General features: G+C 39.5%; 10 protein-coding genes across 12 annotated transcripts in view; 4 read left to right on the top strand and 6 right to left on the bottom strand.

Moving 5' to 3' along the window:
- Nucleotides 1-2,526: 2,526 nt before the first annotated feature.
- pfkfb1 (6-phosphofructo-2-kinase/fructose-2,6-biphosphatase 1) lies at nucleotides 2,527-16,328 on the top strand. 2 transcript variants are annotated; one of them, XM_005918790.3, is made up of 17 exons: nucleotides 2,527-3,717; nucleotides 8,681-8,806; nucleotides 8,895-8,991; nucleotides 9,226-9,292; nucleotides 9,467-9,541; nucleotides 10,047-10,103; nucleotides 10,214-10,335; nucleotides 10,437-10,644; nucleotides 10,830-10,976; nucleotides 11,546-11,650; nucleotides 12,599-12,728; nucleotides 12,847-12,909; nucleotides 13,001-13,065; nucleotides 13,372-14,756; nucleotides 15,465-15,500; nucleotides 15,683-15,984; nucleotides 16,222-16,328. In XM_005918790.3, exons 1-14 carry the CDS (start codon nucleotides 3,666-3,668, stop codon nucleotides 13,429-13,431), a joined length of 1,374 nt encoding a protein of 457 aa, XP_005918852.1. In that variant the 5' UTR covers nucleotides 2,527-3,665; the 3' UTR covers nucleotides 13,432-14,756; nucleotides 15,465-15,500; nucleotides 15,683-15,984; nucleotides 16,222-16,328. The 2 variants fall into 2 exon arrangements, with proteins under 2 accessions (XP_005918852.1, XP_005918851.1); XM_005918789.3 differs by lacking the exon at nucleotides 2,527-3,717 and adding an exon at nucleotides 3,725-7,559.
- Nucleotides 16,329-16,384: 56 nt separating this feature from the next.
- itih6 (inter-alpha-trypsin inhibitor heavy chain family member 6) lies at nucleotides 16,385-25,609 on the top strand. The gene is made up of 14 exons (XM_005918794.3): nucleotides 16,385-18,127; nucleotides 18,269-18,519; nucleotides 18,739-18,908; nucleotides 19,008-19,124; nucleotides 19,251-19,422; nucleotides 19,545-21,119; nucleotides 21,266-21,298; nucleotides 22,590-22,607; nucleotides 22,719-22,766; nucleotides 22,857-22,877; nucleotides 22,964-23,059; nucleotides 23,150-23,263; nucleotides 23,345-23,728; nucleotides 24,873-25,609. The coding sequence occupies exons 1-14, from the start codon at nucleotides 18,075-18,077 to the stop codon at nucleotides 25,133-25,135; spliced, it is 3,315 nt and encodes a 1,104-aa protein (XP_005918856.2). The 5' UTR covers nucleotides 16,385-18,074; the 3' UTR covers nucleotides 25,136-25,609.
- A 104-nt stretch (nucleotides 25,610-25,713) lies between these two features.
- gdi1 (GDP dissociation inhibitor 1) lies at nucleotides 25,714-34,127 on the bottom strand. The gene is made up of 11 exons (XM_005918792.3): nucleotides 33,826-34,127; nucleotides 32,743-32,850; nucleotides 32,465-32,564; nucleotides 31,568-31,702; nucleotides 31,284-31,482; nucleotides 30,973-31,104; nucleotides 30,771-30,870; nucleotides 30,454-30,625; nucleotides 29,662-29,806; nucleotides 29,495-29,549; nucleotides 25,714-28,508 (listed from the first exon to the last, which is right to left on the bottom strand). The coding sequence occupies exons 1-11, from the start codon at nucleotides 33,868-33,870 to the stop codon at nucleotides 28,356-28,358; spliced, it is 1,344 nt and encodes a 447-aa protein (XP_005918854.1). The 5' UTR covers nucleotides 33,871-34,127; the 3' UTR covers nucleotides 25,714-28,355.
- A 1,548-nt stretch (nucleotides 34,128-35,675) lies between these two features.
- On the top strand, nucleotides 35,676-41,340 carry LOC102294416 (V-type proton ATPase subunit S1). The gene is made up of 10 exons (XM_005918796.3): nucleotides 35,676-35,842; nucleotides 36,830-36,950; nucleotides 37,778-37,852; nucleotides 37,946-38,139; nucleotides 38,233-38,270; nucleotides 38,400-38,485; nucleotides 38,583-38,809; nucleotides 38,933-38,968; nucleotides 40,052-40,289; nucleotides 40,397-41,340. The coding sequence occupies exons 1-10, from the start codon at nucleotides 35,724-35,726 to the stop codon at nucleotides 40,607-40,609; spliced, it is 1,347 nt and encodes a 448-aa protein (XP_005918858.1). The 5' UTR covers nucleotides 35,676-35,723; the 3' UTR covers nucleotides 40,610-41,340.
- A 109-nt stretch (nucleotides 41,341-41,449) lies between these two features.
- Nucleotides 41,450-45,873, top strand: LOC102294721 (protein pitchfork). The gene is made up of 5 exons (XM_005918797.2): nucleotides 41,450-41,987; nucleotides 43,213-43,311; nucleotides 44,880-45,013; nucleotides 45,093-45,210; nucleotides 45,505-45,873. Exons 1-5 carry the CDS (start codon nucleotides 41,838-41,840, stop codon nucleotides 45,568-45,570), a joined length of 567 nt encoding a protein of 188 aa, XP_005918859.1. The 5' UTR covers nucleotides 41,450-41,837; the 3' UTR covers nucleotides 45,571-45,873.
- taf8 (TAF8 RNA polymerase II, TATA box binding protein (TBP)-associated factor) lies at nucleotides 45,469-51,170 on the bottom strand. Its single transcript, XM_005918799.3, has 8 exons — nucleotides 51,004-51,170; nucleotides 49,104-49,263; nucleotides 48,717-48,815; nucleotides 48,569-48,631; nucleotides 48,335-48,459; nucleotides 48,074-48,221; nucleotides 47,820-47,962; nucleotides 45,469-46,175 (listed from the first exon to the last, which is right to left on the bottom strand). Exons 1-8 carry the CDS (start codon nucleotides 51,049-51,051, stop codon nucleotides 46,035-46,037), a joined length of 927 nt encoding a protein of 308 aa, XP_005918861.1. The 5' UTR covers nucleotides 51,052-51,170; the 3' UTR covers nucleotides 45,469-46,034.
- A 345-nt stretch (nucleotides 51,171-51,515) lies between these two features.
- Nucleotides 51,516-52,461, bottom strand: g0s2 (G0/G1 switch 2). The gene is made up of 2 exons (XM_005918800.2): nucleotides 52,329-52,461; nucleotides 51,516-52,198 (listed from the first exon to the last, which is right to left on the bottom strand). The coding sequence occupies exon 2, from the start codon at nucleotides 52,178-52,180 to the stop codon at nucleotides 51,827-51,829; it is 354 nt and encodes a 117-aa protein (XP_005918862.1). The 5' UTR covers nucleotides 52,181-52,198; nucleotides 52,329-52,461; the 3' UTR covers nucleotides 51,516-51,826.
- Nucleotides 52,462-55,133: 2,672 nt separating this feature from the next.
- Nucleotides 55,134-66,574, bottom strand: camk1gb (calcium/calmodulin-dependent protein kinase IGb). 2 transcript variants are annotated; one of them, XM_042219296.1, is made up of 13 exons: nucleotides 66,378-66,574; nucleotides 64,295-64,406; nucleotides 60,901-61,026; nucleotides 60,644-60,718; nucleotides 60,409-60,547; nucleotides 58,848-58,971; nucleotides 58,633-58,708; nucleotides 58,320-58,432; nucleotides 58,154-58,232; nucleotides 57,084-57,171; nucleotides 56,371-56,720; nucleotides 56,185-56,283; nucleotides 55,134-56,049 (listed from the first exon to the last, which is right to left on the bottom strand). In XM_042219296.1, the coding sequence occupies exons 1-12, from the start codon at nucleotides 66,403-66,405 to the stop codon at nucleotides 56,226-56,228; spliced, it is 1,368 nt and encodes a 455-aa protein (XP_042075230.1). In that variant the 5' UTR covers nucleotides 66,406-66,574; the 3' UTR covers nucleotides 55,134-56,049; nucleotides 56,185-56,225. The 2 variants fall into 2 exon arrangements, with proteins under 2 accessions (XP_042075230.1, XP_005918863.1); XM_005918801.3 differs by having other exon boundaries at nucleotides 66,282-66,573.
- Nucleotides 66,575-71,299: 4,725 nt separating this feature from the next.
- On the bottom strand, nucleotides 71,300-95,553 carry mical1 (microtubule associated monooxygenase, calponin and LIM domain containing 1). The gene is made up of 25 exons (XM_005918802.2): nucleotides 95,401-95,553; nucleotides 94,812-94,901; nucleotides 91,423-91,730; nucleotides 90,356-90,563; nucleotides 89,803-89,910; nucleotides 89,529-89,624; nucleotides 89,179-89,334; nucleotides 88,371-88,471; nucleotides 87,844-88,101; nucleotides 86,751-86,866; nucleotides 85,960-86,086; nucleotides 85,585-85,663; nucleotides 85,272-85,419; nucleotides 84,964-85,154; nucleotides 83,758-83,864; nucleotides 83,378-83,440; nucleotides 83,028-83,259; nucleotides 82,296-82,357; nucleotides 77,760-78,573; nucleotides 77,567-77,682; nucleotides 77,369-77,482; nucleotides 76,486-76,579; nucleotides 75,363-75,456; nucleotides 75,022-75,095; nucleotides 71,300-73,774 (listed from the first exon to the last, which is right to left on the bottom strand). The coding sequence occupies exons 3-25, from the start codon at nucleotides 91,678-91,680 to the stop codon at nucleotides 73,581-73,583; spliced, it is 3,810 nt and encodes a 1,269-aa protein (XP_005918864.1). The 5' UTR covers nucleotides 91,681-91,730; nucleotides 94,812-94,901; nucleotides 95,401-95,553; the 3' UTR covers nucleotides 71,300-73,580.
- Nucleotides 95,554-97,652: 2,099 nt separating this feature from the next.
- Nucleotides 97,653-104,435, bottom strand: part of src (v-src avian sarcoma (Schmidt-Ruppin A-2) viral oncogene homolog) — a 34,661-nt gene continuing 27,878 nt past the window's right edge. Inside the window, exons 8-12 of the mRNA XM_042219297.1 lie at nucleotides 102,539-102,718; nucleotides 102,096-102,172; nucleotides 101,860-102,013; nucleotides 101,448-101,579; nucleotides 97,653-100,192 (exon numbers count right to left, since the gene is read on the bottom strand). Of these exons, the coding sequence (XP_042075231.1) occupies nucleotides 99,984-100,192; nucleotides 101,448-101,579; nucleotides 101,860-102,013; nucleotides 102,096-102,172; nucleotides 102,539-102,718 (752 nt within the window). The 3' untranslated portion in view covers nucleotides 97,653-99,983. The remainder of the gene's footprint in view (nucleotides 100,193-101,447; nucleotides 101,580-101,859; nucleotides 102,014-102,095; nucleotides 102,173-102,538; nucleotides 102,719-104,435) is intronic.

The raw sequence follows: 104,435 nt of genomic DNA on the forward strand, positions 1-104,435 counted from the left end.
TTTTTTTTTTTTAAAGGTAGTTTATAAAAGAGACTGGAAATACCCTTCCGAATATGATCAGGGATGGACTGTAAAGTGCTGAGTGGACAGTAGTAAAAACCTAACGACATGGGACCTGTAAAGAGGTGGAGGGGAGCTCCCCCAGGCCGAGTAGATCTGCGTGGTTCACTGTGCCATTATAATGCAGCTGTCCTATAGACAAATCTTCTTTTGCACCTGCATATCAGTCATCAGGACCTCATGCACAGTGCCCAGTGACTGGCATCAGAAAATATATCCCTTAGATCAAAAATATATTTATTCTTGTCAGCGGCAGTTCTTTAATCTGCATCTCAGAGAGAAACACATGAATAAAATGTGAGCTTACACTGTATTATTTGGTTATTAGGCCTACAACACTCCTTCACCCTAGCTCAGCATTTTGTTGTAAATCTGTCCCACAGCCTACAAAATTAAATACGTTTTAAGTAATATATTGCCCTACTTGATAGCAATACTTTCTAACTTTGGTCCTCGTCCCTGTCTAGGATTTCGATGACCAAAGTAAAATTCCATCCATCACTTGTCCTGGTTGACCCATAGTAAACAATATTATAAACCTTTGGCCTGGAATACAACAGCAGACATTACTGACACAAAGTAAGTTACACAGAAGCTTGACTGAACTATAATCAATTCACATAGATTAATATCTTGATTTGAAATGGTGGGCTAAATATGAAGCTGAAATGAAGACCAGTTCTGATTGTTTCTAAACAAGAAAGTTTATTTGGGCTCATGGATGCTCAGGAGAAGTCAGCACCTGGGAGAATTTCATGGTTTGAGATCGGAGTTCAGCTGTATCAGGATTGCTTTTATACATAATTCAGGATGCCAGTAGGGCAGTGTGAAGACGGAAAGGCCGGGATGGTCCATTTGGTAAAGTGAATCCACTGGGCATCTTTCTTTGCCTTTAGAGAATAATTCTGATGGCAAAAGAACCAAACGGGACAGGCGAGGGAAAATCAAAGCAAAAAAAAAAAAAAACTTATTTAGGAACTAAAACTGTTTGATAAATGCAGTTTATCAGTATATGCTACAGAATATGTGACCACCAATTAATAAGGTCATGTCCAATCAGTCTTAGTCTCTCCTCTTTGCGTCTTCTCCAGTGTCACCTGTGTGTAGTCAGTTTTGTCTGTTTACTAGTGTCAAGTTTGTGTCTCTGTCTTGCTCTCACGCCCTTTCCCTCTCTCTCTCTCTCTGCTCTTTGCTGTCCACTTTATTTTCTCATCGTAGTGGTCACAATCTTAATGACTCCAATACATGGACGTTTTAGAGATTACATCACAGACGCTGGGTTGTTTTTCCATATTTGTTGATCGCTCTGGTTAATTTCAGAATGTTTTTTTATTTACTTTTGTATATACTGATCAAAAAGACCAAATTAAGAAAAAGTGAACAACTTCAGTCTGACATTTAAAATTATACATCGACTCATCTTGCAATCAGGCCATCAGTTCTTTTGCACAAGCAGCTCTGACATATATTTTCCTTGGTTTGAATACGTGCTCACAGTCACTGAAGCTACAGTGGCTAGAGAATCAGTTTCACTATGAATCTTTACATGAGTCTGCAACATGGTCTGCAATGCACTTTATAAACAATACAAAACAGCCCACAGAGACGTTGCTGTGGTTCTACTGTAGAAATATGTACACATGGAACCCACAGTAATACACTACATTACTACATTACCAAAGGTTTATGGGTAGATGATCCTTTTATCAAAATACAAAAGTTTAAAACAGGAGGTGCTGAGTGATTATTCAAGGACTGGCCCTAGGAACGCTTAACAGGTGGACAGAAACATGAATGCATGACCGCTGGGATCCTGCTGAGTAACATGTTGGCAAAAGACCTCCGAATTATATAATCGGCCAACCTAAAAGCAAAGTTTTTTAACATGGTAAATAAGATAAGATAACCTTTATTAGTCCCACACGTGGGAAATTTGTTAAATGGTTTTACATGTACCAAGATATTTATCATGGTGTGCCAGTTCTACTCATAACTCTCATCTTTAGCCAGTATGACAACTTGGTGCGTGGGAAGGCCCATTAGTGTGTGTCTTCTGTAAATTTCTCATTAGATGTCTGATCAGGATGAGGAAATCCAGGCATACATAAATATTGTGACAATACATAAATGTTGGCACCGCAAAGGAAGTTTACACTGAACTGGAATTGACAATAATTAATAATAAATGACACATTATTCTGATTACATTTGTGTTTTTACAATTTGCTGTTTTCTGTAAATGTAAAGTAGATATGAGGTAACTTCAGTTACACTTCCTGTAAACCACACTCTGTGACATAGGGTTACTGAGAGAAGCTTGTGGACAGAGCCGCAAACATCTACGTGCTGTTTCTCATGGGTTCATAAGCTCTCAGGTGTGAAATACAGTTTAAAGTGTTTTTCTTTTTGTGTGTGTGGGGGGGGGCAAAGGGGAGGTCTGTATCAAGAAAATCCTATGGCCTTGTTTAAAAAATTAAAATTTTTATATTTACTGTATACTTAAAGTAAAATCATTTCTAGCTGACGTTCCTAAAATGTAAATGGACCTAAGAGCAGACCACAGCAACCTCCTAGATGAAGAACTACTCAGCAACACAAAGGCAGACAAGCAATGGGTCTCTGTTATGAAGAGCTGGACCAGGACCTGGCATAACTCACACCTACTGGCTGAAGATGCTAGCAGCCCTCCATGAATACCTGACAGCACATATCAGGGTTTTGCTAACAACAGGTACTAATTTAGGAGTGGAGCGGCCATCAGCCACTTCCCTGGGTCTGTGTGGGAGCAGCCGTGGGGAGACCAATCCCCTGTTACCGAGATCACAATTGGGACATGGAAAAAGTCTTTCGGACTGCCTTGAAGGAATTCTGGGCACCTCCTGTGTGGTGTTTCGGGGGAGACCCAGGACAAGCTGGAGAGATTATATCTCTTGGCTGCCGTGTGAATTTCTTGCTTTTCCCCTGGACAAGCAAGAGGAGGTTGTAGGGATGTCTGGGCTCCTATGCTGCTGCCCCCACAACCCTGCCCTGTATAAGTGGAAGAAAATGTATTGATGGATGGCTAGAAAATTAGATAATATAATATTGGGTAGGCTTTAAAGACTTGTCTCATGTTTAAGTCTGGCTTTTATATAAATAACACATTATCCCACTGCTTCCAGTGGCCCAACAAGCCCAGTGAGGCCGAACATATATCACACAGTCGATGACAATGATCTCCCTGATGTACTTTAAATCAGACGTGCATGATAAGAGATAGCAATTTAACATGAATGCTGCCATATCTTCATTTGCAAAACAGCAACTACCATCTCAAAGACCTTTGCACTTATTATGATGCATCCTATGAGTGCTGCTTCCCCTTTCATTATGTTTGTTGTGAACTCTGGCCCTGGCAAACGGCAAAGGACAAGCCCAGTGTGCTGCTATCATATGTCAGCATGTTGAGGACTCTGAAGAGTGGGAGTGGGGGTGAGCTGAAAATACTTTGGCACTCTGTTCGGGTTCTTTAAAAAGAGCAGTAATCCTGTTGCCACTGACCATATAATTCTGTCTGTTGATTGTGCTGATGGTCTGTTGGTTGTTTTGTTGGAGTGTTGCACAGAATGGAGCTTCCCCAGCTTGAACATACGAGGCTCCGAAGACATGATAGCGCAGGTGAGATCACAGATTAACTACCTTTAAAGAGAGCATGTGTCTTAGCAATATCCAGACAAAATACTGCAAGAAAATCTCTATTAATATGTGATTCAACAACATGGACATACTGAATGCAACATAAATATGAGTAAATAATTGAATGTGTTCCTACCAATCAATGAATCAACTTCCACTTTAAAGGAAGATAAGAATACAAATCGCCCACAAACAATGAGAAATTGCGTGTGCAGCTTGCTTTATTTTTGATCTATACCATCACTGGTTGCCTTGTTTATAGGTAATACATTGATCATGAATGAACAACAAAGAAGTGAAGTAAGGTTATGAGATAATAAAAGGCTCATGCACTTGAACAGGTAAACAAGAAACTAAAACAGAAACTAAAACAAGCAAACAAATAAGTGATCAGTGCGCCTTATCACAGAGATCATGGAGAGATTATTATTATATTCAATTTTTTTACTATTTGGTGTAATTTTCTCACGTGTTAAATGACTTCTTTTAAGTTGGACGAAATATAAAGAAACATTATAAAGCACTCCAATCCTGCATGGCCGTTGTTTTTGGAAGTACCTCTCCTACCAAGAAAAACAGCCAATAGAATAGTATGTTCCTTCTGTTGAGCTTATCCCAAGGCTAGCTGCCCTTTAAACATGGTCCAGAACTGGGTCACGATGTTCTCTGAAGTTTGAGTAGTTGACATTAAGGTTTGAGTACTTGGACTTGTGCAAGTGTCGCAAGCAAATGTCATGAGTGGCTAATGATGGCAGGGAGGGTTTTCACAGTACACTGTGTCAAGTAGACTTTTTTTCAGAGGCTCAAAATTGATTAGCAGTTGATTGACAAGTGGTTTCATAGGCAGGTGAGACCAGTTCCTTTGACTTTACATGACAGATGAATTTGACAAAATATCTGAACTTGATTTAAAGCTTCAGATTTGTATTTTGTAGCTTTTTCTTGTAATTTCAAATATGACACCTAACAAGGCTGATAAACAAAAGTAAATCTAAAGTGATAGGAAAATCTTTAGGAGTTTTAAAATCTGGATGGCTGATATATTCTTATAAAGGGTGCACTGACCAGCTCAGCAACACCAACAGGCTTGAAATACCACAAAAGACAACTTGGGGTCACTGATGTTTATTGTCGATGGGAGTGCTGATAGTAGAGGTAGAAGGAATTCTAAGGTGGACAGCCCTATACTCTCTGTTCAGATTCAGCCAAATGTGGCAAAACTAATTGCACAGTCCATCACAGTGCAATAATGGATAATGATCCAAAGCACACTGCAAACCAAACCTAACCGAGTATCTCAAGCGTGTATTAAATTACTCCACTTTGGTGTATCAAGGGAAAACTAAAAAAATTGTGTCTTTATCAAACAAAGACTTAACTGTGGTGCAGATAGTCAAAGTTTTGCTCAAGTGCTCTGCTCAAAACTTGCAGGTTGTCTTTTTCTCGACACTTGAAATGAGATTTGGAGAAACGGCACACATCAGGAGCTACTGTTAGCTGAGAAGAGAAACTGAAAGCCACAGGGAATAATTCAAAGCAATTGTTTCCAACTCTGCAGTGCAACTTGTATTTTTTATTAGCACCACCTGACAGATCATTAAAACAAGTGATAACAATGGATATAAAAAGTTAATTTACCCTGGAGTGGCAGAGAAGCACCATGAATGTACTACACAGTCTTAGCTGAGCGCTGGATGTACAGTACTGTGCAAAAATGGGCCACCCCACATTTCTTTATATATTTGCTCGGAAAATAGGAAATCGGTGCGTTAGTTTATTTTTATTTATTAAATTATGTGCAAACAAACATGAAAGTACAGCATAAAAAGCAAAAACAGACTTTGCATAATTCGAATGATCTTGAAAATATCTGATGTGATCACATTTATTCTTACAAACACAGCCTGAGCTCTCTTAGGCAGCTTTCTTGTTATTCTTTAAGGAGATTTTAGGAATAGTTCTCCAGACTTCTTGAAGACATTCAAAGATCTTTGGTTTTGTTGTCTTTTAAGATGATCTCATAATGCAATCTCAATATTAATAAGGCCCAGGCCCCAAGGAGGCCAGTCCAAGACTGACAGTGTTCGATTGTGTGTTTTTCTATACAGATAACCTTTTAATACATTGGCAGTGTGTTTGGGATTATTGCTATTTCTAAAAAGAAAACAAACCCCTTGCCAATCAGATGCTTTCTAGATGGTTTTACATGTAATGTAATGTAACTTTTCTGGGTTCATAATTCAAAGAGTCTAGCTGAAATGCAGACCCGATCATCACAGAGCCTTCACTGTGTTTTACAGAAGGTTGTAAGCACTCACTGCTGTACTGCTCTCCTGACCTCCTCCATACATACTAACAATAATGTCCCTGTTTACCTTGTTTAGAAATTGCTTCTTGACAGCCGCTCTTCCATTGCGAACGTTTCTGATGAGGCTTTAGGGAACAGTATATCTGATTGATCATATGCACCTCTCAGGTCCTATCTCAGGCCTTTCAGGTCTTTCTTTCCTATTTCTTAAAGACCTGGCTTTGAGATGCTGCTTATGTCTTGTAGATACTTTTTTAGGCCTGCCACTTCTTTTTGTCCTCCACTTTTCAGGTTTCCTCAAATTCTTTGAGAACGTACTGCACACCATGCTGATATAATCCAGGTTTTCAGCTAATAACTCTGTGAGAATCACATTGTTATTTAATGCCTATCAAACTATGTTATATTTGCCATTTTTCAGAGATTCAACTCAACAAATTGGGCTAAATTATGTTTTGTGGCATGCTGCTAGAAAAAATACCTTATGATACATATTTAAAATTGCTTTGTTTTCTGTTATTGGTGGACACAACACTGATTTATCCTTTGAGTTAGCTGCTGTTTAAATGCTTGAATGATTCATAGCTCAAGAAAGTGATTGTTCCAACCACATACAGGAACACTCATTCTGTTCTTACACAACCTTTAATTGGGCTTTGACAGGAAGTGGCTGACTTCTTTTAAAACATTATTTTTGCTTGCTTTTGTTGTTTGTAGTCCTTCCAAGCTCTTCTTTGTATCTTCTCTTCCCCCTCAACTTTGAAAGCGTAAAGGTAGGATGCCCCTCCCACTTCTGTCTGAAGCCCTTTACTATTGAAGAGTCCCGCCTTTCCACCATCACCAAATACTTGCTCATAGGGGTAATCCGATCTGTCTAATGTTGTCTACTATCGTGATTTCTTCAGCCATAATATAAATAACTGTTAGATGACTGTTGATATGAACTATGTGGCCTAAATTAGGCAGAGCAGTGGTGGTTAGTGCTGTCTAATCGTTGTTGTTGGCTTATATGGAATTATTTAATTATTTGAAATTTTGACCGTTTTGATTATGAGCGACTAAACAGATGGTCTAAACTGCCATCTAGTGGTAAGGAAGGAGAATACTGGCACTGCACTTTCTGTACAGCTTGTGCAGCAGCACAAGCAGTGCTCAGCTCATCCGAATTCATGAGGGGTCCTTCTGTTGGCAGCTTCTCTCAAGCCTTTTAAATCATGAAACAGATGGAGAGGCAGAGAAGCAGCATGGCCTCAGTTCCTCCCCCTCCTGCCTACCAAGTAGCTTATTTCTCCTTAGCAACTGTCACCTGACCTGCAGTAGTTAGTGTTCAGTGAGGCACACATATGCACACAGATCACAGGACTGTGCGTCTCAGTCGTTAACTCCTCGACCTGCTTCACAGGCCTCATGGCTTTGGCAATTAATATATCCACAGAGCATAAAAATCTTACACAGACACCTCTGCTCAAGATCTGGGTGCCATGGACTGGAGGCAACTTGAACCGCAGGAGAGGGTGTAAGTTTAGTAAAAGCCTGTCTCACTTTAAGTATGAGATTACAGTACATTATCTTCCCTGATGTTTGTTCTGCCTCTGCTTCAACTTATTTCTTGCTCCAGCAAAAGCTTTCATCAGCATCAAGACGTCCAGCAGTCACAAGTCTGTTTTACACTCTAACCTTTCTCTCCTGTTAATTTTGAACTGAGCTCAGGCCTTTCAGGGGAGACGCGTAGAAAGACAGCAGTGTGAGAGCGACATAGACATAGACACAGCGATGGGATTACAGCCAGCCTAGACCAAACCAGGTCTGAGTTGGCTCTCAGTTGAGTGTCTGGCATGGTCCTTTGAGCATTTTGCTGACGCTGCATACTCCATTCATAATCGAACAGTCTGGAGGCTAACTCTTTCCATGTCCTCATATGGACATATACACAGGCCATCCGGGTACCTGTTGGGGTACAGCTAGCCGGCAAGCAACAAAGCAGTCTACGTTATAAATTACTGAACTTTGAGACACAGTAGTATTGAGACTACTGGACCATTCCTTGGTAAGGTAAGATGCGTTTATAAAGGCACCTAATGAAGTTTTCCTTTGCTTGCTGCTCCTTCATAAATAATAGGTGACAAAGTCTAAACCAATTTAGGTTTTTCCAGGGAGATTAATATTGTTACATTTGGAAATTCTTGCAGTAGCTGAGCTGAGCTTTAACAACATGCAGGGACATTTTAACACACTTGGAGATTAAAGGCATTTTGTCCTGTCAGCCGTATGATGCAGCGTGCTTCTCTGGTTGCTTCTAAGATGTGACTACCTAAAGAGTTTTATTTAATTTCTGTTCTGCTTTTGTGTCCGTTTGATTTTTTTTGGTCAGTTGGGCAGTTGTTTTGTGCACAGACAAAACCCATGCAACTTACTACACCAACCGTAAACTTGACATTTGAGCAGCACTGTGAAGCTCTTATTCTCTCTGTTAATGAAAACAACCTCAGCAGCCAGAGACAAAACATGTTCTAGATTGCATGTGACCCACTGAACACGAAACAGATGCTCTAATGCTGAATAACCCAGTCAGCTCACAAGTCCCAAGTGTACCTGAAAGAATTCATTGTGTTTTTTGTGTGTTTACTTTGTTCTCAGCCTCTGTGCCTCAGTTCTGTAACTCTCCCACAATGATTGTGATGGTTGGATTGCCAGCCAGAGGGAAGACATACATTTCCAAGAAGCTCACTCGTTACCTGAACTGGATCGGTGTTCCGACAAAAAGTCAGTTTTCCAAATGAATTCTTGAGTCCTAATCATATAAGTGTCATAAAGAAACAGTTAATTTTTCTCTGTTTATCAACTCCATCAGTGTTTAACGTGGGCCAGTACCGCAGGGAGGCCGTCAAGATCTATAAAAACTTTGAATTCTTCAAACCTGATAATGAGGAAGCCATGAAGATTCGCAAGTAAGTACGCTAAAGATTAACTACTCAAAGGTGCACCTGTTTACTCATTTAAAACAACAGACTGGCCATTTTTAATATTGGCATTTGTAACAGTATGTAAATAACTGAAGAGAATTTTGTAAAATCATGGTGTGACAGATTTGATTTATCTTCATTTTCACACGACACTCATCAATCATTCATATTTTTGCAGTTTTTATCCCTTTGCATATACAAGTGTCACTTCTCTCCCAGGGCCTGTGCAGCAGCTGCACTCAAAGATGTTGCTTTGTACTTCACAAAGGAACAGGGGCAAGTAGCCGTGAGTAAGAGGACAACTAAAACTGTCCTTCTGATTTTGAAATAACTTTCTCTATCTATTATTTTTTTTCTTATCATTGTAAGAGCAAAAATGTGAAACATATGGCATCTATACTGTACAACCTAATCGTGTCACTGTTACCAAATGATAACACCTGTGTCCTGTCTCATGCAGGTATTTGATGCTACAAACACCACAAGAGAAAGGAGGGCAATCATTCTTAGTTTTGCAATGGAAATGGGCTACAAGGTAAGTGTTAAACAGCTATTTAAAGCAATTATTTGTGGGGGGGGGGTCTTGTTTAGAGTAGAATAAATAAAATTACATCAATTTTCTGTCACTATATATTCAAGAATCAAAGAGGTAAATTGTTTTCAGCTGTGGCAGTGGTTGAGTCTAGCAATGGAGGCAATCCTGCACAACTAAAAACATCCTATATTGCTTTAGTTTAAAAGCTAAGAGTATAATAACCTAAATATTTATTTGGATATATTTTTTGTGTATGCCTCAAAGAAAAGCCAGGCTAGCTGTTACTTTGTGTTTCTGGGAGCTGAGCATCTGGATATTGTAGTGTTGTATTTCCTGTCAAGTCCAAAGAATCATATTGACCTTCTACTTAATAATGTCATTACCTGTGATTTTTGTACAGAGTTATATCAACGCTTACCATGTGGTTCCTTTAAGCTAACCGCTAACTATACTGTATTTACTCATGATGTAAAAATACTTTTTTCAACTGACTTCTTGAATGCAGGTGTTCTTCGTTGAATCCATCTGTGATGACCCAGAAATCATTGCAGAGAATATCAGGGTGAGAAGCACATCTATGCTATAACCTTTTTGTGTGTAGACTTCAGTATGTACAGAAGCTGTTGTGCAATTAAAAAAAATGTTTTAATCTAAACCTTCTTTTGATTTCAGCAAGTAAAATTCGGCAGCCCTGATTATGCAGACCGTGACATAGATGAAGCCATGGAAGATTTCACCCAGCGCATCGACTGTTACAGGGCAAGCTACATGCCTATAGATGATGAGAAAGACAGGTGCGACCTATGACACCTTTCTTCCAGTGATGATAAGAATGCATAAAAAATACTTCCATAACTTTTTTTTTTTTTATCTTCAATGCCATAAATTTGATCAGGAAACTCTCCTACATAAAGATCTTCGATGTGGGCAGTAGATACCTTGTGAACCGGGTCCAGGACCACATTCAGAGCAGAATAGTGTACTACCTCATGAACATACACGTCACACCAAGATCCATCTACCTGAGCCGCCATGGAGAGAGCGAACTCAACCTGTTAGGTCGGATTGGTGGAGACACGGGCTTATCCCCTAGAGGACAAAAGGTAATTTGGCTGACAAATAAAAACATATAAAGAACTGACATTTTCTGAAAAAGCAAAATTAGTTACCTGTAGTTTGCAATCTTAAGCATTTCATGTGGTGAGTAAAATTGCAAAAATGTGGTATAAATGCCAGTCTACTTCCTAAAAGGTCAACTAGCTTCTTAAAATCATACTCTTTCTCTTAGTATGCTAGTGCCCTGGCGACCTTCATCAAAGGACAGAAAATCATAGACCTCAAGGTGTGGACGAGTCACATGAAGAGGACTGTCCAGACGGCAGAGGCCCTGGGAGTCCAGTATGAACAGTGGAAGGCTCTTAATGAGATAGATGCGGTGAGTTATAAAACAATAACACCTCAGCAACACTAATTCAATTATTCCAATAAATGATTCATTTTGTTTTTCTAATGCTTGAAAAGTTGATATGATTACATAGTCAGTTAATATGTTTTTCCCTTTGGTTCAGTCTGTAATAGACCAAAGTATATTAAAACGTTATAAAATTATCCACAAATGTTTTAAGTTTGCAGAAGAGGCAATTTTGAGTGTAACGTATATGAATATTTGATCAAGTGTCTTGACAGATGAGCTGCAACATTATTTATCCTCTAGCACCATCTTCAGTCCAAAACATAAATTGCAATCTTGGTTACTGGCATCACTATGAGCTTCACTGTGTACTTGGTGCTAGTAAGGAAATGTTGCCATTGCACAGTTATACACTTTGCTTTTTGCTCACATCACCACTTTTTCTAAGTCGTTAGCGTGGATGTTATAATTTTAATTTTAATCTGCTATTAAAATCTCCAAGAGACTGAAATTTCAATACCTTAGAGGTTTTGTGCTTTTATGCTACGGTACACTTGCAAAAAAGATTTTCATGTTATATTTTTCTCACTAAGGGTGTATGTGAGGAACTAACTTATGAGGAAATTCAGGAGAATTTCCCAGAAGAATTTGCACTAAGAGACCAGGACAAATATCGCTATCGGTACCCAAAGGGTGAGGTAAGCCCTGCTCTGAATGAGTTTTAGAAATATATTTTATGCAACCAAGAGAGCATAACTGTGATTTTAATAAACACACTGCTGACACCTGAATCTTTCTAGTACAAATAATTTCCTCTGTTGGCCAGTGAGCAGCTTACCAGAAGCAGTTTGCACACTGACTTGATCATTCAGGGAGAGTATTTAGTTTGGAATGTAGAGCTAAAAAAGATTTGATATTTGTCTTTCAAAAATAAAGCTTTAGAGTGGCTTTGACAAAACTGTAGAGAGGAAACAAATTGTTGTGTGCTCAAAGCTTGCAAAATGTTGCAAACACTGTCGGAGGTCACTTAGTCTTTAAAAATTTAAAAATAATAAAGACTAAGTGTCTTTAAGCAGATTTTCTTCCTGCTCTTGCTTTTTTGTTCTAAATCAGATCAGCATTGATGCTAGCCTTTGGCTTAGTCTACCTGCTTCCTGTTTCCTTCATTTGGGTCCCCTCTTTTTTAGCTATACAATTTGTTGTCCCTACCATTTCCAGAAAAATGGGGTGGCTGTAGCTCAGGTGGCAGAGCAGGTCAGCCACTAAAGGTCGGTGGTTCGATCCCAGGCTGCCTCCGGGCTGCATTCCAAATATCCTTGGGCAAGATACTAACCCCATGTTTGCCTACTGGTGATGGTCAGAGGGCCTGGTGGTGCCAGTGTCCGGCAGCCTCGCCTATGTCAGTGCGCCCCAGGGTGGCTGTGGCTACAATGTAGCTTGCCATTGCCAGTGTGTGAATGTGTGGGTGAATGACTGAATGTAGTATAAAGCGCTTTGGGGTCCTTAGGGACTGAGTAAAGCGCTATACAAATACAGACCATTTACCATTTTACCAAAAATGTACCTTAAGAGAATCAGAATAAAATGAGCCTGGGTTAGGGTCTGGGTCTTGTGGGAAAATGTTTGAAATTATGTCTTTTGTCCAGTCCTATGAAGATCTAGTCCATCGTCTAGAGCCAGTCATCATGGAGCTGGAGAGGCAGGAAAATGTTTTGGTCATTTGCCACCAAGCTGTGATGCGCTGCCTGTTAGCTTATTTCCTTGACAAACCTGCAGGTAGAACAAAAAAACGTCTCAAACTGTGCACAAACATGTGATACAATATACAACAGTTTGTGATATTATTTTAATTCCACAAACACTTCTTCTAATATTTACATTTGTGTCTCTGAAGATGAGCTGCCTTATCTAAGATGCCCTCTTCACACTGTGCTCAAACTCACACCGATAGCCTACGGTAGGTGGTAAGAACTTAATTATATATGATATATATGATGGTATCGCACATTCACTCTATGTAAATCTTTTTCTTACATCTTCATTTGTAGGGTGTAAGGTTGAGTCATTTTTCCTCAATATTGAAGCTGTCAACACACACAGAGAGAGGCCACTGGTGAGTTTACATAACTGCACATTTGTTGTAATACTTAGCTTTGCCAATAATTCATCTGTAGGCAGTAAAGTTGTATCATTTGTATGTACTGATTAAATAAATATGTGTGCAGTTGTGAAGAAACGATGCCTTTGCTTAATTATCCCTTTTTCACTTACATTGAATTTATTGACATTGTAAAGTTGGATTCATAAATGGTAATATTACATACTACTCGTACTAAAGTTAGATCTGATTCATCGTTCTGTTTTTCAGTAACTTCCACTTTAGTCTTGAAAGATTCTTTTGTTGCTTTTATTTTTGCAGAATGTCAACATCACCAGAAACCCAGAGGAAGCTCTGCAGACTGTTCCTGACCACATATAAACACTGTTTGCTGGAAAACTGAGTTATGTGAAACTGGATTTGTTACCACTGATAAGCTTCACTAAGTTTTAGAGATGCACTCCAGTCACAGCTGAATGTGGGAAAATAGAAGACAGGAGGTCTTTGAAGCTGAAGAGGTGATTCCAGACACGGGACTACATCAACACCGAAGCACAAGGAGTGAGTGAAAAGGGAATAACCTACAGCTGGCTCTGTTTTCAGGATGTCTGTGGAATATTTCTGTCTCATCAGACTTAATGTGGTTTTCTTTTCTGAAAGCACACAGTGTTTACAAATGATTTATAGACAGTAATAATGCACTTTGTCTTGAGCTGAAGGCAAGAATAAAATTGTAGATGTAGATGGGTTTTCATTATCACTCTTAACCTTGCCTTCATGTACATTTAACTGTGGTACAGATAACAAAATGTGTTGTTGATCATCAAGTTATGTAATTAGGAATCAGCACCATGGACAGCACCCAAACAAAACATTTACTTTATACTTGGATGACTGTAACTACTGTAATGAAATTAAATAGCATGGTGAGTTCGAATAAATAAAAGTTGTACATAGAAAATATATAAGAATAATTATCTCCAATATGTGAGAAAATAAATTCGCATTAAAATTCAGGAGTCTTTGTTTTATTCTTCTAATTGCCACGTGCAACAATTAAAGTCTAAATTCTTCCCACATACCTAATGACCAATGTTACTGTTTCCTTTTTTTCCCTTTTTCTTTTAAATAATGGGTCTTTGAGAAATGTCGCTCGAGTGAAACGAAAACATTTGGCAGTAATTAGAAAAAAAATACGGCTGTGATTATTTTAAGGAGCGCTGTTACGGAGAAGCTGGGGAGGGGAGACTGTTTTGGTGTTTTCCTGAAGTTCTCGTTAAGTCCCCAAAGTTTCCAGTATATATGAATGCATGCTGGAAGCGGCCTCCTCCTTTTCCGTGAAAACTCGTGCAGGTTTCTAAATGAACTTCACTCTCTTTGGCATTTTTTCTTACACAACACCTCACGGATGTTTGGCTCTTTTCTGAATGTATTTTTATGTCAATATCAAAGCCGCAGTTTAGGTGACGCGAGAGAGGGGGTGGACTGCCCACTGCAAAAAGTGTAAAAATTAGGCGTGTGCTCTGCTTGCTTCAGTCAGCGTGAGACCACTGGACGATTTCCTTATTTTTCAGCACCAAGTCTAAATTATTAAGGGCAAAATGTTTTTAAAGGTTCCCTGTGTTCTAGTCTTCTTCACTTTGTACATGCGAGAGGGATTATCAGAGGATTATTACGCAAAAGTTAGCGCGAATATTAATTTACAGGTAAGATTTTGGTTTTTTATTACACAGTTAATGCTGCTTTCTGAAATATCATCCCTATTGCATTAGGACAATATTAATGACGCAGAGCTTTATATTTAATGCATTTTAAACGCAAAAACATGCATTTAAATCCAGCAAATCTCAGTCAACTCTTTGCGAAATATTTAAAATTTATTAAAGCTATATTTCCTAAAGTGAAAGTTTGCACAATGGAGAACTATATAATAAGATTACCAAAAAAGATCTTATTATATAGTCCTATTTTTCTGTAACCCGTATAATTAATGTTGCGTAACTTTCTCTTTAGGGGGTTTCCACACTTACTATTTGTTTATGCTAACTTCGCACCAATACACAGGATATTTGGTAATGTATTGACACAGCAATGACTAGTGTATTGAATTAACATTGGACACCGAACCGTGCAACCCTGGCCCGGGCCTGCATACAGTGAGAGCATTTATTTCCAGTTCCACTTCCCCTCCATTCATGAATGACTTTGATTCAAACTGTTATGACACTTAATCTTGACCCAACCCTCACACAGGAAGATTGTACAGATTGATTCAAAAATGGGACATTTTGGACAAATGATTGAACCAAGAATCTCTTGTTACACTTACAAAATGTGCCATTTCCTAAATGCACTTGAAATACCAGTGTGGTTTGTTTTTTGTTTTTTTATGTGGTGCCTTGTTTCTTTTCCAGAGAGCAAAACGTCAAAGCAAACCAACAAAACCAGTGGTAAGTCTGTGCATTTTTTTGTAATAGTGCTAAGTAATGGCTGTTCTGTGGCTCTAACAGCTGTGCAGATTTCATTCTGTTCTGTTGGTTGCACAACCTGAACTGAACAACAAGCTTCACAGTCAACCACCACTGCCTCTCAGGATATCTTCAGTAACTCCACTGTGGGATTTTTCCTTCAGGTTACTTCAGTCTGTAGCAGTTCCCTGGTAACATACAGTAATTCTTGGGCAAACCACAGCTTTCCTAAATACCGCTGAGGTGGAAGCCTGATGTGGCTGTCTCTGCCCCCTGCCTGTCGCCTTGTCCTGCACTAATGTGGCCAGCATTAACCAGATTGGTCTCAGTAGGCGCCAGCAGTCCCTAAGTAAACAACAGGAGAGCACAGACACCCTGCAGGGAACTGCTTTGTGTTGTTTCACTGGCTTGATGCAGGAGAATCAGTAATATAAAAAAAAAGAAAAACAAGGATACCACATTGACAGTAAGTTCATATGCATGTGGCAACTGGGAAAGATTCATACAGGTGGCAAATCTACAGTAAACTGCAATTTATTTATTTTTATTTCTATTTTTGCAGTCAGTTGACTTGATTGACGTCTTGTATTTTTACAGTAAAACAGGGCTTTGCTCCTATGTGACGAGAATCTCCTGTAAATCCTTCAGTTTGCTGCTTTCTTCTCCAACCTTTAAGTTATTCACTTATTTTTTATGTCTCCAGCTGAAGGTGACAGACTACCTTGTTAAGTGTTCAGTGGTGTCCCGCTATGCTGTTACTACAGTCCAGAGTTCAGTGTGGAACCAGCTCCCAATAACTAAGGAGGCTGCCTTTGAGGTGGACCTGCCCTCCTCTGCTTTCATCTCTAACTTCACCATGTAAGTCGGCTCAGTATTATCAAGTCTGCTACCTATGGTATCATTTCTTTGTTAGTGTGTCTGTGTTCTTTCTGTTTCCTTTTCTTCTTCTCTACTTGTTTGTTGTTACTTTAAAAGCCTGAAACAGCACCCAATCTGTGTCTCACTCTTTTGAATAACTGTCTTCCAGTAGTGTTCACTGTATATTGATTAAAATATAATAATGCATAGCTACTAAGTCCCACATTATAAAGTGGACAAGAAAAAAACACTTTTTATCTGCTATATAGAGAGAAGACAATAAATAATAGAAAAAAAGCAGTATCAATATAAATATGTAGAGTATCTCACAATTGAGAAATAACGCAAATTGAAATGAACAGAAGTAATCGTTTTCATTGGTGGCCTGAATCATAAAGTAAAACTTGAGACAAATTAGTAGAAATTAGTACGTGTAGATCATTTTTGCTGTAGGAAACTAGAATTCTGGTCTGGAGTAGATGCATAATTTTATGACCGAGAGGTTTCAAAACCGCTCTCCTTTAAAAATGCTAAATATAAACAAGACAAATAAGTCAACACTGCAGGCCAAACAGCAAGCCCGGAGTTGAATTTGGGAGCGGAAGCAGGTCAGGAGGAGGAGGAACCTGAGGGTACATGAATGCCAAGCTTTGTAAACCCAAGTCCAAAAGTTAATAGGAGTTTGCCCAGTTCCCCTTTCTCCCCCACACAGTTTACTAAGGCACCTTGCCAGTTCAGATATGCTGCATAGACACACACTTACATCAGCTGTCCGTGTGTGTGTGTGTGTGTGTGTACACAGGAGGATTTAGACTTGAATTTTTTAAGTATGTGTGAGTTTGGAGCTCGTACAGCTTCTTGCACCCATAATTCTTGACATTTCTCTCTCACTCCTTGTCACACACAGACTTGCGTACATTCATAAATGTTTTCACACAGACATTCAGAACTCATAAGACTGCCTGTATGTCACTAAATACCCAGAGGAAAAAAGTTGTGGTATATGTATTGCGTTAGTTCTTTGGCATTTCGGCTTCCAACACTAAGAACTCTATGTGTAGATCACTGACGTACAGCCGTTCCTTCACCCTCTCAGCCAGCCACACATATAAATATAAGCACCTTCATTTTCCACTCTGCTCTCTCATGCCATTCTGCTCTGCTTTTCAAACAAGACCCGCTTCAAGGCTGCGGGTTTATTTTAGTTAGCTCTTGATGTTTTTTTCCCTTTGGATATATTTGTTCTGTGGACCTGACCTTAATTTAGCACCTTGTCACGTGCCAGCAGTGGTCACGATGCCTAGAAAGTGCACTGTGTGAATTTAATCTCATTTTTGAGCGCTGGTTTTGGTTGGGATTTAGCTGGGTGTAGCACACAGTGGCACTCCCCTGGAGGATCATCAGCTTGTGAGCTCTCTCGCTCCATTATTGTTATTTTTACACGAAAATTACTCTTTTCCACTCTTCCTGTTTATAACCTTCACCTCCTTTTCATGTTGTATGAACTCGATATGTATACAAGTTTGTGTGGCAGCTTTGTAATTTCTGTGGAAATACGATGTGTAAAGTAAAACAAATCATGTTTAACATCCCCGTGTGTGTCACACAGAGAGGTATTTCTTCTTTCCTTTTCCCATCAGCACTTCCAGCGGCAAGGTGTATGTGGCCCAGGTGAAGGAAAGGGCTACTGCCAGGAAAATGTACGACACAGCTAAGAAGCAAGGAAAAACAGCAGGACTTGTCGCTACCAAGTCAGTCTTAGGGAAAATTGGAACTTTTTACCACCTTTGATAACTGCAGAATATTATGTTTTGTTTTGGGGGGGGTAGTTTTTTCATGTTTGCAGTTTACAGAAATACAACTTTGCAAATATTACATTTGTGGTTTTGCAGAGAGAGGGAAATTGAGAAGTTTCGTGTTGCAGTGAGTGTGCCATCAGGGGCTAGGGTGTCCTTCTTCCTGACGTACGAGGAGCTGTTACAGCGTCGGCTCGGCCGCTATGAGCTCACTCTGGGTCTGAGGCCCGGTCAGCTTGTCCAGAACCTCACATTACATGTCTGCATAAGAGAGAGGACAGGCATCAGTTTTCTTAAGGTCCTTCCTCTTAGGACAAGCCAAGCGGTCACCAACACCCCAGCTCAAGGTAAAATCTGAACGATTAGCCATCAGAATATTTACATGTGCATTATTTGACTTAACATAATGTCTTGTTTTTGCTGGCTGTAATTTCATACCACACAGGGATGGTATATTCTTAAATGGTTGGTGAGAAAAATGCAAATAAGTCTACTTACTTTGATGGAAATTTTGTAGATTATCTTCTATTGGTTTTGAGTCCAACCTCATGGCATGTTTCCCACAGCTAATACCGATGCCCCTGCCTCTACTCATGTCGAGCAGAGTCCCGAGTGTGCTCGGGTCCGCTACACTCCGACTCTAAATCAACAGAAGAGCATTTCTTCCAATGGTCTTAATGCTGATTTCATCATCCAGTATGATGTGGATCTAAAAGACCTCATAGGTGATGTTCAGGTCAGCACCTTTCATTCCTGACTTTGTCACACTATAAACATGTAATACCGATAGAAGCAAAGGTTGCTTTTAACAATCTCTTTTCTCACTCACTGTCAGGTGTATGATGGCTACTTTGTGCATTACTTTGCACCTAGGGGACTTCCTGTGGTTCCTAAGGATGTTATATTTGTCATTGATGTCAGCAGCTCAATGATAGGCAATAAGATAAAGCAGGTAAAGTGGACAAAGGCTCATTTGGATAGCTAGACCTGTATTAAGTGTCTTAAGATGAAGAAACTTGCTCACATATGACAGCAACGTCGGTTTTCTGTAAATAATTCCAAGAATTTCTGTCAGTAGACAAAGCAAGCTATGAGCACCATCCTTGGGGACCTTAGAGAGGGAGACCACTTCAACATCATCACCTTCTCGGACAAGGTTCACACTTGGAAAAAAGGCAAAACGGTGCGGGCAACTCGGCAGAATGTATGGGAAGCCAAAGAGTTTGTGAAGAGGATTATAGCAGAAGGATGTGAGTCCAGAACTGATACTGACTGAACTGCTGCACTGTACACAATTTGAATCATTGCATCAGCTGATTGTTAAACTTGTGCCTTCAACTAATTATCTCCTTTTTCCACTCCTTTGTGTCAGGGACCAATATTAATGCAGCTCTGCTCTCAGCTGCCCAGCTTGTCAATCCTCCATCCTCTGGCCCTTCCAGACGCACCTCATCTCATCGTGTTCCTCTGGTGATTTTCCTCACTGATGGGGAAGCAACCATTGGAGTCACATCCAGTGAGACTATCCTCAGTAATGCCAAGAAGGCTTTGGGCTCGGCCTCTCTGTTTGGCCTTGCCTTTGGAGATGATGCAGACTTCCTGCTTCTCAAACGCCTGGCTCTGGAAAACCGAGGTGTAGCCCGGATGGTGTATGAAGATGCAGATGCAGCCTTGCAGCTTAAGGACTTCTATGATGAAGTAGCTAGCCCTTTGTTATCAGACATACAGCTGTCTTATCTGGATGATCAAGCATTTGATGTCACCCGCTCCCTTTTTCCAAACTACTTCCAAGGATCTGAGTTGGTTGTGACTGGGAGAGTTAAGACCGGGGTCAAAGATTTAAAGGTGCTAGTCTCAGCTATAGATTCAAAGCAGCAAATGAAGCTGGAGAACGACGTGTTTATTTCCCAAGAAAATGGGACAACAGATTCACTTGAGTGTTCGGGAGATTTAGAAGGGATATCCAGCTTTGTTCATCGCCTCTGGGCATATTTCACTATCAAAGAGCTTCTACTGGCTAAACTGAATTCTACTGATCCTGCAACTCAAAAGTTGCTAACAGATAAAGCAACCAACCTCTCCCTCAAATATAACTTTGTTACACCAGTCACTTCTTTAGTTGTAGTTAAGCCAGATGAAGATGAAGCAACTCAAAGTCCAACCACTCCAGAACCCACCACAGCTGCCACGATAACCACAACAGCAACAACTACAGCTACAACCAAAATGTCAGCTGCTGGTGTAGCAAAGAAGTCCAGCTCACCACCTAACCTTAAGCATAAGAAGTTAAATCCAGGCCTGCCTAAGTCACCTCCAAATACCCTAAAACCCCCCAAAACATCAGTGGTTACATCATCCAAAAAAGCAGCTACAACCTCAAGTCCGAGCTCTATGAAAACAGCCCCTGCACCATTCTCTGCTAAAAAGCTCACTCCTTCCCATAATGGCCTGAAAACGTCTCCTCCTCCTCCAGCTGGAAAGATACCCACTTCTCTGCTAAAGATTTTAAAAACAGCACCACCTCCTGCACCTGGAAAGGTCTCCACTCCCCTGCCCAATGCCAAGAAACCAAATACTCCCACAACCACCCCTATGCTGACATTCACCAGCAGTCTCTCACCACCACTAAGTTCAGTCAGAACTAACCCTGCCCCCCTACCCAGTACAGCACGGGCAGCTCTCCCTCCTGTCAAAGTGACTCTAAGAGCAGAGAACAGCACATCGTCTGCTCCATATGCTCACCTGCCCGAAAGCACTCCTTCCCTCACTCACTTGTCATCTACACTAACCTCTCCCACTCCAGCTCCAGCTCCAGCAGTGGAAAACAACAACACAAAATCAAATGTTGACACAGACCTGAGGATTGCCACCCTAGTGTCAGCTACCTTTGCTCCCATGCCTGGCGTAACAGATGGGGAACAACTGTGGGAGGCAGCACAGCTTCTGGGTAGGTTACACCTCATCTCATCTGTTGTGTGCTGAGCTTAATTCACAGTCAAAGTCTTTTTTTGCAACCTGGGAGTTATAAGGTGGATGATGAGGAGTAGACTGTTTGTTTATCATTTATTGAACTGTTTTTTGTCTCTCCACTAGATGTCTCTTCTTCCATTCAAATTCAAAGACGAGGTAAAACTGGATTTCCTCTCTATAATAACAAATGCTTTGTTAGTCAAAGCGCTATTTGTATATATTTGTATAGATTTGTATAGATTTGTACCTGTTTATACTGGAGCTAGTAGTAATAGTTATATCATATACTAGAATATAATTTACTTAAAGGGGACCTATTGTAGTGCCCTGTACTTTTATTCTTGGATTCTAGAGTAGGTTAGCATAAGTCTAAGTTTAGAATAATTCCTGTTCATCTTATACTGGACCTTGACATAGCTCTTTAATTGATCTGCCATCTGAAATCAGTTAATACACCCTTTGACTGGCAGCACCTCACAAACAGAAGGCTTCACTGCAAGTGGGCAGGACTAAAAAGTTAGGACACACTCGAGATTATGGACAAGTTTAATAAAAAAAAAACAACTATGATGCACAAAATGAAACTCTTGTACATAGTGAACATACTGTAGTGGTCAGATATGCTAAATGCTGACATCCTGATCACTCTTTGGGTATCTTTATTTCATACCAGGACCAATTTCCTGGTTCAGTATGGCAAAGGAAGCTCAGCTTACTGCAGGTCACTGAAGAACTCAGCTGATGTTGTTGTGTTGTTGTACATTTTTCCTGTATTATCGAAGGCAGGAAATTTTGAAAAATAAGAAAATGCCTCACTTTGACCGAGTTCATCCAAAGACAAAGAAGGAGGGATGGACAAATAGGATGAAAAAAAATAGAAAGTGATAATTGAGCATAATAGTTCCCCTTCATAAAATTGTCTCTGGAAATTAAAGCATCTGGCAACATTGGAGGGGAAATTATTCTCTGGTGGAAATGTTCACTTTAAAGAATTAAAGAAATGCTTTATTTTCAGTGTTGAAGCAAAAACAACATATTTTATAATTGTAAGTAAGTAAGTAAAATTTATTTATATAGCGCTTTTCACAGATAAAAAAAAATCACAAAGTGCTTTACAACACAGGAAATGGAAATATAAACAATATAACAGTAAATAAAACAGCAAATAAAACAAAATTAAACTATAAAACTATAAAAACAACATAAGAGGAAATTAATCAAATGCTTTTCAAAATTGTGTTATATATATTTTAAAATGATAAATTTGCATTTTAAAATACTGTACCTATAGCTGTCAGATCAATGCACCTCAGAATCCTTCTTAAACACAGTTCTTAGATTCAGTAACATTATCTAGCTGTTAAAATACACCATGACAACTTGTCATATGCAGCACAGGAGAAGAATATAAATCAGTAATAATTTGCATATCTTTTCTATTAAATAGATATTGACCTGGTGAAAGGTAAGCATCATGATTAAATCATTATATTCTGTTATTTCTAAAATCAGCTCCTTTGGTGAGCAGTGCAGTGTGAAGTGAACCTGCTTTTCATACATTGTTTCCATTTCTCAGACTATGATGCAACCTATGAATATGATTACGATGACGATCAAGATAACTGTAAGTTTTCGATGTATATTGGAAGCAATACTCTACTCTCACTTACGACCTGAAATGTTTCTTTACAATACATGTCTGACTTATTTTCAGGGTATATTACTGACACTTTTGGTGAGTATTTGAGAATGCAAAAGCTGCATATAAAGTCATTAAGTGTAAAGATGCTGCTTGCAATACAGTCCTGTCATTGGTTTCAGTGCTTGGGAGTGAGGAGGATTGTCCTTTAGCTGAATGTCTTGTGTTTTTAGAGCCTCAACCCAAAATGGGAGCCATCAGGGGATTCTCCTCATCAGGTTGAGTCAACATTTTATTTATTTTCTCTTTAGTAGGCCCTTAAACTAATTTCAGTAGTTAATGTATATACTAAATATTATCTTTTGCAGTTGATGGAGATCCTCATTTTGTGGTCCAGCTAGCAAAGCTTCACCAAAACCTGTGTTTCACAGTAGATGGCAGGGCTAATGATGTCCTCAGACTGCTGGAAGACCCAGAGAGAAGTATGCAGAGCAATAAGATCTATAATCTGACACTGTAATTTTGGTGTTTAAACATCTACATATGTCTCCTTTCTCTTCAAGATATCATTGTAGATGGCCACCTAATGGGGGCTCCCTCCAAAGATGGTGTTGAAGACCGTTTGCGAAACTACTTTGACCAGCTCACAATCTCCGCGGTCACGGGCAACTCTGGTGACATCATGATCACACTCACGCTGGACGCTGTAGTTTTGGAAGGTGAAGGGCGGGATACGCTTCCCATCAATCAGCAGGGATCAGTGACGAGGCAAGGCGTGACTGTTACTGTGGACAACCACCAGAGCTGCTGGATCGAGCTGGCAGAGGGCGTGCAGTTCCTGGTCCTGTTCCATCATTATAAACATCCAAGCTACCTGCAGTTGGCTCACCTGGGTTTTTACATCACAGATGGGCGAGGGCTTTCTGGCTCCACCCAAGGCCTTCTGGGTGCGTACACTGAAGCTTCCACTGAAAATGAATATGTTGTTTTGTTTTGGTACATATGGCATAAAACACTTAAAATACTTAATTGCAGATAAAAAGCTCCCACTTACAAAACCATTTTAAATACTACACTGTTGGCTACTGTGCCCAGTGGTTTAAAAGAAAGCTGGCCACGACATTCAATTTTCATTTCTTTAGATGTGATATCAGTTATAGAAAGAGAGTTGTTGTATTCAGTCTTACTAGCTTAAAAAAAGAAGACAACTGGACTTCTTTAGTTTTCTGGAAGATGTTTCATCTCAGCCAATAGTTCCCTTGAATGTAATAAAAAAATAAATAGCAAATAAACAAAAATATTCAGGATCAATATCTCCTTCCTGATCTGATTACTAGAAAAAAACCTGCAAACCTCACTGTCAACAGTTTAATGTACAACCTTTCTAATTTCTACCATTGCCAACCTAAACATCAGCTAAATAATGCTACAAATGTTTAAATCCCATCGCAACTGTAAATGTCAGCGTAGGTTCTCAGTCATCCAGGTTAAGGTAGTCTAAGGAGCTAATGGGATTTGGGGTTAGTATGTCTCTTTGCTTAATCATAGACTCTACATAAAAGATTATGTAGCCACTATCACCATTACTTTGAAGCCTGTTGTTGACCATTTTTACTATTTTATTTGACTATTTTACCATTTAAAGCATTTCATCATCATAGTTTTTTGAAGTATGATGCATCATTAATAATGTAGTGGACCTGACAGTGTAAATGGGGGCTGCTGCATATTCATACTGTACTGACTTGTCAGCCAACTCCAGTACTTGATGTGATGATGACTATTTTGTAATATACCAAACAAGCATTATGTAAACAATCTCTTGTACACATGGATTTTAAAACTTTTAACAAAAGAATGTAGCACACTACAGAAGGCCTTACTTTTTAGACTCGAAGACACTTTCCATCTTTTATGTACAGTCTATGATCTTAGTGTTAAATGTAAATGATAAATAGAGCAATCAAACGTGCTTATTTACTCAATCAAGTGTCAAAAAATAATAATCGGATACCTCAAATTTATAGATGAATACAGGAAGTGAGTTTAAGTTGTTACTTCTCATCATTTCTGTCCTTTATCCATCTGCAGGCCAGTTTCAACGCGCTGACATTAATATAACAGTGGTGAAAGACTACGTGGATGAAGGTCTTCATCAAGTTAAGAAGGAACAAATTCTGGCCAGAGGGATCCTGAGGTGGGGATCAGAGCAAATGCCAGTTACCCTGCAAGACAAGACGCTGAAGGACTCGGTGCAAAAACGCCACCGAAGCAGCTGCTGGGTGGTGCCCAAGACAGAGATAGAGAGACTACTGGGTCATTCGTATGAGAGCTACGTGGTGAATCATGTGTAATTCTAGCCGAGTCATTTCCACCATGTTGTCTGTTTGCTGCACAGCTCAAGTCACAGCAGGTAATGTGGATAGGTTATCACAAAAGGATGAACCAAAGCTGGGATCCAACTGGGTTAGTTGCCTGAATGGTATTCTGGAAGGGTGGGACAGATTACAGACTGCAAAGAAAAGTTTCCTGTAAAGAAGTAAATACAGCAAAGGATTGAATGGTGCCCCTGTTCCATCTCCACCACTGAATTTGAACCAGATTCAAGCTTCGTATCTATGACAGAGACGCAATGTACTCCTGGTCGCATGGCAACTACAAAATATCCAATGGTTGCTGCAGCAGTTTGCGCATGCTCCAAAATGTCTTGCAAAACAACCCTGTTTACAAGTTGTTTATCACATTATTCTTATATTTTATGATTGAATTTTTGATAGTCAAAAGCTATCTTTCAGAATTACTTGTAATCATAGTGTAATTCAATAAGTTGTATTTTTAGTACAAGTGTATATAAAACATTAATGTATGTATTTGTGTATAGATAAACTTCCCGTGTCAGCATTGCATCTTTAATAAGCAACACAAATCAGCCTTTTCCAGGTTTGCCATGTGCTTTTTATTTTTCTGTCATTTCATTCATAGTTTAATTCATTTTATTTGTTACACAAGACATTAGGCATTGTTCACATACTAGTGATCAAACAAGGACAGTAAGTTTTCTACTACTCAGTCTATTTCTTTTGTCAATTTCAAGGGATATTTGTCAATAGTGGTTTTCAAAGGCCATACTAAACAGTACAACCACACATGAGGCTTTTGTTTTCAATAAATAAAAAAGAGGATAGTATCTGATGCTGAGGAAGGGTGGGCGGGGGGCTTCAGATATATCTATGTTCAAGAAGTAAACAGTATTCCAGTTATCACCAGATAATGTGTTTCCAGGATGAAGAGCACACACAATGTTAAATGACGCACAGTGCGAACACACAGCTGTATCGATTTTGACTCCAGATCTATGACTGACTGCTGCTGTTGTCCCTCCATCAAATCCTGTTTCTTAGGAATGCTAAAAATCATTAAATCCTGATGCAACACTGGAATGATCACTAAATTAGGTAAACATAACACATGACACAGCAAATAAACAAACAAAAGAAATCGGTGTGCATAACGTTTCAAATCCATTTTATCATCAGAACGTAAACTATTAGCATAGCATATTCAGCATTTGACGTAAACCCTTCCACGATACGTCAGCGAAATTCAAATAAATAGAGCTCAAAGATAAGACACGTCAACACCCCAGACGCGATAACTTTGTTTAGAGTTGTCAAGGGGTTGGTCGCGGTGGATAAAGTGAAATGGAACCGCTTCAGTTTTCAGTAAAGTAAAATGGATCGTAGCATCTCGTGTTTGTTTTGATCCATAACGAGCCAAGCCACAGATCAATCTGACTGCGAGTGTGCACTGCAGAGATATGAGGAACTGTCTCAGGCGTACAATAACACCTCTGACTCGGTAGGAAACAGCATCCTCTCTATAGTGTTCAGCCAGCTCTGCAGAGCAACATACACCACCAAACTTTTAATGTCAGCGAGCTTTGCCAATAACAGAATCACCAGTTTTGGCACAAGACTGGCCTCCCACTACATGTTAGTAAAAACAAAGCAGTCAATGTTTTGAATGGGTCCAAACATTTGAATTAGACCCAAAATTAAGGCTACAACCAAATAAAAGCATCTTGGTTCACTCTCATGGGGCGGCACTTGGAACTGTGGTTTCATACTTATGCTATGCTACAGTCTTTTGAAAATTTCTTGCTTTTCCCTCTATGTCACACTACAATTTTTTTCTGAGTTTTAATCCCAAGGGTAATGACTTATCTCAATGACAAACACAAGGGTTGAAACAACCAAGACACAATCTGGTGCTTCCACTGAGAGCCGAAATTTCAGTCTTCACTCTCTTCCCCCGCAAGTGAAACTTCGCCAAGACAACAATCTCCTCACATACATTCTTATCCTTCACCATTTCAAAAATCTTCCAGATCTCTTCACAGAAACCCTCACCTAACACAAGACAAATCCTCACCATGCCTTTTTGCCCCAATGTTCCCTTTTTCTTGTAAATGTTCAACTCGAAGACCACGGTTTCATCCTCTGCTCTGTAAACTTCATAACTTCAGCCAGTGAAATGTGCACCAAGCATATAGAAATAAAACTCTTCAATAATTTAAAATGTTAGAAAGTAAACTATTCAAATTCAAAAGTGACATCACACAACAGAGATAAACAAAGAAACTTTTTTTGTGTTTTTCTTTTTCAGGAGGGAAGGGTTGACAGTTAGTAGCCACTGATTAGCTTGCCTGCTAGCACAGGAAACACAACAGCATTGCAAAGTGAGCACTATCAGCTGACAGAACAGCCCATTTATATGTAACTTTTCATCACATTTTTTTGTTTTGTTTTTTTTCTGTTTTTGCCCGACCAACAGATTTTGCCAAAATGAGCGGCATCTATTGAAGAAACACAGGTAAAAGACCAAGTAAGAGAAAAGTGAAAGCAGGGTTGACAGGAGTGATGCGTGGAATGGTCCAGCCTTCATACCGCAGTGTCATTTGAATCTATGTACAATACTATTGTGTGTAAAAGATGCATGCACGTCCACTGGAGGTGACCCTTCCAGAGGATTCTACACTAAGCCGTTACACATCTCTCATGTCAGAGCTATCTGTTGAGACCTCTCGGTGCCATCAACCTTCCATCGACCCAACCTCTGATATGAGGAGAACGATGTTACAGGAGGAATGAAATGCTTTGGAAATTGCCAACAACAAGTAATAAATTCACCTCTAATGATAATAGTTAAGACATGATTATACTGTAAATTCTACAATGGAATGAAAAACCATATCAACCCTGCTTTTCAGTGACAGAGAAAGGGAATGTGAGCATTTGAAAAGCGTGTATGTGTGTGTCTGTGAGCATTTATGTGTCTGAATGCGTGCCAAGAGAGGGCGAGAGAGAGCGACGCGAGGAGGTGGAGGCAAACGGCTGAAGATGGGCTCAGAGGCTCAGACGCACACCCTCTCCACCACTCTCACATTTTACCCATTTTGCTTTTAAAGCACTGTTTAGGCAGCCCCGGCCCTCTACTGAAAACCCCGTTGCCTCCAGTTTTGCATCCACCTCCTTTCCCAGCCTTGCCCTCTCTCAGAAGCCCCCCCTCTCTAGCTCACTGCTCATCCTCCCCAAACACATCGTTCTGTTTGCGTTTCATGTTTTCAAAGTCAAAGTCGCTCCCGGTCGTACGTTTGTAGATGTCCTTGATGTCATTGCAAGTGGTCTCGAAGTGAGTGGTGGCATCGTAGGACCTTGATGCGAAGATCTGAGGAAAGAGTTCAATAACAAGAGTTAGATTTTACAGCATTGCTAGCAGGTATGTGAGGCTGCAGTGCTCATTTCCAGCTTCACATTTTTATTCAAAAATATACAAAAGTAGCTTTGCATGATCCTTATTTATTGTCATACCAGGCCTCTGTGCACCTGCACAGTTTATCTGTTTGAAACAAGCAGATCTATCTCCCATCTCCTAACAAAGCTTTGTAAATGACTGAAAACAGAGGGTTTAAACACAACACAGCTCTGTGTCTAATATGAACATATTAGGGATATCCACTCATAGTGACATTATACAGAGGCAAGAGGGGAAAAAAACTCTGAATCTGATTGTTTAGAGCAGTCTGATGCTTGCAGCTAAAATTTCAAGCTGGCACCTAAACGCCTCACACGCACATACAAGCTGGCTTCAAAAGTGAGTCAATCCCCACAGCCTCCTATGCTAACATTTTAGAGCAGAAACAAATCTGGGCTTTATTTAAGGTCTTTTGGGCTATTTTAAAAACAATTAACTGTCAAATATCTTGCATTTAACTGTATTAAAAGCGCTGTGCATTTGGTGAGTGAATTCTACCATTCTGTATGGAACTTAGCACTAATTAGCAGGTGTCTGCATCTATTTTATGTACTCATACAGTTTATGGGTGCCTCTTGCTAACCAAACTTGTTAACTTGAAAGGAATGCAAACTCTCATCCATTTCTGGGTCCAAAGTAACCAAGCGGGCCAGCTGTTGCCCATAAAATTGAAGCTCCCAAAAAGGAGATCACGATACAAGTGACATCACTAGATCATCACTACAGCCATCTTCTATGCACATAAAATGATAATTACCTATCTAGTACAACATTTCTTTGCAACAAACTGGTCAACTGACCCTTCAACTCAGCCGTATTAGTTGTGGCAGCATATTAATTTGTTATATTGTAAAATACAATATTTTTTCTGGATGTTACCCTTGGAAAAAATGTCTCACCTGGCTCTCAGTACCATCATCTGTGGGCTCATAAAGGTCGCTAATAGCCACAAACCTGTGGGGAAAAAAATGTGATTTATCCCAGTTATATATACGCCCCCCCCCCCCCGATGTAACTATAAACATACAGGAATTTGAATAAGCAAGAAGTAAAATGTGGGACTCACTTTTGGTCGATGGGCTCCAGCAGCTCCAGAGCTGGCTCAATTTCATTCTCAGGTTCACTGGTTTCCACTGTGGTGCTGACAATAGCGATGTACTTCCCCTGGGCCGCCACGTTGTGAGCATAGGAGATCATGCACACATAGATGTCTAAAGAACAGACAAAGGAGTTAACAGGAAGAGATGGTTAAATCAAGAGTTAACTTCAAGCTGGATTAATTGACGTTTTTGTCCACTTGGAGGCAGCAGGAACGAGCTGTATACACACTGACACGTTATCGTCCCAGTTGAGTAAACAGTTGCCTGTTTATATAAGCATTCATCTGGAGTCATGTTTCTAGCCACCTGCTGTGTGTCTCATATCTCATTTCCTTTAGCTTTGCTTTTGTTTCCATAACTTTTTAACAAAAAAAAAATCTCAGGGTTGCTCCAGTTACAAGTTACTTTTTTAAATTGTCTTTCTTCTTCTTGTTGTCAAGCAAGTTGTCTATAGTGCTTATTTTCCTTCCTTCTTTTATTTTTTCCAACTTTACTGTTTAAATCAGGTGAGTAACAGTGATAGTAAATCAAAACAGTACAACTGAAACTATTAGCAGAAAGGTGCTAAAAGGCACCGTGGAGCTAAGGGCAACTGCAGAGCTCATCACTTCTAGTTTGTCACATTTAACATGGAGTCTAATGTTTATTGATTAGGGATGTTAAAAAATAATCTAAATTTAATCTGTAGGGGACTAAATCTGCACCATTTCTTTGAAGAATAAAAAGCAGAAATATTGAATATAGAAAATATTGCTCACCTGAGTTGCGATTAACCTGATTCTGAGGAATGATGATCTGACAGGAGTTGGCATCATTAGTGTTTTTGATGGGATGGCTGAGGATGCAGATCACACGGATCACCTGACCCGCTTTACGGACACGGTCTGGGATGTAACTAGGGTCGCAAATGAGCTGCTTACAACGAGCCACCTGCAGTGGGAACGAGACAGTAATGATGTGAGTCTGCTGGCTAAGTGCATTTGGCTGAATAAACCTTAGGCGTAACCACTTTAAAATTTGTAATGATACTGTTAAACTTGTGTAGCTGTGGACAATAAGGCAGAATCTGCTTTACCTCGCCCTCAGACTTTACTCCAATCACTTTACCACCTTCCATCACGATCTCATCCACAGGTTTGTTCAGCATGTAGGTTCCTCCATAGATTGCACTCAACCTAAGATTACAAACGAGTACGATCCGTTAACTCGAGGAGTGGTTTTGATAGTTATGACAGACTCCATCATAAATATCATAAGTTTAATTTAAGTTAAAATACCTGGCAAAGCCCTGTGGCAGTTCTCCCAGACCATAGAGGGGGTAGAGATAAGGGCTCTTGCCATACCGTGCCAGTGATTCACTGTAGAGTTTGATACGGTTGATCGTCTCCAAACAAGGAACATCAAGATAGCTGAAGTGGAGCAAAAGCAATGTGAGAACCCCATTGGTATCTGTTTAAGCACATAATAACAATAAACCCTTGGTATTCCCCGATAAGAACATCTGTGACTCATATTTGAAAGCATGCAACTGTGACATTAAGCAGAAATAAACAATTAAACGATTGATGATGGGTGATGTTGTTCTTACTCATCTGTCCTGTAGAGGGCCAGGGCGTGGCCAGTGAAGTCAATGACATCCTGACCGAGGTCAAACTTCTTGTAAACGTCCCTCATCGTTGTGGTTTTAGGGTCCACGCCCTCAAAGGTCTTGGGGTCATTCTCATCAAAATTGGCCACAAAGACTAAAAACTTTCGAAACCTCCTCTTTTCAAACATTCCCATCAGATCTGTGAATTCAAACCGAGGTTTCAGCACTCTACTGTCGACGTCATCGCGTGCAAAACGTAATGAGACAACATTCAGGTGACTTACTTGAAGCTAGTGCCTCAGTCTCAGTTGATGGCACCTTGTAGATCTTTCCTCCTTTGTAGACAAAGCTGCCTTCCACTACTTTAAAGTCCAGATACCGTGTCACTTCTGTGTATAGCAGCATCTTTACAAGCTGACCTGCAATCAGGGAGGCAAACACACGCAACATCTTACAGGCTCTGTGTTAAATCCACACTACATATACAACATAACCACAAATCCCTTGAAAGCCTACAACATAACATGCTGTAACATGACGCGCACCTCACAGGAAATATAACTATATGTCGCGTTAACAAATCCCACAGCTATTGTATTTCGCCTGCTTAGTCTGGTCGATTCCTCCTATGCATTTCCAGCTACTTTTTTACCCTAGTTTTTGAATGGATCACTAAGAGGACAACAGCCACCGCCTTAATGTAAGAACTCAGAAATGTCATCAGATTCCTGGTGGGGGATTTTGAAAATTACTAGAATAAATATGAGAAAATGTACAAAAAAGTGGAAAAACTTCATGGACAAATATGATGGCCTCTGAAAAAATACTGATTGGAACAAAGATTAAAGGCCAGGAGAGAAAAAAGTCCCAGCATTTTATTTGTTCCTGTCACGAATGGCACTGCTTATAAAACACCAGGACATGGTAAAACACCACCCACAAGCATTAATGCTGGCAAAGGTGTTGGCCACTTAAATAGGTTACATTGCCAGGTCTCCAGAGTCACCTAAACAAGCAGTTAGTGTGTGACCAACCTTGAAGAATTAAAGCATTTTGCAGTCACAGTATTAAGCTCCAGAATTACCCTGTTGAATAGTCTGAAAAGCCCTTTGGCTCTTGTGTACTTATCACGTGCTAACTTTTATGGCATTTCTTTATATAATTAGCAACAGGATTCTAACCGTTGGCCATGAGAAACTTGGGTATGAGGTCAACGTTCCAGTCACGTCCTCTGCCCATTGACTCAGGTGGGGTATCTGGCAGACTGAAGCGCTTGTACAGCTGTGGAAAAGGAAAGGAAAGCCTGTGAGGCCCATTGAATCTGAGGCTTTACAGATAATAAAGCAGTTAGCAAATGAAGACAGTAAAAGGGTGACAGATGGGACTTGAAGTAAAATGAGATATACTGAGAAACATTAAAAGTTTATTAATTGGTTTTATAGATCCCAGAAGTCCTTACCTCCTCCAGGGGGGTAATGGAAGAGCTCTCCCCACCGTAGTAGGGGTTTCGGTCCATGTGCAGAACCTTCTTGCCATTCACGGACATGATCCCAGACAGAATGCATTCCTGCACGAAAACGGATTTATTTATCCAACACATCAATCACATCAATAACTCTTAGGTATAAAACAGCCCTATAATAAATCCTTCTCCTGTCAAGGCTCCAGTGTTTTAGAGATGTGTTGAATCATTCATTGAGGGGTGTAGTTTAAGTTGTCAAGATGAGAAATGTTTCTAGTATTTTGGTCTAGACCTTAGCATATCATTAGAGATAGGCACGCTGCTTAGTTTAGACACTGAATGTAAATGGAAGTAAGGAGGTTCTGACAGAAGGATGTGGGGGACAGTGGAAAAGATGTACGCATGCGTGATTGCATCGTCTTAACAACGTAGCTACGATAATAATAATACTAATACTAATAATAATAATAACAATAATGTAATTAAAAATGTATTACATAAAAAAGAAAGATTGTGTGGATATGCATCGTTGTATTTGATTCCATTTATAAAACTACCAGAATATCCGCTTCCGTGTCTGCAAAGAGCTGGGAGAATAGCACAGAAAGCGCACTTATGCCGCAGAGGGTGTGATGAGTGAAAGGAAAGTGCGGCGATAGTGGCAGCAGTGAAAAGCTCTGTCATTTAATAAACCGGAGCTCAGGCCTGCGCCAACCTCAGGATGGAGGCCTGCCTATGCAAAGAGGACCATGACACACTGTAGGGTTACGCCTAAAAGATGCTGCTGGGTGTAACACAACACTGAGCCGGCTGTGACTCTGGAAAGCAAACAACTCCCGGTCGAGGAACTATTTTCTTCTCGTCGTGTACAAGCAGATCAGCTGGTACGGTTTATTTCCAAAGCGCATCTCTTGTGATAAATTTCTAATGTGACACGCACGCCGGGAAGCAAGGGGCTTCCACTCTTTGGCTAGGATAGAGGATATCGGGCCACTGATCTGGCTAAAACCATCTTTTGGGAAGCTGACAGAATCAATTCGGTGTGTTTCTGTGCAGACAAAACGAAGCTTGACTACTCACTGTGAGTCCGGTGCCCAAAACGATCACATCATATTCCTCATCCATGTTGTCTCACCGCCTCTCCCGTCTCGCCCTCTTTTTGCCTTGAGAAATGAAGGGTATTGAAAGCAAATAAAATTGGTTAGTCCACAAACCGGGTAACTGTCTCTCACTGTCTCTGCACAGGTCCTTTAAATTGCTCTTCAAAGTAAAATATTATTTATTAATCATTGGGTATAAATGGCCAATGGAATACACAGTCCACACTGTCACCGGCGAGGACGACCAAAGATGGCCCTGATCGTGGAGCAGTCTAGAACAATGTCACTGCGCGTCGGCAAATAGTGCGCATCCTCCTTCCCTATTTCCCATCCTGCCACACAATGGACTCAAGCTGCAAAGCGAGAGACGCCGCTTTGAGCCGGCTTTGGCGATTGTTTATTTTGCACACGGGATGTGCTGTTGTGGAGTTTGGCTTTTGTTTTTGGCCATTTTGAAACCACAATGTTTGTGTTCTCTAATTTCTTATTCTATCTTTCCTTCCCAGTTGTAGGCGCAGCGTTGCGTGGATGAAGGCAGAGATATCCTTCCGCTGCTACAGCTGTGTGGATGGGAGTTGCTTTCACTGACTGAGCGCACGCACTAGGCCTTTACAGCAGGGGTGTTTCCAAGCTTTTCTTCTTTCTTTCTTTTTAACGGGGTGGTACAGGGGTGTGGGGTGGGGGACCAGGAGTATGGCAGGGGGTCGTAATGTTTGATCGGATTTAAATATTATTAAAGAAAAATGTCTTTTCTGCAGCCCTGTCTCCCAATAAAGACGGTGTTACAAGAAAAGCAGTGCTGCAAAAGATTTGGATAACCTTTCTGCAAAGTGGCTAAACAAGCATTTAGGCCTCTTTTTTAAGTAAATGTCACATTCCTATTTAAGTAGTCTGTTTTGGCTGTGAAACGCTACCTACAGTCCCAAGTAGCTAAAGTAAAAGTATTTGTTATACAGAGTTAATTATGCAGTCATGATCACTGAATGATTAATATATTATCCTTTTTATGTTACCGTGATGTTGAGGTTTATACATGCCTTACATTTGATAATATCACATAGGAGTTCAGCAGTAAGATGTTAGCATAATTATGCTTTTTGGGACAGGTAAAATGATAAGTAACTACAGCATTAACTTAACTGTTATTAGGCTACTGTTTATTTAATTATTAGTAATTATTCATCTCTGGCTCTCTTCCACAATGAATCTTTTGTCCTGGCTTTCTCCCATCACACCAACCTATTGCAGCACATGGCTGCCCCTCTCTGAGCCTGGTTCTCTTGGAGATTTCTTCCTGTTTAAAGGGAGTTTTTCCTTCCCAAGTGTTTGCTCATAGAGGGTTGTTGGATTGTTGTTGTTTTTTTTATTTTTTTGAGGAGTGGCTTTTCAATTAAATAAATGTTTAGACTGATTTATTTATCTATTTATTATTTACTCAATTACTTATTTGTAATTGTTAGGACATGAAACAAAGAGGGAATTTAACACTTTAACTCTTAAACGCTTAAGAGTATCTTGGATAATTAGTCTACGCCCTAAATGAAAGTGTGAAAAAAAGAAAATATGAATATAAATAAAGTAATAATGGAAGACTACAGTATTTGTTTAAACGCACACACATGCACACACAAAAACACGCACACCATACTTTAAAGAATCAATTGTTCTGCTAAGCAATGTGGTCAGCTGGTGGTACTGTAGCGGTTTCTCTCCTGGAAATGCTCGACTGAGAGCAAAGCTGTAGTGTGTCTTTGGTGTCAGCAGCTGCTGCGGGCTGTTCGGGCTGAATGAAACAAGCAGGAAGTCATCTCTTCAGCACATGACTGTCAGGTGGTGTGGGTCACGTGAGCATAGAGTTACGGAAAAGTCTAAACGAAAATGGCAGGTTCGAGGAGCTCCACTCGGTTAATGGGTCTTTATATTCTACTTTTCGCCCCTTTTTTCGCCTTGGGGAGCGCCACGTCTCAAGTGCCTTTTCTTATGTGGTCCAGTGAACGGTAATATTTAGTTTTTCTTACTTATTCATTCAGCAAAACTCACTTTAACTACCGGCAAAGTTATCTTGTATGCTAACTCGAATGCTAACTCTTCTAGCTACTTTGCTGCCCAACCTATTCAAATTCAAATTTTATTTGTCACACACACACACACAACCATACACAGTATGACATGGGGGTGAAATGCTTGTAGCTGTGCAATTCCCGACCATTAAATGACAGAAAAAGATTTATAGCATTTACAATTTACAGGTTACTACACAAATTAACTTAAATTTACAGCAAACCTAGCAAACACCAATCGTTTAAAGTCTAGATGCTAAATATATAGAGGAGTATTTACACATAAATTGTAGAGATTTGCTTGTGCGTTTTGTTACAATTTGTTCATAATGGCCGTCCTTTTATTTCTTAATTTTGAAATAACCCATAGAAGTAACGAGTCTCCCTGATTTAACCCCTAACCTGACGCTCTTTAGCACTAGTAGATATGTTTATTCTGTTGTTGTTGATCTTCATCTGCAAAAGGCAAAGTAAGCTGTAACATCAAACACATTTACACTACAGACAGTGACTTTTGCTAGGGTACTGCACTTCCTTATGATGATGCACACAGGAGTTTAAAATGTGGAAGTATACTACTGTATGAGGTGGTGTGTTAAGCAGGAGGACAAAGCAAGGTTGATATACCAAAATAGTTTTCTTTGATGATAGGATGAATATCCGATTCGTTATTTTTATTTTTGTTGTTGTTATTTAGACATTTCTTATATATGTATAATGTTATGCCAGCTTTACAGGAAACACAGGTTTGTTTGGGCCTACTCAAAGGATTCATTTGATTGACTAATGGGTCTCTTTTAAAAATGAAGTACATAAAGCCATAATAAAAGCCGCTGGGATTTTCAGCATTTTCAAAAAATGTGTCAGTGCAACTGAACCACTTAATATCACAATTCATCTTTATTTTTTTTTCTTTATGTTTAGCTTGCCACCACTGGCCTCACCTACAGCTGGTCATATAGCATCTTATGAGCAGCTGAGTGCCTACCTCACCTCTGCCTTCAGCTCTGGCTCCCACACCGTGCTGCTGTTCTTGCAGGACAAGGTCAGTACCTGACACATAAACTAGATTCTGGCCCTGTAATGAATATGTTTATGTCACTAAATTGTTCACCATTTGTTGATTTGAAAGCTAGTCATTTTATATGCAAGTTGTGCAAAATGGGGTAGTTGTACTGCATTCCCATGTGACACTGCAACAGTGTGGTGTGACAGTGAGTTTTGGCATCACTTCCCATTTCTCTGTTCCTCTGTGATACATTGGGTCTTTTTTGTGGTGGTGGTGAACACTCAGTGTTGTGACTGAGCCATATATTTATATTTTCCCATGTGATATTTTTAATCGTGATTGTAATCGTCATGAAATTGTCATTGTAAATCCTCTATGACTTTTAATCAACTACACAAGCACAAACAAGATATTCCTTTAGATGTAGCTTGCGTGAAAAGTATGAACGTGACAATGATTTCATTCCAGTTTGTTGTCAATTGAGGTATCGTGGAGCCGCCAGTTCACTCATATTTTGGCACACTAGCATACTGTCATGCATACATACAACAAGTCACTCAAACAGACATTAAGATTTGAAATGTAGTTTTTCCTAGTATTACTGAAACAAAGAAAATGAAAGAAGTAGCAGATAATAATTGTCCAAATTAATGTAATTTGTACAGGCTGTATTTTTTTTTTAAAGAATGATAAATACAAACTGAGCCATTAAAAAAGAATTCCGTTAAAATAATGTCTGATTATGAATGGCATTCAGTCAATTTAGCTGCTAAATTAATTGCTCGTGAGTTAATGGGACTGGTAAATGTTTTAGTTATTAAAGTCTTCCTGAATTCAAGAATTATTTCCTTTTTTGTATTTAGTTAAGCAAAGATGACTTCACAGTCTTTGGTGGCGTATTTGGGAATAAGGAGGATAGTGCCTTTAAAAACATTGAGGTATGTTTTTATAAACTATATGTTAGTCCAAAATTAATATAGTTTTTTCCTAGACAAACAGACTGATAATTGTGCCCACTTGATCCTTTTCAGGATGCAATGCAGTCTTCTACCTCAAAAGTGACACTGCCTGCCTTGGAGTGGTCTGGTTCCTTTAACATGGCAGCTCTGCTGCAGGAGAAGCTCGGTGTTTCGCCTGTGCTCGTCGATGCAGACACTCTCTCACATTTGACTATCAAAACGTCTGTCAGCAACCTCCTGCTCATCAATCTTCCTTATTGTAGCAGGTGAGATTTTGTTTTGTTCAAAGTTATATTGAATAATCAGTTATCTGTTTTTAATTAATACTTAAAGTCTATTATTTTTAAATTGTTTTGTAGCTTACAGAAGTCATGCAAGGAAGTCCTACATGAGAATGGTATGTTTTTAAGTGCTGAGGATTAAAAACATTTATAACTGTATATGACATTTACAATTACAAACATGTATAGCATTATATGTTATATTTTAATTTGTGTATAATTTGAATGCATTTTGCTGTCAACAGATGAAATTATTGGAAAAGTTCTGAGTTCAATGAAAGCAAAAAGCATCCCATACACTGCAATATACACAGGATTCCAGCCATCACGAGTATGTTTTTAAAATTAGTCAAAACGTGCCACATTATAACACATTCTCAATGTTTGGGTATTTTTTGAGAATGAACAACATTTTGATAACTTTGCAGGTGATTTCAGAAACCCCGATTTCTGATCAGCCAGTGGGTCGGTCCTTGCTACAAGCAGATGGATCTGAAGTTAAGCCTCCCATCATGTTTAATGTATCTGGTGGTCCCTGCATAATGCTGTGGGCTCAAAATCTCACTGTCAGACTGAGTCCGAGCTCACCATGGATCGACCTTGCTCAGGATGTACCTTCCTTTGCTGGATCACTGTGTAATGGCAGTACCTCACGGTAAAGTGGCCTTTCATTATTTCCCAAAGCAATATCCAGCCTGTGATGAGTTTAGTTTTTGGGTTTTTTTGTTATTTAAAGAGAAATAATCAGTTGCATGTTTTATTTTTTTTCTCATTTCAGGCTTGTGCTTAGTTACCAATCAGGCTTTACGTTAAGGTAAGGCAAAAAGTTGCTTATTAAAGATTCAAAATTGTACCTTTTCAATTAGTTAATAACTCTAACATGTCCCCAGGATGTGCTTTTCAATTTTGTGCTCAATGTACCACAGCAATAGTATTTCTATGTATTTGTATTTACTGTTTAAATATCATGCTCTACACACCTGCTTTTCCAAACCGGTTCTTTCAGTGTGTGTGGCTTTAAATCTAGCTGAGCCGCTGCTGCTTCTGCCCACACCCTGTTTAAAAAGAAGTTTGTGAGTGACAGTGTGTACTAATGGGTGCAGCACAGTGCTGGCATGAATGAGGCGTTCTGTTGCTTTGCTTTCTCTAAGAGATCACTTTGTTCTACAATTGAAACACAAAATGACATTTACCTGACATTTAAAATCTTGGAGTCAACAGCTGGTCATTTGGTTCACTTTGTTTGTAGCTGATGCATTTTAGTTATTTTTATTTTGCACACATCTTGGAAGCAGTGAGCAGTGGGGGTTGTCACTATGGACATTTTAGCTCAAGGACTATTTTCTGTCTAGTTTCAACATAGAAACTTACACAACTAGGAGGCCAAGCCTTTGTGCAAGTATTAAGCAATTTGATGTTTTTACAGCTTTCTTATCACACAACAGAGTTCATAAAATGATCATCTTGAGGCATTTTTATAAATAGGGTTGCTAAATTAATGTGGATTTATGTTTAAGTGATAAATGGGATCTTCCTGTTTAATTCTTAGTAAGAACGCATTTCAAAAAATGAAGTATTTTGTTGAAATTCCTGAAATCACGGCTTCCATTTGAAGACAATTCTCTTTTTCAAAAACAAAGTTTTCTTGTTTTCTAAAAAGGCAAAATAACTTTCTCAATCTCTGCAGTAGAGATATTATTTCCATGTAATGTTTAATGTTTCAGACTTTTAAAAAAAATACTATATTTTTAATATCACTGCTAGCATCTGTTTATTTTAAAATCCTTCACGGATATGTAAGAGTTTAGAACAACTAGTTTGGAAAGAATAGTTAAACAGTGATTGTGCTTTTTACACTGATACGCTTTCTGACCATCCTTCTCTTGCTGATCTCCAGTTTTTCAATGAGCAAGCGTTTCTACCCTGTCTCTGCACGAGAATGGTTCTCCCTGGATGCAGTTGAGCTGCAGTACGCTAACCTCAGTGCATCTTACATCGCGAGCCGTGACATCTATGCTCCCGCAGAGTATTCCTTTCATTGCCAGTCTGTCGCCAACTTCGGAGATATCCGGCTCCACACAAACACAACAGACACAAATTCATCTCAATGGAGGCTAAATTTTATCGACTTCCAGGTACAAATATAGTGCCGCATTTGCTAATTTTAAAGTCAAACACCAATGCATGAAGAGGTGTGTTGATGAAGGGTTTCTTAAATAATTGTTTTCTGTTTTTTATACAGATTCAGGGCTTTGGGTTGGCCAACAGCACAAACTTCTCCTACGCCAGTGACTGTGCAAGCTTCTTCACCCCAGCAATTTGGATGGGACTGGTGACTGTGCTCCTTACGCTGCTAATTTTAGTGTACGGTCTGCACATGATCATGCAGATTAACACCATGGATCGGTTCGATGACCCCAAAGGCCCATCAATTTCAGTGCCTCAGTCAGAGTAAATCACTTTTTTACTTAAAAAAAAAAAAAGTAAGAACATCCACTCCTCAGTTTTTGAGTGCCCCTTTGTTGATCAAAGAAAGTATCCCTTTGCCTTCTAGCTTTTGTGTTTTTGGGTCTTTTTCTTTAATGTATGTTTCTTTTGAGTCCTTCCACAGTTATTTTGGCACATTCCACGTCATATTGCCATATTTTACAGGTTCCAGAGTGTATTTTTAATGACTATTATTTTAGAGCGTGTGCCAGATACAGCTAGTATTTTTACTAAAATAATTTGCACACATATCATGGAATGACTTCCTTGCCAATACGAATGTGATCGCTAAATGCTGTAGGACCGTTTCAGACCTCAGTTCTTAATTTTTTATTTTAATTTCCCTGGCCTAACTGTAATTTAAAAACTACTGTTAATGAAAGAAGTGCCTGTGTATATAAATGATCATTTGTGATGTGTTGTGTAGTGCTGCTGTTTTTCCCAATAACTTACCTTGGATTCAGTTCTGTGGCCACTTGTCATGGCTTAACATTGGATATCAGTGTTGCCATTTTTCTTGGCAAGTAATTTATTTGTATAAAAGGACTTCATTTGCCTTTAAGGTTTACCCTTTGGTTCTGGGTTATCAGCTATTTTAATAACAGTGCCTTGTTTTCAAAAAAAAATATTGACGTGCATTTGCAATGAAGTACAATATGATTTGTTTAATTACAAATAAATCTATAAATTCCTAAGTAATTCTGAAGTTGTGGGCCCCTCAGTTGCAGTTGTTTTATTTCATTATTTTGAGGTCATATACAGGCTGAAAGATACCTGCAAACTAAATGCAGGGTAAAGCGGATGTTTCTGTACGACAGGATGGGCATCGCTACTTAAGTGGGGAAGCGTCTTGAAATTTAGATATGCAAATTCATAAAACGAGAGAGGTTCAATGTTTTGCATAAATCGCTGGGATGAAAAAATGATGTGTATTAACTGAGTGCAGTTTTCCCAACTCTTGATCAAGCATAAATACAAGCTATCCACCACGCATAATGTAAATTTAAGCCTATCGAAATGTGGGAGCTTTAATAAAGTTGACCAATCAGCGTTGAACAGGATATGCTGCTCGGTTGCCATAGTTACAGCAAGCAGAAACGCTACGACGGTCAGAGTTGTTGACAGCTAGAAAGTAGCTAGCGGTATTTTTCCTCCTACTTGGGTTTTCGTTACGTTACCAAACGTTTGCTTCAACGATGCTGACCGCTCCTGCTCAGAGAGTATGTTTTGGGAGCTCACTGGAGAGGAGGCTGTTTCCTCTCCATTACGCGCCAGACCGGCTGGGAAACCAAATGTCACAACAGGGACCGCCACATGTCGGCCCGGGAAGCTATGACAACCACGAGGTTTGTGTGAGAGAGAAAGAGTCAAGGGGTACTTTCAGTAGCGGTTTTAGATACGGGCGGTTGCCCGGGGCGGCATCGTGGTGGGGGGCAAAAAAAAAAATGCTCGTACTCATGCTGCCCCAACGTCAGCCAGCGCATATTGGGAATGGCATAGGCACCGATCGGTTTTCTATCGCCCATTTCCTGGGAGTAAGGGCGCCCTCCGTTTGCGAGGTGCGCCTGCTGCTTGCGGCGCAGAGAGGAGAGGGCGGGGGATTCTCTGACCAGCTGGAGCTGGAGCAGCATCTAATAACCAACTCACAAAATAAAACAAAATAAAAACAAACCAACAAACACGAAAACACCAGACATTATGATACAGACTTATAATTTGCACCGATGTTTTTTCGAAATTCTATAGAAAAGTGAGTGCGAGAGCCCTCGGTGCACCTGCTTGCTGCTGAAGTCAAAGTAAACTTTATTGTCATCTCCGCTACAGTCCAGTATATAGAGAGACGAGACGACGAGGCCCCAGTTACAGCAGTGGGGGCAGAGGGAGTGTTCGCCCAGGGCGCCAAACAGGCTAGGGCCGCCACTGGGTACTTTCACAAGTTGTTTTACATATTTTTCCCCTTTCTTTCTATGCATGCAGTTTTTATGCCCACGTGACCGTTAAAGTTAATTTAGGTGATGCTTTAAAATAAGTCAGCTACAGTAAGTGCATTGAGATGCAGGCCAGCTGCGAGGTTTGATTTTTCGGCTGACTTTTGGTGAATGAATGGTATATTCAGAATAATTATTTACATACTTGTTTTGTAAAGTAGTGCTTCTAAATGTTTGTTGATAGTTTGCCTTGCTCATTAACATCTGCTTCCTCTTCCTTTAACGGCTGCACCCTTTAAGTATCCATCTGACCCAATATTAATATCCTCTTCTGTCACACAGACCCTCCTCATATCCTCCTTTACTACATTCATGAAGCTGCTCTGTGGTCTTCCTGTTTTTCTCCTGTCTTGTGCTTCACATTCAACATCCTCTGTCTCACCTCAGCCTTGCCCCTTTTAACTTTGTTTCCACCTTCTCCAAACCACATATTGTAGCAGGTCTCACTACCACGTTGTAAACCTGCCCTTTCAACTTTGCTGCTTTCCTTCTGTTACAAATCAACCTGCTCCACCTTGCCTGCACTCTCCTCTTTACCTCTCTCTTGTATTTTCCATTAATAAACTTGCCCTTTCTATCACAGTTTGGCACCATACTTTATGACATACAGAAGACACCTGGGAGTAAGAAAGGATATAGTCTCTCTGCAAGGACTGCTGTGCGCTTTCCGCCTTGTAACAAGGTGCGTTACACAAAGAAGTTTCCTGTTATACTGAGAGCACATTAAGAAGTGTATTAACAGCCTTACTGTATATCAGCCTAAGGGTCGTTCCACTTGGACTGTCTACTTACAGCCTTTGCCTGTATTAACGATGGTCAATGCCTCCAGGACTTGAAACTAGCTCCACTGCATAAGTGTCTGAAATTTGTGTCATTTCTAAGGCCAGCAGGAGTGGTTACAAACATAAGTTGGTTTGCAAAAAGAGAAGCCTGTGAGAAAGCCACCCTACTGCTCCCTTGATTTCTTCTTTGGAAATCCTTTCATGAGTTCAGTCTTTTTTAAGGTTCAGATTTTGATATATTACGACAGTTTAGCCCAAACCTCTACATTTATTTCCATGTTGCCATGAAGTGACTATCTTAGGACATCTTCATATTGCCCAGCGGTTTCTTAAAGGTTTTTTAGTTGTTATCATGGTATTGTAATTTTTAAATATATTGGGGGTTTTTTTTTTAGGCAAATATGATACTAGGACGATAGAATGTATAAAAGATGGAGGGAGCTTCCAGGTCTGACCTCTGTGGCTGGAAAAGGACTTCCAGTTGGATAGAAATTGGCCTTTGGCCACCTTGCTCTGCATCCTTAGTAAACACTTTCCTGTTAACTTTGGGAACTCGTGCACTAGTTTCTGATTATATTGAACAGAAGATTACCGGTAAGTCAATTTTTCAAAATAAGATCATTCCAAGAGTCAGAAAAGAGCTTAAGTTCAATTTGTGACGAGTTTGTGGTTTTACAGTTAAATCCACTCCTCAGTTATCACATCTGCTATGAAAACACCAAGGTGGCAAAAATGCCCAGCTCAAGGCCTCATAAGAGGACTTCATCCAAATTTTACACCATTGATAATTAGGATGAGTGAGTAGAGTACTAATTTATCAACTGTCATTAGCAAACAGACAGGACAGGTGCTTTGCAAAGACATATACTTTGTAATTAGTGTTAAGTAACAGACTAACAGAAGACTGGAACTTTGCTCACCTAAAATTAAGTTTAAACATGTTGGACAAACCATGTTTTATGGGTTTTTTTTCAAATGCTTCAAAAAGGACTGAGAGGACACAAGAGGTTCAGTGATTCAGATGAGTTCCAGGATGTAAACATGCTTAAAAAATACTGTAAAGCTGGGGATTTTATCATGGAAGTATTTTATGCTTGCAATTTTCATCTTTTTTTACACAGGTAAAGTTAGCTAAAGTTGTGGGGTATGAAAGAATAAAAGTGGCCCTTCACTTAATATAAAGTTGTTGATGTGAAAATGAAATCTTTTCCTGGTTCTTAATGGGCCTTTGCTCTATGACTGTTTACATTAGCATGACTGGTCTGCTTACAGTATTGGCAATAAATCTTCATTACTCTGTCAGCTATCTGGTGAAATTAAAACCAAATTAAGTCACATAGTTAGAAGTCGCTGTATTCTACTTGTTGGGGGGGTTGTCAAAACATTTTCTGTGCAAGTATAAACCTGCTACTGGCTTTTTAATATGTAATGCTTAATACAAGATCTTTATAATCCTTCTGATCACCAGGCAGTGACCCCTTCACCGTGGCAGTACCAGCAGGATCAAAGTGGTTCTAGGGTCTCTCCTCCTGGCAAAATAGCTTTCAGCTCAAAAGCACAGAGGTTCAAAACCACACCATGTACATCTGAGAGGAGTCCAGGGTGAGACAGGGAGAAACTGACACATGGCTGAAATGTTACGGTGCTAAACTGAGCTGACAGATGTTATTTTGTGACACAGCCCTGGGACGTATGCCCACGACAGAGTGACAAACAGGAAAGTGAGCTGGCCCATGTGCTTTGGGAGACCAGACTGGTCCAGCCTGCCTCAAATAGGCAAGAAGTCACTCAGGGTGAAGGTGAGCGAAGCAAGTTGAGAAATTTCATGGCCTTAATTTTGCTGTTACAAAAACTTAAAAGGCACAGCCAGCTTATACATAAAGACCACAGATATCTCTCTAGTATCAGAAATGTTGTCTCTCTGTAGATGTCCTGATTCTATGCACGATTACTCAGATAAACTCACTAACTGTAAGCCTGTTAGCCTTTAATTTGGTGTAATATTAGGTGTGCTCGTCACCTATACCTGTACAAAACTACATGTTGCTGCACCAAAAAAATAGTGATATACATATTTTATTTTCCTCCCACAGCTTGCCAGTGAAAAGGAGTACCTTAAACAGAGGAACAGAGTGGCCTACCTGAGTTTGTACTATTAACCCTGAAGGTCTTACATGGAAACCTATCATGACACTGGCGAAGCAAGAAGATGTTGTTTTTTGTTTTTTGTCTTTCCCCTTAAAATATAAACAAAATATGAACATGTAAGGTTGTTTTTTTTCTTTTTTTAAAAGAAACTTAATTTCCTTTAATTACAAAATGACAGAATTCCTATGTGACCTGTATGTTACATAAAGATGTTGCTTACAAAATAATGTAGGACAGATTTTTAAACAGCTGAAAAAGTGACACTTAACACAACAAAAAAAAAAAAGCCATCTTCTGTGGAAGTCAGTCTGCAGTACTGGTCCCGCTGCTGAGGCAAAGCAGTCGCTGGTCTCAGCTCACGCAGCGGGTTTCAACCCCGGGCCACTTCCCCTGTGCAGGGAATCACTGACTGGACTGTTGTAAGCACCAAAGACTGGAGCAGATATGAGTCCGTTTCTTTAAGCCTCGTCCCTTCTCATTTCTTCCTCCTTACTTTGGGTTTCTTGACCGGCCGGAGGTACGGATTGTCGATTACATTGTCCTCACTAGCCTTGGTGGATGGAACTACGCCGCTGGGAGGAAGCATGGAATTCTCTTTGTCAGCTCCTGGATCATCCTGAATGATGGAAATGTAAAACAATATTAGCAGTGGTATATTTGAAGGGCATTCTGGGAAACTTCTTGCTAACTGTTGGCATAGGTACCAACGTATAACTACATGGTAAATAGAAAACTTGAATCAGAGTTAAGTTAGGGTTGGATGCAACCTGTTATGATGTAGCTCTGGGTGTGGGCTTCATGCAGATGTATAAATGCCACTTTAGATGTGATTAGCTTAGCTGAACATAATGATTGCAATATGGACACACAGGTACCCTATCAACACACTAAAAGTAATTTACACAATTATGAATTCATTGAAATCAAAGTAATGAAAGTTTGATTTCCAGCATTAACCAGGATACTAATGATAAGTAATTAGAGCATGAAACATTACTTGTTTGTTTAATTTTTTAGTATGTATTAAATGAATGAAGCACGTTTCCTAGCTTCAGAAGTGCATTAGCTTTATTTTAATATTTTAGCTGCTAGCTATTTCATCCCATTTATAGTCACTATGTTAAGCTGAGCTGTTCCTTGGCTGTATTTTCACATTTAAAGGGGGGCTGTTATGCACAACATTCAAAATAATCCTTATTAATCTTTTACTGGACTCTTTGTATGCCCCCCCCCCTAAATTCAAGCAAGTCAATCCCCAGAAAAATCCAGCCATCTTAAATTTGGCAGCACCTCCTAAACAAACTGCAGATGGCTGGGGCTTCTGTGCTCACAGCCAGAGCTATGTGCTCTGTTAAAGATATCCACTCTCACATCTCTCTCACCATCATACAGAGCCAAGACCCTGTGAGCCAAAAGCTCAGGCTTTTGGCTCACAGATCACCTGTGCTGAATCTTTGTTTGAAACTTCTTTAATATGAGCATCCACCATTGTAACAGACAGGGTAGAAAATAAACAAGAAGCATTATAGGTCCAATTTAAAGGGTAAATATGAGGATGATATCAACTTTCAAGTATACATTTTCAGCATAAACAAAACTCTCCCATTTTAAAACAATTACTTTAAATTGTGTGACGTCTTGATGGCAACAGAACTTAACCAGAACATGGAAATGCACTATGACTTCAGTTTCATAAAGCCTCTTCTTACTTCGAAATTAGCTCAAATAAATGTTCACAAAAGCTCCATTATTAAAGTTTATGGAAGGCTTGAGTAGCTTTCAGTTCCTAAGAAAATCTACTGGTTTTCTGAGAAACTTCTCCCACGTGTTTGCTAATATACTTGAGCATCTGTACTGAGACCAATATTCTCTCTGAAAATCTGATAACCCTGTGCAACTAATGGAGCTTAATACTGAAAAAAATGACCCTGAAATTCTATTATCACGGTAATGAAATAGATCAGATTCTCACTTAAATTTGTTCAGGCTGATCTGCAACAGATCTTTCCCTGTCACTACAGTAACAGTAAGAGAAGATCCACAAACATTTAGAGATCAGATGATTCTGTACGCCTGCCAGCAGCAGCAATTTTTTTTTCTGTTCCTTAAAATTTCAATGTGTGATACAATTTTAATTTAACAAAGATTCAGGATTTTGTGAAATATCCCAAGAAGATATTAATTTGCTTTACAATTTCTGTTTATACCATATATACTATATATATCTATGGCACACCAGGTCCCGGACATGGAGACTTACAGTAATGGCGTTTCCTGCTGTGTTCTCGCCATCAGTCTGGTCATCCTGCTCAGAGGAGTCCGTCTCCTCCAGAGCCTGCAGTTCCAGCTCTGAGGGCAGGAGGGCACTGAGATATGGGATGGTGCTCGGCTGCGCTGCAATTACTGATGACAATCACAGGAAGCAGAACTCGTGAAAATGCAGCATGCTTCATTCAGTAATCACAAGACATAATCTGGCTTTAAATAAAGATCAGCTTACTGAGAATCACTCACATGGGAAGGTAGTGATGTCATCTTTGAATAGGCTTTGAGTTTCTCCAGTCTTGGCAATGAAGCGTGTAAGTGCTCGTTCCACGTCTCTCCTCTGAGTTGCTGCTTTCTCTCTCACCACTTGGTAGTCTGACACGGGTTCTCTGAAAGTCTACAGGAAGAAAAACTCTTAAGTGGCTTACTTTTTAGTACAGTTGTACTTCTATAATACACAATCCAGCTTTCTAGGGATCTCCATGATGAAGTGGAAAAGTTCTGACTCACAGGTGTTTTGATATACGTGTGAGGGTCGGGGAATTCTGGGAAGTGGCTGGGGATGTGGGCTGGATGTGTGCGCTTCTGTCCAGCTGACAGCGCTTTGGGAGTCACAGGAGCATTTGTCACTGGAGCTGAAATTAAAAAATAAATAAATAAACATTTTTCACACACACCACTGGATCAAAAGGTCTCAAGTCATTCATTTTAATACTAATAATGGAGAGCTGAGTTCCTACTTACGGGCAGTTATGACCATCCTTTGTGATCTTTTAGCATATATGGGCAAAGTATCAACATTGAAACCTTTAATGACACAAGCAGAATAAATCAAATCAGTATTGTGTTCCCTTAGCAACGTTTAATCCATATGTGTTATAGGAGGTCTTACCCATTTCAATAAGCGTGACCACTGTGTCTGACAGTGTCGGGACGCTCCTGGCTGTGTGTTCACAGTATGCTTTGGCACATCGACCTATTTCAGTAATATCTAAAAACAGAGAAAAAAGAATCAGTTCTGTAAACATGAATCAACAACCAACTGCAAATTCAAGAAACGTCTGCTCTGAAAATAGTCTACAGGGGCTCAGTTATGTCAGTTTCTCAGCTTTTTTTCACCAACTTCAACCAAAATTATTCCCATTGGTGTTTATTTAAGAAAGTAGGTTAAATAAAGTGAGGTGTACTTGCACTGGTGTTCAGATATATATTGTAAAAGTGGCACTTAAAGATTTACAGCTTTCCCAGTGGATGGTGTACACTTAAAAATCATACATACAGCTCTGCAACATCTCAGTTAGGGTTTCCACAGCTGCCTTCTCCGCACTCTCGAAGCCACTCTCAGTCAACAGGGCGCTGACAACGACCTGCAGAGTGCGACGGCGTGCCAGGAGGTAGTTTTCTGCAGGGCTAGAAGTTGCTTTACCAGCACTTCCTCGCTGGAAGTAAAATAAATGTGAATAAGGGTATACAACAGAAATACATAGACATGCTGTTGTCTTTATGAGAAAAATATCTCACTATAGTCACAACACACTTGGGACTAAAGGATTCTTTAAAAGGCTAAATAAACAGACACATGGTTCCAGAATCTTTAATTGACTTACAGCTAAAGGGCACATGGACATTAGCTTTTGTAATTTGAAGTAAAACAAACAGAGAGTAATGACCCAAGCCTAGCAAATTTACCACACAGTGTATGTTATTCCCTTTGCTTGGTGGGCACACCAATATGCCAACAATGTGCACATACACTATGGTTATGAGGGCTATTACTATAATGTTAGAAATAAATGTGACTTTTAACAAATATAGTGGCAAGGAGCCATTAAACCTACAAAATCGTCATATTTTCTACATTTCACAAACATTTCTCAAGAGTCCTTACTGAACAGACATATTAAACATTCCCAGTGCTGGTGGTGAAAGTGGGAGAATATTTGGGCTCTGGGTGATTTAAAAAGACGTTTTGTTTATCTGAATCAATTCTATAATGATTAATTTTATGTTAATATTAAAATGTATTGTTCTAATTCATCATCCAGCTCTTAGTGAGCTTAGGATGGTGGACATGTTTCTGTAAGATATATTTGTGTAATTGAGAGGTTTAATTTTTGCCACTGCAGCAAACTGCATTGTCCCTGAGGTACTAAAGCAGCTCCAAACTGCAACGCTCACTCCATTGATTACACTGGAGACCCTGCAACAGTTCTGAGTCAAAGTGATAACACATACTGCAAATGCTCACTGAACCTTCCCCAACCATGTGGACAGAAAACACGTTTAAAATCTGCTGCTGTATTTATTGGTAAAAAAAACAACAAACAAACAAACTGGACTGTCCTCAACATTTTGAATCCAGACTTAGTGGCATGGTTAGCTCATGTAAGCGTCAGGGATATCAACAAAGATCAAACATTTTTTTGAATTTTCGTTTTTTTTTCCGCCAGCATTTTTAGATCCAAATAGGCACGATTTATACTTTAGAGGCCAAACAGCACAGACAAACATTAAAGCTGCCTAGGGGTGGTCTGACTGTTGGATTTCTTTGTATTATTGTAGGGTTTTTTGTCTATAATATAGAGCGCCTTAAGGGGGGTGTTGCTGTGAATTGGCACTATATAAATAAAACTAAACCGTACTAAATGGTTGTGCCACTTTATTATGAATAATAAAGGTGCTACATAAATAAACTGACCTTGTCTAAAATATTATTAATAGCCATCCCTTGTAGTTAGCAAACAGATGGGAACCGCTCGAACGGTTTGTTGGTCGACCCCAAATATCGATGAAAAATACAAGAAGTGTTGCTAAACCCTTCATTCTCCCTAAATTTAGTGTTTGTGATATTGGTATAGACTCTATTTGTTCACACCTGTAATTTAGATGAGGATGTGTCCATATGTTAAGACTAAAGAACATGTGAAACGTACCTCTTCCTGTCACTGTAAGGACACAAACATTTATTCAGACAGGGTAAGCACTGACATAGATAAAGTTAACCCACCTTATAGTCTATAAAAACGTATTTCAAGCTTTCACCGGACTAAATCATATTTATTTAAAGTTGTTAAATCGAATTAGGACTTCAGTGCAGTCTGACTGTTAGCCATGCACCGTGAATCCGGCTCTACATGCTACATCCGCCTCCTCTCTGTGACCCAAAAAACATTTCTTACCGCTCCCGCATTCAGAGGGCCTCCCGACGCCACCGCAGGATCCGCCATCTGCAGTTATTGGAAATCTCCTCGTTGTTTTGAGCAGATTTATATTTGTATCTCTCCGAACACCGTTTAGCCGCCGTTGGTAAACACGGCACGACTGTATGACGTTATTTCCGCCGTATCACGAGCGTATCACACACGTTGTTTGTCTGTCGCCCCCGAGTGTTCATCTGTAAAATTACACCTGCTTCAACTTGCTTCTAATTTGTGAAAATCCTCTGCTGTAAAATTAATATAGCAGGCTTTTAGTTATTTGTAATACAAAATAAGTACTTGGAAAAGGGTATTTGTGATACTTTTTAAAATATATTTTCCAGTCATAGTTCTAAAATTATTACATTAAATGAAGAAAATTGAGATTAAAAGATCAGTTGCATATTTTTAGTTACATTTTCTCTCTTTTTGCTAATTATAACATGAGGTCCGCTCTTTGAAGTAACCTACCCCACAGATTATATTAAAGTCATGGTCTGAGACAATTGTTTGGAGAAAAAAATATATTTTTATTAGGGTGCAAAACAAATTTAATCACACACATTCCACTTTTACATCACATCTATCACATCACATTCACAAATATCTGCTGCCCAGCAGCCAACGTTACTGTAACCCGCAGTCTTCACTGTATCTCATCTCATTTTTTACCCAGTCAACAGGAGCAAACTGCACATTTAACCAATTTTTGAAATAATGAATGGGCCATTTCCGCACAATGACTTGATTTACCAACATTACCATCATCTCTAGTGTCCATTTATGTGAAGAGGAGAAAGTTTCTTTAAGAAGCATGTAAGCGGTTGGCTGAGCTTCTCCGCCTTGAAGTCAAAAGATATTTGGCTTTTTCCTCGGGCATTACTGTATCCACCACATCAGCAACTTCACTATCAGCAGAGGCAGTGTGTGGCTTCAGCACCTGCTTCTTCTCCTTCTTCTTCAGGATGATAAGCTCTGCTGGTTCATCCTCCTCAGTATCTCTCTCCACAAAGGGCAGGAAAGCCATCTCTACCAGTCCCCCGACCATGCCAAGCATTGCCAGAGTAGAGCCGAGCATGTAGATCTTCAGCATGCTCCGGCTGGGCCTCTGTGTCAGCATTTCTTTAGCAAATGGGATGATCTCGCCAAAGTTTTCCATATTGTGTTGTCGATGAGTCTGTTAAAAGAAAAGGAACAATTGTAACCAGATATTCTGTAAACAGAACAAAGATTTACTCCTGACAACTAATCCATTTAGTTAAAATGCAAAAATTCTACTATCCACAAAAAAAGAGAATAATACTTACGTCGAAGCACACGCACAAACTCTCTTATTCTCTTTTTCTGTGCGTTCTGAGTAATCAGGCTTTGCAGGCAGAGGCAAAGGCAGAGCCTGCATATTTAAACCCAAGCAGGGCCAGGTTAACGCCCACACTGGGGACACAATGCATATTCATGAGGCCACTTGTACTCCAATTGTTTTGTTGGAGATTAGAACTTGTTTGGGTAAAAGGGCAGACACATCCAATCCCTGTATGTGATGAAATGCATGTGATGTGACATGTTGCCTGAACTCTGCATGTGCAGTTCATGCAGTAAACATTATATTGTTCTGACAGTAAGTAATGCTTTGCAACATTAGTTGGTACTCATTAACTTCTTCAAGCACACACAGGCACGCCTTCTGTTTAAGAAAAGTTAAAAATAAATAAATAAATGATGTTAACATTCAGACAGTTAACATGTTACGGACCACTGAACAACAACAGTCCTGGGTTTGTGCTTTGTTACCATGCATATTGATCTTTATCAGGAGAGCTTCATTAGTGTCCAATAAGAGTATGCTAGGCTGTGGAAAGCCAGCCCCATTTATTGGTTAATAGTTATTGTCTGACAACAGTATTGGTTACACATGGAATACCCCCTATTGAACAGCAATAGATAAGCCTCAATAGAAGATATGGGTCGATAGAATCCCCCAAATCATGCTGTCCTGAGCTGCTCTGCTCCTGTACCTAAATCTGTCCAAAATGCTGACAGTACATGCGTGTGTACGTGTCTCAAACTCTCTGCACTTTGAACCAGTTCCCTGCTGCACGAGAGAAGAGTAGCGAGTTGGGAAATGTGTCTGATCTTTGTCACAGAGACATCATCACTGAGTGAAAATGACAACCACACATTGCTTCAACATCTGTACACCAGATGAATCATGCTTAACATTTTATCCAGTTTGACTTTTAGCTGTGCTGGTAGTGACCAAATAAGTTACACTTATTATTAGTTTTGTAACTGTCACATTGCATATTAATATAATTCTCTAAGTAAAATGCAGCAGTTATACAGATTACTATGACATTACATTTTGCACATGTCTCAACTCTGTATATTTTTATATATTTTATTTATTGTTTACTCTATTTAATTTGTAAAATATGTGTACACACACACACACACACACACACACACACACACACACACACACACACAACAAGTAGAAAAATATTTAGTATACACATCCAGAAATGCATATACTATTATATATTGTACATATATTTATTAGTTTCAGATGTAGCCATTCTTGTATTTTGCACAACTCTGTTGCTTGTGAAGCTCGCACACAAGAATTTCACTCACATGTGCTGTACCAATGTACCTGCACATGTGATGTGACAATAAAAGTGATTTGATTTGATGAAGCATTATTTTTTAATTCAGTACTTTGAGATTTTGAACTGAATATGGAGGTGAAGATTCTATGTAAAGAATTTCATACTAATACATCAGGTCAGAGTAAAATACAGGAGAAAATGCTAAAAAGTATCCACACTGATTCCACTCTTCATAGCTAATCCAGGGACAACCTTTCACCCCGTTTGTCCACTTTTGGATTGCAGAGTTGCCTAAAATATTGCAGGTAATAACGCAATAATTACGCAGTCGATAATGTTCCTCTTTGAGCAACTCAGCTCTGGGCATTTATGTTTGCCTCTGCTGGGAAAATGTTGAGACTGTTTGGAGACCTTTGCTCCATTTTTTTGTCACTTCTGCTTGAAATGAACAGTCTGTCTCTATTCTGGACTTCACCAAGGCACCATGCTGTGGTTGAGGGGGAAGTTTTATGGCAAATGTGGATGTGAAAACTCTTTCAACAGGAGCTAAGGGGAGAAGGAGTTTAGATCCACAGTATTTAAAATGTTTATATGTGAAAGGAAAATTACACACACAGTGACTTTTTTATTTCAGAGATTTTAAATCTGAGTGTTTTACCTGTAACACAGTGTTTGCAGTTAGATTATTCTTGTTGAATCCAGCTTGGCAAATACAGGAAATTCATAAATGGGGTGAAATGAATAATAACCTAAAGCATTAAACCCTTTAAGTCAACATACATTTCTCAGCTTTTGACTCCTATTCACATCTTATAATAAAAGCTGTTTAAACCTGGTCACAAAGACATGTTTTGTATCTGTTGGCATACTTGGCTTAATTTACTCCGTCTGGAACGTGCTGTTCTAAGTACGCTGCTCCTTGTAATCCTGACTGTGCTGGAAAGGCTGAAGTACAGAAGTACAGCCTGCTAATTGGCTTGCTGGTTAGATTAACTGAGGTTACCAGCTCAGGTTAAATGAGTCCCAAATATGGTGTATTTATATTAGGGTGATGCTTAATAACATGCAAGTTTGCAGAAAGTTGCAGAAATTAACAAGAAGAAGAAAAAAATCTATTATTAGAAAGTAAACACGTCTGAACAAAGCCTGTTCAAACTGTAGCCGGAGTTTCCTGTTGCCTACCTGGCAGGGATCCAGTGTGGCCTTCTGCTGCTGTAGCCCATCAGCTTCAGGATTCAATGTGGTGCTAAATGTGCTAAAAAGGATCAGTATTTTGTAAAAAATGCAGACCAGCTCATCTGGCACAAGCAACAATGCTACGTTCAAAGTAACTTACTGCAAATCACCTTGCTTTGTATTCTCATCTTGACCATGCATTGAGCTGCCGGCTGATTATACTGTGATTGATTAGCTAGTGTATGTACTGGCAATAGCTCAATTAAATTTTGCAAAGTCTACCATTAATTTGTTTACCAGGAGTGAAGGTAAAACAACCACAGCAAAACAAATGCAGATCCTTTATTTTTGAGTATACAGGATTCCCAGCATAATACATATATAACATTAATATATGTTAAATCCATCATTACAAAGCACATACCAAGACAAACAGCAGACTGCCCAAAGTAAACCGCTTACAATAAGTGAATAAACATTTCTAACAATAGACTTTACCTGAATGTAAAAGTTCTAGTAGGTTTATGGCATTTAATGAATATACTTGTGGCATTTACACTGTTAATGATAGGTTTGTTTAAATATACATTGTTATATATTTTTTTATTTCAAATTTGAATTTGATCTGCTCTATTTTATTTTATTTTTTTTAAAAAGAAGCAAATAATAAAAAAAATAAATTAGCGAAACAATTAACTTAAAGAAAGTAACAAAAATATGAGACAACTTTACCATATTAAATTACATCAGTATGGCTTATTGGATGCAGTAAGCATGCGGTTTTCTTCAAGTACAATAATTGTCATTGACGTCATTGTGTGTATTATTTTAAGCATGGAACCATGAACACAAAGTGTTCGGATGATCTGACTTCTGCCCCATCAAAAACCAGTGGTCAGGAACATCGTCACCATAAACAACATGGATATTCATGCAAAGCCCGGCTAGAGGTGAGCCCATTTAATCCATTGCTTTCCCTCCTAGATCACACAGTTCTGTTCAATACTGTCAAAAATGTTCTGGTTAAAAATGAGACTCGTGCATCTGAGCGTGTGAGTTTCGTTGTGGTTTGTGTACTTTGGTGTGGTTTTGGGGAAGCTTCCTAGGCACTCTCTCCAAAATAAAATGCTCCACACAGACTGTGGATCTCCCACACCGCTTGAATCAACCACTTGTCGTTCTCAGTACCTGGGAGCTGCTGACGCAAACCAGCTGTATGCTGGGTCAAAACAGCAACACTGACCTGTAGAGGGCAGAAATACATTCAGGGTGAGAAATAAAATTTTTACCATTAAACTGTAGTTTAATAATAAAAGTGTAATTTAAAAACAGTTTAATGTATTTGTTCATTAGATCCACATGCTTTAAGTGTACCTACCAGGTAAAATGTTTTATTTCCATGTAAACTCTGTGCAGCTTTCACATGATGGCGCAAACACCCGTTATGGTCTTGCTATTATTGTTTTTTTTACCGTATCTAAAAGCAAAAGAGAAATGTTTTAGTCAGCCATATTATAAACTCAAAAGGTCAAAGGTCACAATTTGATATAAAACAGCTACAAACCCATTCAGGTTGGCAGGCTCTGAGTGGTACACATGCTTTCCCTGTTCAGCTATTGTAGGTGCGTGTTGTGCACTGCAATGGCTCTGACTGGTCTTCAGTTGGTGGCAGTGGCTCTTTAGTTCAACATGGCTTGTGGGCAAGGACATGTGATGTGTCCCTTGCACACTCCCGTTGACCTCTGGCACCTTGGGCTCAACCTTGTCTGGATCAAGATGTTTCCGGTTTTTCGTTGGGGAGGACACGTCGATGACCCTGATGTCTGGGATGCTGGCCTGCCTCAGGACCTGCTCTGAGTGGGCCAGCTGCAGCTTCTTCATGTGGTTGATGGCAACAGCAGCATTGTAGGCTTGCTGTAAAAGCGAATATAAAAAAAGAGGTTGAAAAATAGCCTAGCTTCACTTTAGATGTCCTTATATATGGTGATATTGAGTAGACATTAAATGAAATGTCTTGTTCATTTATCATTGATTGATAAATTATATATTCATATTTTAGGATCTTTTCTTCTTTTACCATTGAGCAGCCAAGTGCATTTGATTTCCTAGGCAGTGAATGCACTACATCAGCCCTTAGTGCCCTCGATTACTAAACAGTATCTTATTAAAGTCTCCCTGGTCAGGAAGGATTTAGGTTGGCACCCGATTAATCTACTATAAACTGCAGGTCTTCAGTAAGGTTACCACACTGAAGCCAAGAAATCCGTGCAGACTAACCTTCCACTTGGACTTGGCAAAGTTCTTTTGAATCTGAACGCTGACGGAATAGTAGATGTCCTGGCTCCGAGCTGTCTTCCCAATAATCCTGGAAAACGAATGACGGCACAGAAAGCTTAAATTTATTTTAGGTAGAGATTAATTCTGAATGCATTTGTAACTGGTGCTGGGCAGGAAGATTGATGCCTCCTGTGTGCAGTGCCACTAAAATGTTAATTGTAGAAAGTTATTTTATGATCAGGCTTAGATGACATTTTATGGACTATTACACATTAACTGTTACAACGTAATAATTCAGTGACAGTTGTGAATTTTGCTCGAGACATGCTACTATACTGCACAAAATATGTACTTATATTACAAAAAGGGAGTCATTAATAAAAGATAATATGTAATTGTTGTTTTGTCACAACTATACTGGTACAATGGTGGGTTTTCATGTCTTGATGCATGCTCAATCATCCAGGAAAGTAAATCCCCAAAAGTTGATTCTGTTTATCTGGACGTAGCGTCTTCAGTGATGTCTTCAGTTTCAGCGGACTGCAGGTTTGATTGCAGCCATTCCTCAACTCTCTGCAAATGGTACTCATGACCATTGATCAGTGGTCTTTGATCAATGCTCATTAGAATTTGCATATTAATGATCAAGGAACTGAACTCCCAGCCCATTGTTCCTTCAATGGTGCTAATTTCAGTCATTAGGCAAATGAAACATTTCTCCCACTGTAAAAAACGCTACGTCCTGATGAACAGAATCAACTTTTGGGGTGGGTTTTCATATTAAATATAATCAGAATCTCAAATAATGAGGTTTAAATGCTGTTTTTTTGTCTGCTTTTGGCATTGGGTCATGTCAGTGAGAGCAAATGTCCCTAATGTGATAGAGGATCTGATAAAAAGAGAGAAAATGCTAAATTGTCTTGTTGAAGACTGTGAATGAACTGATTGTCAGATAAAAAAGGATTACAGTAAACTATAAATAATGCCAAAAAGTCCAAAAAATGTCAACATGGGTGAAAGGAGCATAATAAGTTTCCATAATACAAGTGTAGTGTATGAGTGGCAGTCACCATGGATGTCTGAGCGCTAGCTCTGTAGTGTAGCGCATCTTGGGATTCTTCTGCATCATGTTACGAATAAAATCCTTGGCTGCAGAAAAAAACAATAGATACATTAGAGCTTAGACAACGCTGATTAGAAACACAGTCGGTGTGTGCCATCTTTCAGTGTAATTACCGGATTCAGAGATGTCGTCCCAGAATGGTGAGTCAAACTCATACTGTGCCTTCATGATCTTGGAGAAGAGCCGTGACTCACTTTCTTCATAAAAAGGGGGGTAACCGCAAAGTCTGAAAAAACCAAATAAATACAAACATTTAGCATCTGTGAAAAAAATCCCCTACATGTTACATGCGTGGACTCAATGTGCTCCATTTTTCTGTATATAGGTAACTGTGTCATTGCATAAGACACAGCTGGGGCCTTTAATCTGATCGTCTTGTTACTAAGAGAAAAATCTGGAGCAGGTGGTGAATAGCTTTCTACTTACAGGATGTAGGTGATGACTCCGATAGACCAACAGTCAACGGCGTTGCTGTAGGGCTTCTGTGCCAAAACTTCAGGAGCTGGTTAGAGAAAATTTTAAAGCTATATCAGTGATTGCTCAAAAGCTCGTGAAGCATCGGTAACATGCAGTATGACCCACTCTGAGGGTCTAACTCAGTGAGTGTGAGATTATTCCTCTAGAATGACATGTTTTCTTACCAACATATCCTGGGGTGCCACAGGCTGTCGACATGATGCCATTGTCTACCATCTTTGACAGGCCGAAATCACTGATCATGATCTTGGAGTTTTCCTCCTGGCTGTAGTACAGGATGTTCTCGGGCTGCACAAGGGAAAAAAGCAGGGACAAGAGCTGTTCACACACTGATGTCCTCAATGAAGAACTTCTCAAATAGTTATTTCACCTGTGGTGGAACAAATTCTTAAATATCTTACTTTCTGTCAAAGTGATAATATTGTAAATTAAGCCAAAGCAAGAGGGGAAAAAATCAAAGCAGTATTATCTATATGATTAATGAGGTCTGGACTTCAAGTAACAGTTGAGCTTTGGGGTACCTACTGTTTTGCAAAGGTAAAACCGCTCTTTAGTTGTATGCTAAATAATGTCAACTATGTCAAATTATTTCTCTAAGAATTTCTCTCAAAAGTTAAGTTAGTTTTTCTGATGAGCTAAGAATTAAAAACCCCTTCAACATATGACCCTGTAAATGATATTCAGGTATGGATAATTACCAGATGGATAAGTCACAATGGCTCTGCCAGGCTGTTCCATCAATAAGCTGATAGTTATAGATCCAGTAATTCATTACCTTTTACGGTTCTAACACACCATCTTACCAGATAGTTTCTATGAATGCCAGTACCTCAGTTCCAAGCACCACTAAACCCTTAAAGTTCACTTTTGACCAACATATGTCTTTTAACCTGCACATAAAAAGTCTCCAGGAGGGCCCTCTTTCACCTGCATAATACTGTGTCTCAGAGTGACACTGAGAAACTAATCAGGCCATTTATTATTTCTAGGCTGGACTATTGTAATTTCTTGTTACCTAACGGCTGCAGCAGTCTCCAGCTGAGCCACACAATGGAGTTAGTAGCTAAAATGATTCTCTTCATTTGCCCATATTAGATTCTCTTCATTGGCTCCCTGTGAAGCACTGAATTGGTTTTGCTTCAACATGTCTTAAAGTCCTCATAGTAGCATATTGTCCCACTTTAGAACTGCTGTCAGAGAGCAGGTTTAATTGTGGTTCCTCCAGTTTAGAAACTACAATGGCAGGCAGAGCCTTCAGAAATCCTCTCTCCTGCGGCTAAAGACTCAGGCTGCTGGAGGATTTCCCATGATGTAAGGAGAATGTCTCCTCCACATGTATATCATTCATTTAGATCCTGCTATTGCACATTATTGTTTCTTTCCTCTGAGTGTATATATCTGTCTTTAAAGCTAAATGTTCCTGATGTTAAAAGTCCCATCAGCCAGCCAAACACCATATCATTTTTCATCTCTCCATGGACATCTTTTCCCTTTTCTCTGTCACCTTATCCCAACCAATTTCCCCCTGAGGTCTCCATTATGCTGCAAAGTGCTTCGTCAAGAAGGCAAATTGTTGGGCTTTTCTTTATAATACTGTATGTTGTGTATCTTTCTATCTAATGTACCCTCGGGTTTAAGGAGTAAGCATGATACAAATGAGTCAAATGTGATGTAAAGGAGAAAAACCATATATTTCACTAGTGTTTGGGATATTATCAGCCATACCTTCAGGTCCCGATGCACTATTCCGTTTTGGTGCAGATAGCTGACGGCCTCCAGCACCTGCTGAATCACTCTGCTGGCATCCTTCTCTGAGTACACCCCCCGATCCAGGATACGGTCAAATAGCTCACCGCCTGAAACCCTGGTACAGAGCCACCGCCAGCATTAAAACTATATGCTCCTTTTCCTTTTATGGTGATAATTTGATAATATTGGACACAAAATCTGGAATACTCACAGCTGCATGACAAGATAGTAATGCGTTCGACTTTCATAGAAATCCTCCAGCCCCACAACGTTCTCATGTTTAATTCTGTTTGAAAAAATAACACGATGCTTTCATTATGACATTGCTTTTTTACCTATCACAAAGTTCCACATACTTTCAACCCAAACAACATCCAAAAAACCCCCCACATCAATGGCAATCCTCCTCCTGTGCTCACTGCTGAGAGATGAAAGCTGGAGGCTCATAAAAATTCACATGTGAATTACCTTCGCAGCACAGCGATCTCATTCTCCAGATTCAGATCCCTCTTCTGTTTCTTTTTCACACACTTCATGGCGAAATTTTTTCCCGTCTTCTTCTCCTTCACCATGTAAACCTCTGAGAATGCCCCACTGCTCATTAACACATAAACACATATTGAAAATACATTACTGATGATGCCTTCACTGATTGCTTTGAAACAACACACAAAGTCTCCCTTGGTAAGGGGAAATAAGCCTTCTCACTTATTACTAGAGGGCTGTTGTTAATAAAACATGGGCACATTAACAACACAGAACATTGGACTCCTGTGTGTCTACTTTTATATTGCTCTCGTGCAACTGGGAGAAGCTATTGCTTCATTCAATTTCTCAATTTGTGCATACATTAAATGTTATTGGTTTTCAGCCAACTTTTATTTGAAGGGCTCATGTTTTAAACACATTATTTTTTAATTAATGACACATCCTATTTTTATTTTCTTTATGATTTAAAATATAATAATGCAAGTCCCATTTCCTGAATGAGGAAGTGCTGCAGGGTTAGTAGGACATTGGGAAATAGGCTGTTTTCTTCCTGCAGAGTTAGGAGATGAGACTGGAACATTCATTTCCATTATTTTGTTTGTTTTTCTTTTTAAGAACATAAACGTCAGACAAAGATGTCCTCTCTCACATTACTTCACACAGATGTGTTCTCAGTACTGGAACATTCTGCTTGGTTTAGGTGACTAAGCTCCCCGGATTGAGCATGCAAACACCTACTCTCTAGCTGTGTATTCACCTGTGCTGTTCTCAGGAGTACAATCGGATATACTGATTCATACTGATTATACTGGCTCATATTGACTCATACTCACTTACTGTACTATGAGGTTGGCAGATTTATTTATGTCCAGTTTGACATGATACATCTACATACATGCATTCTCACAAGCGTCTCTGGTGGGCAACGTCAAGTTGAAGGTTGCTGTAAACGTGAGCAAATGGTTGATGTTGAATAAATGATAAAGAGCTGGTTAGCTGTGCTTAGTTTGGAAACTGAGATAAGCAGCTGAATTTGCAGAGACTGTGAATAGTGTGGAGCCTTCCATAAACCATATGTATTTTTGTATAGATAAATACTAAAGCTGTAAAAGTCAAGCTAAGCTAACTGCGCATACAGGTTTTGATTCTAATTTACTGTATAAACAAGATCACCAGAAAAACATTTAGTCCATAATTGCATTTAATGACTTTAAAGGCTTCTGTTGTGTAACCGTCAATAATGACTTTGTTTTTTTCTCCCTGTCGTATTACATCATTTAGGAAAGGAAACTTTCTGATACAGACTTCTTAGAGACCATCTAATTTAAAATCAACTCAGGGCAGAAATAGCAATATCAAAGGGTTTAATTAAGCTCTTGTAAGGACCTCTGTGACTTAACAATTCACATGTCAGGGGCTTATTATTGTGCGCTGTGCTCCTGTGTCCATGCTATCTTCAGCGTTGTCTGGGAATAGTTGTTCTACTGGGTGGATTAGGTGCTTTATCCCTGACGCAAAGGAAACGGTGGCAGGCTCCAGGCACAGAAGGTCAGCAACAGACCATGTGTAGGTCAGGTCACAGGCAGGTGTCAAGAACTATCGGCAGACCACTTTTCCCACGTTCATATAAACTCTAATTCCAGCTCAGTTTGGCAGTCAGGAACAAGCTGTCCCTTTCCCATTATAGCACTAATTTACATCGGGTCCCTAAATTGCTTTGATTTTTGTTCCAAGGACCTACTTGAAAAAAATACTTTGACTTTCAAGAAAAATTGCCGGTCAAGACCTGAAAATGAAAGCTAAGCAACAACCATGATCAAAAAGATTAGGAGCGATCAGAAATTGCAAGAATTCACCCGACTGTGTGAATCTGAGTGCTTAAAATTCAGTACAGACTAAAATCGCACTGCTTTTCAATGCACTCTGGTGGTTCTTCTTAACCCCTGATAAACTCAGTCCCTATTTCCAGGAAACCATTAGGATGCTGTTTACACAATGTCTGATGAGGCCCAGTGGGAAAGACTGCAAAATCTCCAGTCCCTTCTGGAGTCTCTTGCTTTTATTGTGACAGAGCACAAAAAAACGAAAATGTTCACCCGGGAATAGGCATCATTCAGAGAGTTCACCGAAAGCAAACTTACTGGGTGGCTCAGACAGCAGTAATCCAATCTGTCTTCTCTTCTAGGGGAGGTGCCACAGAAATAACCACATTACAAGTAATTTTAAAATTTGTTTTCCCACTTTTACGTGAAACTCTTGGGTGTTCAAATTGTTTGGGGGAATAAAAGTAATTGCTGTAGACCAACAGAACTGAACTGAACCAAATTAGATAACGCTCTTTGCTCAGGAGGGTGTTGCCTCCTTCACAGTCCAATCATTGACGATGTGTTAGATAAAACCTCTTGGCAGCCTCTTCAGCCCTCAGCACAGTAAGCTCTATTTTCTCACTCTGGCAGCACTCTAGCTTACATCATGATTTAATGTTAGTCTCTCACCAGTAGTTCTCCAGTCTATTGCAAAATACTCAACACTGCCACTGGTTTTTATCACCGCCGTGACAAAAATTAGGTGAGCGCAGGTGAGCGAGTGTCGACTGAATGTGTACAGCACAAAGTTAGATGTTAGAAAGCAATAACATTAGGTGGATTCTTATTTAGTTTTTATTTTTTAATTGCAAATGTGCCAGCGGTTCTTGGAAGCACTTCTCATTAATTCCAGCTCTGTTCTTCCCTTCATAGAAAATTAAACTGTCCTAACTTTGATAAATACTGCTGCTTTTTTTCATTTAAAGTCACTTCACTAATTGTTTAAACCCGGCACAGAATATCACGTTATCACATTATCACATTTTTCCTGTGCAAGTCTCCATCATATGTTGGCACTCAGTCATGAAAACTTCGAGAACCCCTGACCTCAATAACGATTCTACTGTCTTATTATTTGTGCCAGATTTATAATCAAATATTTACATTTTCCTCTGTTTTGTTTGCATATAAAAACTAAAAAGCAATGATTAGCAAATTTAAAAAATTACAAAAAAAAATTTGTGAATGAACTGCTGCACTGATGCCAAAGCCTGGATCCCTCTGGAAAATCAGCCTAGTTGTCTAACAGTTAGAGCATCTTGCTGCCAATACTTAAGTACAGTAAGCCTTAGCATGTTAATCCAATCAAATCAGTAATCTGTCCTCTAATTCAAACAGCATGCTGATGGCTATTATCATGCCAGCCACTGCAGTTCACATCAGTATCAGTAAAATAAACCATCTAATGGTGCAAAGCATTCGCCAGGGAAGCAAAAAACTGTTCAGTTACTTAAACATTTTTTAAACTTTAATCAAAGTCATCTTACAGTGAGTTAAATGATACTTACGATCCCAACTCTTCCATGAAGTCAAAAACCTCTTGGATGTTTTCAGTGTTCTTCTTCCACACATAGTCAGCCTCTTGACGACCCATGTCTGCAGGTGCTTTGCCAGGGAATTCTTTTTGATGTTAAGGAAAAGCAAAAGACAGAAGAATAGATGTCACTCAAAGGAAAAGATCCACATTGCCCTTGTTTCCTTAGTTTATTTGCATGCAACTGCAACAAACAAAAGCCATCCAGGCTCAGTGTACAGGCTTCCTCGTCATTGTAAATGTAAACAAAAAAGTCATCTGGGATTATTGAAAAGTCCTAACAAAGCAGCTATGAAGGTTGACGCGTCTGCTGAGCTGCTCAGACTGTCTACAGGTGGGAGCAGCCGGTGAGACTGCTTTTGTCAGCCGGTCTCTGTCTGGCTGACAAAAGGTTAGCGCACTAATCCGCGCTGTAACTAGCACACAGGGAGGTGTAAAGCTATGCCGGGCTTGGCCCACATCACCACCACATGATGCTGTATCATAAAGCTGTGTATCAACAAGGCTGATACACAATCTAAAAGCAAATGGGAATGAAATGTGAGACTAGTGTGTCACTTTTGTTTCCTGACATAAAAAAAAATCATTTGAAAAAGAAATTAACCTTTATAACTGTTGTAAATGAAACTTTTTAGAAAAGAAAATACCTTGCAGCTGAGGAATATATTCAGTATAATGAGAAATGATTGTATTTTCTCAAATGATGAGCATCTAAAACAAGAATGACTTGTTGAGTAGAACTCAATGTACTGAGGAGGATTAGGAACACTTTAGAAGGACACGTTACTCAGTCTGATTTCCTGCCCCCTTTTCTCTTATATAATGGATTAACTCCTGATCTGTATACCTGACACCATCACAGGTAAAAAAATAAATAAATAAATAAATACTTAGAACAGCCTAGAACAAATAATTTTAAATGTGACAATATATCTTAATTAATTAAGTATACTATTGCTAAAGTGGTATCTGCTGACAGTGGTATAAAAACATAAATTATATGAATAAATAAAGCAGAAAAAACAGCTTCAATTCAGTGAATATGCAAATTTACCAAAACCTAAAGCTCAGAAACATATTTATTCTAATAATCCAGTGTCCAGATTTATATACATAAACACATATGTAGACAGTGATGAGCACAGAGGATCTGATCTGAAAGGGGTTTCCTGTTGTTTACTCCTCCCCTGCAGTACTTCTTTTCATCCTGAGCGTGTGTTGTTGTTTTAACAGCACATCACAACATAAAACTCAGCAGGGGGATCCAAAACCACAGTCAGCCACGCAAAACCTAATTTGCAAAGTCAAAACCTGCATCAGTGATTTACATTTTAATACATCCGGTTCCCTTTACGAAAACTTTCACCTTATCTTTGTCATTTATTCATCAACTTCACGCTTAAAGCTCAGCCACACGTTTCTGCCATCGTGCAAAAAAAAAAAAAAAATGGTGGGAGAGAAAATCCACGTTATCACACGCATAGGTACACCGATAAATGACGTGACTTGCAGCACGGAGACAGGTTGCTCTGTCAGTAAATGACAGCAGATATGTCCCGTGCGGTGCCTCGCGATACAGCATCGTGCATCATACCAACAGCTGAACCAAGTTCGCTGCGGCATCCGTGGAAAGATCACTCTGCGGCAAACAGGCGGATGATCAGATATTCAGATCAAGCTTGAAGCACACATCTGCCACGCCTGAGCAGAAACACTTCTGAATATACACACATAAATTTACTCAAGACAGATCTATTCAAGATGCAGGACGTTTAAAAACTACCCAATTTACGCGCAGAATATAAATTACACATCACTGGTCCTCTGCCTCATCCTAGGCCGGAAAAAATCTCCAATCTGCAGCTCTTTAGATTTAATTACTGTAGTGTGAGACATCTGAAGACGTATAGTTAATATAATAAAGAAGAGGTTCATTCATCAGCACGCTGACTGAGACTTACCTAGAGACTTTGCGCGGTTGGAGCTCTGCTCTGACTCTCCTGCGAAAAGCTCAGCGAGGTCTGGGGAAATTACTTTATCTGGGACCTTACAAGTACCTGTTGTTAAGTCGGAGATTACATCCATGAAGATAGTCGATGGGAGGGGCGGAGAGTCTCACAGGTGCTCATTGAGACTTGTGGCACAGTTGAGGCTGGTGCACTCGCTGCTGCCGCCGCTGCATCACATCTTTCCACACAGTTTCAGGTTTTATAGAAAACAGCGCTTCCTGCGTAGAAACGGCCTCCTATTGTAAAACAGCACGATTCATGTAAAACAGCCCACGCCGTGCTCACGACAAGCAAGTAGGCTGTGTTTTAAAATATATGACGACTAATTTTTGATGATGCTCAATATAAAATAATTAAAAAAAAATATGACAATTTATAAAAGCTTTATACACAGGTTATGGTTGTTATGCAGAGTCTTTTTAATGCTGTGTTTAAATGCTGAATGAAAGTGGATTTTCTGCAGCTCTGTGACACCAATGAAGAGGAAAGACTTCAGCAACAAACTAAATATTGGTATATACATTAGTTATACATTGGTTAATATTTAATTAATTAGCAAAATTAAATTAAAATAAGTTACTGCCAGTGTAATAAATAATATCCTGGTGTATGAGTGACCTGTCAAAATTAAAGTTTTGTCTGCAAAATTAGATAATAATTCAATTGGATGTAGTGCTAACATTTCAAAACATTTTGTCTACCTGTAAAATATTAATGATTAATTAAAGTGGACCTATTGTGCTCCATCTTCATATTTTCATTCTTGGACTCTAGAGCAGGTTTGCATGATGAAAATCTGACATCTGTCTGAAACAAGGCTGTTTATCACCATGCCAACGGGAAATTCAGGTTAAAGAAGAAGCCATATGTGAACCTGATCCAGACTGAAGCAACGTGGAAAACAGTTCTGTGCTCAGACAAATCTAAATTTGAAATATTTACAGTAAAACCTGGACAGTGCATCCTCTGGACTGAAGACGCGAGGGACCATCTGGGTTTTTGATCAGTGTTCAGTTTAAAAGTTTGCACCTCTGATGACATAGGGGGTGCATTAGTAGAATCGGCAACTTGCATATATGAAAAGGCACCAATAATGCTGAAAGGGATGCAGAGATTTTAGAGTAACATATGCTCCCATCCTTACAATGTCTCTTATAAGCGAGGCCTTACATACTTCAGCTAGACAATCCTAAAAAGCATACTACATCTATTACAACAGCAAGGCTTTGAAGTTGAAGAATCCAGGTGCTGATCTGGGCTTTCTGCAGTCCAGATCTTTCACCGAATTGAAAGCATTTGGAACATTATGAAATTGAAAATATAACAAAGCAGATCTAGGATTGATCAATAGCTAGAATGTATCGGACACGTATGGGGCAAATGCCCCGGAGTCCAGCCAGCAGACGTCTCCTCAGTTCACAGACTGTTGTTAAAAGAAGAGGCGATGCTAGAGAGTGATAAATTAGTTTTTTCCAAACTTTTCGGAGCTGTGTTGCTACCATCTTTTCCAAAATGATTGTATGTTTTTGTAACGACGCATTTTCTCACTTTAAACATTTAATCTGTTTCCTATTTTCTATTGCAAATATAATATGGGTTTATGAGGTTTTCAAATCATTGCATTCTCATTTACATTGTAAAATGTGTCCTAGCTTTATTGAAGGTTGAAGATATTTTACACCTGGCTACCAACTGCTTGAAACCACAGTGCACCATCAGGCTGTGACAGTGTTGCACTATAATCTGTAGCCTGAGGAGGCATCCCTTAACAGGTTTATGCATTAATCTGCATTAGGTGCTCATGTAACCCTCCACAGAAGGAACCATACGAAATGCAATGACAACAGACAGGTCACACTAATAATACTGCAGGCCTCCGCTGCTCATGTATTCACTCCAGTGTTTGTGAAATGCAAAAGGTTAATTATTCACAAACACTTAGAATTAGACAGCCTAACTAAGCTAAAGGCTTCCTAGCAGACAGAACAAACCAGTTCAGCTTTAATAACCTTTATAATCTATGAGTCCTTTCTGATAAACAAAGAAATGCAGACATAACCTAAAGATAAATTCTGCAGGATTTTATCTGCCATCCAAATCTGCAATATTAACCTGCCAGGAGAAAATTAATCGATTTGACTACCTGCACATTTGTAATGTGCTGCAGCAGAGACTATTAAAATTGGCCTTGTTGTCATGGTTACCAGTTCAAAATGATGCCATGGTCACATTCCATTTCAGATGATTTTTTTTTAAGAATGACAAATAGTTGACGTCTTCTTTAATCAGAAGAGGAGGCACATAGGTCAGCAGTAAAAAGGCCCTTTCATGATGGAAGTGTCACGTTTGATGACAGATCACTCCACATAATTATCACAGTTGCTAGGCTAGAGTTATTGCACCACGGAGATGAGCTACACAGAAAAATAGTTTTAAATGCCAGGCAGTTTTCAGTACAGCCAAGGATTTATCTCTTAATATTCTTTAAACCCTATATATTCCAACTGACTAACTGGACTAGATTTATTTATTTTTTAAGTGGACCTATTCTGTTCATTTTCAGCTCAATATGTTTTATTCTTGGACTTGTAGTCGTGTAGCTTTGGACAATTCACATGTGAAAATAATCCTTATTATCTCATACTGGGCTTTGGTGCAGTTAATCCTCTGTTTGAAACAAACTGTTTTCGCTGCTCTCCCCTAGAGGCCACCTTTCCTTTAAGCCAGCTCAAACAAAAGATTTGAGCAGCAGGTGGGTGGAACTCTGTGCCAGAAATCTCTGTAGTAGGGATATCCTGTCTCGTTGATATCCTACAGATCCAGAAGAAAAAAAGAAAGTAGGAAAACATGTTCAGAATGAGTTGAAGGACGATGTTTTGACTCACTTTGGCAGAGTTTAATATGAGGAGCAGTTATAAATAAAAATTAGGCTCATATTAAGTTTACTGTGGGGCACATTTCTGTATAATAGGTTGCTCAGTGTCCACCTTAATCAGTGTTTACAGAGCTTTAAATATTTGCAAATATACATTTTTACTTTTATTCAAACCTCAAATATGTCAAGTTTACCAGACTAGTCTTAAGAACAGGCAACACATGTGAATGTGAATATGCTGACTCACTGCTGCTTCCTGTGTAGAGTCTGCATATTCTTCCTGTGCCTGACAAGTTCATTCCAGCTGCTTGCACCTTTCCAACAATCATGCATGCAAGCTTGATTGATTATTCCAAACTGGTCGTGAATAGCTGTTTGTTACTCTGTGTTAGCCCTATATTAACAAATAATCTCTAAAGGGTGTACCCCACTGCCTAAAGTCAGTTGGATTGGGCCCCACTCTCTCTTGGATCCTACTGCACAAAATATGAAAATCAATATATCCTGATATGGTAAATTAATATGCAAATCAATTAGAACATTGCTAATGGATACATTATACACAGAGAAAGGACAGGAAACTTAACAAGTTAATTCATTGCATTAACCCTTTCACGCATAGTGGTCACGACTCAAAGGCTGTTTTCTTGTATTTGTGCCAGTGTTGATGGTATACTTGCACATAAACCACGACACTGGACACTGATGTGTCACTTCATACCAAATTCAGTCAAAATGTGTGTTGTCCATCTAAGTAGACATGTAAAAACCTCTTTGAAAAATCCATGTTTAAAAAAGTGAAGTTCAAAAATCTTTTTGTCATGCCTAAAGATGAATAAAAATACTTAAGAAAGAAATCCTATTGAGGTTGTCATAATTCATGCATGAAAGGGTTGCAGGAAAAAAATCAAATATTCTGATAATAATTGCAGAAAGTTATGCTCATCCATTTGGTCTTTGCATAAATGTTCATTTTCAAGGTTAGCAGGTGTATTTTGGAATTCTTGCATTGTTTTCTGTTACTCAGTTCCCTCACCAAAGTTCTTCTTCAAGTGAGATAGACCCCTAAGATAGATCTTTGAAGGGCGTTTTAAAGCATGATCTAAACATCATCTACATTAAGTGAATTGTAATGGTCACCGGGAAATAAAGACTGCAGGAATGTACATCTTCTATAAAACCATCTTCAAATACAAAAAAGAAGAAAGAAGCACGAATCTGATTAAATTGTTCCCAGCTCATTTACTCGGATATCCAGAAATAATATAGAGAATACTCTAAAACTATGGCGCAAGATCTCGAGTATGTACTGTTATGTGTCTGGTAAATGTCATTGTTATACTTCTCACCTCTTTACCCAAAGCTGTGTCATGAACTGAAATGACAGTAAAATAATTAATAGTTGTCACACTCAATAATTAAGACTTTTGTAAAGTTGTTGTTCCCTGATGGAGGCCATCTCGTACTCAGTAGTACAATAACTGAGTATTGGACATTGAAATACTCTAAAGTCGTGTGCTACATTGTCTTTAAAAGGTTGGGGCCTCATATTGGGGTCTGATACAAGATTTAATACAAAAACAAAACTGCAGCTACCTAAAATAGGAAAATCATCTTCAGTGCATCGCATAATCCAATGAAAAGAGCCATCCTGCAACAACAAATTCTGAAATAAATTTCATAAAATACTTTTAATTGTGATACTTTTCAGTAGCTTTTCAATTCCCAACACATTATGCAGTAGTTGTTGACAAAGACTGATAAAACAGTGACTCATGTCGCCTTACATCATTCAGTGTGAACTTTTTAATCCCTGCAACGGGGATTATCCAAGACTATGTCATTAAAGGGATGTAAAACAAAGCTCCCCATTCTCTTCACAGGTGCAACAAAGTACCTTACACCACCTCAGGCGCTTAAGATCCATTGCAGCTAAATTAATGGTCAATGGGATTACAATAAATGGATCAAGGAATCTGTGCTCAGAGCTATATTTACACAGCTCCCATGTGGGAAAAAGTCATATAAGCAGATACATCTTAAAAAGATCCAGCAAATGTTACCAGGATTTGAATCCAAACAAGCATGAGTAAAGTGTTTTGCAAGTTATTTTAATCATTGCTTAATATATTAAGTGCTTACATAACCTTAGATTAAATACAAGTGAGTGCTTGCAGAAAACTAGCGACCTGTGTGTGACATTTGCACTCAAATTTACAGAAGGCAATTATTTGCTTTATGTAACTACTCCAAAAAAAGATGTTTCTTTGTGAAAAGTATTACATAATGCATATTGTTAACATGATCTTCACTGTAAAAAATGTGGGCAGTATACCTGTAATGATGATGATGAGCTGCAATTATTCACTTTTATGTATCAATTCAGAACATCTGACATTGTGCTCATCCTCCGCACTTCCTCCGTGAGATCACAAGGTCTGATAAACATTCCGTTAGCAAACAAACGCGCACTTGTTAATTAATTCAGTAACAACCTTCATTTATATCTGACTTGATGTTGCCCATAAACACTTTTTTAAGGAAAGAAGACCTTAAAATGTACTTGTTAGACATGAATGTGACGCTGTAAAGCTGGTTGTTGCTCACACTGACTAAGGTTTCCCTGCACTTCCAAGTTCTTCTGATAGTTTAGGTGATTATATTTATTTGTTCGTTTCAATAAAATTACGATTTGGGACTTTCGCTGCATTATATTATTTTCTTTTACTGACTTGTGGACCTTAATAGGAAGGAGCGTCTTCACTACTTAAATCTTAATCAAGGCCAAGTATGCACCCTAGAGCAGCGGTCCCCAACCTTTTTTGCACCACGGACCGGTTTGTGCCCGACAATATATTTTCACGGACCGGCCTTCAAGGTTTCGTGGATAAATACAACAAAATAAAACTAGTATCGGTACCGAAAAAAAGAAGATTTATTTATAACACACGTGAAAAGATCCATTCAAACCGAGTTAACGAAAAAACGATAACAAAATAATGCTAAAAACCGATAAAAACCCTGAAAATCATACATTTCACACCCGAGTCTCAACTCTCGCGGCCCGGTACCAAATGACTCCAGTCCATGGCCCGGGGGTTGGGGACCGCTGCCCTACAGGATAGGAATTAGAATAACAGGCCAGTTTATGGCAACACCTTACATATTATGAGTTAGTATTAGCTATACTGCACAGTGCTTCAATATAAGACTAAATGCATAAATAAACAAAAACGACAAAGTGCACGTACTTTATTTGATATGCTGTGAATGGCTGTCCAGATAGCACAAAATGGCAGCAGGACAATGACTATATAAGGCTCCTTTTCACTTATACAAGAAACAGTCTTTGTTTAGATTTTGGCCATTCATCCTGCACAATGACAGGAATACCTACAAATAATAAATATTGGTTTTTATAAATAGATAAATCTGTCCATATTTGCCCCCCCCCCAATTACCCCGAATTAACTACATCCACTAATAAAGTGCAGCCAACTTTTGAAGACTATCACTGGAAAACTAACTCTGACCCGAAAGGACTGAACAATCAACCCCTGAGATTAACTATCCAATGTGCTTGCAGGACAGGACACGGTGAACAGCTGTAAGTGCTACAAAACATCAACATCGACAAAAAGAAATGAAAAACAAAGTTTGAATAGTTGTAATGTTTAAATGTCACTTAGTTTTTCTTTTTTTTCTTTACAATCCCATCACATTTATGTAATACAAATACTAAAGATAGAATTAGGATAGCATGTGTTTGTGTACAGTAGCACTCCCCATGATGAAACAAGTAAAATCAACATGAACATCTATTTTCAAAAACACCAGCTGTCCTGTATTATCAGCCTAGAACTATCTCTAAGGAGACAAAGTCAGGTACAGCAGCTTTCCAGCCACTGTGATTTCATACTGCTCTATCTTGGCTCAGTGCTAAAGTCACATATCTGACAGTAAATCAGGCCAAGTCCCAGGCTGGTCACTGATCATCATTTGTGTGATAGATGTTCAATAGTTCAGTATACACTAAAGATCATTTTTCCTATGCGGCTATGTTGCTATGACCCCAATATGGCAGGCAGACTTTAGCTGCACAGACTCTGGGCATGTCAACTGAAAGACTCACATCGCCAGGCTTATGTCTCCCTCTAGGGGGTGGATTGCAACTGACACTCTCTGAGCCTCCGGGCTCACAAGCCTGAACTAAATCCTATCCGCTGACTGAGTGCTTGTGGTGTGTTACTTTCCATAACGAAGCTCGATCATCTTTGGCTTTTCAAATGTACATTTCAGGTTTCAAGTCTGAAAGCAGCGAGTCTCACACACAGAAGATGTGAAATAATCACCAGCGCGGGACATGCAGGTTCACCCTACGCCCAGTGAACCTGAGATCCTCCCTTTGATTGCCGTTTGGCCTCCATGATGCAGAAAGCTTCTTGCTCCTCGCTTATTTCCTTCTGCCTCTTCTCGTCCAGAAACGATACCAGAGAGTCCCTCATGTCCACCACTTCGATCATCTCCTGAAGGATTCGCTCTTCTTCTGCCTGCTGCTCTGATGTCTTATCTGGAAAACGAAAACATATTCACACACCCAATTCTAATTAATAACAGACACAAACATCAAGTCTAAGCTGAATAGTGGTTCTTGCAAGTAAACTCTCGTCCTCTCACTAATTAGGGGGAAAAAATGGATAATTGGTACTGTACCCCTCCCTTCCCAACATCTGCTGACTATGATGCAAAAACCTTTCTGTGTAGAAAGGCTGCCAGACTTGCCAGGAATGTATTTTTATTTTTCCATAGAAGCAAAAGGCCCCTTAGTGAGTCATTTCAAACTTTCAAACAGTTAAATTGCCAAGGCCAAGGTTTGTACTTTTTTATAGTCCCTTCAGTTATTCCTCTCCTGTCCATACTTGCCATGAGGAGAAAACATTTCCAACTAAATATCTATTCATTGCCCTCTTTCAGTGGAAGAACACATTCCATACATTTCACCTAAATCTAATTAAAGCTTAAGCAGACTGGAAATTATCTACTTGATATGTCTGACTCAAAATGCTGAGCCCATTATTGCTCTGTTGAAAGTGCTTCAAAGGCAATCTGTGGCCTGTTTGGGCCAAACCGGGGACTCTTTGACCTTTGTTTGATGTTTTCTGGAAATAAAGGCTAATATGAACTTCCTGCTCAGTGCACCAGTCTGTGTTAATTAATTGTAATATATTTAAAAATTCTCATCAGGTAATAGATGATGATTATGGGACTGCATTTTGGCATGTGCATCCCTGTTTTTTTGCTCTTTAAATGGACTGTTTACCTCCATGCAACCAAAACCTGATTAAATGTGATTAGACTAAAAACAGAAGCCGAATGCTTATGGTGCCAGAAGTCTTATCTCTCTATATTCAGTTATTTGTTTGCAGAAAATGGTCAAAATTTGTTTCACTGCACAATACACTACCTGGAAACCCCAGGGGAAACATTATGAACGGGCGTAAGTCACTAGTTTAGTGGCATTAATGCTGGAAGAAATTATGGTCAATAAATAATCATATGATATGTAATTTAGTAAAAGAAAAAACATGTTCCAGTAGTGTATAGTGTCCTACAAAATGCAGGACATGAGTTAATGGGACAACAACAAACGTGGCAAAGACAAAGAAAGCATTGATGTGCTCATTAGTAGGACAAACATGCACTGCAGTACGGGCCTTGCTCGGCCTGGTGCCTGTTTAGAAGTTAGGCTCCTCCCTTTAACTACATCAAAGACACTTTTAGTTACAAGTCTTTCTGTGTGCACACCAAAGTACCCACCATTTATCTCCATGTATTTCCTGAGCTCCAGCTCCAACATGCTCTGCTTGTCTTCGAGTTCCAGCTGTCGAGACCTGCAAGAGAAACAAGCATCAGCTGAGTCCTGTCAGTAGTAACGCTGTATGTTATCATGAGGACCGACAACAAACAACATTTCACTGTAAAAAAAAAAGACTGGCTTTTAGCATTGTGAGGTCAGCCAGTCACCGCAGTGTTTTGATGTGAGATCTGCTCCGTCTACCATGTCACTTGTATACAGATGCTCTGTTGTATTACTTGTATGACTAGACAAACTTTTACTCCATGAAATAAAGAATGAACCAGTGAGGCTGCAGACTTACGCCACCATGAGTTCAGACTCCTCGGAAACCAATGCATTCTTTTCATGAACGAGCTGGATCCACTGTTCGATCATATCAGGAGAACCGCTGCGTTCTGCAAGGAAAAAATGGTGCATATTTTCTTTAAGAAAACAGGAAGATGTGTTTTTTTTGGGTGGGGTGGGTTCTCAATAAAGTGGTGAGGAGGAACCAGATTTATTTGCGGCATCTGACACAGCACCCATGTGAGTGTTTGTCTACAAGCCCACACGCTAACTTGCATAAGGATTCCAAGAGGCTGTAATAAAAAGAATTCAGCTGACCTACAAATTTAGGGCTAGATTTACTAAACAGACCAAAATAGCATAGGAATGCAATCCCCAAATAGCGCTCATACGTGTGGTTTACAAAAGTTTCACGGCTTTCTAAACAGAGATGCAGTCAGTTCATTTTTATATCAAGGGCAGATAATCAGACATGCTGGTTTGTTTAGTGTTAAATATTGCTGTAGTTTGAAGTAAATGGTGTGTTGCAAATCTCAGTAATCTCAGTTTGTGCACTTGGTTCGTATAAAATACTGCTAAAAAGTCGATTGAAAATACAGATTCTAGCTGTTCAACAGTCCTGGGTCTTCTATCTCATATTTTTGTGTCATCATGTGCCGAATGTTTTCAGCTGGTGAGAGCTCTAAACTGCAGGCAGACCAGTTCAGCACCTGGACTCTTCTACTACAAAGCTATGTTGTTGTAAAAGCTGTTGTAAAAGCTCACAACAGCACATTCTCATGCTAAAGCATGCAACATGCATAGACAACTTTCAGTACTGATGCCGTCTTTCCGGATGTGCGAGCTGCTAATTTCATAGAGAACATACCATTAGAGAGGCATGCTTTTAAAGTGAAAGCTGTTAACAAACTGGATGTTTGACTCTCCTCTTTAGTCCAGAGGACACACATCATTCCCACAAACAATTTCAAATTTATCCATCTTCCTCAACTATGAATCTTTATTTATGTGGAAGCATACACTTTTAGAATGACTTTATACTTCCAAAATAAGCTTTTTTTCATCGCAAATGTCCGGAGATATAGAACAATACACCCCAAGTTCTTTAAATATGTATAAAAAAGATGATCTGATCTTACCAGCCTCTCCTCGCAGTGTCCGCTCCAGAGTCACACCTTTGTCCTCCAGGTCTTTGTAGGTCACCTCAATCTCCTCCAGTCTTCTCTGGATAGACTGTGAAACACAAAATCAAGAAGTACATCTTGACAAATATTTTATTGAAATTGCTTTAATTTCTTGAAATAGGCTTTGGTGACAAATCTGAATTCCATATAGGGCAGATATATAAAAAAAACATGCAATTGAGCCAATTCTTGTAAAATGGATATGGATGAGTTACACTCAAGGGTTCACCCAGCTTCGTGGCATTGCTCGATGGTGTGTGAAGACAGATGATTGACAAGTACACTCCCTCTCCTGCATACTCTAATAACTGTGCAAACACTGAGGCGCACCTGATTGGATGAATGCCTCTGAAGCAGATGAATGGGCTGTCCGCTTCTGAATTTTAAACGTAAACCAACACGGTGACTCATCTGCAAACTTTCTTTAATATTAAGAACAATTTTCTGCAAAAATTTGTTTCTCTTAACATTTTAGGTGGGATTAACAGCTGATTACAGGCTGATGAATTTGTCTCCACTACAGATTGCCAACTGCTAGCTGTGTTGTGATTTGCATGTGTTTGCATTTACTGGATTTCAATTTTATGCAAACTGTATGACTGGCTGCAGCAAAAATGATTAGTAAGCATGGATTCACATAACTTTACAGATGATAAAAACATATCTTAGAAATGACATAAGTTACAATATTGTATAATAATAATAATAATAATAATAATAATAATAATAATAATAATAACAATAATAATAATAATAATAAATAATTATGTGCATATTCATTGCTCCACCAAGTGAAGTTGTAGAAAAACGGACCAGGAATGAGTTTTAGATCACTCACCTGAGCTTTGCGGAATCGCTGTAATTCACTCATCCTGGCTCGCCGCTCCAACGTCTTCATCTTCTTAAACTCCAGCTTCTCTGCCTCCACGGGGTCTGATGGCACACTCTGAAACTAGAGGTAAAGTAATATTACAGTTAGTGCAAAATATCCTCCCCCTGAAAAACTGAAACAAATTAACTCTACAGATATCCTTACTTGGTCATCAAACAAGTCAATGTCTTGTTCGTCATCGTCATCGTCCTCATCATCATCGTCGTCATCTCCTTCGACGCCCTCTTCTGAGGTGTGGTGGACATGTCTGAATGTTGTTTCTGTGGGAAAAAGTAAGAGTAAGTGTTGCAATAAGCCCAGATTGAGCTAAAACTAAAGAGATGAGTTGCCAGCTTACCCACTCTCCCCGGCTGATTAACGTGGACACTCAGCCGGGTGTCTCTGCTGATCCTTGGTGAAGAGAGATTCCACGGAGAAAACTTTGATCGCACTCTGGCCTGCCCACTTGGCATCTCTTTTCTTCTGAAGCAGCGTCGATTCCTCTTCTCCCGCATTTGCCCAGCAGTGCTCCCACTCCAGTAGCCCTCCTCTTCTTGCCCATCCAGGCCCTCTGTTTTAGGAGGCCCTGCATTAGCTGAGGAAGAGGAGCAGGAGGAGGATCCGCCATGGGTTTCTGAATCCGAGTCTGCGCTGAAGCTGTGGAGATTCACCAGCTGGGTTTTTTCCTCAGCGGTCAACTGAAGCTTCCGCAGTGACTGTTTAGGACGGGAGTCTGGTCTTGCTTTAGAGCCCTCCTCTGTGGGAGTCGGAGATGAAGGTTCTTCTGGGACGGTGAGACTGATGAGGTGGACTGTGCGAGGCTTTGCTACTGGGGGAGAGGGCTGATGGCTGGGAGTAGTCTGCCGAGAGCGACGGGGCTTTGGAACTGGACATGGAGTCATTTTTTTTGTCTCCTCCACCTCCTTAATGGCTGCTGCTACCTCAGATTTAGGTGGATGGTCTGTGGGAGTTTTTGATACAAGTGGTTCTTGGGAGTCTTCTTTTGACTCATATATGCGGTGGTCCTTTTCTTCAGATGTTTGTGATTGTGTGTGAGTAGGAGGACCACAGTCCAGGGTGTTTTCATACTCCTCATCTGACGGCGATGGAGTATATTCATCACTGGAAACTCCGTTTCCTTCTTCTGTCTCTCTCTGAGTTCCTTTGCTTTCCTAAATTGATAAAAAGCATGAAAAAAATGTTTAATTTAAATTAGCCCACAGACTATATACAAATTAGTTAAGTTTATTTAACTATATATTAACAAATTATTTTAGAGATTTGAAATGAAGATGCAATTGTAGTTTCAATAACTCAGATGTACCGTAGTTTTCGGGTCATAAGCCGCTACTTTTTCCCCACACTGTGAACACTGACTGCGGCTAATGCACATTTTGTTTCATGCCACCAAAAACATTTTGCCTGGTAACAGTAGACCAATCAAAATGATGAGTAGTGTATATATTTTTATTGGTTGTTAAGAGACGTTGTAATGTTGTTTGTGCACTGTTCCGTAAAAAAACCATAAGCAATGTAATTTGTGTGTTACCAATACGTACGTATACTTAAAGGTAGCCGTGTTACAGGCGCTGTTCGAGGAAAAAAAGCCTTTGCAGTATGTATTTTTGTATGTTACCATAACGTTTATGTTACCTTACGGATTAAAAATACTCACGTGTAGTATTTCTGTGTAAATATCTCATATTACAGCTGAAACGCCTTACGGCTTAAAATCCGGTGCGGCCTGTAGTCCAGGATTTACGGTAATTAAAAGGATTAACAAAAATATTGCATCAACTGTTGAGTGATTGCAGCCATTTTTAAATATATATAAATGTATATATTTAATGTGATGTCACATGAAATATTAGGACTGTCTTTAGTTCATATGTGTGCATGCCCCCCTAGTTGTATCTTGCGAGACAGGAAAATGAAATGAAAGAAATGTACGTGCAGTTTGGTTGAGATTAGGCATTTCCATTGGCTATTATAGAATAATCCACTTCTTTAACTTCAGTAATGTAGTCCACTCCACTTTTCTGCATCTGGCTGAATGTGAGCAGGCAGTATTGTACTGCATGCTTCAGATTTCCTCCTGCTGCTTCTGTCATCTGTCACTCTGTCATTTATCATTAATAAATGCTAGTGACTCAGAGCTTTTAGAAGCCATCCATGCATGGATCACACTGCCTACACAGTTTTACTTTGGATTATGAGCAATTTATGATGTCTCCATACTTTTTTTCTTCCCATCACACTGGCACAGGTTAACCTACCCTTCAGCTGTACAAACAATGCTATTCAGGAGCTGGTCTGGCTTTTCAGGTGATTTTATCACCACTTTGCAGCTTGTGATGAACACGGCTTTTTCTCTCATGACTAAATCCCCATGATCCTAAAATCATACAGCCCTATGGTCAACGGACTAGATTTTTTAGCTTTTTATGCTGTTGAAAGTGCTAGTTCATTTGTCCACTCCTAACATTCCCGCCATCTCTTTGATGCTTTGTTTTGATTTGCAAATTAAGGATAGGCCGCTTCTTTTGCATGGAGAGTACCTTTGAACTCATGTTGTGGGTTTACAGCCGTTGCCTCAAAATCCAAATACTACACTTGGAATATCTTATAACTGTCCACAAAACAGCTTCTGAGTGAATGATACAATTAGGTTTGGCCTCTCGGAAAAAAACTAAATTAAAGCTAAAAACACAAGGCTACATATAGGCTGTAATTCTTAAACGCTTCGTCCAATTTGGATGCAAATAACCTTGAATTAAAACTGTGTCTGCACTAAGCTTATCTTCATCACATAGCTAAAAATGAAATATGTTAAAAAAAAAAAAGCCCAAATAAGATTCACCAGCAACTAACAAGTAACCCTTCTTAAAATTTGTATCTACAAGTTCCCTCAGCCCCTCCCTCCTGTTCACTTGTTTGAAACGTACCTCTGTTGTTGAAAAATCAAAGCCATCTACCAGTAAATGAAATCATCTTCCTGCTGTCTTGAATAAACCCTGCTCACCATAACGACTGTCACCATGCGTTCCCCCCTTACCTCTGTTATTGTACACTTTTCTCTTAAACCAGCGGCAGTAACATCTATACTTTAGAAGCCTGCTGCAGACCCCAACAATGTCAATAACTTTTAGTCTAGTGTATTTAAAATCCTAGTCTCTATTAGAATCACTGACACCTCTTTAAACTGGTTTCAATCCTCTCTCTCTCTGGCCTCACTTCAAATCCCACCCATTTCTAAATACTTCTAGTGTTCCTCAGGGATTTGTCCTCAGGCCTCGTCTATTTATCTCCCTCATCTTGGCCATATCTTCCATAAATTCAATATCAATTTCCAGGTTATGCTGATGACACCAGCTCTATCTGTCCACCAAATACTCCTTTGCTGTCCCACCCACATCCATCTGTGTTAGCTTCTAGGAAAATCCAGTTCTCCCCCAACTTTCTCAAACTGAACAGTGATGAAACTGATGTTCTCCTCATTCGCACCAACACCACCATTGACACCTCCTCAGTTTCTCTCTCTCCCATTCCCAGATTAAGAGTCTGTGTGTCATCCTTGACAGCACACTTTCCTTCCAAGCTCACATCAGTAGCGTCACTCCATCCTCATGACATTGATTGCCTCCATCCATCTTTCACACCGAACGGTATTCCTGTCCTAATTCACACCTTGGCTATATCTCTCACTGATTACTCCGAGTCCTGTCTCTTTGGTCTTCCTCTTATTGTTTATAGGATATTGTTCTTATCATCCTTGAACTGATCCGTAACTCTGCTGCTTGCATCATCACCAGAATTCAGTCCGTTGGTCACATCACACCTGTCCTTCAGCAGCACTCAAGTTAAATATTGCACTAATTTCAATATTCTGTTCCTCAGTTTTAATGCCACCCTTAACCTTTCTTCACAGTACCTCTATGAGCCTCTGCACATCAACAAACCCATTCGCACTCTTACGGCTTACGGCCATACCACCCTGAGCACGCCCGAGCTCGTCTGATCTCGGAAGCTAAGCATTTTGTTTTTTTTACCTCTGATTTCTCGGATGGGAGCCCGCCTGGGAATACCAGGTGCTGTAAGCTTTGGAGTGGCTGTAGCTCAGGAGGTAGAGCAGGTCAGCTGCTGATCGGAAGGTTGGTGGTTCGATCCCTGGCTCCCCCAGTTTGCATGCCAGATATCCTTGGGCAAGATACTAACCCCGACTTGCTCTCTGATGCATCCATCGGAGTATGAATGGTTATGAATGACAGTTAGAAAGCACTCACCGTATGGATAATAGTGCTTGTGTGAATGGGTGTGTATGGCGTGAATGCGGCGTGTTGTATAGAGTGCTTTGAGTACTCCAGGAGAGTAGAAAAGCGCTATATAAGAACCAGTCCATTACCATTCACTCTCAAGTCTTTTTCTTCTATCCATCTCACTGTGGCATCCATCCACGTGACTACCATGGGCTCTAGAGCCTTCAGCTGCTCTGGCTGACCCGTGGCTTCCCTCCCACCAGAGATCCATAACATAGACTCTCCCTCTGCTTTCAAATCCTGTCTCAAAATGCACCTCTATAAATTGGCATACTCATTATGATTACCTTCCACCTGTCATACAAATCTGTGTTCCTAATGATTTTATTTATTGTAAACTTGTTTTGTTGTTATCACGATTACTGGGCTCTAACTGTATGTTTGGAAACAAATATTCTCATTAGATGTATCTCCGCAATCAAGCGAGTCCTGCTGACACTGAACCCGTCAGCCAGAAAGATGATGCAACTGAAGATTGTGTAACAAGAGCATAATGAATAAGAGGACTCAACATGGTGTCTGGAGTCATCAGCAGCAAGCAACAGCATGGTTTACATCAGTTCTCTTCAGTGACCCACCTCACAAGATGTTGCAGGCCCATTTGCCAGCTCTTCAGAGTGTAGCTCACAGTAAAATTTCCCTGTGGAGAAATCAGAGATAAAAAAAAAAATGTTAAAAAAAAGAAACAAGAAAAGTTGAAATTTAGAGACAAGTGAACGCTAAAGAGGGAAACCCCTGCTGCTTTCTTAAATTATTCATCTCCTTTTAGTCTGAGTACAGACCCCTTTGAAAAGGGTCTGAGCGCAAATGATTAATTATACACATAAATAATTAAGCGGTGATTCACTTATAGGAGCAAAATCTGATCTTGGCTTTGAGAGAACAATCACAGTACTGATGCAAGAGCTGTTGAAAACATAGATATAAGCACTTTATACACAATAATACAGCATCAAGCAGTTTCACGGAGGAGTGCTAGATAGGCAAAAAGACAACAAAACCGAAGGAGTTAGACCAGATATGGACTAAAGCTGCCTCTTTGACAGTAATCACCAGCAAATACTCGAAGCTTCAGTCAGCGTGGGGCGGATATCTAATATTTGATTCTATAACAGCTTTGAGAGAAAAAAACAACACTTTATAATGATAGTTGCTGTAGCGTTACTCTAGAGTGAAGAATAAGATGTTAATCTGTGGTTTTAGCTAAGATGGTATATACACCTATAGGTAGAGCGACAGATATGGATATAGTTGAAAACTTGAGTATAGTCAAAATATAGAAATGTATAAATTCAGCAACTAGGAGTCACCTGTATCCTGGTCAAAGGTGTATCCTCCTAGCCTAAGTGTGATGTTGCATCGAGCGCAGGTGAAGCAGGTCCGATGGAAGAACTTTCCCACAGCACTGATTCGCTCCAGCAGATAAACCCTTTCACCACAGAAGTAACACTCCTCACTGTTTGTCATCAGCGCAGGAGTATCCGGCTCAGGAGCCACCTCGGCGACAGGATCGAGCTCAGAGGAGACGGGAGATGCTAATGTCTGAGGAAAAAGGTCAGACAGCAGACTGAGATTTAACAACAGAGCACGATGATTTTTAAAGATCAGTATCATGCAGAAAGCTTGCACAGTCCAGCACGAGTTGTTGAATCACACTCACACTGTCCTCATCTCCCATTCTTGTCGCTGTTCCAGTGGCTTGTTTGTTAGCTGCCAGCTTTTCCTGCAGAGAAAATAAAATAAACTACCACATGACCTGATTTTGTTGAGGATATGGAGAACAGTTACAAAACAAACATGATTAAACAATATCAAGGAGTAGAACAGCAAAAGCCACTTCCTCTGAATTAACATCTAACATCTTGTCATCACAAACAGGAATCCCAGACAAAGCAGACATGTGAGTCACCAACAGCTCGAGAACACAGACCGAAGGCCCCGGAGTGAACTCCAGCCAACAAGCTAGTGTGTTTGAAAATATCTTTATCAAAGATTCCTCGGTGCTGTGTAAACAGTGAACTCAAGGCACAGTGGGCGTACCTTACGTCTTTGCAGAGAGTTGTGCTTCAGCTTGCTCAGGAAAAAGACAGCTGACTGTGTCCGGGAGAAAGACAGAGACTTGGACGATGGCTGGAAGCCTGTGGGCTCTGTTGCCAACAGAAAATGCAAAAATGAAAAATGTCAAAGAGGGACACACAGCAAAATCATCTTAAATTAGACTAGAGTGCTAATATAAAGACACCTGAATGTGAGTGTTGGCCTACTTGCAGCTCTTCAATACAGCTGCCCAGTATATTCTTAGGGCACTGTTTTAAAAATTGTCAAGATAGTATAATTTATGTTTAAACCTCTATCAAAAATATGACAAATCAGTCTTAGTTGAATTTTCAGTGGCGTCACATCAAGCAGCAGTTGGATTTAACTTGTCAATCTACATAAAAAAAACCCTCTTCAGCTGCAGTTCTGACTATCACTCCCACTCTTTCATCATTCAGATAAGGTTACCCAAGACTGACAGCTTCCTGCTGTCTGCACATCAGTCAGCGGTGCACAAGCACAGCATCACAGAGTATATCACACCCACCTCAGCTCATTCAGTACCTCCAAAGGCTGAGCTCACATCTACACTGAATAAGTCCACATACTGAAAAAAAGAAATTGTACGTATACCTCTACAAAAAGCCAGGGGAAACCCTTCCTTCAGCGCAGGAAAAGCAGAACCCCTTCTAGAGGCGCTGCTCACATCAGACCCCCGATAAGTCAGCTCTACACGATGACTGATCTGTCTGCTGCTGGGCTGGCTCAAGTGCAGGAGAGCAGCACAACCAGTAGAGGCTGGCTCTGAGCACAGCACTAGCCACTTAAGCCAAATGAATTCTGGGTAATATGCTTCTTAAAGGGGTAGCACTGATTTGAACGTTTCTTGAACATTTTTCAGTGGGAGGACACCTGAACCTTTTAAGGTGATTCTAATGCTGCGCTGTGTCTAGGCAACAGAGTTATGTAAGACTGATATTGCTGTCACTAATAGCTACTAATATATACTACATATATATATATATATATATAAATATATTTATAAAATATAAGCTTATATTTAAAGAGATGTTTGATGGACTGTGGAATTTTGCAAATGCACTGATTAAATTTGACTTTCTTAATATTTGCATAGATGATGAATGTCATAGTTTTGTATGTGTGTGTATGAATGTGGGTTGATTGATTTCTTCATTCTAAAACTTTCACCTTTTTTTGGTAAAGCGAAACCGCTTTGGATCTGGGTGAGGTAAAGAACCATGGTCAACTTGTCTATGTGATCAGTGTTAGCCAGGCTGTTGGGAGACATGACAGGGGGGATGCCCAGCTCCTTCTCCAGGATACTGAAGGCCAGTTGGTTGTTGTGAACACAATTAGACTCATCCAGGGAGGACATATCACTTGGAAGGAATGAGAAAACAGCAAAGACGGTTTGTTACATTGATTAGATAATGATTGATTGATTAGAAAATCAAAGCACTCTTGTACTGCCGAACAAAAACTAAGCAGGAACTCACATGAGGTCAGGTCTGAAGTGGTTGATCAGAGCACACAGAGCCAAACCGGACCTCCAGGACCGTGTAAAGTCTTTTACATTCACATTTTTATAACCAGCAGTGTGTTTCTGACACCATTTCAATAGCTCCTCAGAACCGCCAGCTGAATCTGGGACAGCAATAAACCAGACAATAAATCAGAGAAACCTCTAATAGCTTTTGCAGTTGCATATTTCATGCCAATGCTAATCGCAATCGTGTTTCCCGGTTCATTTAGCAAGACCAGGAAAGAATAACCAGAATAACCAGAATAACCGCCAAAGGAGTCGCTGACCTTGACGCATGTGAAGTGAACTCTCCTTTTGTTTCTTGAACGACGGATGAGTTTTTTCAACATCGTACAGGTGCTGCACCTAAGTTGAGTGACCGGTACATACAAAGAAGATGGAGTCACATGTTTAGTTCACATAGATCTATTCGTTTAACACAGCAGATGCATTGACTAGAAGCCGAGGTCTGATAAACTGCTCTCATCAATTTTCATGTTTCATTTCTTAACACAGCTTTGCTTTGAAGAGCACTTGAAGAAGGTACTAGACTGTTTTCTGCCTCCCTAAATGAACTTTAGGATGAAGGCTTTAAGAAATCTTTATTTCTTAAAAGCTTTATTTCAATCTCTGTTGACTAAATAAAAGATAACACCACTAACCTGATGGGTCTGGATGGAGGACAAGTTAACTCTTTGGTACCGTGTTCTGGGGTCGATGCTGTAAGCAGCATACTTTTTGCTGGTGTTCTCTGGTGTTGTTTGGGACAGGAGCTGGTAGAGGCTTTCACTGCATATTTGTAAAGACAAATAAAACCAAAAACAATCAAAAACTGTAGTATATTGCAAGTAAGGGATAATTACTGGTTAACTGCCTCTGACATTGTCCATTTTTAGCTGATCTGCAGGTACACACCTTTATTTTTTTAACACTTTGTTGCCAAAGGATGGTATTTTATGAGGAAATAAGCTAAAAGTTCCTTTATTATGTAATTCAAGTTTTAAAATCCACACGAACATTTATCACTAAAAGCCTAATTGTTTTATTCTGGTCACATCAAGGACTCCTGCTGAAATAATAATAATGCTTATGCAATCAGAACAACTATCCATCACGCTGATTATGTCAGGATGGGTAGTGTTGCTGAGGATGAGACCCACAGGCAGGCTGACAAATTCTAGTGTGACATTTCTCTACTTTATTCAGTAGTTTTCATTCAATGTGATGTATTTCTTTAAAAGTTTAACGTAATTTCCCTGTGACAAAAAATTACGTTAATATTAGAACTGTAGTCTTTGCTGTAAGGAAACAAAAAGTAAAGCTTTCTTTTAATAAACATTCAGTGTAAGAAGTAAAGAAGCTGGCAGCAACTGCATTAGCAAATCTAATCTCAAAATGTGAGATCATGAAATAAAACCGTGTGCAGATTATTAGCTGTATAAAATGTACTTACCGCTCAGCCAGGACTTTGAGATGTGGGACCCCATTACCCCAGCTCCTGACCATCCATGCTGCATCGAAAGCAGCAAGGAACCCACGAGCGATGCCTGTACCCAGAGGCCAGAAAGGCTGCAGAGAACACGCACTTAATGTCACTTTGTAACAGAAAATGTCACTTTCTCAATTAATTAATAGAAATGGAGTATGCCGTGTCATCAACCACAGAAATATGTTAACCGTAAAAGCCTGTGTGGTGTAAAATGAAACATCCTGTCGACCTTATTTTGAGAAAACTTCATGCAGAGGCTTATCTAGTCAGGCAGACGCAGAGTGAGTAGACACGTTAGACTGTGCTTCCTGCAAAAACATCAGCTTGCTAAAGCACTAAAAATGACGGTGCTAATTTTTAGTGTCAGAGTCAGCGCACTCACACACTATTATAATCGTTATATGGTCAACACTGTTGTTAAGATTATGAGTGTAAAAATAATTGCTTCATGCGCGATTAAACACATAGTTTCATGCATTTCTTTCCCCACGCTAGGTATAAAAATCAGACCCTGATGATGTCAGTGAGACTGGATATCACTAATATGAGGACATCTCTGGCCACAACCCCAAAAATCTGCTGTTTAAAATTTTGTGAAGGGCATCCAATTAAAAAGTTGGCTCAAACAAAGGGCGGCCTTAAAGGAAGAGGAGCTAAAACTACTTGTTTTAAATCGTGAATGATGCAAAACTTCTCTTGTAAAATCCCAAAATTCAAATAACTGTTGTGAAAATGAGCTTAATAAGATGCCTTTATTGATGTGTTAATTCACCAATTTGGTTCTTTGGTTCTTTGATGTCTCCAATTGCCTTGCAATTGTCTGCAAGTTAACTAGAGGTTACTTTTATTTATTTTAGTTCCAGTGTTTCATTAACTGTATGGCATTAGGAAGCAGCATAATATAATTCAATACAATATTCTGTCCCACAGTTATCTAGCATTGTTAAGGATATGAATTAAGGGGAAAGACCCCAAATTGCTGCTCCCTACCTCCACTTTATCTAGCATTGTTAAGGATATGAATTAAGGGGAAAGACCCCAAATTGCTGCTCCCTACCTCCACTAGGCAGTCTCCAACAAGACCAATTAACAACTTCTTCCCTCTCCTCTCCTTGACCAGCGAGGCATTCTCAGCACGGTGCATGCAGGTGAAGTCGAACATCGCCACATCCCGCTGGCCGGCGTGATTCTGAGCAAACTGGAGGTCAGGCAGTTGGCCGCCAGTGGAGAAGTCAGCAGCATCACACGCATAGTTGCACAAAGCCTCGTAATCCACATTTGCAGGGGCCAGCAGCTGTTCTGCATCATTATGATCCTGCAGATATAGAGGGAGAAGTGTATCGGACGACTTCTGGCACCTTCTCTTACACAGATGACATGTCTTACACTTGGTTTGCCGCATTAGCTGAGGGGCCAGGCAGCAGAGAAAGAAGAGATGACTGACAGTTTTTAGTGTCGCTACATTGAAGCAGCAGCAGGGCTGTGTCATCTACGTGCTTTCTTTCTTTTTCTTTACTGGCCAGAGATAGAGCTCATGCCAATAAGAATCACACTTTTCCTCAGTAATAGATGTGTTATTCTCACCTGTTTAATGACCCCTTTCTTTAACAAGCTCTTCTTTTTGGCAGTCATGACAAAGTAGTGGGTGTCGTCTTTGTAGTAGACAATATTCTCCAAATCAATACCTGGAACGGAGAATGGAGAGAGAGAAAGTATGGCGGAGAGGTTGAATGAGGTAAGCTGAAAGCAAAAGCATTTCTGCAGTTTCTCTCAGTGCCATATTTCTCTCAATAGAATGTTTGCTATTCTCTTTTGGTTTAACCACTTTGAAAATGTGAGAGCTTATTGGCCTACACAGGGAAAGTCAGTGTGGATTGATTAGACAGTCATTCAAAGGGGTGTGAGCACAGCAAACACAGTTCAGTTCCTCTAAAGCGTTTCACTGATATGTGAAAGTGCAGTAGATATAAATTAGCTCAGAGGATTCAGGCAGGTTAACCAATAGTTAACAATCTGACAGGAAATTAGATGAGGTTTGAAACGCAGATTAACAGCACTGCTGTTTGTTTCACACTTCACGCTGAACCCGAAGCAGCAGTGTGAACATTTATTTCATGCCTTGAGGCTTGCATTCAGCAAGGCGCGACAAAGGAAAAATTTAATGAAAATAAAAGCACTCATGTTGTTATTAAAAATATTCTGGTTCAGTGACTCAGCTTAGTGAACGCTGCGGAGTAAAACAAGTTAATCCGAAGCCAGCGATTTTCTCTTTTCTTGCTTTAATTTTTAAACATTATACTATAAATAAGAGTAGACAGCTGCTTCACTGCAAATTAAGATGTCCTCCTCTTTTTTTGCCAAACATCACTGCAGATGTCACAGGGATGCCTACCAGTCTCATTGAGTAGCTCTTGGAAAAACTTCTGGTTATAGATGCGGGCTACACCACTGATCTCCTCTACTTGGGTCTCAGCAGCTGTGTGTCTGTTGATGAAATTGGCCGTGATGCCGATCGCCAGTTTTCCTCGCAGCTCTTTGTGCTTGAACCCTGAGAGTTTGGGTAAGAAGAAAAACAGGAAACTTAGCTGATGAAATGCTACATTTTGAAAAAGACTGCTGGGGTAAATTTGAATTGTGCGTAATAACTATGTGTATCAACTAGGCCTTGTGAAATTGCTTAGTAGCCCTTGTTGCATCAGTGGGAAATGAAAGTATTCAAGCATGCATAAGTATTTGTCTCACCATCAGGGACAAACCTGCCTCCCCCAGCAGAGATGAAGACATCAAACTGGAAGGCTGCGGCAGGATGAGACCGGGGCTGCAGTTTTGCCATCCAACCTGTCAGAAACACATCAAACTTTTATGTTCTGCACCTCAGCGGATTTCATCACAAGTTTACTGCTTTACATGTTGGTGGTCTATGAATATTTCCAGTTTTGAGAAACAACAACAACAGTGGATAAAGCAAGCAAACTTAATAGGGAGGATGATGAGGATGGTTGTTAAACGCACATACCATTTTCTCCTGAGGGCTCAATCAAACCCTGGAACTCCACTCCAGTATGCACCTCTACCCCGAGGAGGAGTGCCACCTTCAATAGAATCAACTGCAGCTGACGGATGCCTAAAAATATATGTGGGTGTCATGAGAAATGTGTGTGTAGCATAACCAAAATGCTACAAATACTATCAGTCGTGCACAGATTAAAAATGGTTGCTAATATTGCAATTCTCTCTTTAAAAACTCTTCTGTTAAGAAAATTCAGTAATGTGATGTCTGAAATTTGCTCGTGCTGACCTACCAGAACTTAAAGGTAATAAAGCCACAAAATATGAATGACAGAAAAATACAGAAATTGTGAATCTGAGAGCCTATTTTGTTTGATTAGCAACGATTAAGTGAAAAAAACAACTACACGGTTGAAATTTAAGATTGTATCATGTAATACTAAAAGTATGGGAGCCCCATAAACAATGATAATGCAGTGAGTTTATTTAATTCATTTCAGACTGGCTCAAAACGGTTTTATATATAGACTCTCACTCCAATAACTGACTGAGGCACTCACTGATGTGATCCAGAGAGCCAGAGCAGAATTTGCCATAGAACTTTTTGGCTCCGAGCTCGCGGAGGTCATAGATGGTGTAGGGCCACAGATGGAGAACATTGTTTCTGGAGAATGTCTCCCGCTTCTCCAGCAACACCACCTGAGCCCCCAGCAGGGACAGTTCAATGGCCACTCTCAGGCCACATGGACCAGCACCCAGCACGAGGCACTAGGAGAGAGGAAATCAGCAAACCCTCAGCATGGACGCGATAATAAAACATTTTTAAAGCAAAAGGTGAGGACAAACGAGAACGGTTTTAAGCTGCTCTTGAAGGACAATTAGTATAAAGCCATTTGATGACTGTGAGAGTGTCATGAATTATATATAAAGGGCAAACATTTAACAAGAAATTAAAGGGAAGAGATGCAAAAAACCCATAGAGTCACAGCCCACAATCAAATATGACATCTGAATTGAAAATAAATTGTAGTTTGATGGCTGCAGTTATCGATCCGCAAGTGCAGCAAAGGTTCTTGGAAAGGAAAAAGCACTTATAGATAATCTGTATGATCTTTTTAATAACTTTTTTTGTTATAGTTTTAGGCATAGAATGTTTTCTAGAAAAGTAAGGAAACACCATTATTATCACAGGTTGATACATTTATGTTCTGACTAAAATAAATGCATCAAAAAAGCATTCAATGAAGATTAAAATACACAAAGTTGAGAAAGATAAATGTCATAAAATGCCAGAAAGTCTTCGTGGACAGCAGTACTCATGGCCTAACCTAATCGATTAATGATCCACATGTTGCAAACGCTCTTGCAAATTTAACCTACTCGAGTCGAATTTTAACTTTCTATAATGAGCCACGACATAAATGGATAAACTTCCTCTACTAATGAAGATTCTGTGACACAATCCAAATCTCTGGAAAAGCTACGAGACGTGATTTAACTCTTTTAATGTAGCTGCAATTAAAGAGGAATCTCTATCATGCAAATAGTAGAACCACAATCTCAACTTCTTACATCAAAATCTTTTATCTTTTGAAAATGACAATAAATGACCTTTAGTTGTCTGTACCTTGTTTTTAGTGCAGACCTTTCCTTGCTGATAATCTTCATGAGAAGCTCTTTTATCAAGCTTGGTCCACAAAGCTTTGGCCTTCCAGTAGTTCAGTCTTTCTTTTAACTTTGCGTAGAAGCTCCCGAAATCCTTCGGATCGATCTCCAGCTGCCTGCAGAGCTGAGTGAAATGGTGCTTTACATCCTTACAGGTCTGGGCTTGGACAAAGAGGTCAAACGTAGCATGTGAAGGGTTGACAGGACCTTGGCTCGCCATAGCTGAGGATGTCAAGAAGACCAGTTCCTTTTGGTCACTGGGTTGGGTAGCTGTGAAAGAAGAAGTTATATCGTGACATCATCTTTTCCTACCTGGAAGTAACACCTCCTCGGGATAGGTTCATGTAAATGATCAAACGTTTTCCCACTGTTTACAGCCTTTGTTGGTGTAATGCTTAGAGGTGGTCCAGTTATGTAAAACTCCTACATGCCTTGTTGTGGGAATTTCCCTCCTCGTGTGCACTTAATTATAGTCCAGATGTTTGAACACTGATGGCTTTATGTCACCTGGTTGGCTGAGTCATTACTAACTTCCTCCATGGGGCCCCTGTGGCTCTCTCTATCTTTCTTTTTACAACCAAACAGCCCGCCCACAGCTGATGTGTCATTCTCACATGCAGTCTCAGGAAATTTACTTGCTTGTAAGAAAGAGGACACAGTGTAATAGAAACATGTGGCTAAAACACATGTTTTATTTGCTTACTTTTCAGTAAACAAAAGGGGTGAAAATTAATATGTAATGTTATACTCAGCTAATCTGTTGATTCATTTGCTATTAATTGATGACGGGTAGTTAAAAACACATGGTGGGCAGGGCCTACTCCGAAGATCTTGCTTTGTCTGCCTAACAGTTCAAAATCCAAAGATATTTTATAATATGATCAAATAAAGTATGGGAAAAGGAAAGGCAGTAGACAACAAACTCACATTAACAATCTGGCATTTCAAGCACGGTTTCCTGTGTTTGGTCTGCTGGTAATTCTTTTGTCCTAACCCTGGCAAAACCAAGTTATATACAACTATTTCTTTTTAGGACAGACATGCTTCAGTGATGTCATATGGTTCAAAGAAAAGTGACCAACAAGAGAAGATGAAACATAAATCGAATATAAGAGAACGATAATGGCCTAGATTTTGACTTCTGAAGAATCTTAGCAATTAAAGAAATATGCCCGTGGATCTTTTTTCAACCTTACATCTCTGGTTGCAAGTCACGCACAGCGTTGCGTGAATATGGGCCTGTGAGGGGAGGACCTAACTAAGAACACGGAAACCACATTTCTGTACTATATTACTGCAGATGTAACACTGAGTACAAAGAGTACAGCTATAGGTTTTCAACACCATCTGACCCTAGTGTCTATCAGATGAAGCCTCTACGATGTGTGTAGAACAAAAGAATGTTAAAAGGAACAGTAAACTCCTAAACAATGCATGTCTCATTGTGGGAAATATTTGGTTTAATATAGGAGCTATGAGCTCATATATTCTCGGTCAACATTTACCCAATGTTGGCAAAGATTGTTGACTAACCTAGAATTAGTGGCACTCCTAGCAACATGCTAATCTTTTAAGTCAACAGCATCCTTAAGCAACAAATACAATGTTTGAAAGATGAATTCTGAAAATTTACCACAAGTTAACGCTTTCCTAACAGCAAGCTGAAGAAAATGCTGATGACACCAAAAGTGTGAGGCTGACATTTCCTGTAACTATCACTGTACCATTTACTGGTATTTACGCTTCTCTTCTGTAAAGTTGTCAGCTCTTGCCCTCCACCTGAGACAAAGTCTTTCATTATAGAGAGTACACCTGCATGCTTTGCATGACTGCCCCCGTATGCGTGTGAACACAACTGCATTTTAGCTTTTCCTAAGGCCAACATTCCCATCCTCACATTTTACTACAGTTTCCTGAAAATGGGCATCAAAACGAGGCAGCTTTTGCGTCCGTATGACAAGATGCTAAAAATTTTTAAATAAATCACTCCTCTTATTCTGTTTATTGACTTAATGCTTGTTACTGTGCAGGACAGTTTTCAGTCACTAAAGAGATATCACAACCTGCCATAAACACAAAGATAAACAGTTGTGTTGGTGTGTTAGATAAACCTCCATGGAGATGCAAAACACTAGCTTCAACGAAAGAGGCACAATGCAAATGAAAAAAACAAAAACAGCTCTTGTTCAACTAAAATATCTAACGGTATATTTTTACTTTAATACTCGAACGTTTAACTTGTTACATAGTTTAGAAATATTTATTATTTTTACCCTTTTTGCATTTTATGTAGATTTTAACTTTATTTTCTATTTTCTAGGATTTATTAAACCTTAGTACTTTATGTAATATTTTGGCGGCTTTAACGCAGGAATTTTCCAATTACACCTTAAATCATCTTATCTTATTTTATTATATACAGCTATCGACCTTATATGTGTATATAATACCCTGTGTGTTTCACTCTCTGTGTATTTACACACCAGTCAGTGTTTAATCATTAGTTATAGTTAATCTCTGGCTCTTTTTCTCAGCGTGTCTTTTTTCCTGTCTCCCTGCCCTCACCGCCAACCGGTCGTAGCAGATGGCCGCCCCTCCCTGAGCCTGGTTCTGTTGAAGGTTTCTACCTTTATAAAAGGAGACATTCCTTTCCCACTGTAATCAAGTGCTTATACAATACTAAGTTCCTTGAGTTGAGCGTTGTTGTAATTTGGCGCTATATAAATATAACTGAATTGAACTGACAAGAATACACAGCTACAGGCTATATATAGCAGACTGAGGAGTCACATATGACTTGGTGATTATTTGTCTCCAAGCAGGCTATGAAGTGAACCACTCCTCCCATTAAAAACAGAACATTTAAGAAGAGTGAGGTACTCTTTGAAGACAAAATAAACTGTCAAATCTAAAAACTTAAAAATAGCTCACACGGCCGACTTGATACTTTGATCTAATTCTCAGGGAGGCTGCTGTTTTTATAATCTGTTGTCATGTTCTTTTTTTTCCCCTTTCTTAAAACATGTAAAACTGCACAGCTGAAACCACAAGCCCACAGACATATTTCCTTTTTGTAAGTGTTGCAATGTTAAAAAAGAAAATATTCTCACACTAAAATACAAGTTTAAGAATGGCCACGCGAAAAGAAGTGCCATCTGTGACAAAGGTAAAACAACACACAACCACCATCATCATCATCTGACTTCTGTTAAGCAATTCTAGGCAAGAAGCAAGTCTTCTCGGGAATGTTGTTGCTGACAGCATGATCAGACAGAAAATAGCAGGACTGAAAGGTAATTTGACCTAATTTCACTCACTGCCAGTGGATTGGATTCGAGTGGATTGACCCACCTTATTTAACGTGTAAGCTCTGTGCACTTTGTTTGGCAGCAACGCTGTGTTTTATCAGACTCGTGGATGGATCATATTCTCTTGTCCAGCCTGGCAGGTTTACAGAAGGACATAAAAGAAGAGAAAGAGAAAGGAGAATGAGCGACGCGAAGAAGACGTGAGAGGAAACAGAGAGATTATTTCCTGGACACGTATCTAGACTTTGTGCTGGCATTTTTTTTAATACTTATGTCACAATCATAGGAAACTGTTAAATGAGCAGGCGTGGCACTGATCGCGTTCTGCTATGCCAAAGCAGGATGCAGTCCCAACATGTTACTGTATGCAAGCAACCAGATTGCAAACTGCACCCTGAAACAGGAGCTGACTTAAGTTCAGAGAAAATATATCTTATAGAGCTGCATCATAAAAACTAAATGATTTAATTGCGTGGTTTACGATGGAAGAGAATTTTAAAAGATACGCTTCAGACAGCAGCACGTAATGACCTACACAATCAATCAATAAACTTGAAAACTTATAGAAAAAGTACCCGCCTCAGAGATCGAGAGGGGGGAAAATACAGGCACAATATACAACATTACATTACCAGCTCTGAGGTCGACCTAGAAGCGGGTTTCCTTGAAACTGTGTCCATGCTGTCGCTCCCATTTTTTTGTTTTTTTTCTCCTTTGGTTACAGGTAAGGACGTGGACTGCCTCACCTGCACCTCGCGCCCGCACTACACTAGTGGAGCCTCTTCCGGGACATTCTGTAAAGCTACACACAGCGCGAGCCCCACGTGACGAGCTGTGAGGCGATGCACGCGGACGACAAGTTCTGTGATCACAGCTCAGTATTCATGTTAATACTGCTATAATAATAATAATAATAATAATAATAATAATAATAATAATAATAATAATAATAATAATAATAATAATAATAATAATAATCCAATTATACTTGTGAAACATGTCATCAGTGGGTTTTACACGTTAAGAAAATGCATGGAGCAACCATATCGTGAAACAATGTTTAATGTCAAAGAAGAACTTGGACTCAATTTATTTAACTTGAATATTTCCAAATTTCTACTCCTACTTTATTCTCTTTTACAAGAGAAAAGAAACAAATAAAAGGATACTTGAAAATACATTAATTACAACTTCTACCATTACTTCATAATGGCACGGATAATGTAGGCTACATAGTCCCCCATATATAAAATACTCGAAAGATCCCCGGATTTAGACCGAAAAGAGACATAGGCCTAAATCCCTTGGAGAATGCGACAGGAATTCCGTATACATGCGGAATAAATATGCATATTCATTCCGTATGTATACGGGAGCAGGTGAAATAAGCTTCTTGCTATATCTATCAAATTATTTTACTTAATTATTTGACTCTACGTGTTAGCCCTAGATCTGACTGTCCATGGTGCACTGTGATAGACTTGTTTGGTATTTAGTATGGTAAATGGTAAATGGCCTGCATTTGTATAGCGCTTTTCTAGTCCCTAAGGACCCCAAAGCGCTTCACACTACATTCAGTCATTCACCCATTCACACACACATTCACACACTGGCGATGGCAAGCTACATTGTAGTATGACCACCTTTATTGATTAACTCTCCTGAACTCTCTCAGGCAAGCTGTCTTGTAGTTTCTTTAAGTAGTCATTAGGAATAATTCTCTTGGCTTCTTGAAGGACATTCAAAGCTCATAAATAGATGCAGGCTCCCTTTTGTTTTGTTGTCTATCAAGATGACCCCCTAGTACTTCAGTAGTGTTGAGGTCTGAGCCCTTTGGAGGCCAATCAAAGGCTGATAATCTTCCATTATTTGTTGTTGAATCCAGGTTTGGGATCATTTTCGAGCTGAAACAATGAAGCCACTGCCAATCAGACTAGATGACATTGTATTTAGATTTCCAACAATTTTGAGAAGATCCCCAACACCACTGGTTGAAATGCATCTGTAAAACATGTTTTTGATGAGGATTCAGTGGACAGTAGATGGAAGCACTGAAGGGCGAAATGCATATCTCAGGTCCAGTGTCAGTTCTTTGCTGGGATTTTTCCAGTTTCTTAAGGACATGACTTTTAGATACCATTCACCTTTTGTAAAGACAGACTGTACACCATACTGAGATATGCCTTTTTCTTTTCCTTTTCTCTTTTTGCTAAAAATCTTCAGGAATCACATTGCTGGTTCAAAAAAATTTATGCCTGTCAAACTGTATTATCTTTGGTATTTTTTTCATTGATTCAATTAAACAAATGGGAACAAGTTACGTGCTCTTGTGACAGGAATCTACTAACAAAATGCCTAAAGATACAATTTTGGTTAGCTGTCAAGTTGTTATGTGTAGACACAATACCGGTTCATCCCGTGAGTTAGGCGTCTATTTTAGGCTTGAATGATTCAGCTCATTGTTAAGTGGCACAATAAACAAAAAAACATTCCTCTTAAAATATTCAGGTACAAGGACTAGACTGAAAATGAGTGAAAAACCAGACAATATATGCAGAGAAAAACTTTGAAAGAACTATTGCTTAAAAGCACTTTAAAAATTAAGAAAAAATGTGGCTCCTTGGAAACAAAATATGAAGAAATAAAGACTATGCAAAAGTCTTGTAATTAGACTATTTATATGTAGATAAAAAAAAATGACACTACTGTTCGTTGCATGTCGCTATAAATATGCTTTCAAATCTTTTTCTAGGTCAATGGAAGATTACCTTTGTGTCTTAGAAAAGGATAATCAAGTATTTTGTGTACATTACTGCTTTGTGTGAGTATGTTTTTCTTTCTTTTTTAAAGAAGCATTTGTTCAGTTAATAAACAAAAGCGCGTGTCATAGGCAGTATACAAATTTTATTCAAATTTGAACAGTAATCAGTAGGATTTAACAAAGAGTTATTTATGTGAAAATTCCCATTGGATACAGTAGAAAAAGAGTATATATAGGAATATCACTGATTTAAAAATATCTGCATAGCCAGAAAGGAGACCCACAGAACCCCACAGGAAATGTCCTTGGCTTATTAGCAAGGCTGCATACTGACTATATGATCTTTTTCATGCACTTTATCCATATTTTTGCTCAAACATTCAATGAGACAGCAGGAAAAGGGAACGATGCAAACAACCCAACTACACCTGCAGGCCATTGCATTCTTTATCCGTGCAACACAGCAGATGTAACACAGATATCAAGCTCCTATTCATGGCAGCTGCATCATCCTTTTGCGTGGAGTTACTCAGCCTTAACCAGCAGTGCTTTGGGAAATCCCGGCTGGAGAGCCCACTCGAGGAACAACAGAAGGTGGCAGCACAACACTGTCGAACAGATTCATGAAAGCAATATGTCTGACAAGAATGACACGCGATTACCTGCTAATTTCTCAGCCTGTATAGCAGCATCAAAATGATCTAAAGGTCATCACGATGTAAACATTGTGGTATTGATTGTATTATGGGAAGCATCGATGCTGGTAGATTATCAGTATGTGGCGAGAAACAACTGGCACGTTAATGTTCAACTGAGAAAGGTTTCACAGAAATACGTGCACAAGAAACATACCTGTGCTCAGAAGTGTTGCAACTATGATTAATCTTATACTTTAAGATGTTATGTAACCCAGAAAAGTACCAGAAAGCAAAATAAACAATTGGGTTATTCTTTAAAGTAATAAATTATAAAGATATATACAAATATTATCATTAAGAATATTTACAATTAGGTTTCAAGAAGCCAATTTTTTTTGTTATACCTGCCACCGTGGTCCTGGGAAAGCTTTGTAGTCTGCCTCCTATAGGCATCAGGGAGGCATAATCATACTGCTGCTCGTTTATCATATTCAATAAGAACACAATGACAATATCTCCAGTGTAACATTGTCCGAAAACTTGCACTCATTAGTGAAATACTACTGCTGGTTAAAAATCGTCTTCATATCCATGAAGTTGAGAACTGTGCGGGGACATTCACCTGATTTTAATGCGAATGCTTGAAAGTAAATCTACAGATTAAAATGCATGCTGGTGATCCAAATGTGATCCAAAAGTGTACACAGATGCAGGATCTCACAAACAGTGGATTATCCTTTAAGAAGAACAGAACAGCATAACCTCTGTTTAGATAACACAAGCTTCATTGTAAGAAAAGTCCGGAGTATTAAAATACACTTTTACACAGTAGAAGAGAGTAAAAAAGACATTTTTCATTGGCACAAAAATCCTCACAGAAGAATTCTTGTTTTCTCCATCCTGAGATGATCTTTAGTGATCAGTAGCCATTTTTACTGATAGCTTTTAGCCAGATTAAGAAAAGTCACAATTAGCAAATAGAGACAGGGACGGCCTCTTTTCTTCTTTGCGTTGAGCTGTATGTTGGTCACAGCAATAACTCAATTAGTCCAGCTGGTGAAAGAGACTTTCACATCACTTTCACATCACAAAATCTCACAGCAATCCAGAAACAAGCCTCAATGTTGCACAGGGGAAGTGTGGTGCTAAAAACTGAAGTATTACCATAGAAAATTTCCAGTTAATCCAGGTATAATAGCAAATTCTTTTTAAAGAGATCGATAATATCTTAAAATTTGATGTTGGTACCACATAGATGCTTCTTGAGCAGAAAAATGGAAGACGGCGTCTGAGCGTGTGCGTTTCGAAGGGGATCCCAAAGAAAATGTGGCGAAAAGAGACATCCTGTTGTAACCAATAAACTTAACTCTCTGGACACCCACCCATGTTTGACTGATATGCTGTCTTGTAGGCCATGTTGTGTAATTGATGGTGATAATTATAAGATCAGTCAGGAGAAATAACATAGGAAGAACCCACGAGGAAGGCTTATTAGGACACCTTACAAACACATAAAAGGCAGACACACCTCTTTGCCTGTTTTGGGTTGTTGAAAAATAATACCATACCTTGAAAACAGTCTCTCAAACTGGAAATGTTGGAGAGACTTTGGAAAGACTGGATTTTGCTGATTGGTTTGATGTCACTCAGAATCAATGATTGTACCCAAATATGTGTCCGTTCTTTGCCCCATTGGACAAAAAACCCCCCAAAAAACACAACCGCCCCATACACAATTATCCATGCACTTTAAAGACGATGCACATGCTCAGTTATGCACATCCATACTGTGTGCACAGATATGTTGCCAGCTTGGTTACAGGTTCTCTCCTGGCTGGTACTGAGGCTCTGTGGAGGTAAAGTAATCCTCCAGGAAGCCCTGCAGGTACTCGAAAGTTGGCCTCTCCTCAGGTTCCTTCCTCCAGCAGCTCAGCATCAGCTCATGAAGGGATTCGGGGCACTCTGCTGGACACGGCATCCTATAACCACGCTCCACCTGGTCTAACACCTCCCGGTTCACCATACCTGGTAGAGAAAATAAAGCATTATGAAAGGTATGCGGCTGAAAAACTATCTCCATAGTTGGAGTACTAAGTAAGACATCTTTATGCTATACACAGAATACAGAATTATTAGGTAAGTGTGTATTCTGATCTTTTTATTATTTTTATGCATATTTTACAATTATTTTCTTTCACTGAGTTATTAATAAAACTCCTAAGGGCTGACATTACAGCAGCACTTACTCTTAAGACACAAAATTTTTAACTTTTTCATATTTGTATGATGTCACAGAGCATTTAGAGAAGTCAACCAGCTCTTATTATGGCTGTCTTGCAAATCTTTCAGGTCACTCAGTCAGAAACCCTTCTGAGTGCATGCTAACTGATGCCCCCTAGTGGATACACTTTTTATTTTTATTGTGAAGCAGCCAAACTCTACAGTCTTCCCATTTTTTATAAAAACACAAGACTATCAGAAACCCATTATTCTCTGGTGCCACGATATTCAAGAACTGGAACGCTGAAACACGACCACAAATCAATAGGATTGATACAATGAAGCATTAGGAGCGAGCCAAAAAATAATAATAATAAAAATAAATATAAACTAAGACTGACTCTTGATGGACGTGGTAGGTGGGCTAACTGATGCAGATGACCACTTTCAAGAATCTGGTTAGGGCTAGTACTATTAAGGATGAGCTGGTGGGAGTTTTCCATTCTGACTAGATAGTCAACAAAGGCCTTGGATATAATCCACATATGAATTCAATCACATCATAAACAAATGCAGGCTTTCTCCATTCTTTAACAGCATTTTGAAAGCTGTGGCTGGTCCTTCAGCAAACACTGACTATGAAGAGACCACGAAACTGACATACTTCATAAACAGAAGGACTCCTGAAAGTTACTAAAAACAGGATGACCTTTTTTTTAAAAAGGGGTTGTGAATATTTTTGAAAAGCCAAAAATGTTACAGTTACCAAATTTAGGAAATGCACAGTCTGTGTAGGTTATCCAGGTCAAATGACCAATAGTGGGTTAATGATCCTCAGAACAACCTCCAAAGGTTGACACCCCTACTGTGGGTTTATAATCTGGGATTATCTGCCCACCAGTGGTTTTAGATCTCAAATGACCTTTAGGATTGATTTTTTTATGTGTTATTTAGTCTCTCACAGGGAAAAAATAAACATACATTTCCTTTAAGCATTAAGTTTTGAGGTTCAAATTCCTTCATCCATAATAAAGCCTTAAACAAAATTATCTATACTTGCCTGGGTATGGGACTCGGCCTTTAGTAGCCAATTCAGTCAGTAGGATCCCAAATGACCATACATCTGATTTAATGGTAAAGCGGCCATACAGCGCAGCCTCAGGGGCCGTCCACTTGATGGGAAACTTGGCACCTGCAAAAGAACAAGTTTATCAGGAGGCTGAAATTAGATCATTGTAAACAGGCTGAAACAAAAAGCCAACTGGCAGAGAGCTTCCTGCTGTTCAACAGCTGTGACATCACAAAATCACTGATTCCTTACACAAAAGTGAAGAAACAAAATCCAACTAGATATGTGATGCCTTATACTCTATATTTGGCCTGGTGTTAGAAAAAGAGAGAAAGGCTACTGTGTCACATCGAGAAACAGCATGATAAAATAAATGCTGTCTTTTTTACCCTTATGCTTTTACCTTGCCTGGCAGTATATTCGTTATCCTCTATGAGGCGAGCCAAACCAAAGTCAGCCACTTTGCAAACCAGGTTATCTCCCACCAGGATGTTAGCAGCTCTTAGATCACGGTGCACATAGTTCATCCTCTCGACATAAGCCATCCCCGAAGCAATCTAAGAAAGGGGCAAATCTCGGTTTTATAACAGAAAAGTAACAAACAATTAAATAATAAAACGTGATATTATTTGAGCTGACCTGTGAGGCCATGTCCACCAGCTGGGGAAGGCGAAGCATCTTACCCATGTCCCCTTTCAGAAAGTCCAGTAGGCTACCTGTTAGTGCGGATTAGAATAAGTTAATCACCACTGAGATTATGAAATTCCTGAAATTCATTTTAAATTTTGAAAAAAATGTATGCAGAAATGATGTTTATTTATAAATAAATTCATTGTCTAGAACTTTCTTTTTTCCCAGGCAGTAAACACATCATAGTTTAGCTCAATTTTTGGCTGTTTCTGCTTAATCACATCCCCTTTTTTAAGACGTGTCCATCTTTTAATTAGACTTAGAAATAGGATTTCGATGAGTCATAATCAAATAATATTTTAAGTACAACACATGTTTATTTACATTTACAAATGAAAAAATGTACTCTGAAAAAATATTTAAATGTGACCGAGTGAGGACCCCACGCTGACCTTGGCCCATGTACTCTGTGACGATATAAATCGGCTCCTCAGACACCACAGCGTAAAGCTGAACCAGCTTTTCATGTCTCAGTTTCTTCATGACCTGAGCCTCCTGCAGGAAGGCCTCCGGGGACATGGTGCTGGGCTTCAGGGTCTTAATCGCCACCTGCGTTGTACCGTTCCATGTTCCTGATTAAAAACAAATGTTATTAGTATAACATTAGTATTGATTGTTAGAACTTAATTCAACTCCAGCTTTCCCCCATTAAAACTGAAGTCATTTAAGTGTTAAATAATTTTCTAATGCACCTCTGGACAGTCTTGTATATGGTTGCTTTTTTAAATGTTGCTCCATGACCATCCTTTTTCTGACAACAAAACATTTCTGCTTAAAAGCTAATTACTGGTAGTTTCCAGTTATTAGTCAGAGCTCAAGCAAATGGAAGACTCCTGTTTTTGCCCCAAAGGGAAAGACAAATGATTGCTGATTTCTACTGTTATGCCTTAAGACATTTGTGGGAGGACAGTCAGTAGGTATGACCTGAGCATACCTGGGTGTGCCTGAAAACACAAGAGCTTTGTGGTCGCACCAACACCAACCTCCATTACACTTAATTTGCCTCCCTGTCAGTTCATCCACGTTCCCAAAATGAAATTCTAACTGACAGGTCATTGTTTTCATACACTGGAGAAGATTCATTGCACACTGTAGTGGAAAAAATGCAAAGCGACAGAAACAAAGATCTACTGAACAATTTGAAAAAAGCAGCCACACTGAAAATGTTCCAGAAGTGACGTCGGCATATTTAAAGGGCATATTGGCCAAATTTCTAAAACGTTTGGCATTTTATTTTCCCTGGCATCAACAGTGATCATGCAATAATATTCTAATCAGAATCAGCTATCAGTTACAGCAGTAATAGTTATAGCTGTGCAATTTTTCAGTCATGCAGCGCTAAAATAATTTATGCACTTTGGTCTTACAATAGCTGTGACCAGAGAAAATAACTGAATATCCATTAAAGGAATAAAGCCTGACTCACCCATCCAGACTTCGCCGAAGCAGCCCTGTCCAAGCTTTATGTCAAGACGGAGAGACTCTCTCGGGATCTCCCAGGCGTCCTTTGCTAAGCCCTGAGTCTGAGGCTTCAGTACAGGACATATGTCTGTTAGGCTGTGACACAATCCATCAGCATGCTCTGGGGAGGGAAGATTGTGAAGCTGGTCAGTGGTAAAGCAAATAATGGGCAGGAAACACAGGAAAGGTTTAACTAAAAGAATGAGTGAATGAATATTTGTGTAATTACTAAAGACTCTGTTGGGGAAGCTAAAAAGCATTTTGTCTGCACTGAACTCACTGCGGTAATGATTGACAAGCTGCTGTAGGGAGTTGAACTGGGTGCGTGACGTGATGTAGAAGCCTCCACTGTCCAGCTTCCTGATCTTGTAGTGCTTCACATTTAACCCTTTTGTGTTGTCATAATCCAATACAGACAAACAGTAGGCACCTGGGGGAAAATGATAACCAATTAACACAAAGTAGCAAAGACATTGATAGCATTGATTCATCGAATGATGTTAAATCTGTGTTCTTTCTTTTAAATCACCTGGTGGAAAGTAACAGAACATTTGACATTCAGAATGAAGAGTAATTGGAGTCCATTTTTGTGGGCAGTGTGTTCATTGCAACACCAGAGGGCAGTGCTGGTCAACCAAAAAACAGTCTGAATCACAGATTTGGCCCAAGGCGATGCCTAGCCTTTCTCTTTATTTTTGAACTGGGCAATATGGCCTGTGGTTGTATAGCCTCAGCTCCACAATGACCTAATTCTGTCTCACTCACTCACCCAGTATTTCGCCTCTGCTCCAGCTCACCCACCTACTCCCCTTCTGCCTATCTCTCCCT

The sequence above is a fragment of the Haplochromis burtoni genome, unplaced genomic scaffold (genome assembly GCF_018398535.1).
Source record: "Haplochromis burtoni strain Fernald_Lab_line unplaced genomic scaffold, NCSU_Asbu1 Contig_31, whole genome shotgun sequence".
Classification (NCBI taxonomy): domain Eukaryota; kingdom Metazoa; phylum Chordata; class Actinopteri; order Cichliformes; family Cichlidae; genus Haplochromis; species Haplochromis burtoni.

Bases quoted from the DNA above. Each gene is read 5' to 3' on its own strand.
- camk1gb (XM_005918801.3), bottom strand. From the start codon at position 66,405: ATGGATGTAATCTCCGACTTAACAACAGGTACTTGTAAGGTCCCAGAT. The intron at 61,027-64,294 runs GTAAGTATCATT...GTTAATGAGCAG, and splicing joins TTCATGGAAGAGTTGGGATC to TGGGGCATTCTCAGAGGTTT. The intron at 58,972-60,408 runs GTATGGCTGATA...TCCCTTGTGCAG, and splicing joins TAGTGCATCGGGACCTGAAG to CCCGAGAACATCCTGTACTA.
- itih6 (XM_005918794.3), top strand. From the start codon at position 18,075: ATGTACGACACAGCTAAGAAGCAAGGAAAAACAGCAGGACTTGTCGCT. The intron at 18,128-18,268 runs GTCAGTCTTAGG...GTGGTTTTGCAG, and splicing joins GCAGGACTTGTCGCTACCAA to AGAGAGGGAAATTGAGAAGT. The intron at 18,520-18,738 runs GTAAAATCTGAA...TGTTTCCCACAG, and splicing joins CACCAACACCCCAGCTCAAG to CTAATACCGATGCCCCTGCC.
- LOC102294721 (XM_005918797.2), top strand. From the start codon at position 41,838: ATGCTGACCGCTCCTGCTCAGAGAGTATGTTTTGGGAGCTCACTGGAG. The intron at 41,988-43,212 runs GTTTGTGTGAGA...TTTCTATCACAG, and splicing joins GAAGCTATGACAACCACGAG to TTTGGCACCATACTTTATGA. The intron at 43,312-44,879 runs GTGCGTTACACA...TCTGATCACCAG, and splicing joins GCTTTCCGCCTTGTAACAAG to GCAGTGACCCCTTCACCGTG.
- g0s2 (XM_005918800.2), bottom strand. From the start codon at position 52,180: ATGGAAAACTTTGGCGAGATCATCCCATTTGCTAAAGAAATGCTGACA.
- gdi1 (XM_005918792.3), bottom strand. From the start codon at position 33,870: ATGGATGAGGAATATGATGTGATCGTTTTGGGCACCGGACTCACA. The intron at 32,851-33,825 runs GTGAGTAGTCAA...GTTTTCGTGCAG, and splicing joins TTTTGGGCACCGGACTCACA to GAATGCATTCTGTCTGGGAT. The intron at 28,509-29,494 runs GTGAGACATTTT...CTCTTTCCTCAG, and splicing joins ATGATGGTACTGAGAGCCAG to ATCTTCGCATCAAGGTCCTA.
- taf8 (XM_005918799.3), bottom strand. From the start codon at position 51,051: ATGGCGGATCCTGCGGTGGCGTCGGGAGGCCCTCTGAATGCGGGAGCG. The intron at 48,632-48,716 runs GTAAGACCTCCT...GTGTCATTAAAG, and splicing joins GGTCACGCTTATTGAAATGG to GTTTCAATGTTGATACTTTG. The intron at 47,963-48,073 runs GTGAGTGATTCT...GATTGTCATCAG, and splicing joins TGACATCACTACCTTCCCAT to TAATTGCAGCGCAGCCGAGC.
- pfkfb1 (XM_005918789.3), top strand. From the start codon at position 7,451: ATGGCTTTGGCAATTAATATATCCACAGAGCATAAAAATCTTACACAG. The intron at 10,336-10,436 runs GTGCGACCTATG...AAATTTGATCAG, and splicing joins ATAGATGATGAGAAAGACAG to GAAACTCTCCTACATAAAGA. The intron at 13,066-13,371 runs GTGAGTTTACAT...TTATTTTTGCAG, and splicing joins CACACAGAGAGAGGCCACTG to AATGTCAACATCACCAGAAA.
- mical1 (XM_005918802.2), bottom strand. From the start codon at position 91,680: ATGGCGAGCCAAGGTCCTGTCAACCCTTCACATGCTACGTTTGACCTC. The intron at 89,911-90,355 runs GTGAGTGCCTCA...ATATATTTTTAG, and splicing joins TGGCTCTCTGGATCACATCA to GCATCCGTCAGCTGCAGTTG. The intron at 77,483-77,566 runs GTAAGGATATCT...CTTTACCTCTAG, and splicing joins TTGACTTGTTTGATGACCAA to TTTCAGAGTGTGCCATCAGA.
- LOC102294416 (XM_005918796.3), top strand. From the start codon at position 35,724: ATGGCAGGTTCGAGGAGCTCCACTCGGTTAATGGGTCTTTATATTCTA. The intron at 38,140-38,232 runs GTGAGATTTTGT...ATTGTTTTGTAG, and splicing joins AATCTTCCTTATTGTAGCAG to CTTACAGAAGTCATGCAAGG. The intron at 40,290-40,396 runs GTACAAATATAG...TTTTTTATACAG, and splicing joins TAAATTTTATCGACTTCCAG to ATTCAGGGCTTTGGGTTGGC.